This window comes from Paramormyrops kingsleyae, chromosome 4 (assembly GCF_048594095.1).
Source record: "Paramormyrops kingsleyae isolate MSU_618 chromosome 4, PKINGS_0.4, whole genome shotgun sequence".
NCBI classification, from domain to species: domain Eukaryota; kingdom Metazoa; phylum Chordata; class Actinopteri; order Osteoglossiformes; family Mormyridae; genus Paramormyrops; species Paramormyrops kingsleyae.
Window position 1 is genome coordinate 10,334,008 of NC_132800.1, and position 116,483 is coordinate 10,450,490.

The following is a 116,483-nucleotide window of genomic DNA, read 5'->3' on the forward strand; positions in this document are numbered from 1 at the left end:
CTTCTACTTCCTGGGGGGGGGGGACTTCCCCTTCTGTTGTGACCATGCTGCCCCCCCCCCCCCCCCCCCCAAAAAAAAAAAAAAACACTCAGTGCTGTCTAGCTGGACCACCCTTCAGCTTCCAGGCAGCCTATTGGCTGGGGGGTGGGACCTGGTCTGAGCTGACTTCCTGTCCTGAAAAGATGGGGGGGGGGGGTTGTTGTTCTCTTAGGATCCCATTCTTGTTGGATTTCCTGTTACTTTAACTATGTATACCTACATCTGCAAATCTGAATAATTTTATGGTTAACTTCCTGGTCAAAACATTGTATATAATCTCATTTTGTCATATCATTGTCAGTATGTGAGTCACTCCTGCCTAGATATATGTTCACCCATCCATCCATCCATCCATCCATCCATCCATTCTAGTCAGGGCACCAGTCATGAAGGTCATGAAGGATGAATCAAAATTTAAATATATAAATGTTGTAAAAATATTTTTCAAAATGTACTGTCTCTCGAGGTACCTGTTTTTCGTCACTATTTTGTTTTACACTCCACAGCACACAAATACAATACTCTACGTTACGGTACTTTTCATTTTCATAGACTGACTAGAGAAGTCATTTACACTGTTTTGCCACCAGAGGGCTGACATCTTCACTTACTTTGTTTCATAAAACATCCATAACTTTGCTACCCTCATGTGGCTGTTATTTATAATTTTTGGCTGTTATTTTTCCTAAAAGTACTCATGGTAGTAGAAGCTATATGTCCTTTAGACCAACAATACGTTAATTAGTTATGAAATTTGAAACATCAAATTAGATATAAATCCCAGAGGTTTCCCTGGTGAAGTGTAGGTTATGCATAAAAATCAACACAGGGACCAAAAAAAATATATGGATATAAAATATATGTATATAAAGTCAGTTTCGAATTCAGGATGGGTATTTATACATTGACAGTGATAACATACATTGATGCCTAGAGCTGTAGAATTGATAATATATTCATAGTCTTTCTGATACTGGCACCATACAAGTGATATAGAAAATAAAATAAAAAAACAAGATGTATTATTTGCAATATTCAACAACTGCATTGGAAAGCTTACTTGTTCAGACATATTACAAAGAATTACTAACAGTACCTAAATAATTGTTAACAGGCAATTGGTAGACATGCAGTACTATAGAGAAATACCTTTGTGATACTTCTGTCATTACAATTCACAAAATACACAGGTGCGAATAGTATTACAGCAGCCTGGAATTAGCTGTTGATGATGAGGATGGTTTGGGGGAAGAAACTGTTCTTGAATCTAAAGCCAAAATTGTGACACTGTGAAATATCCTATGAGACTCCAGGGTTGAGACAGCTTGTGGTCGCTGTGGTTTGGGTCCTGTGATGCACTTTGCTGCAGCAGTGGTCAATGTATATCCATGCAATGGATGGAAGTTGTTGGGGGTGATGCTAGATCCTTCCATTTTAATCAGATAAGATGTAACAATCAAATCTGTTGTTTAACCAAAGCTATATTATAAAAGCTAAATCTGACACAGTCCATATTGCACAGACCTGCATTTTGCACCTGATACCACATAATATCTTTTAATCCTGTGAACATTTTGCTGTAAATCTACATCATCTGGGGAATTATATAACAAGAGAAGATAGGATTAAGTTAACTGATCTCAGGGGAAAATTTTGCATACAGTAGCAATGTACATAAAGTGCAGACAATCAGACATACTGTATGGTGCAATACAAGACAAAATGCAAAACAGAGTGCAAATAAGCTTAAAAAGTACCCAGTACACGAACATCCTGGAAAAGAATATTAATGAGGTATATGTGCAATAAGAAGAAAGAGAGAGCACTGGATATTGATGGGCTGCTTCCTGGTGTGTTATGGCTGGGTGGGGGATGGCAGGTCAGCAGGAGGCGCTGTGGTGCCTGATAGCAACAGAATAGAAGCAGTAAAAAAAACAATCATTTAAAGAGACATAGAAAGTCATCTAAAATACAGAATAACTTAATTTTGCCTTATATTGAACATCAAATTGAAATATTGGGAAAAAATATTGTCAGTAACTGTTATATTAATAGGCATATATAATTTGCATTATGAACTATTTTATCATAAACTTAAACTCCACTGTTTGCCCAGTCTGCTCTCCTCAGTCTGGCCTCAGTCCAAAACCACACTTACTGCAGCCTGAGAAGCAGGAAGTTCCTCTCACTCTCACACACAGACGACGAAACTGAATCCTATCAGTGTTTGTGGTAAAATGACAGAAATGCAGTCGCAGTGGATCAGAACCACTTCAGCTGTCCAATTTGTCTGGACCTGGAGATGTGGAGTGTCACTTCTGTACTGGGAGAAAACACAAAGCTGTCAAGTCCTGCCTGGTGTGTCTGGCCTTTTACTGTGAAACTCACCTCCAGCCTCACTATGAGTCTCCAGCTTTTAAGAAGCACAAGCTGACTGATGCCGCTGGACGTCTGCAGGACAAGGTCTGTTCCCACCATGACAGACCACTGGAGGTCTACTGCCGTAACGACCAGCAGTGTATCTGTCATCTCTGTACGATGTATGAACAAAGAGGCCATGATACAGTCTCAGCAGCTGTTGGAAGGGCGAAGATACAGGTCTGGCCAGGAAATCAATAAAGCAAAATTATTTAATTTGCTATTCTATGTTAATGATCAGATTTTGACAATGCAAATAGGCAAGATGAGACAGCCCTGGACACAAGCAGGCAGCAACATCAATGATTGGACTGGCGATCGTAGGACTGAAGGACAGGGCTTCAAACAGACGAGAGGCACCTGGGGTGATCCACACGGGGGCTGTAACCAGAGGTCAGAATAAACAGGGAACGAAGGAGAGGACAATGAGGGGGAAGAGATGCACGGCATGACAACTGGGAATGTAAATTTCATGCCAAACGTTCATTATTGAGCAACTGCTTATTTGCACCAGAGGGGCAGCATGACCATCATTTTTAAGGCAAATGAAAACACCATGAGAAATATTCAAAACAATTTTGAGTGACGTTACTCCTGCGAGTTTTGCTTCTGCCGAAAGCAGTAGGTGTTATTTTAGCTTATATTAGCAGGAACCCCTCCTTTCCAGCCCTTCATAAACTTATTTTGAAAGAAAACCCAATAAAGTTTATTTTGAATAATGCCTGATTTATGCAAAGTAGACACCAACATAAATTAGGGACACTGATATTCTGCTGGCCATTATGTTGAATTGAAAACATTTGTCCTACTTGCACAATGTCTAATTTAAATTGCTTCATTACCTTTAATGTCGCTTGTAACAAACAGCATCGATGAGTCTGAATGTACCGGACATTCAGAATCCATTGTGGAGGACAGGACACTGTCACTGAGCATGGAGCTGCAGGGGAGATGGGGGGGGGAGGTCCCCATCGGGGGTCTTTTGAAAGATGACAGGCTCTGACATGACAAGCACTACAGCCCTGTCTCCTACTGTCAGATTACTGCCTGACACAGATGTAAATAAATTACATGGCATTTCTGCTACTAATATGCATTACTTTCCATCTTAAAAGGCCTTGAAGGTAGGTTCAAAGTTAAAACAGCCGAATAGGTTTACATTCATCTGAGACCATAGATAGTGGCTGTTTGTAACATGTAACATGTGCCGTGTACAAAGGTTGTACAAAGTATTAAAAGCAGGTGTGCCAATAATCATGGATTTTTTCTAACCCATTTTACAAATCTTTACAAGGGGTGCCAATATTTGTGGAGGGTGCTGTATTTTTAAGTAAATTAAATAAATGCTGTTTTCTGGAAATCTTGTGATGGACTGGCATCCCGTTCAGGTTGTACCCTGACTTATGTAATCATATTCAGCACAATTTGCTCTATTAAGTAAACAATAGCTAACCTAACAAGTGGATTTGTCAAATGTATTATTACCAAAATATTTCAAGTGTTCCTTTGCTACAAAAAAAAGTTGTGATATTTGGAAATTACTGCACCAATCCAAACCACTCAAGTTTAATTTAGCAGCGATTGATTATTTTTTAGTTTCCCCTTTTCTCAGTAATTAGCATGCAGACAGCAGCCCTGAGACAGATTAATGAGCATCATCAGCCCCCTCCTTTGGACCTCCTGTGACTTAATGAATGTAATCAGACAGAAAACGCTGACAATGTTACCGCTTATCCTGAGTGGGTAGAGTTCCCTATCTCATCCCCGCCTCCCTGTCCACACCCTCTTGGTTTCTGCACGTTCTCGCATGCGATTTTTCAAACTGCTAGCTGCAAATACAGATTTTAGAATGGGCAGACACAGTCCGTATCTACAGGTCTTTCTTAACGGTACAGTTTGTTAATTTTAATCTTAGGTGTCTAGTTGGTTGTATTACATCTTTTCGTGAAATAGATTTGTGTGTATTTTTGGTCGCCTTATATGCATTTAAAAGAAGAAGAAGAAGAGGAGGAAGAAAACGGCATTTTGCACTAATCTGTGAAAGTAAAACATAGGTTCATATATTTCTTGTTGGACCACTAGGTGGCAGTAACAAGACTAAGCCTTCGTGTTGCAACGCTTCCTTGCGATCTCCGTAAAAGAAAAACTAGAATAACCATCCGTCCCATATTGTGATATATTGGCGACAACTGAGGAAGTCAAATGGAAAGAAGATTTTGTGGTGAGAGAAGACCTAATTTTTTTCTCGATAGATAAAAAAATAAATAAAATCACTGACGGACAGTATACCATTCCGGGACAGCTGAAATGGAGGTTATCATAGGAACACTTGTGGCATTTCATCATAACACGCAAACCTGGGAAGAGTATGTTGAGACATTCTGTCACTGCAAACAGTACAGAAGATGCAAACAAACAGAAGGCTACTCTTATTAATGTTGTAGGTGTGCAGATGTGCAGTTTAATGTGGATTCTACTGATCCATGAAAAGCCAGGAGACCGGAATTTCAGTTAGCTGATAACATTGTTAAAGAATCACTTTAATCAGTCGCGGTAAATGCATCCCCTCAGTATATCAAGCAGGATAAATGCCTTTTCTGTGGGAGAAGAGGGCACATCTCGCATTTTAATAGACGTAAAGAGAAACAAAGCGAAAGTAAACCAAGCAAAGATCAAAAATACCGGAACAGAACGCAAGGCGGAGATCACAGCTGTGGTAGCCGCTCATATCACATGACAGCGGAATCGGATGAGCTGACGGAGAGGAGGCTGCAGATCAGGCGTCTGCATTTTACAATATCCATGATGCTCATGCAACAGTAAAGCCTATTGAGTTGTGAGGATGATCAATGGACTGTATGAGGTAGGTACCGGTAAGATGACACCTCTCTGGTGGTGTCAGTAAGTACTGTACACCTCGGGAAGCAGATGCAGTTACGAACTTTACTGCGCTTAATTAAGCAGTACAGTAATGCACAGAGATATATGACACAGGCAGACCATTGGCTGTTACAGGTGCAATGGCTTAGCTGTAGACGGGGTGTGCATGTGGTCAAAGGAGGGAAATAAAATTGTATGAATGACTCAAACAGTGAGAACATGGAAACGCATTCAAATACTACCACTCTATACAATCTTTAATCATCCGTCATGTGACAGTACTGCCATCTACTGGTTAACTACATACAGAACACATAACAGTACAGTACTACTACCGCCGTCGCGTGATGCATTATTCCGTCTCTCAAAAAACATTCCGGTGTCTAAACAGAAGATGACTAATAAACGGATGTAATATACAGAATACACACTTACAACAGCGAACACAGAGTACAGAGAATTATGCTCAGTATCAGATCTCCTCAAAGTAAGAACTTAGCGACTAACTGCACTGTAATACAGAACCGAATGTAATTATTCCAGGACCAGTCACTTACAGTTCATCAGCGACTCACAATCCTGCACCCCCAAGTATGGTGAGTAAATGTTCAGCATCCCTTGGCTAAGGTGAAGGATGACGTGCAAGAGCACAAATCGGGATGTGAACAACAAAAGATATCACACCGTCTCAGGCGCACGGCTACATTTTGAATGGTTGACCGGAGGCAAAGGATCCGGAACTCCTGCCATCCCATAGCCAATGCCTGGTGTTGAGCGACAGGTGCGTCTTCTTGGGAGTGCGAATAGTGATTCCTCCACAGGGATGAGCGGCCCTACTGGTGTCACTCCATCAGTCACATCCAGGCACGTCATGCATGAAAACTCTGGTGAGATCTTATCAGGCGGCCATGACTGGATGTTGACATAGAGACAGAGGTGAGCATGTGCAGTATTGCCAGCAAAATATGTACACACCACCTCGTGCTCCCCCCTCACCCATGGGACTGGCCGGAGCAGCCATGGTCTCCTGTCCACATCAGCTATGCTGGGCTGTTCCTGGAAAACATGTTTCTGGTGGTACACGGTTGATACACACTCAAATTGGCTGGAGGTTTACTACACAATGGCCGCCACAACACATGCAGTAACTGGAAAATTACACCAGTGCTTTGCGACCTTAGGTCTTCCTTGGGTATTGATTTCGGATAATGGCAGTTGTTTCACAAGCTCAGAATTAAGCTGGTTTGTGACACAGAATGGGATTCAACACATTACATGAGCCCCATTCCACCCATCCTCAAATGGGTTGGCAAAACGCAGAGCACAGACATTCAAGGAGGGGATGAAGAAAATGAAAGAAAAGATAGCATTTGAGGCACGCATTTCCAGATTCTTATTCAGCTACCACATCATTCCGCAAGCAACTTCGGGATTATTACCAGCAGAAATGTTAATGAACAGAAGGGTAAGATCTGTGTATCACCTGCTGAGGCCTGACAGATTCAAAATCCAACAAAAAAAACTGAGACAAGTCAGCCAAACTGAAGATTCACTCCTGGAGATGCCCTGTACACAAGCAGCTATAGGTTGGACCAAAATGAATGGCTGCTACAGTGAAGTCGTCTTCAGGTCCTGGTTCCTGCATGGTGATCTTGGGAAATGGGCAGCGGATGAGGAGACGTGGAACAACCCTCAGGATCATCTGAGGAGCATGATATCTGCTAAGGCACTTGAAAACCCCATAGTTGTGTTGGATGAAGAGCAGCAAAGGCTTTCAAAAAAACAGCCAAGACAGAAGAGTTTGGCCCCAGAAAGACTAGACTTGCTAGTTACACCTCAGCTGGTGCCAGTGATGCAACACTCCTCCTGCGAGGTTTCTCCATTTCCCTAACCCTCTTCATCTCTACCTATCTTTAGGTCTCACTCTGTCTCTGAGTGTATACAGTAACCCCTTCACATTTGCATAATTGACATTTGCAGTTTCGATTATTCGTGCGTACAGTGGCTCTGTTCATTCAAGGGGCGTAACTTCGATGGTTTGTATATTATATTAAAAGGTCTTAAAATTAATAGAGAATGACAAAGTAATTTGACACGCAAAGTGTACAGTACATGTAGTGTCTGTTTAGAAATTGATAAATATGTTTTTTTTTTCGGTCAAGCTAGCAGATTGTTATGGGTAGAGGAAAGAGGTGCCCAAGTAGTATTCGCGAATTGTCACTTCGCGGGGATCTGCCGCCCTTAACCCTCGCCAATGTGAAGGGGTTACTGTACATAACATATATACAGCTATTTTTAACTCGCAAGAATAAAAACAAAGGCATTATTCAAAGGTATCAGGCACTGTGTCACGCCCACGCCACGAGCCAGCCAACAGCTAAGGGGCTTCCAAGTCGCACCTGTTTCTGACACTTTAAAAGAGGGGCGTCTCCCTCTTCAATAAGTTAAATGGTCAGTTTATCAGGTTATGATACATAAGTTAGGTGGAAGAGCTTAAGTTTACCAGGACATGGACCGTGGAATCCGGAGGGAGTCTCGTGTCCGGGATCATTAAGAATGCAGCACTGAACACTCACGAAAAAAAATCTACAAATAAATGAATGCAAACCGACAAAATTAATAAATGCCTGAAGTTTGACTTAGATATACCTACCGGCGCGTTCAGTGGTTCTAGGTTATGCCACAGGATATGCTGGGCTGCCCTTAATAACAAAAACGTCTTAAAAAATAAAATAGTTATTTAAAAAATCTTAATAAAAACACACCGTTACATCAAATATAACCCCTTTATCATATAACTTTACTAACTGACTATAGAGTTCTATACATAAAATTATTTCCAACAGCAACCACCCTGCAGTTACGGATTACCGTTCAGTTTTGCTGCCTGGCCCATCGAGCGAGCGCCGCGTATAAAGACAGTGACTCACCGGCGTCCAGGCCGCCGCACCGCCGCGATCCCGCGCTTCAGCACCCAGGACAGCAGTGCCCGTCACTATACTATGGGACACGTGGCTCGGCTCCGATTCCGCTCCCGAACCTACCCGAACGCTGCCTGGCGTCTGCCAGCGGTAATGACACCGATGCCATATTTCTGATTTTACGCATAAAACTTTCATGCGCTTTTACGTTTGGAATCCAGGCCATTTAGATCCAACGAACTCGCTGTTATTCCTGCTTGCCCGCGCTTTGCTGTGTTGGTGGCCCCTTGAAGTCCCAATATATGATCATTCTGGCGTGACCTCCTAAAAACGAGGGGGGGGGGGGGGCGGCATAGCAGGAAACAGCCCTATAACGTGCCTCCCAGCCTTTTTAATGGCAAATACAGTACCTCAGTTCTCGAACTCATTAGAACTCCAATTTCTGAAGTCGAGCCAGCCAGTTCGAAAAAATATTACCTAGAACTCGATCTGAATATCAGAAGTCAAACCGTGAACGCCGACCTTAGATAACTTGTACACTTGAGTCACGCAGCACATCTCTCAGCGGAAACAAAGGGTAAGGCTTCAGTCTGGAATTCGCTGTGGTAGCATTGTGCATGTTTACACTAGCTGAATACATATATTTAGACAGTAAAAATACATTTAGACAATGATAGACAGTAACAGGAATTATTATTATATAATAAAATGCATTTAAAAATAAAGATTTCTCATTAATTATTTTAATATTAATAATATATCATTAATACATTTAATTATAATAATATTGCTGTGCGGAGCAAGGACAGAATGGAGACAAAGGCGCTACACATCAGGATATCAGGGAATACAGGGTTAAATTACAGGTAAGGCAGGCAAAACGCAGATGGACAATACAATGACCGGACTCTGGAAACAAACTGAAACGCGGATGAAATACAGAGGACTAATGACAACAACCAGTAACAGCTGATCACTCGGGGTTAACGCGAGGGGGCGTGGCACACGGAAGGAGCAGACGATCGGGGCAGGATACATTTATTTTCTTACTTTACAAATTACTGTTTTGATAAATGTGCTTAGATGCGTTTAGTACAGTATATGCTATTCTTATTTTATCCGGTTCATTTTGTGTTTAAATGCAAAAAAAAAAAACATATTTAGGTGTCATTTTTTGGGATCCGGAACCAATTCATTGGTTTTCCATTATTTCTTATGGGGAAAATTCGATCAGAACTCGAACTTTTTAACGAATTAAGTTCGAGTTCTGAGGTACCACTGTATCTCATATCAATTCAATACCTTATGGTTTCATTTTCGCCTCCCTACATATTTTTATAACTAGTTGGCCTATTTCATTCAAAGCGTGTAATAATGCGTAAATGTAGCAAAAATAAGACTGGTTTTCTTTACATTTGAAAAATAGGTATTCGGAGATTGGGATTAGCCGGTGTTGGTAGGAGTTGCAGCTTTATAGGACTGTCTCTTTTATGCTGTATAAAAATCTCACTATTTTCGGTCTGATTTTTCGTGCCACCTTCTGTGACTTTCATTAATATGCAGATTTTTTATTCAGTTCTGTGCACTGGAAACCCCGGTTATATTCAACAAACGGTTTTCTAGACAGTTTAAAAATACATGTTTGCTAGTCAGTCGCAGGACGCGCAGGTATATTAGAAGCACCCGATACAAAAAATGCCACAAGGTCGAAAAAAGTAAACAACTTATAGATGTAGTAGACTAATAAAAAGAGTATGCCAGGATTTAATACAGAGACTGGAGTTTACTCCGTAAAAAGCGATCAAACTTGGGTCAGGTTTCTCATGCGTGTGAACGGTGGGATAAGAGCGTCAAGTTAAATTATAGTTCCCCCTGCGATGCCAGATCCTTTTATACAGTGTATGAGATTGCTGTTCACCTGGGGGTGGCTAATTTTGCACAGCTTCAGTAAATGTCATGTCTGTATGATACTGTGCATGACAGTTTATTTGCTATATATCTGGAACAGTATATAAAAATAAAGCAGTTGAAGTGATATGGACTAAACTTACATGTAGGCTCTGCAGGGGGAGGCAGTCAAACATACAAGGAGGAGGGAAATTTAGTAATTGTCCAGGAGAAGAGAGCATCGCTTCATAATCAGCTGCTGTGGTCACGGCTCTTCGTGAGTAGAATTAGGTTGCCGAAGTTATGTTTGTGACATTTTCCCACCAGGGGGCGGTGTAATTATAGAAATACAGATGAAGCGAAGTTATAAGCCGTGTTTTGCGTATTTTACGATGGTTTTAAAAATTATTTGGATTTTACCCACTACCTGGTAACATCTTGCGCATGAAATGACATGCAGTGACCAACACAACACGCTTACCTGTATATCTAATCTATGATTTCGACTTCCATTAAATTCAATTCAGCTCAATTCAATTCAATTTCATTTGTATAGTGCATTTTCACAACATTACATTGTCTCAAAGTGCTTTACATTATGTCTACTAAGGCCCCCAGTGAGCAACCCAGAGGCGAAAGTGGCACGGAAAACCTGCCTAGAAGGAAGAAACCTTGGGAGGAACCAGACTCAAAGGGAGCCCATCCTCCTGGGCCCGGCAGAGGAAGTCAAATGAACCAGATGTCAAAATCGCAGTTCACACTGTCACAGTTTCAACATATGAATCCAGTGCAGAGGGCAGGAAGGTGCTGGTGCTGCTTCTGACGGCAGGATGAGCAGTGGCACAGCAGCAGGGCAGGCAGGAGAAGTGTCAGAGGCAGAAGGGCGGCCCGGAAGGACGTCACATGTACAGGTAGTGGAGGCATTGCAGGCAGCATGGTAGGCAGAATGGGGTCTTAAGGCAGCACACTCCAGTAGTGGAAATAAAATGTGCATTTAGCCAAAGTAAGGGAGACTATAGGCAGTGCGAACAGTTAGGTGGGTGCAGTATGTTACCTCTGGCAGATATGGTTATGGCAGCATAAGGAGGAGGGAGAGGCAAGTGAGAATACAGGCATGGGGAGTCACTGAAATGTCAGCACTCCAAATCTACAAGGGGGTGTGAAGCTATAGAGTCACAGCACTGGCAGTTCTGTTCATCCAAAGTCAATGGCACTGATCCCCACCCAGCTCTACATCCCACACTATAGGTCTATCTGGGAGTGAGCAGTTAGCTAGAGCTAGAACTAGAGTCCCTATAAATTAGATTAAACAAGGGTGTTTTTAATCTAGACTTGAATATTCTGCTGGAAGACCTTTCCACAGCGGCTTAGCTCTGTTGGAGAATGCTCTGCAGCCTGCCGTAGCTCTTTCTACTCCAGCTTCTAATAGATATTCTGCTCCTAGAGATTGAAGTTAAGATTGAAGGCCAGTAGATCTCTAAGGTGCAAGTGTTTTATAAGTCAATAGCAGTATTTTGTAGTCAATCTGAGACTTAACTGGAAACCAGTGAAGGGAGCACAGAACAGGGCTAATATGAGATGTTTTAGTGTTTGTGAGAACTCTGGCTGCTGCATTCTGTACCAGCTGAAGTTTATGTAAGGATCCGGATGGGCAACCAGAAAGGAGGGCATTACAGTCCAGTCTGGAAGTTATACAGTAAAGGCAATATTTCTTATGTGAGAACTGAAACATAGAAACATACTTCTCACATATGATTTCCTACGTTGGGAGGCAGTGGGAGTGATAATCACCGGATATAAGGGTGCACTGCTAGTTGTCGTCTGTCTGCTGCAGTGCTACGATTTTTGACGAATAACAGTGTGCCTGTGAAATGCCAATGATAATGCGAAGTGGGGTGGGGTGGGCGGAATTTGGTGACCCATGAAAGCTTTTGCTGAGTGATAGATTTTGCTGATCCACTAGGGAAATGCCCGGTGTGCCACATGGCCTGACCGAGAGGACCCCCCCTGCCCGACAATTCTTACTAGTCACCAACGATCACACAACGTTTCCCAAGGGAAACCCCTCTGGCTTTCGATTTCTACCATCATCGACAATCATGCGACACTGAGGGGATTCCCCAGCTGCGATTTTTATCGATTACTGACAATCAGTCAGTAGGGAAGCGGCCCCTTAAAAAATCTCTGCACGGCCCCTGGTACAGGAAGCCACCAGCACTTGGTCCGCTGAAGGCTTATCGGCTTTCACAGCCCAGCATTCCTGCCGCTCAGCCACATTGTAGCAAACAGTGCCTGACCATGACCACCAAAGCCCCGATTACTCAGATCAGCCTCTGAAAGCAGAGCCACGGTGATGCAATCCTGCAGGAATGCCTCTCAGGCACCTGTACACACACTTACCAAAACCAAAACTGGGCCTTTTCTCCTGACTAATTATTTTATCCTTTTATAATTGCTTAAAATGTATGAATGGTGTATATTTGCATCACACCTGTTTTATCTTGCAAAGGTTTTTACAGAATGAAGATTGGACACAGAAATTTGCGCTGCCTTGCATTGTGTATGAAATTCCCCATAAGCCAGCTGGTCTGTATTAGTGCTCGTTGTGATCTGGGATGGATAATGGTCATTTTTACCTGGCTGCGCTTTCGTTGTTTACATCTGGGGTGGTCATGATTGTACAGCTCTGCCAGCTTGGTGGTCTGGTACGGTTGACACCAGTGTTGAATAGATGAGACCCTTGCTTTTGTACCTTGTCCAACCAGTCATGGCTGACCCTCTGCATTCAATGCCGGTGATCTGGCTTTCAGTTTCTCATGACTACTCAGTGTGAGCCGCAATGTTCCAGATTGGCAGTCTGTTTCATTTCGATCATTCCACTTTGTAATCTCTTAACATTGTAATCACCAGGATCAAGACAAACTCTAACCACAAGAATTCCATTAAACCTCAGAGCACACAGTTTAACCAATAAAGGGAAAAAGGATTGTACGGTTTGGTGGACGCTTCTATGAAAAGCAACACATCATGCTTCTTTTTTTTTATTTTATTGATCTACAGAAGCAGAAACAGCAGCTCAATTGACTGCTCACAGAGGAAATGCTACTCTTAGTAAAGGCACAAACTTCACAGCTCCTCAGAATACTGCTGTCATTAACCAGGTGAGCGTATATTAGAGGTATTACGGTGAGTGTTACTAAGCCACGCCCATGCTGCGTCTTCCATCTCCTTGTGACATAACCCTTCCTAACTTACCGCTCCCTGTTTTGCTAAAAGGCACTATCTTCTTGTTTATGTATGTCAGTGTGTGTGCAAGTGTGTGTTTTCTTTTTTGAAAGTATGCAAAGCCATTTCTTTCTCTCTTTTCATAGCTACGCCCCTCTGCTTCGGCTTAGCTGAGTGTCTTCCTCCTCCTCCTCCTCCTCCTTTGCTGGCTCTGGGGAATCCTCATTCCAGGTCATCGTGGTTCGATTCGTTCACCACCTGTGCAGGACAAACATCAGAGAATCAGGTACTGAATTCTAACCAGACTCATGTGGTTTTCTTCCACCTTCACAAAGTTACATATAAGCATAGTGATCTGATGCGTTATTCATATTTTTAACTATTAAATAACAACACATTTGTAAATAAATAATGGCAAGAGAATTACCATTCTTCTGAAACCATCGTTCAATGATCTCGGAAATATGTAGAAGCTCTGTTAGAAACCTCTGGAGCACATTACCAGGTCCACTCTGCCAATCTTCAAAACGAGCCCATCAGAAGACTTACTTGTCCATCCCTAGTCTCGATGGTCTTTATCAAGACCTTCTTTGTCCTGTTCTCAATCGGCCTGGCCTCCATCATGGATTCTGTGAAGACAGACAGGAGAAGGTCATAAGATCATCCCCCACAATAAATGAGGCCTCATTGTGTGACATCAACTGCTCTCAGCACCTTCAAAGCTTACAATGGTCCTTATGACTTTCGATCACTGAAAACTGATCCCACAAGTCATTTTCATCCTAAACTGCTACAGTCCCAGTATCATGGTTACACTTTCACTGCATCATCTCGGCCATTTTTAAGCACTCTTAGCAAATTTCAGTGCCGTGGCAGTTAAATTCTTTTGACAAGGTTGTGACATCAGCTAAACTCACCTCTCAGGTTTAGAGACGAGATGCTGGGAAGTGGGGTGGAGATCCTAGGAACAGAGGGGAAAAAACCAACCAAGGTCAAAGCTTGACACATCTAATGGGGTTATAAGGCTGTGGACCCTGATCACAGAACTATTTCCTGGCCTTAGTACAAAGCTATCATGTCCTTTTATGGGCAGAAATGAAAATACTAACATCAAAACATTCTCACGTTCCTTTTGTTAACAACAAGGCTTTGTTGTTTATATGAAATCTGTTGGAAGTAAGTTCTTCTGACCTATTTTGGCTAAATCCTATAACCGGATTGTGTCCAGAAAACCTTCACTCAACAGGCATCACAGTGCAATGATTTCGCTCAGCAGGAGATCGCGTGGTCTGTTCGTACCGGCTCTCCTCCCCTTCCAGCAGCTTCCTGTAAGTGGCGATCTCGATGTCCAGCGCCATCTTGACATTGAGCAGGTCCTGGTACTCGCGCAGGTGGCGCGCCATCTCCACCTTCATGCCGCCAATCTCCTCCTCCAGACGGGCAATGCTGTCCTGGTAGGTGGAGGCCTCCAGGGAGAAGCTGTCCTCCATCTCCCTCATCTGCCGCTCCAGGGACTCATTCTGTGGTCAGGGTGAAGGTGATTCAGGGCCTCATGTCATTCAGGAGGAGATACAGGAGCAGGGATGGGAGGGGAAAGGTGGGCGAGCAGGACCGGACACTGTGAAGGATCCACATGGGCACAGGAAGTAAGAGTTCAGTGATACAAAGTAACAGGAAGTGAAAGGGAAATATGCAGGTAGCATAGCAAGATGGTTAAGGCTGTGGTGACAGGAAGTAAGGTTTTAGTGATACAAAGTAACAGAAAGTGAAAGGGAAATATGCAGGTAGCATAGCAAGATGGTTAAGGCTGTGGTGACAGGAAGTAAGGTTTTAGTGATACAAAGTAACAGAAAGTGAAAGGGAAATATGCAGATAACAGTCCAAGAAAGGTAAGGCTGTTTTTTTGGGGAGACGCTAACAGTGTTACGAGGGGAAGCAGCACAGGTCCGATGACAGAGAAGTATCTGGAAGTTTCCGGAGTGGAGCCGGGGTTAAGGCGGGCTGGGGGGGGGGTACAGTACTCACCGTGCCCTTGAGGGCGTCCACCTCACAGGTGAGGACCTGCACCTGCCGTCGGAAGTCGTTGGCATCCTGCTTGGCCTGCCGGAGGGCTTCCTGGTTACGGGCTGCCGTCTCGGAAAGGTCGGCAAACTGAGAGAGCAGGAGGGGGCAGTCTTAAGCTTCAGAATTATCATTCATACGGCGGCCCTGACTGGGCGAGGGGTAGATGGAAGGATGGACGGAACGGGATTTCCTAACCAAACATTTGGAGTGTGGAGGTAGGCCTGACTCACCAGGTACTGTATTGTGATGGTGTCACCCGGCAGAGGGTGTGCTCACCTTCGACTTGTACCACTCCTCAGACTCCTGGAGGTTTCGGGTGGCCAGGTTCTCATACTGCAGTCGGACGTCGCGCAGGGCGGCCGTCAGGTCTGGCTTGGCCACCTCCATCTCCACCTGCACGTGCTGCTCTTGCATCTGGGTCTGCAGCTCAGTCAGCTCCTGCAAGGGGGGGGATGGGAAGACCCCCGTCCTCTCAGTAATTCACCTTGATGGGTTGGTAGGTGCGGTGGTGTGTGTGTGTGTGTGTGTGAGGCTTGGGGCAGAGTTGGGGTGCAGTCAGTGAAGGCGCTGTAGCCCCACCTCCTCATGAAGCTTCTTCAGGAAGGCGATCTCATCCTCCAGAGACTCCACCTTCCGCTCCAGGTCCAGGCGGGCCAGAGAGGCGTTGTCCACATCCTAGGTGACATGGGTGTGTTTTTCTCGTTTAGATTTATCAGATAACTGGATTTAGACTGACTGAATTCACCCAAAAAGGTGTAATTCACTTATTGACGCTTATTGGATGGATGTATTGCCTGATGGAGATTCGTAATGTGAGAACCAGACACACGTCATGGGTTATGTGGTTATTAGATACCGTGGGTGGTTTGTTCGGCTTCCTGTCCAGTCAGTTGTAGCCCGTATTCACGAACCCCCCCCCCCCACACGTCGAACCCCATCCCTGTCTGCGGCTAAACCTCACAGCTTTCAGTGACAAAGGGCACAGCTGGCCACTGTCGACTCAAACAATAGCCTGCTTTGTCATCCTGCCCCCCAGCCAAGAAGCTGCCCCTTACGCAGACAAGCCGCCTGTTCAGCTCTCCCCCCCCTCTGGGGCTCCCTGCAGTACAGCTCTGTACCAGGTCCCAGCTGCAGCTGCTCCACCTCAGGGAAGACTGCTGGAACTCAGGGCTAACAGGATGCTGGTGCATCGCCCCCCCTCTGTCTGCCAGCTGACACGCAGCTGTGCCGCTCCGTCTGCGCACATGGGGACTCGTTCCATTAACAAGCCCGGCACAATGATTGTCTATCGCGGTCAGAAACCCATGCCGTGATGTTCTACCTTAATGTTTCTGACATTGCCATTGTCGTTAAACTTTACTGCTGTCTGAAGAACTTATATGAAACCAAAAAGAACAAGACGGTTTGGTTTGTCAGTATAGAAGGGATGTTCCCGATAAAGCATTTTCCTAATAAAAGGTGGTTTCTACAGTAAAAATCTTTTGTCTTTCTGACATTCTGCCTGCATTGGCAATAATTAAACAGCACGCATTTTAGTTGATGTGTATTTTAATTTTTACCACCGACATTTTTGCAGTTCTTACGAATGTGATCTCTCCTATTTGTTACATCAAAACGGCCTGCAAGTTTTGTTACCGAGATATTAAAAGTTCCTAATATCCAACGAAACCACAAGTCGAGATCTATTTGGATTTTTCAGACAGATGACGAATGACAAATGATAGGCGACAGAAATCAAGAGAGACTGGAAGAGCTATAGAAACATCCGTATTGGTTTTGTAACGGCGCACACGTGTCAGCTGGTACCTGTCTGAAGCTCTGCAGGTTTATTTCAGCTTCTTCACGCTGAAGAGCTTCATCCTGGAGCCTGAGAGTGAGAAACGGCCACCCCGTGTGAACTGATTTTGCGATAATGTTAATTTCACGCCATATAAGTCATAGAGACATCGCTTCCGGGAAAGTTTGCAGAAATTACAGTTAGGGGACGTTTCAGGCGCATGGCAATAAAAAAAGAACTTAAAAGTTTTAAAACACTCAATCAGGGCTGACTGATTGCTAACCATACCAGTTCCTCATATGCTGCATGCGCACTAGTAGCCTACATACGTTTGCAGTTTATATTTAATAAACTGCACGTTCTTTCGTCATTCCATTTTTTTCCTGTGTCGTAACATAATTTTTGTAAAATAATGTTTTCTATTACTACTACTACTAATAATAATAAACAATAACAAGCGTTCTTCGCATACTTCTCCCGGAGCCGATCGATGTCGCTCGCCAGGTTGTCCCGATCCACCTCCACCCTGGCTTTCTCGTTGTTCAGCTGGTCCACCTGGCGCCGCAGCTCCCGCATCTCCTCCTCGTACAGGTCCCCGATGCGCGACGTGCCGCGGCCCTTATGCTGTTCCAGCTCGGTGATCAGGACCTTGTTCTGCTGCTCCAGGAAGCGCACCTTCTCAATGTAGCTGGCGAAGCGGTCGTTGAGATGCTGCATCTCTGCCTTCTCGTTGGTGCGGTTGGCCTTGAACTCGGTGTTGATGGCATCGGACAGGGCGAAGTCCACCGTGTCCGATGACAGCTTGGGCCCCGGGGCGCTGCTGCGGACCCGGTAACTTTTGGTGGCGTAGGTGGACGGTGCTGAAGAGACACTGTAGGTAACCCGTGATCGCACTGGGCTGGAGAACTGGCGGCTTGAGTAGGTGGATCGAGCCATCGTGGGTCTTTCCTCACCGAAGATCCTTTTATAGGATGATGGGTACTGCTTGGTCAATGTTTTCGTGGTCATTTTGTACTCCTTTGGTCTAAACGAACTTATTTACTAATTATTTTCTTTCCTTCCAAGCGCACCACCAGACTCATCCGCAACAAGAATAATAAGATCGGCTCAACTGGGTTATATAGACCGCTCCGTATGCAAATAACATAACGGTGCAGATCCTGAATGGCGCTGTGCGGAGCCTGTGAGATGCTCCGCATATTGTGATGGGCGTTTCCAGCACTGCTTGTCCAAAAGTTTCTTTCAGTTTAGAAGAGAGAGAATGCGTGCCAAAAACGGAACACAAACAATTGTAAACAACTGGTTCATCTATGTGTAGTTCATATTCACAATAAATGACGTAATTATTGCGATTGTTAGTCACTATAAATGTGTATAATTATAAATGATATTGACCTTGAGTAAACCTGTAAAAAGTTCGTTCTAAGCCCGCATAAATGAGGTTAATAGGAAAACGTAATGTAAAACAGCCTTACATTAAGTATCACTGGTAAATACGCGCGCTCGTGACATTGCCTGCTTTAATTAAGGGGATGCAGCTACGTCATTCAGAAAGCTCTTTATTTACAGCTGGTTGTTATGGTTACGTGAATAAACAGCAGGATGGAAGGCCGTTGTAACTTTTTCATTTCTTTGAGTTGCATCTCACAAAGTTGAGGGAAAGACTTTCGAGTTTCGATCTTGACAACACTTCCATACAACAAAGGCAGTATATTGTAGTGCATGTTGAAAATGCCAGGATTTTTATGAATAGCTACTCTCTTTAAAACTGTTATAATTTAGCCTTCACTTTCACCACATAGTTAGCCTACTTGTTTACACCAAATGCAGATTAATCGTAGCAAAATGCAGTGCTATGGTTAAAGATTGGATTAAGCAGATGGTTCCTAGTCCAATTTACACTGAGGTCAATGCTAAGCAATGTAGGCATTACCTAATTTAAATACATTATACTGTACATTACCGTTGGTATTCACTGACTTATTTAAGATACACTTTCAGAATCATATTAATTACAGAGTATAAAATTAGCCTATGTTCACCAATTACGAAATGCTTTACTACATGAGTAGACCTATTTAACATCCATACATTTCCAATATGTTGGGATTTATAAGTTTTAAACTCTTACAAAGCAATGACACATTGAACTTCTCGCATTTTTAAGACACTGATATACAAAACACAAATGCAACACACAAAACACCTTCAAAACCTTTTGAATGGATAAATTGTATTTTAAACCGATTAATATTAGTACAATGAGAATAGGTCGTACTTTAAACAATAATTTAATCTACTAAAAGAAAACAGATCTTCTAGCTACTATTTGATACAATTGGACCGCAAGATGCAGAGCGATAAGATTGTAGTGGTCCTAAAGTATCCGGAACGTTTCTTTGACGGCATTTTGAACAGACGGACTGTAACACAGATCTTCACACGTGTTCGTGTTTACGTTTCACCCGGAGTGTAGTGCTGCCCGGCGGACATGAGTTCACTACGAGTTTTAGAGTTATACAGTGGAATCGGGGGCATGCATTTTGCATTGAAAGGTAAGATATTTTGTGCTACACTAAAGTAACGCCAAAACAAAACCCGTAGCTGTCATATATTCGAGTTCGTATATTGTTAACCATACTCAGCATTATGCTTGCGGAATTAGTCCCGAAAATCCTTTTTTTTTTTTAGTCGCGTACAATAATTTAATATAAATATATGGCGTGTGTTTCTAAATACTCAGCTGGTTTAGACTCGATTAATGGATCCTAGTATTTCTTGTGATCGCTTGATCCGTGACTGGTCGGCACCTATTATTCAAGGGTTTTGGTGTATATGAGTATGTATTGGTTAACGTTTATGACACCCTGGCGAAAAAAATAGATTATTGAGCCCTCAACAATGCGCTTGTGTTTAGAATGTCTCATTTAAGGCTCTCATTAAGAGTAAAAGGCAGCACCCATGTCCCACACAGCTACCGATACCCCTATGCACGGGAGGCAGACTCTCCCCGAAGACATATGTCGGTATTCCGTTAAACCGTCTCCCCAACAGGGGTCATCCTTTACATTACGGTTTAGTCTAAATTTTCGACGATGTGACAGGGTACTTAGGCGGGGGAGTGTCACTGTGCAGCCGCTGTTGGCCTTTAGAGTCCTGGGTGGACCATTAACGCGGTGTAATGACCGGCCTCGCCACTGAAAATGAATAGATCGCACCCAGCAGTGAAAAATGGTCACCTTAAGTTAAACTGTGAGACTTATAATTGTAAATGTAATCGCATTCGCTCTTCCTGCTCCCTGAAAGTCATCCCGACTTTTATTGTGAGTAGTCTTATTAGTGTATGCCTGTATAGGAGTCTTGCATGTAGTTAAACTGTCTATTTTGCCAGAGAGTGGCATTCCTGCAGATGTGGTGGCCGCCGTGGACGTCAACACCACAGCCAATGAGGTCTACAGGCACAACTTCCCCAACATCCCCCTGTGGTCCAAGACCATCGAGGTGAGATCCCCGCCGTCCTCATTTCACCACCTGCTGTCATAACAGTGAGCACAGGAGGGCGAAAATCATGTCTCCCTGACCTATAGAAAACATTGTTAAGGAGAGATAACCATTGAGCATGCATCGCACAAACGTGTGACAAGGTGGGCGGGGACAACTCAACATGTGCAATCTGGCTCACGCCGCATGACCTATCACGAGTCCTTCCAGCTTTAACGAGGAGATGCCCCTGGTAGAACGACTGGCTGGTGTTAACGAGGGCCGAAGGTCACTCGCCTTGTCAGCAGGCAGACTGGTTAAAAAGCTTTGGAGGGCCTTGGAGTTGCTGTGTAGAATGTGACAGCAGTGTGACATCTCCTGGTGGCAGGAGGCCAGTACTGCAGGAAGACAAGGGAGCCTGCTGCTATTTTTATGTACTGTTTGCTTTCCACACTGAGAATCTGAGTATATTATAGAGAGATCTATGTGACATTAAGCCTTTTGTCAGATGTCAATTCAGCTTAAGTATTCAGCTGACAGGCTGTACTATGGAGCCTAAAACTTGTAAACTGAGGTGTACCTTGTGCCCAGATCATCTCCTGTTCCTGCTTGCACACAGGTCACATGGTTCAGGTCTTAAAGGAGACCATGGTTGTCCTTTCTGGAGCCTATGATTGGATGGAAATATTACGGTATTGGGCTCTGGGCCAGGATACTGGCCTCAGCTGGAGTTTCTCTTTAGAGGTGCCCGAGTCTGGTTCTGGTGCTGACCGAACCGCTCTGGATCTCTCTCTAGGCCTGGTGTTCATATGTCGGCCATCTTGTCTGATTTCAGTGCATAACGCTGGACGATTTCAACGGTCTGGGTTTTGACATGATTTTGATGAGTCCCCCCTGCCAGCCCTTCACCAGGTAAACTGTGTGTGTGTGTGTGCGTGTGTGTGTGTGTGCGTGTGTGTGTGTGTGTGTGTGTGCAAGATCTCAAATCCCACACATTAGCCTTCAGATAACTTTAACCTTCACGTAGCACCAAGCATCAAATCCAGTCAATCGGTTACTTATACACGGTTAATTATAGAGGCCAGACTTCTGCCCTTTTCGCCGTGACCTTGCTGGATTCACTGAGGCGGTTAAGCCATTGGGATGTTTTTCTTCACACTTTCATACAAAATAGGGCTTTTTAGAGTTTGCTGCTTCCAAAATCCACCCTGCACCAGTAAAGACTATGAGACACTATCAGACTGGACCTCAGGCCCTAAATGGCTGCATTCTGTACTTCCGGGTCTGGAAAATGAAACTGAAACACTGGCCAGTGTAGTGAGTGTCTGAGGTTTCACACCTACATCTGCACGGCTTTTCACTGACTGCACATTCCATTAGTACGAGCAGAGTGTGACGGGTGAATTAGCAGAGCAGTAGCACATTTATGCACAGCTGTACGTAAAATATTGCAATCCACACAACATAATGGGAGACATATCAGAGTTCAGAAGGGGACAAGTTGTTGGTGCGTCTGTGACCAGGACAGCAAGTCCTGGTCATCGAGAGCCATGGTGTCTGTTCTGTGTAGTGCTGCCAGATTAGCACTTACTGTGCACGCCTGCAGAGTGACAGGGCTGTGCTGTGAACGTGTGTGTCTCTCCCTCTCTGCTGCAGAATCGGGCTGCAGGGTGATGTGGCTGACCCCCGCACAAAGAGCTTCCTCCACATCCTCCACATTCTGCCCAGGTGAGAAGCGAATGCAAGCCTGGGGGGGGGCGGTGCCTTACCTTCTTGAATACTGATAACCCTCCCCCCCCCCCCCCCCCCCCGCCCCGCCATGAAAATCTATCAGAGTAAGTAGAAAAGCAAACATCGCAGGGCTAATTTACTGGCGTCAGACCACATCCTGCAACCAGCACAAATGTTTAATCGATCAGGGTTAAGGGCGTCATTTTTTTGGCTCTTAGCCCCCTGGTGAGGGCGTGGCTTGTGTGTGTAAGACCCCTCCCCCATCTCTCCACCCATAGGCTGGCCAAGCCGCCCCGGTTTCTGCTGCTCGAGAACGTCAAGGGCTTTGAGACCTCCTCCGCCAGGTAACCTGAGAGATAGGGGCATTAATCCCCCTCCCACATGCCCACACTGTGGTCCCACTGCTGGCTTGTTGTACACCACTTGGTTAAGTGACCTCAGGACTATTGGTGCCCCCCCCCACCCCCACCCCACAGAGACTCCTTGGTAAAGACACTGAAGGATTGTGGGTACCACTACCAGGAGTTTCTCCTCTCCCCGACATGCGTAAGTCCTGCAACATTCCTGAAACATTACAACAACAGCTGTGTGAGAGGGACACAGGGAGAGGAGAAATAGGCAAACTGGCAGCTCTACGGGTATAATTTTAAACCAACGTAAGCTATATCGATTTAAACGATATTGTCTCATCCTATATCTCGTATGAAAATTTCTCTGTATATCTTAAGAACTCGGTAAATCGCCCTGCCCTACTCTGCTGTGTCCGCACGTTGTGGTGTGAGGCTTCTGGCTCTCCAGCTTGCATCTCATTGGACGGCATGTCGTTCATGTTGTCCCCTTCTCTCCAATGACAGCTGGGCATCCCAAATTCAAGGCTGCGCTACTTCCTCATCGCCCGGCCACAAGAAGAATCATTTTCCTTCCAGACGACCACAGAGGTGAGTGATCCATACTCAGTTTGGCTCCTTAATCTCTTTTTCCTTTGGATGGCTGGTATGTTTATGGGTTTTCTGGAGGTTTGGGGTACATGCTGAACACGGTAAAATTCAGCTTTATGAGAAGCAGTAATGTGATTCATTATTGCCCCGGTAGGTTGTAGGTTTAAATCCCTGGAGAGACAGAACTGACCATAGAATGTGGAAGACCCGATTTTAGGATTTTGTGAAGAGTGTTTTCCACTATTTACATTGCAACAGATTCTGGAGGTATTCCCAGATGCACAGGCAACCCCCGCCCCCAAAGCCCCCCCCTCGCCTGACTTGGTCAACGGGGGGGAGGTTGGGGGTTGTGTTCTATACAAGCTGGAGAGGCCATGTGATCTGCTGAGGAAGCATTCCCAGGACAGCGACGGCTCCGTACGTCTGCTCCGGGAGTTCCTGCAGGAGGAAGCGGAGATCGGGGACAGAGGGCGGTACCTGCTCCAGCCACGGACCCTGCTGCGCTACGCCCTGGTCTTGGACATCGTCCAGCCCACCTGCAGGCGGTCCGTCTGCTTCACCAAGGGGTACGGCTTCCACCAATCGGCTGAGGCCATAGCTGTTGGGCCCGCCCACCTGTAATCTAGCACTAATCAGGCATTGACCCTGGATTTGGCACCTGCTTCCGGACCCAGTCAGCCCTTTCTGTAACACTGCCTCATCCCCTCCCACTCCCACCAATCAGAAATAATGTTTTAACACTAAACCCTCCCTCCCAGCAGTCACAAACCAATCCAAAGTTTTCACATGACGTCACATGCTTATTGGACCACCCACCTGGAGGGTAAAACAAGGCTTTACTCTGGTGCACAACACTTATTTTTTACCATGTTTGTTTAGCTAAATGCCGGATAATTGTTGTTCAGTTAGATGCACTAACTGGTAGAGAGATAAGCCTGTGTCATGCTTCTATAGAATCCCATCCAAGAAAAAGCAGAGATGGGATTTGTACTGTTTAGTAGATGTGCTTCCACCCTGGGGAGGGAATGAGTGAATGGTAGCCATCAAAGGACGCTTTCACACCGAAGTTCAGGTACCACCATGTTGGAAGGTTCTTCTGCTCTCCAGGTCCCTCACATAACTGAAAACTATGAATAAGCATTTTGGGTAAAGCTGGATCCTCCTTTCCCCACAGGTACGGACATTATGTGGAAGGCACTGGCTCCGTGTTGCAGAGCCGTACGGACATTGAGGTACTGGAACTGTGCTCAAGATCGACTCACATGGGGACCTGGGGAGAGTTATGATTGGTCGGGTCTCATCCAAGGACACATTCAGGAAATTAACACTTGGTTTCAGATTAGTTTCAGATTAGTTTTTCATATGTGCCATTTATTAGAGCTCATATCCTATAGACTTTATGATTGTAATTTACTGTAAATCATGGTTCTTCTGAGGATTAAAGGTCAGAAGTTTCAAAATCTGTGGTTTTAAAACAGCATTCTTTAAGCCCACCAGAGAGGAGATGGGAGGTGCTGTTCCTGGTCTAAACCTTTTGGGATTCTTTGTGACACTTTTAATAGCCCTGCTGTGTTGAAATGCGTGAGCCCTTCGGCTCTCCCTGATTGGTCGGCTGATAGCGCCCATGTGATCTGGATCTGTGATGACGGCTCGTCTTTGTCAGGTAGAAGACGCCTTCCGGGCTTTCGGCACGTTGTCTGACGAGGAGAAGCTGGGGCAGCTTTCAAAGCTCGAGCTGCGATACTTCACCCCGCGGGAGATCGCCAACCTGATGGGCTTCCCCTCATACTTCGGTGAGGTTTCGACGTGATCCCACCCCCTGGCCCAAGGTCACACCCACAGTGTGCTTATCTCCACCTCTGACCGACTGGGGGGGCGGGGGGGGGGGGGGGTGGAGGCAGATTCATGACACGTATAGACCGTTCTGTCTCCTTTCAGATTTCCCCGAGCAGTCATCACTGAAACAGCGCTACCGACTCCTGGGGAACAGCCTAAACGTGCACATTGTGGCCAGGCTCATCAGGCTGATGGTGTCGTAGTGGGACGACCGGACCACCCTCAGAGCTGCCATCGCAGGTGCTGCTGCAGGCGGCCATTTTGGTTCTGAGCAAATGTCAATGTGATGCCATAAAATGGCAACAGGAGAGCTTCAAGACAGCACGCTCGTAACCAGCTTATTTTGCTGTCTCACTGTTGTTATTATTATTGTTGTTGTTCATAATTATTATTGTTTTATATGTAAATTTTCTTACTGCGATGAAATAAAGTATTTTTGTAATATTGCTTCTCTATGCAACCCATCCGGGGTGTCCGCCTGCCTCGTGGCCTGTGGTGGACTTGCCATGATAGGCTCTAGCTCCCCCCCCCCCCCTCCCCATTATCCTGTCCAGGATAAAGAGTTGGAACTTTCTGGTAATTCTGTACATGTGCTGTTTGGTGGGAGTAAGATAGGCGGCACAGAGCTGAAGCCGAATGAGCAGATGGGTAGCCCCTTGGAAGTACTGCTTCAGTAGCTCAGATGTAAGTAAATAAATTTATCGGCTTTCACAAGCCTAGCTACACGTGTCTGTCAGTTATTCAAAAGTAATTATGATAGGGAAGGTCAATCATTGCTGAATCTGGACCGTAAAGCTGAGATAGTACCATCTCTGGTGGATTTCTCAGCTTGATGCTCAAAGTGTCTCCCCAGGTGTCCGGTTACTCATCTCCATGGTCATGTGGCAGACGGGGGCAATGTTGGAATAATAAAATAGAACAGTGGGAATAAAACGGTACCTCCTTCCTGCCCCCCAGCAGGACCAGAGTTTACACTCAGTCACGCTTTCCTGCATTTACTGCTCTGTGCTTTGGGACCCTGCTGCCCCAGGGGAGCACAGAGGGGGCAAAGTCTATCTGAGGAGGGCATTAGAGCGGATCCTGCTGCCAGGTCACCATTCCCGCGTCCAGAGGAGAGTGGTGTGCTCTCGAAATGTCTCGGACGCTCCTCTGTGTCCTCCTCCTCTCCGTGGGGCTTCGGGGTGACTCTGGGAAGAGGGCTGGTGTACGGAACACCAGGGACATCAGCAGTGACCAGTAAGTGCGGTTTTGCTCCTTGGTGACATGAGCTCTCTGGGGATTTGGAGATCCAGGCAGTGCAGGGCACAGCACTCGGCAGGTTAGAAGGTTCATCCAAGCTTAGCTAGAAGGTGCTGGTGTGAGGTTGGGAGTTCTTTCAGAACTTGTCGAGTTAATAAGCTGCTGAGCTTAGTTTAGTTAGTAACAGTTAGTCAAAGTCAGTGATTTCCTTGGTTGGCCAGAGAGGCAAAGAGGAGAGTTTTAAACAATGAGTGACGATATTTTGATCTAGAATGTTTGGAGGAACTGGCTCGATTGTAGCCATTAATTAGCAGCAAGTTTACAGATATTGCGTTTTGAAAGTGCAGGGTGATTTTTGATGTCTACAGTGAAAACAGGAGACACACGGGATACTTTAAACCTTAATAAGATTCTCCGGGGTGTCTGGTCAAGAAAAAGGCATGAAAAACTGCAGCCTCTCAGCTTCTGCTGGGCTTTCAGCATGTTTCCAGTGTCTTACAAGTGGAACGACTAGGGAGAAGGTGGATAACTATATCCGACATATGATCAGGCGGAAAAGTGCCTAAACATAGTATGTCACCAGTCACAAGAGCTTCTGGTTTCTGATTAAATTGAATCTGGATGAAGTCACATCCAGTAAGTCAATCTAGCTCTGTCCCACTTTATTGGAGGTCAGAGGCTGAAAAGCATCACCAAGACAGGATCTGGCAGGGAATGGGCCAAATGATGGGAAAAAACTTCATGTGAAATGATTGTAACTTCAAAATAACTAAATCAGAGGTACTGTACAATCATCATAACAGCTGTGGTATGGTAAGTTGATTAGCAGTTCCAAAGAGACCAAATGCCCAAATTGTGGGTGCACGAGTCACAAAAGCTACAAAATTATTTAACGTATTACAGTCTTGAAAATGCTAAAGGCGTATGAGAACCAAATTGCACAGGAGAACATTGGCTGCAAGTCGAAGCTTATTGTCTGGGATTGACAGCTGGGGTTTACATGAAAGCTGCAGTTCAGATACCATTTGCATCCAAGACCAAGTAATGCCCAGAGATATTCTGTCATATTCTGAGATGATAAAGCCACCATAAACCAGGACTGGTGCCATGACACCCAGAATGAAGTCAAGCTCCTTCCTCACCAATCTCTAGATCTAAACGTCATTGAACCTTCAGAAGCACATGTGAGTGTGAGACAGATTCCCATCTTCTTCATCCCTCAAAGATCTGGAGGCTTTTCTTCTAGGAAAGGGATCCAGTGTCCCGGTACACTGCTCAGACTTATACAACAGCATTTCAAGAAGGATTGAAGCTGTTCTGTAGGCAAACGGTGATGAAACTCTTTGGTATATCCATTATATTAAGATGTAATTAGGTGCTTATTTTGTCCACATTTCTAAAGATGCAGGGTGATGCTTGTTGTTTACATTTTATTTTTAAATAGCAGCAGCATTTAAATATTCGGAAAAAAAATCCACAGGATACATTTTCAGGAAAATTTTGTGGACTTAGTGAGTCTTGGAAATTTAATTCTAGGTTGAATTACATGAGGACTGAGTGAGTATTGGTTCCCGATAATGTAACATATGATAAGGAAGCATAACTTTAGGTCATTGGTAATCTCATCTCAAAAACAACAAAGAAATGGAAGGAGTGAGTCTCAGAAATTTGTTCTTTAATTGTCTCTGCACAGAATTTCTGAATTTGGTTTATCTATGCTTACTGACCCAGCCACAGCAGTAGTGACAGTAGGACTATCTTACATAAAATGATAAACATTATAATGTATGTTTTATGAGCAGATAATCCATGTGACAGAGAGTGATAATGTCACTTCTGAAATCTCATCACAGATTTACTGTCAAATACAAAATGCTGACTTTAAAAGGTTGAGGGTTGTTTATGACTCTGTGGATTACGCATCATAAAAATAATCTAATCTTTTCTTTATAGACTGACAAGATCAGTGTCTGAATAGTATAGTTAGTTCTGGAACTGAACAGCTGTTCTGATTGGGTGGTGATAGGCAGTATGTTTGCTGTAATTCTTTGGAACGGCTGGGTTCATCGTGCCTCTGTTCCTCCAGGCCCCGCATGAGCTCCGATCATGGCAACTTGCTCTTCTCCACCGGAGACCACAAAAACATTGTCTTCCAGACCAGAGGATCGGGCTCGGTTAAAGTAGGAAGCGAGGACCTGATCCAGCTGATTGGCCAGGTGGGAGCCAGACGTAGAGGAGGACCCTAAAACTTCAGAGACCCGCAGAATGGATACTAGCATCAGATGCTAGAGCAATATATCATTGTGTATATAGACCTGTAGGTGTCACATTGACGGCTGAAAAGCCAGATGTTAGTTGAGCTCGTTCTGTGCTCGTTTATTCACTTTATGAAGACTCCTCATCTTTCTAGATCAAGACGAACAAAGATGACATCGCTAACCTCAAGGCCAATGGGGGTGGAATACCTCCAGAAGTCAGCAATCAGCTGAATCAGCTGAACACCCGAGTGAGTCCACTTCTGCTCTCTGGGTCGTCCAACTACGTGCCAGTCTGAGTGTAGTCATTTCAGGGGATGGAATTTTGACTTGTGTCTCTTTTCCGTTATTTAGGTCACTACTCTTGAATCAAGAGTTCAGACCGTAGAAGAGGTAACATATTGTATCTTGATCTTACATTTCTCTATGAGCCTTTCTTGTTTATCAGTCTCTCGCAATCTTGCCGTTCGTGTTTATCGATGGCAAAGCACAATGCTGGTTGGCTAATTCCCATGTCCTCCCCCCCCAAAGACGGTCCACAGGAAGACATGCCACAGCAACCCCTGTCAGAATGGCGGTACTTGTCTCAACCTGCTGGATGCCTTTCACTGCATCTGTCTAGACAACTGGCAGGTGAGAGAGCAAGGAGTCCTCATCTTTCCAGAACTCCCCCTCCTCCCCCAACTGTGACTGGCAACCGCATGCTCTGTTTCTCAGGGCCCCATCTGCACCACGGACGTTAATGAATGCCAGATCTATGCAGGGACCACGCAGGGTTGCCAGAACGGCGCCACCTGCTACAATACACCTGGATCCTACAGGTAAAATCCCCAGGGTTTAAATATAGATGGAACCTGGCAAAACCTGCTTATGTTCAAATCGCACCTTGCCAGAACACAGCTCCACCTCCATTAACCATTTTTTTCTAACGTTCCAAAATTTTGTGAAAGTTTAACAGTTTAACAAAGTGAACAGTTTAACAAAAGGCCAGTTTTGACAAGAATGTATCTCTGCAACCTGGAGCCAGCCACAATTAGGATGGGTTACCAGAAGTAGGAGGGACTTATGGCACAAGTAGGAGGGGCTACCAGAAGTAGGAGGGACTTATGGCACAAGTGGGAGGGGTTACCACAAGTAGGAGGGACTTACATCGCAAAGCCAAAAACAGTTGTCAAAATGAAAGTCAAAATAAAAGTCTGCTGTGACTCTTTTTAGGTTTTTGCGGATGAAATTACTTGCAGATAAATTGCATATAAATCTGTACAAATCATTTCACTCAGGTCCGACCCGACCCATTGGTGACACAGGCGATCGCCTAGGGCACCATTTATTAGGGGGCTCAGATGATCAAGCGAAAACATCAGAAGAAATACTAATGACATGTTTTAGAGGGGTCTTAGTGCTATCTATCCATCGAGGTTGTTCTTCTGGGAGATGCCTAGTTTTTGAGATATCGGCTGTAGAAATGTCGATCTCTGGAATACAATGGGACTGAATAGCATTCTTTCTGTGGTGATAGAGCCCAAAAGAAAAATTCAATTCAACAGCAATGTCTCTTAAGAGAAATCATGACCTGGTTACTCATGATAATCCTTGGGCTTTATAGTGAGCAGTTTAATGTAGGAACTATTTTCTTCCACCAAACTCCACACACCAAACGTATCACTGCGCAGAAGTGCGAGCACGAGCACACTCCTACCAGACGGCTTGACGTCTATCCCGTGTTTTTTGTATTTTGACTTATTTCACTTGCCGCACTGCTGGCAAAACTTAACTTCCTAGCTAGATTCTGCTAGAAATAAGACGTGCGTAAGAAGCGATGGTGAATAACCTGACATTTTAGTGCATTTTCACGATGACATTACAGATGAAGAATATAAGAACATTGTAATGATAAGCCATTTTGAACCATTTTAAGGTTCCATTTACATGTTTCAAAAAAATTCAAGTGCTAGTTAACCATGCGATATGTATAATACCCGTACCAAATAAAATAACTTTTTAGTGTGTGTCCCCATGTCTGCGCAGCTGCACCTGCACCCCCGAGTGGTCGGGTACACACTGCACATCCCGCTACGACGACTGCGCCGGCGGCAGCCAGGAGCTGTGTGCTCACGGCCTCTGCATTGACTCTGATAGGCTGACGCCCAACCAGGTGAGATGATGATAGGGTCCTGGAGTGAGCGGGGAATGCCTTCCAGCGTGTCTCCCATTCCGTCAGTCTCCATCCTTCCTGGCTATCTGTCTGAATGACTGCCGTCTTCCATTTTCCATGCCTGTATCTAACAGCCTGTCCTGTCTGCCTTCAGTCCCTCCTGTCTACGTCCACCCGTCTAACTGTCTGTCCTGTCTGCCTTCAGTCCTTCCTGTCTACGTCCACCCGTCTAACTGTCCTGTCTGCCTTCAGTCCTTCCTGTCTACGTCCACCCGTCTAACTGTCCTGTCTGCCTTCAGTCCTTTCTGTCTACGTCCACCCGTCTAACTGTCCTGTCTGCCTTCAGTCCCTCCTGTCTATGTCCACCCGTCTAACTGTATGTCCTGTCTGTCCTGTCTGCCTTCAGTCCCTCCTGTCTACGTCCACCCGTCTAACTGTCTGTCCTGTCTGCCTTCAGTCCTTCCTGTGTACGCCCACCCGTCTAACTGTCTCTCCTGTCTGCCGTCAGTCCCTCCTGTCTACGTCCACCCGTCTAACTGTCTGTCCTGTCTGCCTTCAGTCCTTCCTGTCTACGTCCACCCGTCTAACTGTCCTGTCTGCCTTCAGTCCTTCCTGTCTACGTCCACCCGTCTAACTGTCCTGTCTGCCTTCAGTCCCTCCTGTCTATGTCCACCCGTCTAACTGTCTGTCCTGTCTGCCTTCAGTCCCTCCTGTCTATGTCCACCCGTCTAACTGTCTGTCCTGTCTGTCCTGTCTGCCTTCAGTCCCTCCTGTCTACGTTCACCCGTCTGTCTGTCTTTTTACCCATTCTGTCTTTCTTTACCTGTCTTTCTTTATTACTTTCTGACTTAGTCACTGTCTCTGTTTCATTTCCTGCCCTACTTCCATCCATCCATCCATCCATCCACTAATCCTTTCTTTATTACTGTCTTGCTTCTGTCTGTCCTGTCTGCCTTCAGTCCCTCCTGTCTACGTCCACCCGTCTAACTGTCTGTCCTGTCTGTCCTGTCTGCCTTCAGTCCCTCCTGTCTACGTTCACCCGTCTGTCTGTCTTTTTACCCATTCTGTCTTTCTTTACCTGTCTTTCTTTATTACTTTCTGACTTAGTCACTGTCTCTGTTTCATTGCCTGCCCTACTTCCATCCATCCATCCATTAATCCTTTCTTTATTACTGTCTTGCTTCGCTCCTACTTCTTGTCCTGCTTCTGTCTGTATAACTGTCTGTCCTGTCAACCATCATTCCATCCATCCAGGCACATTGCCATGTATTAAAATTACAGGTTCCAACCACCTCCGAAATTTTGCTTCTGCCCTCAGTAGGGATGTCGGACCCCCCCCCCCCCCCAAATTTATGTCTGTGTATCATCCATCATCCATGCTGTCTTTCTTTATTACCATCTCCTTTCCATCCTTCTTGATTTTGCCTGTCTCTTTAAATACCTCTCCTCTCATCTGTCCATCCTATTTTACTTCATTACCTTCTTTTCTTTATTAGTCTTCCTCTTGATCGTGCTTGTCTGTTTAACATTTATTCTGTCTTCATCCATTCATCCATCCATCCATCTCTGGGACTGAAGCCCAGCTACAAGTGCATCTGCGAGTCGGGCTGGACGTCGCCCCCCGGCAACCCCTCCTGCACAGCTGATGTGGATGAGTGCAGCCTCCCTGTGCAGCCGTGCTCCACAAACCCCCCCGTGGCCTGCATCAACACACCAGGCTCTTTCTACTGCGGGTCCTGCCCCCCAGGTATGGATCAGGCGCAATTACCTGCTCTCCAGGGACATTTCAGAATGAAATGATAACTTATAAAAATGAGGACCTTTATCGACCTACACCACACTGCCAAGAGGGTGAGCTTTAATCATATTGACCGAAATTTTGATATGGAATAAAGACGAAGTTGGCATGGTTACATCTCCACAGCGGCTGGACCTGTCTGCCTTCAGTCCTTAAAGCCCTAACTGTCCTCTTTAAGCAACAGTATGACTTAATAGAGTGACCTGTTAATGTATGAGAGATATGAGCAAAAGCACAATGCCCTCTACAGGGAACAAAAATGAATTGTCTGTATTACATGTATATAAATCACTATGGTGACATTTTTTGCCCATCAAATGACAATAATTGGATGATGGCTCAGTGGGGTGGGGTGGTGTGGGGTGGGGGGGGGACGACACACACAGTGGCCTCACAAATCTAGGGTTGTGGTTTTGAATTCCTCCCCTGATCTTTCTTGGTGGAGTTTGCATGTTCTCCCTCTGTAGAGGATGTTTATAGTACAAAGGCATGTAATGTGAGTGTGTGCCCTGTGATGGACTGGCACCCTGTCCAGCAAGCAGCCATGCCTTCTGCCCTGTGATTGACTGGCATCTCATGGCTCTGTGTCTCCCTGACTCCACACAGGCTGGCAGGGAAACGGCTACAGCTGCCAGGACGTGGACGAGTGCGCCACCAACAATGGGGGCTGCTCCACCTCCCCCAGAGTGCAGTGCCTCAATACCATGGGCTCCTTCCACTGCGGGCCCTGCCCGCCAGGTACGCACCACGTTACACACTGCCCGCCAGGTACGCACCTCGTTACACACTGCCCGCCAGGTACGCACCACGTTACACACTGCCCGCCAGGTACGCACCACGTTACACACTGCCCGCCAGGTACGCACCACGTTACACACTGCCCGCCAGGTACGCACCTCGTTACACACTGCCCGCCAGGTACGCACCACGTTACACACTGCCCGCCAGGTACGCACCACGTTACACACTGCCCGCCAGGTACGCACCTCCTTACACACTGCCCGCCAGGTACGCACCACGTTACACACTGCCCGCCAGGTACGCACCTCATTACACACTGCCCGCCAGGTACGCACCACGTTACACACTGCCCGCCAGGTACGCACCTCCTTACACACTGCCCGCCAGGTACGCACCACGTTACACACTGCCCGCCAGGTACGCACCACGTTACACACTGCCCGCCAGGTACGCACCACGTTACACAGCTGCCCGCCAGGTACGCACCTCATTACACACTGCCCGCCAGGTACGCACCACATTACACACTGCCCGCCAGGTACGCACCTCGTTACACACTGCCCGCCAGGTACGCACCACATTACACACTGCCCGCCAGGTACGCACCTCATTACACACTGCCCGCCAGGTACGCACCTCCTTACACACTGCCCGCCAGGTACGCACCTCATTACACACTGCCCGCCAGGTACGCACCACGTTACACACTGCCCGCCAGGTACGCACCTCCTTACACACTGCCCGCCAGGTACGCACCACATTACACACTGCCCGCCAGGTACGCACCTCATTACACACTGCCCGCCAGGTACGCACCTCATTACACACTGCCCGCCAGGTACGCACCACGTTACACACTGCCCGCCAGGTACGCACCTCATTACACACTGCCCGCCAGGTACGCACCTCCTTACACACTGCCCGCCAGGTACGCACCTCATTACACACTGCCCGCCAGGTACGCACCTCATTACACACTGCCCGCCAGGTACGCACCACGTTACACACTGCCCGCCAGGTACGCACCTCATTACACACTGCCCGCCAGGTACGCACCTCATTACACAGCTGCCCGCCAGGTACGCACCTCATTACCCCCTGTCTGCCAAGTGCATACTTCATTAAACCTTTGCATTACACAATATTAGTGCATGGCTAATTAATAAGTGGCTAATTGGTAAAGAATTTAGTGTTTTATTATGGATTGATTTACAGGTTATGAAGGCGATGGAAAGATTTGTACCCAAATCAATCTGTGTGAGTCCAACAACGGGGGGTGCCATCCCCTGGCTACCTGCTCCGCCCCTCCAGGTAAACACACACACACACACCGATTAGGTATCTATATCTTTATGGGGATTCTCCATTCATTTTTTTGGGCACAACCCTAATCCCGTCTATGACGACATTAACCCCTACACAGCCCTGACCGTAACCATAAGTAACAAAACAAATTTTTAGTTTGTTCATTGCAGTCACATATTTTTTATAAAATTGAGTCTCCCCTTGTGGGGACAAAAAAAATGTCCCCCCCAACATCAATATGACATGTATTTATCACATTGTGACATTTGGTTGCCACAATGTAATGTACAGAACCGGTCAAAAGTTTGGATACACCTACCCATATAAAGGTGTAATTGTACTACTCTCTACATTTTTAAATAGTATAAAGACACCAAACCTATAAGCATAGTGATGCCATCATTGGGCCCTTAACCCCGATTGCTCCAGGGACTGGCTGACTCTACGTTCTCCACTATGCCAGTTTCATGAGGTGGCCTCCTGACCTCCTGAGATGCTTTTCCAGTTGTCCTGAAGGAGGTCCCACGTATATGCTGAGTGCTCATTTCCTGCTTTTCCTTCACGCTCTGATCGAGCTCCTCCTAGAGCATTTCTGCTGAGTATAGATCTGGTGGCCAGGTCATGTGATGATCACTCTCCTTCGTTGGCAGCATGGTGTGTCCAAACATTTGACTGGTATTATATACATGACCAAACTAAATACAAACACACATACAATGTTGCAGTTATTGAAAATCAACTATAATTACTGATTCCTTGCATACTCCCATAGAAAAACAAAATTTTTTTTTTAATGTTTTACTTTATTTATATAAACAGTTTATGAATTTATAGTAAAAATGCTATTGTTTTAGGGTTAGGGTTTAAGTTTGATTTACCCTGGTACCAGGGTGTGTTTATTCCTAAACACAGTTTGGCGAGACATTCTGAAAGCTGAAGCCAGTCCTCAGTTAATCCCCCATGATTTTAATTAAAATTTTTAAACATTAAACATTTACCTCCTTCAATATGGAGCTCTGTCTATTCTGATGAACTAAGGGCTGAGTTGGACGAGAACCTGGGATGTTCAGTGGGTTTGCGGAACAGGTCACTCCTCACAAAACTTGCACACACGTGCACAGACTTTGGTCCTATTTACAGCAGCCATATGAGATGAAGTACACAGGCCATTTAATTTTTTATCGTTTCTCCGGAGCTCATAACCTGTTTGCTGCCCAAGCATATCTGCTCTGAAGCAGTCAAGCTGGGCGTGAACCTGGTCTGCTCGTGCTGATCATTCTGAGTCCTGCCTTTCATCCTCTTGGTCCGCTGGCGCGTTTGGCAAGGAGGAGTAATGATGGTTCCTACTGCCCTGTTTCTCATACAATGCACCTGGAGATTTGTACAGAGAACCTGGAGAATCGTACGGAGCACCAAGAGATTGGCAAGCCTCCCTATCCGGATCTCCAGGTGTTTCATATGAGAAACAGAGCAGGAGATACTGACCATACCATCTGAGACACCTGTCAGGTCCACGATAAATCAGGGACACCACACCTTAGGTAACCAAAGGAAGTTGTAATGGCTGTGGTGCCCCTGAGGACAAGATTGGGAACTGAAGCAATGTTTATCAAGCCGTCCAACAAAATATCAGTAACTTTTTGGAGAAATTAAGCAGTATTTATCCATTTTATTATATTACTGTTCGGTATGTATTCTAATATTTAAACATTTTGTTTCCATTGCAAAAATACCCTTACTGTACAGATAAATTACTTCAAACATAACTTCCTTTGGCTGCCTAAGACTTTTGCACAGTACTGTAAATATTACTGTATATATTTTTATTTCTTCATTCAGAATGAAATGAGAATGAAAGCAAGAAAAAGCCATTTCTTATGAAAGCCTAGAATTAAGTGCTAATTTTGGTTTTGGCCCCCAGGCAGCACCATCCCCATCTGCACCTGCCCGCCAGGGTACATCGGGAACGGCTACGGACCCACAGGATGCACCCAGACCAGCGACGTGTGCCAGACCAACAACCCCTGTGTCCACGGCCAGTGTGTGGTAGGGGCACAGGAGGGGCGGATTATAGATGCATGAGGGGCGGTATATAGATGCATGAGGGGCAGTTTATAGGTGCATGAGGGGCGGTTTATAGATGCATGAGGGGCAGTTTATAGATGCATGAGGGGCGGTTTATAGATGCATGAGGGGCGGTTTATAGATGCATGAGGGGCGGTTTATAGGTGCATGAGGGGCAGTTTATAGATGCATGAGGGGCAGTTTATAGATGCATGAGGGGCAGTTTATAGATGCATGAGGGGCGGTTTATAGGTGCATGAGGGGCGGATTATAGATGCATGAGGGGCAGTTTATAGATGCATGAGGGGCAGTTTATAGGTGCATGAGGGGCGGTTTATAGATGCATGAGGGGCGGTTTATAGGTGCATGAGGGGCGGTTCATAGATGCATGAGGGGCGGATTATAGATGCATGAGGGGCGGTTTATAGATGCATGAGGGGCGGTTTATAGGTGCATGAGGGGCGGTTTATAGGTGCATGAGGGGCGGATTATAGATGCATGAGGGGCGGTTTATAGATGCATGAGGGGCGGTTTATAGATGCATGAGGGGCGGTTTATAGGTGCATGAGGGGCGGTTTATAGGTGCATGAGGGGCGGTTTATAGGTGCATGAGGGGCGGATTATAGATGCATGAGGGGCGGTTTATAGATGCATGAGGGGCGGTTTATAGGTGCATGAGGGGCGGTTTATAGGTGCATGAGGGGCGGTTTATAGGTGCATGAGGGGCGGTTTATAGGTGCATGAGGGGCGGTTTATAGGTGCATGAGGGGCGGTTTATAGGTGCATGAGGGGCGGTTTATAGGTGCATGAGGGGCGGATTATAGATGCATGAGGGGCGGTTTATAGATGCATGAGGGGCGGTTTATAGGTGCATGAGGGGCGGTTTATAGGTGCATGAGGGGCGGTTTATAGGTGCATGAGGGTCGGTTTATAGGTGCATGAGGGGCAGTTTATAGGTGCATGAGGGGCGGTTTATAGGTGCATGAGGGGCGGATTATAGATGCATGAGGGGCGGTTTATAGATGCATGAGGGGCGGTTTATAGGTGCATGAGGGGCGGATTATAGATGCATGAGGGGCGGTTTATAGGTGCATGAGGGGCGGTTTATAGATGCATGAGGGGCGGTTTATAGATGCATGAGGGGCGGTTTATAGATGCATGAGGGGCGGTTCATAGATGCATGAGGGGCGGTTTATAGATGCATGAGGGGTGGTTCATAGATGCATGAGGGGCGGTTCATAGATGCATGAGGGGCGGTTTATAGATGCATGAGGGGTGGTTCATAGATGCATGAGGGGCGGTTTATAGATGCATGAGGGGTGGTTTATAGATGCATGGGGGGTGGTTTATAGATGCATGGGGGTGGTTTATAGATGCTTGAGGGGTTGTTTTGCTGCATGAGGGGCAGTTTACATATGACTGTAGGTACCCCCTGACCTTATGAATGAAAACTTTCAGTTGCACGGCTGTTGACTGTGGGATTTCACTACTGTACGATTCGCCTGTAACCCTTTAATTATATTTTGGTACTTAGTTTAGTGAGGCATGTTGAAGTCTTCAATGATAAATTTTATGACACCAATTTTTAATCTAAATTTTGTCAAATTATTGAATTTCAATGGGTAATTTCAGTGTCATTTTTAAAAGAAAAAATGACAAGGTGTGTGTTGGCAACAAGTGAAAGAGTTGTCATTTATTTTAATGAAGAAAAATATTAAATATGACATTTCTCGACAGATAATTGGTAGGTTGAATCGGAAGCATTTTGTTCCAGTTTTTACACATTCCTATAGTCAATTTGCTTTCCTGCCAGTACCCACTGAGTCCTACGGCACAGAGCCCACCTTTAAATTAGTATTAAAACCTCCCACCATTGTTTGGTTGCATAGTTATACAGTGAGCAGCTTCTGGGGAGGATCAGCGATGCCAGGGTTTTCTTCTGGATTTTTATCTGAAATAATTTGGTGTTTATGCCCTCAGTTGTGGTCTGTGCCTTTGTGAGAAAGAGAAGCAGGCGGTCTGCACCATTTGGGTTTCTTTATGACTTTAGCTCTGGTCGATGCCTCATTTATGAAGAGCAACAGGCAGTGTACACCATGGGAGGTGTTATGACCTTGGTTGTGGTCTGTGCCTCATTTATGAAGAGCAACAGGCAGTGTACACCATGGGAGGTGTTATGACCTTGGTTGTGGTCTGTGCCTCATTTATGAAGAGCAACAGGCAGTGTACACCATGGGAGGTGTTATGACCTTGGTTGTGGTCAGTGCGCAGTCTATACCGTGTGGGTTTTTGCTAAAATACAGAGCGGTTCTTTGACATTTGATCATGGTGCTGAGTGGTGGTAAGGGCACTCAACCCCATCGCAAAACCACAGATCATAATCCTTAAATTTTACAGCTCCAGGGGGCAAGGGTGTAGAAGAGAGTTTAATTCTGGAGGGGGCACAATGAGAAGGCAAAGGTCTTTTTCGTAGGGGGGGACGAATGAAGGCAAATTAACATCGGCGGGTACCCGTCCCCCCATCACCCCGGTTCCTACGCCCCATCTGGGTGGCTAATTTCTAGAAGATTCTATAATTTTTACATCCAGACCAGATCACTTATTATGTTTGTGCAGTTTAATATGGCGACTGACACTTTACCCACAATCCCTTTCAAGACGCCTGTTTGGCTAGATATTATGGGATGTCCCGTACCCAGACTCTGGCACTTCATGTCCTGCAGAGCACTCTCACCGGTTACATATGCATGTGCCAAGACGGCTGGTCGGGCACCAACTGCGACCAGAATGTGAACGAGTGCGCCAGCAGCCCCTGCCGGAACGGTGGCACCTGCACCGACGGCGTTAACGGCTACACCTGCACCTGCACCGCCCAGTGGACTGGGCCGAACTGCGAGACCGCTCAGCAAGGTGCGTGTGTGTCCCTCAAACGCGTAGACCCCTCCGAAAACTGCCCTGGTGATGCCACTGAATATGTGTGTGTTTCTATCATTTAGTTTGTGGGTTGTAGGCATATTTGTGTCCCTCTTTGTGTCTGTGCCAGTGTATCCATGCCTACTGAGCATCTTCATGTATGTGTGTTACTCTGCACCCCTCCCAGTGTGTGGAGGATACCTCACCGGACCAGCTGGTACCTTCAGCTATCCCAACACCCCAGGACATGATGAGTACGATCACATGGTCAGCTGTGCCTGGGTCATCAGGGTTGACGCAGACAAGGTCAGTCTTCAGAGATCTGTAGGAAGGTTTACAGTTATAAACACCAGACCTCATTTTTCTCTTTGCTATGCTAGATGAGATATTGGGGGAGTTGGACCCCCAGCATTTTTTTTCTCCCTACTTGTCAGTTTTTGCTTCCTCTTCTCTGCTGTCTTCTGGATTTCTATCTATCCCTCTTTTTTTCCCTGTTTCATGCACCATTTTGTATTACTGATGTAATACTGGATGGCAACATGCTCTTGTTGATCACTCTGGGCCGCCTAGTTATCCAAAAGGTGGGGAGACCTTCCCCATTAATGGTCATGGTATCTGCTAGGTTTGGGTTGCCTTCCTGTTAATTAGTAACAGATTTTCACCTTCAGCACCAACTCAACTGGAATTTTAGCTTCACCAAAGCACTAAGAACTGAAGTAGACCTTCAATGGGCCAGCGCTCCTCAGCACCAAGCCCACCTGACACCTTCAGCATGGACAACTTGCTGAGTCCGATATGCTTTGAATAGGGCTGGCAGGGCAGCTGCAGGATGGAAGGCTGGGGACATGCATGTAGAGATGTGGATTCAACCTGCTTTCTACTCTGGCAGCCAAAATCAAGGATGTATGAAAAGGGAGCAGCTCTTGTACTTTTGAAAGAACTTCTTAACCTGATTTCCAACCTTTGTGTAGCATGTAAATAGGAAAGCAGGAAAATGAGCATCCTACCGCACACCCTGAGGAATTCCAGTGGTCTGAAGCATGGTGGTGGTTCATCATGGCGTCTTGTCTTCCTGCCCAGATCATCCGCATCACCTTCCCTCATTTCCACCTGGAGGATAGCTCTGGCTGCGCCTTCGACTTCCTGCAGATCCACGACGGTGAAAGTGCCGGCGGCCACATGCTGGGCCGCTACTGCGGCAGCAGCGCGCCCGCGGAGCTGTTCAGCTCCCACAATTCCCTCTACTTCTGGTTCCGCTCAGATCACTCCATCAGCGCGGGGGGGTTCACTGTGGCTTGGCAGTCCCAGACACCGGGTAACTTCCCTCCCTGACCCTCAGCCTCCTCTGGCTACGCCACAACCCCCCTCCCCATCCGAGAATTAAATGATCTTGTGTTTCATTATAAATCCTTGTGTGGGCTCTCCCCTTACCCTGTGCATATGGTCTCACCCAGTGTGTGGCGAATCCCTAACTGCACCCTACGGCTCCATCAATTCGCCTGGTTACCCTGGCAACTACCCGCCTAACCGTGACTGCTACTGGACCGTGAGCGTGAACCCGGGCCTGCTCATCACCTTCGCCTTTGGGACTCTGAACCTGGAGCATCACCCTGACTGTAATTTTGACTTCCTGGAGGTACAGATTCTCCACACCAAACTGAGCTTGATGAATAGCATGTTTTAGTCCAGGGGTGCGGCCCCAGCAGCAGTGGCCCGATCTGAAAGCTTATTGGCCCTCTCCCCTCTCATATACCAGTTCACAACATAGCATTGGCTAATGATAAGCCAATCTGCATGAGTTATTGCCCCTCTTATACCCCCCAAATCCTAGAATGACTCTTGTTTTAGCCATAGCTACTAATGATGGGAGTTTAACTGATCCCAGTTCAGTGAACTGAATGTTTCCCTCAGATATCCTGGGCCTTGCAACTGAACTCTGACTGGTACTCTTAGTGGTTCTTAGGCCCATTAAACTAAACAGTTTCAATATTCCTTCTAATTTAATCATTTTTGCCGAGCAGTTTTGGACCTGCAGGTACTCGTTCCTTTAAGCATTAATGGTGTTTAAACTGTCCTCATTCAGTCTCCATTTCTGTGATCTTTGGAACTACTTTCTTCCACCAAGATCCGTGATGGCCTGCTACCCGAAGACCTGCTTCTGGGGAGGTACTGCAGCACGGGCTCCCCAGCCCCACTGGTGACCACCGGGCCGCTGGCCTGGATCCACTTTCACTCTGACTTCTCCGTGTCCGACCGTGGCTTCCACATCACCTACACAACCTCTCCATGTGAGTAATCCCTGGAACTGTGCAGGTGATGAAGCTCAGGATGACACATCATTGGCTCTTGCAAATGTCAGATCAGTGAAGAGCCCGCCTCTCAGATCATCAGGGAGAGCATCATTGGACCGTTCCAGGCAGCTTCTCTTCCTGTTGATTTCATCTCATTTCAAGCACACACGGGACCAAAAGGGTCAACAAAAGGGCTTGTCTAGAGCTCCTAGAGTTTTCTTTCTGGACATATCTGTAACAAGTTTAATACTGAATAACAAGTAAAAACCACCCCTGATCACTGGCATAAATGTAAAAAAAAAATAAACAAAGTAATAACTTTATAACCCAGTCAGGTACAGACATTCCCGAATTATCTGTAATAACCAGTCATTGCTGGTGTGCATTCAAGCAATAACATTTTTTGTAGGCAATGTGATTTCAATGCAGTCTTTAAAAGCAGTGAGACGGAGAGTGGGAACGGAGGAGCAAAGACTGTAATGCAGTGTAATGTAAGACTAGCAACTATGTGACTGCAGTGCAGTCTGCAGCAGCTGGGTTTGGTGCTTTCCAGGCCTGCTTTGATTTCAAGCCCTGTTACAAAGTTTATTTAAAAAACACAAAGCTATCTAGAATAATTGGCATGCCATATACAAGCATTAGCAACCATTCCCATGGTGCAATATCCACTCTCCTTACCTCACGGTGTAACTTTCCACTTAATCTCTTAAAATAGCAGCATCCAGAGCAGCTATGTGGTGTTCTGAGGCCTTTAGTAGAAAAGCCTGAAATCCTATAAAAGGAATTGCTGGTGTACCACTGACTGAAGTTCCAAATGTGGAATTCTTCACTAAAATTGTATCTGGAGTCCTACCCCGCCCCCCCCCCCCCTCCCCAAACCAGGTGCTTATGTCCTTTTGCTTATTTCTGCCAGCGGATCCTGGCTGTGGGGGCACCTACACGGACAGTCAGGGCGTGATCATCTCACCAAACTGGCCCAACAGCTATGCCCACAGCCGGCAGTGTGTGTACGTCCTCCGGCAGCCCCCGGGTGAAGCCGTCGCTCTCAACTTCACCCACATGGACCTGGAGAACCACGGAGACTGCCTCTTTGACTTTGTGGAGGTGGGTGAGGATGAGCCGTTCAATATTGGTGGAGGAGAGTCATATGGTCTTTGTGGTGGGAGGTTTCTTTCGATGACATTATGGTGATGAGATTTGCATTCTTTCTGGGCTGTTAGTGTTTTATATTTTTGGAGAGTCTGATGTTATGTAGATTATTTGAGGAAGCCAGTCTCCTATTTATAATACATGTTTTTGTAAAGATGATGTCCAGATATAAAATCGAGCTCCAAAAATCACCTTCCAGTCATTTCAGAAATTCAGAACCATTACCCTCTCTTTCATTCATTCAGAATAATTTTCCGTCGCGTTCATTCACCAACTCTGCTCAATATTGAAGTCCTCTTGGTTAACAGTATGATGCCCCTACAAACCCACACAGACATTCCCCAACCCAGCCATACCCCTTTGAGGAATGCATGAATATTAGCTCGATGACCCAAGTTGGTGATTCATCAAGCTCCTTCTTGTGTCACGCATGGAATCTTCTAGACCTCGGGAATTCTGATCCCGCATATCCTTTCTGAGAAATCTGTCATCACGGTCAGAGGTCGGGCCTGTGTAAGCCTGGACAGACGGCCTTTCTCCTAGGCACCACTGAGAGAGGCGACTGTAGTCTGGCTCAGAGGGCCTTGCTACCACAGTTCATCCCTGTCATATTCATCTCTTTTAGTCTTCACCCATCATTAAGGCAGCAGGTATCAGTCATCAAAGCTCAGGCTTAGCTGTATATTAATTGGTGAGTTTTATTCAAAGTTATGCACATATCTTACAACTGTACAGTTTTGAAAATTGAACATAGTTGTTTTGAATTGAACCCACAAAGGTCCTAAAACACTGCAGGAGAAATACAACTGTTTTTAATAAAAGTCATACGGATATGTTCAGTGCTTTGTTCTGTGTGTGAATACGTAATTTAGTTGTTGGTAATTATAATAAACATCTGTTTTTCTTGAACAGAGTACATTTACATTTGTTTTAGCCAGTAACCCAGATCCCGGAGCGCCAGTATCCAGCAGGTTTTCTGTCCTATCTGATGAGTTACTATCCGCCTGAGATCTGTGTCGTTGAGGAGACAGACACGACCACGTAACTCTAACAGTTTATTATTAACAGCAGGTCAGAGATGCCATTAACCATTACCGTACTTGGCGGACTAATACCCCAGCAACCCTCGATCCTAACGCATCCTTATTTTGAATAAAGGTGCATGACAAAATAGATCCTCACAACACAAGATCAGCTGTGGCTCATTAGAGACCAGGTAGGATGGAAAACCTGCTGGATACTGACACTCCGGGATCAGGGTTGCCTACCCCCCGTTTAATCAGTTAAATGAATGTAAATTGAGAGCTGAAGGCAAATGGAGGGAATGAGTAAGAGAGGAAGATGGTGGGGCGTCCAGATCTGTGGTACTGACTGCCCTGGCTCAACAAAGCTCCCCCCAAGTAACCCCCACACCCGCCCCCGCCCCCTCGGCATTTTACATCCTCCACCAACAATATACTGGCTTATAAACTATATCTGTTGTGGTCTAGCAGACTCATAGTAGCACCTTACCAGTATCAATGAGAAGTTTCTAGAAAAGTCTGATGACAAGTGCGTGACTTAAAATCACACAAAAAAAGTGTAATTATAATAGGCATATAATATAACTCAGCTTGAATCATAGGGAATATTACCGGGGATGCAGTAGGAGTAACGGTAATGTAAACATATCGTGATATGGCAGCCTGCATCAGTTGTGTGCTGAGTTTTCGTTTCATGTTAGGTCATGACAGCTTGCTGGATTTGTGATGGTTGTAGTGTATTGGCTAGTTAACTGCCTATGGTGTCCGTTGTTTCAGCTACATGACCATTGTAATGATAGGTTTAAGGATTTGTGTTTGGTTGATGCACTGTGTATAAGTTGCACAATGCACACATGCGTCACTCAGTTGGCGTTGCCTGTAACTAATGATTGTTTGGCCCTCACTCACAACCCCCTGGAAGACAAACCTGGATTTGCATATAACTTACATCCATATTATTGAAGTCTCACGCTGAAAGCTTTGTACAGAATTTTCATCCTCTTTAAGGACATGACCAGTATAATTGGCACTTTGTACCCATCTGTCACATGACACCCCCCCCCTCCATTCCAGGTGCGGGACGGCCTGAGTGAGACGGACGCTCTGATTGGCAAGTACTGTGGCTCTTTCCTGCCTGCCCCCATCACCTCCCACTCCAACGGGCTTTGGCTTCGCTTCAAATCTGACGAATCCGTGAGCCGAGCTGGATTCCGGGCCGTCTACGAAGTTGGTGAGAGTGTGCAAATTCCTGACATCCGTGGCGTGGTGCTTGTTAGTTTGGGCTAGCGGACAGTGTGTTACTCAGAGAGATCTAGCCAAGGTTTCTTCCTACTAGGCATTTTTAGGCATTTGTATTGTGAGGTTATTACTGATTATGTGTTTTTTGTTGATGGTCTTTGTTTTTAATGTACTTACAATTGACCATAAGGAACTTTATAAAAAAAGAACTGAAAATATATATAAATTTATAAATCTGATTGGGTAGATACAGTCATGTGATCAATTGCCCTTGGCCCCTCCCCTCAGCCTGTGGCGGGGTTCTTTCGGGTTCGGGACAGATCCGCACTCCCTACCACCCCAACTCATACCCACATGACAAAACATGCGAATGGGTGATCAACCAGCCACAGGGGTCTGTGGTCACGCTCACCTTCCTCGCCTTTGATGTGGAGGACAACTCCCAGTGCCTCTTCGACTATGTGGAGGTAACTGTAAACCCCCCCTTCCATTTCCTCACCCCCCCTCTTCAGACCCCTGGAAACAGGGTTGTATACAGGGGCAAAGCCACAGCCCCCCCCCCCGTATGAATTATCCCCTCTTGTGCCCCCCCTCCCAAAAAAGAATCCTAGAATTTCCCCTGTGTGCAAATGATCCAGCATGTAACACAGTCCATAATGTGGGTTGATATATAGATTTCAGGTAAGAGTTGATTTAAAAAAATGGATGGATGGATGAATGGATGGATGGATGGTTGGAGGGATGGAGGGATGAATAAATGGATGGATGAGCAAAAAAAAAAAAATTATAATATGTAAAATATATGGAATTGCTTACTAGGTTTGGTAGAGGAATCTGGTGTAAACATCCTTCTAGGTTAAATTTGACAGATGGTAAAGTTAGATTGAATGGCCTGTTTTTGTAAGGTAATGTTTATATTTTCTGATGTCCGTAGGTTAGAGATGGGCCAACATCAAGCTCTACCCTGATTGGACAGTACTGTGGCTCCCAGATGCCCCCCATGCTTCAGTCCACCCAGAGGTCCATGTATGTCCGCTTCCACACGGACGCGTCGGTCAGCAACCTCGGCTTCATCGCTGAGTATGGTGCTGCCCTGGAAGGTAATTGTCTGTTTGACGTGGCGCCATAACTAACAGCTATATATTGTCTGGCATGTGTATTACTGACAGTATATCTACTTCAGCGCTCTGCCCCTGTTACTTGTCCCCTAGGCTGCGGCGACACTCTGAACGAGCCCTCGGGAACAATCACCAGTCCCGGACATCCCACTGAGTACCCCCATGGGGCGAATTGCACCTGGTACATCTCTGTCGCTCCCGGCAACATCATCCGACTCACTTTCACGTCCTTCAACCTGGAGTTCCATCAAGAGTGCATGTACGACTACGTGGAGGTGTACGATAATGGCACTGTGGAGACTGGGAACAAACTCGGCAGGTGAAAAACTCTGTGTTGTCATGACGATGATGCGACATTTATAGTTTAAGTCCACGTTGGTTTTGGGTAGCAACCAATCTGTCCAAAACCAAGGCGATTGGTTGAAACTTTGACTTGAGCTAGCTTAACATAAAGGATGAGAAACCATGAGTAATCCTTTCAATTTGCTGTAAATTAGGATTTTGATGGTTAAGCTTCAACACATCTAACACAGGAACTTCCTCTACATCTCTGACTGGTAGGTACTGTGGCCGCTCCGTCCCACCCTCGCTGACCAGCACAGACAACCTGTTAACCATCCTCTTCGTCTCGGATATGAGCTTAGCTACTGAGGGTTTCTCAGCTGACTACGTGGCCATCAATGCCACCACAGGTACAGTTTGTTTAGAGATGGTGTCAGCATCCAAGAACCATCTGATTTTTTTCTAGCTATATTTGTGTAGCACTGTTGTTTCATATCTACAGCAATGGGGGTTTGAATCCCACCCCTTGATCAGTTTGCATGTTCTCCTTGGGTCTTTCTCAATAACAAGAATGCAAAGATCATACTTGTGGTTCTGGCAAGAGCGTTCTTGTTAACTTGCCTCCCAAGACTGAACTTGGGGTGCAACGAATCATGGGATTGCTCTTGTTTGGTGAGGATGGAACCCATGTATCCTTGATATTTCAGTCAGACCAAGAACAGAATCAAGCGATTTTTACTGTCCTCTGTACTTCTGTCCTTAGTATTAGAACTGGTCTTCAGCAATGGAAGATGACATAAAACAAGTCCATGAGAACACAAGTAGGGTCAAGCATGCATATTGAGAAACACCCCTTGCTTGTGCGGGGTTCCTCCTCACATATGAATACATGCAGTTGGTTTATGAAATTGGAACGAATGTAACAATAGTCACGTGAATGATTCTGATAATTATGTGTAAAATGCAGACCACACACTCCTTGTAATGTCATCGCAGACTGCAGCGAGGTCTTCACATCCCCCACGGGTGTGCTGAGCTCCCCGAACTACCCCAACTACTACCCCATCAGCCGGGACTGCATTTACAAGATCATTGTTGAGGTCAACATGCAGATCATACTGAACTTCACTGACTTTGAGCTTGAGGGTCCCACCCCCTCCTGCACTTTTGACTATGTGGAAATCAGGTAGGAATCATCCCCATGACGGTGGCTGCATGGAGATACGGGCATGTATCCAGTCAGTGATGGTTATTAACCCTTCTTTACTATCTTTATACATGGAAAAGGTTATAAGAACGTAACAAGTATTAAGCTTCTTTGCAACACAAACATCTCTGGGTAATCGATAACAGGAATTCATCTCATTTCTTCTTGCAGAGATGGCGGCTACGAGACCTCCCCACTAATCGGCAAATTTTGCGGGTCTCAGGCGCCCCAGATCCTGGTCTCCCATAGCAACAGGCTGTGGATCAGGTTCCATTCGGACTACATTGCCACCTTCAGGGGATTCACAGCACATTGGGATGGCACACAGACCGGTGCGTGTGTGTAAACTGTCAAGGGCACTGTGTGAATCATGGGTTCGAATGTATCAGCTTCAGCCTTTTGCTAGTCAGTCTTGGCCAGGGTCATTCAACCTCTGCTCCGCCTGCAATCTTGTCTGTTGGCTTTTCAGGCTGCGGGGGCACCCTGAGCACCAGCACAGGCAGTTTCTCTTCCCCCAACTACCCCCTGCCCTACCACCCCAATGCCGAGTGCTACTGGCACATCAAAATCAGCGGGGGGAGCCGTATCCGTCTGGAGTTCGTGGACTTCCACCTGGAGTCCGGTTCCAACTGCCAGTTTGACTACCTGGCTGTGAGTTCTGCGTGACTCCCTCTCTGCTCATGTGTCTGATGTGAATATAAATAAGTGACGGGGTGATATGTCGCCCTCTTGAGGTGTACGATGGGAACAGCACCAGTGCCCCTGCCCTGGCCCAGCTCTGTGGATCCACGCTGCCTGCCCCCATCAATTCCAGCTTCGAGCACCTGTTCGTCAAGCTACGGACTGACCACAGCATCAGCGCTGGGGGCTTCGTGGCTTCTTACTCATACTGTGAGTAGCCCCCCAGGCCTACTGCCTCTGCAATAACTATTTGCCAGCCTAGCGCCTTATGTAAACCAAATGAGTATTGCTCTACTGCTTCTGTCCATCAGTCATTCTAGTTACCTCAGTCAGCATCATGGTGTTTGCGTCTAGTTAGACCAAATGATATGATAAATATAATACTCCTAGAATACTCCTTTGGCCTGGCTAGAGACAATAGGCTGTAGAATACTCTATAATACTGGCCAGCCCAAACAGTATGATTTACTCTACTGCCTCATACATTCATCTATCCATCCATCCATCCATCCATCCACCCATCCATCCATCCATCTTCAAACCACTTACCTTGGTTGGGTCACACTGTTTATTGCCTCTAGTTAAAGCAGATGAGTTTTCTACAATCTGTCACCTCACCAGAAAAGAATTTGTGCTCTTATACTACTGTGTCAGTTCACACACAGTAACCACTCCTCAAATGTTTTTGGTTAGACAGATTGAATACCCTGATATACTTAGTCTCACACATCCAGTCAGTCTTCTGCTTTGATCCATGGTGTTAACAACCACCCCCCAACTCTTCCTCCTTGGTTATCATACCATTATTCAGTCATGAAGGATCTGTTCCTTCTCCCATGACCTCTGAACCTTTGTCCTGCATCAAATCCTCCCCTGTGGTAACCGCATCGAAGAAAGACAATTTAAGTACATTTTTACTTGTATACATCACCGAAGAATAGAGACTCAGCTTCATCAGGAAATGGGGTTATGTGTGGCTTAGCGAGTAAGGATGTAGTGTTTGTAATTGGAAGGTTGCCAGTTCAAATCCCTGGGCTGGTGATTTCCCTGTTGGGTTCCTGAGCAAGACTGAGTGAGTTTTGGATCCCTTTGAGTCTGGTTCCTCCAAAAATCCCTTCCTTCTAGGGAGTTTTTCCTTGCCGCTGTCACCTCTGGCTTGCTTACCAAGGGCTTTAGACGGGGATAATGTGAAGCGCTTTGAGACAATGTAATCTTGTGAAAATTTACTATACAAATAAAGTTGAATTGAAATTGAATTGATACTGATATTTCATAAGAAAGCCTGAGTTTAGGTCTATGGCACTCTCATCTCAAAAACAACAAAAACCTGAAAACTGGGAAATTTGAGTTTTGGAAATTTACTCTTCGATGGCTCCAGGGATTGACTGACTCTGCTTTCCGTATTGCATGTCACTTTGGTTAGAAGCATATGCTAGATAAATCGATTGTACTCTATGATATTGCAGATTGTCACGGGATAGTCATAGCCAATAAGAGTAGAGGAGTCCTGGAAAGCCCTGACTACCCCAACACCTACCCCCACCTGGCCCACTGCAGCTGGACCATCCAGACCACCATGGGCAACACCATCAACTACACCTTCACGGCCTTCGACCTGGAAAGCACCACCAGCTCTTGTCTCTTCGACTACATCAAGGTGAGATGGGTGTGAGTTTGGTGGAGGCCGAGAGATCGGCCTGAGTAACTGAGTAACGCCGGCTGCGTTGCGGCTGTAGCACTGCTATTGAAAGCCCTATCTTTGGTTGCACTGAATTTACCTCTGAGGATGGTAACCAATAACAGAATGCTTGACTTCAGTTCATTATAAATTTTATTTATTTTTAGTTTAGACAAAGCTCAAGAAGCATTTGCTCAATTTTAGTAGAAATAATAATAATAATAATAATAGATGACTAGCATTGATTTCCTGCGAAAGGATGCTTTGGGACCTTGAACACATCCCAGCATTGTTACAAACTTCTGCCAATACACAAAGGATCCTCTTGGCCGTGTAGAAAAATCAGTCAGCCAGCATCCTTCAGAAATGTTCCCTCTCTTTTTTTTTATCCTTTCAAAATAAATGACGTATGTTGTTTTTGGGGTTTTTAATGGGACTGCAAAATATAAACCTTTCAGACGCTGTGTTTAATCAGGATCATGTGTATAAAACCAGTGCTAAAAGCCTTGCTGTGATGTCATCCTTCCTTTGGTCAGTGTTGGATGAAGTTTCATAGTTACAGGTCTTTGGATTCAAAGTTTACAGCACGGCCTTTGATAGCTTTGTAGACTTAATGCTTTAAAAGCCATTAAGAGCAGAGGGACCAGAAGCAAAGTTCAGAGGAGACCAGAGGAAAAAACATTCAGCCAGAATGAGTAGATTGATGATGTCATGTGTATTTGGGTAGTCATGGTTACAAGCAAAGCGGGAATTGGTCCCTCCTATTTCTGACTGTTTCACTGAGGCCCCTTTGGCCCTGGTAGGAGACATTCCATAAAGGGAAAGTTCTAAAATTTCAATCGCCAGGTTTGAGTACATCCTGCTTTGCACTGAAACCTTATCAAATCTGTAGGTTTTTCTTTTGCTGATGAATGAATTGCTGTTTTTCCAGCTGTATGATGGCCCAAACGAGCAGGCACCTCTGATTGGTGCATTCTGCGGGGACACACCCCCTCCCCCCCACACCACCACCAGCACTAGCTTGCATGTCGTTTTCCGCTCCGATTTCTCCATCGCCCACGGAGGCTTCCGGATGCTCTGGTATCAGAATGGTGAGATGGCCTTTCTCTGCCTTTTCCTCTTCAGCACAAACCACTCAAACTTTAATCACATTAGCCTCTTAACGTCTGAATTAGACTTAAGAAATTACAAACGAGAGGAGGCCATTCGGTCCATCAAGCTCGTTTGGGGAGAATTTAACTAATAGCTCAGAGTTGTTAAAATCTTATCTAGCTCCGTTTTAAAGGAACCCAGGGTTTTAGCTTCCGCTACACTAGCAGGAAGACTATTCCATACTCTAACTATGCTCTATGTAAAGAAGTGCTTCCTCAAATCCAGTTTAAAATGCTCTCCTGCTAATTTCCACCTATGGCCACAAGTTCTTGTATTTGAACTTATTACCACTTACTGTATCTCTAGCCTACCACACTTTATAACTCAGAACCTCGTTCCAAATGTGTGCCGGCACTGGAAGCGATGGACATCAAAGTTGCCTGCATTATTTTTGTTCAATTTTCAGCCTTTTTCACCTTGCTCTGGTGCCCCCAGGCTAGTCATAGTAGCTGTTGAGTCAGCCACGGACTTTGCTCTGCGCATAAAGAGCTCGCTGTTTCAGTTGGCCAGAGATCCCACTGAAACCCTCCAGCATCTCGTGTGACACAGATGGAATGAGTTGCTGAGGGTGCCGCCCGCTTTGACACCATGCTCAGTTGGAAACAGGAGTCCATGAGTCATGCAGACTTTTACGGCCCCCGTGGGCTGATTGCAGATGTTCCAGCTGCTGGCAGGAATGCCCAACCTCTTGCACTCGAAAGCCCATCCTCTCCCACCCTCAATAAAATTAAACTTTTACCATAAAAAAAAACTGGCTTCTGCCATAATTCTGTTTGTTGCCTGTAGCACCAAGACAACCAGCATAAACAGCAGTAGGTCATCTTGGGTGGATTGGTGGTCGGGGAAAGGGGTTTGGAATTATTCCTGCACCTTGTGTATTAACTCGGGCTTCCTAACCATATTCTATCAGAATGCTGTATGTGTCAGATTATCTGATCTTTTTCAACCTGGAAAATGGGAGAGAAGGCTTGATTACAGTTTGGCTGTATGTTTGGAGGTTGAACTTGTTGGTTTAAAGAGTTCACGGTGAAAGTAAAGGCCTGTGAAGATGATTAAGTTCTGCGGAGACTCTTCGATCATCTTTGTGCGAGTCCAGACCTACTTCCTGTGTACGTCATTCTGCACTCAGCCCCCCTGCAGTAACAGAAGGCAAAACATGCACCAGCCACCATCTAGACCCTTTAAAGGGCAAAAATGAAACCCTAAATTTAATATGATTTCTTACCATTTGACGATTTGAATGACTGGATTAACTCACACGCAAAGGTAGGAAACACACATAAACCCAGTTATTTTGGTCTGTATACCACTTATCCCAGCCTATTGATTCCTGTGTTTCAGTTTGAAATGCTTGTCCCCTTTGTGGATTGTGCTGGCTACTAGAGGCACAGATGAGGGTCCCGGGGGGGGGGGGGGGGGGGGCAGAGCCCAAGTACTTACACACTGGATGCCTGCACTGCGTTGTCATGGTGATCCCAATTCAGCCTTTCAAGGCTGCAGTGACTATGCCTCTATGTGTGTGAATGGCTGGATGAAATTTCTGAGATTCAAGGTTTCTTTTCTCATACAGAGAGGTTACGTCATACTTCTGAATCTCACAGGAAGTGGATTCCCACCCCCAGCCTGCAGCTGGCTGACTACATGTCAGAGAATTCCCCCCTTGGAGGGGGTTGCGGCCTTGGGAAGAAATAATTTTGTGGTTTTTATGGGGACCATTACAGCAACTGTGTCTTATGAGTGGAAGCAAGGGCACTGGCAGATTTCGGGTCCCATGTGATATTGGGCACCCAACCCAGACCATTCCAGTTTTCTTTACTCAGGTGCCCTAGGAATTGACCTTTACAGCACCCCCGAGTATCAGCATGTGTTTTTGGCACAGTGTCACTGTGGCAGTGAGGGTATTCAGTAATCTCATCTCAAGGAGACCATTGTTACTAACCTGAAGTTTATGTATAAAGGCATTTTTCTAAGGCTAAAGGGTTGTCATGGTTCCATCTGTCACAGTGTGTGTGTATGTATTGTGTTTATATTACATTAGATAGATAGATAGATAGATAGATAGATAGATAGATAGATAGATAGATAGATAGATAGATAGATATTCAAATATATGCAAGATATGAGTTTTATAAGACTTTGGGCCAGGCTTTTGTAAACAGTGAACCATGTGCTCTTTTGTATTCACTCTATGCTGCCCCCCAAAGGCTGTGGTGGGGACCTGCATGGACCCAGCGGATCTTTCACCAGCCCCGGCTACCCCAACAAGTACCCAGAAAACCGCGAATGCATCTGGTACCTCCAGACGGCCCCGGGCAGCAGCGTGCAGATAACCATCCACGAGTTTGATGTGGAACAACACCCAGACTGTAGCTACGACCTGCTGGAGGTCAGTCTCCCTGCATATTGTCTCTCTTACTTATGACCAGGTCCATTGGCACATCTACAGATGTTCTGTGGAGTCTGAGGTACAAATCTGCTGTATGCTATCAGCAATTGATGAAGGGTGATGGGGCCTGTCAGCTGACTCAATGTCAAAAAAATGTAATCCACACCCCCCCCATACACACACACACACAAATACAGTTGTTTCCCTGTTTCCCCTCATTGTGCTGGTAATAGGAGGGTCATTGTGTCCTTTGCTTTTGAATCTCTGGCCACTTACTGGCACTTCAGGATGTTCTCACAGCGGTGGTGGGACCGTAAACACACTCTCAGGTCTCTGAACACTGGATGAGCCTTAAACACCTCACTCATCACATCAGCTTCTCTCAGACATCGACACCTCCACATGCCGTTACAGTGATTCACTCCCTGACGAGAGGGTCCTGAGCTAGACCTATGGACAAAGTCAGCTATTAACTGTTACTTATAGCAGTATAGTTTCCTATACCTTGTTCCCGAGTGCCAGAGTTCATTGCTTGTGTATAAACCTGCATCATTGAATATCTGATAGTAGCATCTGTATGGATCAGGGTGGAAATGCCATTCTGATTACTCTGCATGTGCAGATGGTGGCCTGCTCCTTGTCCTTTGTGTGTGTGGGGGGGATATGTATATATTGCAATGTTAGGGATCAAATGTCCCCAGAATGTGATAAAAACCTATTATGTTGTCCTTGTTGGACCATTTTTTGGTCCCATTAAGGGGAAATTCAGTTTTATAAAAAATCTGTGACTGCAATCAAAAAACTAAAAATGGTTAGGGCTGGGTAGGGGTTAAGGTCGTCATAGTTGGGATTAGGGTTTGTACTGGAGAAATGAATGAACAGCCCTGACATAGATATGAATACAAATGCGTGTGTGTGTGTGTGTGTGTGTGTGGTGGGGGAGAGGGGGGGGAGCTGCAGGAGACCCCCTGTCCAACCCGCCACATGCCTCAGGATCAGAATACGCATTGTTGCATTCGTGCCCACAGCTCGTGTCACAGGAATGCTGACTTCCACAGGAAAGTCACTGGGATCACTGAGGCAGAATGAGCCCCGTTTGCTCAGAGCCGGAGCTTTGCACCCTACACTCATGCTCCTTGTTTTGAGAAACCACATAATCTCTCTATCCTGATAAATAACTCCTATCCCCATTGCGGAAGAACTTTACAACACAGTAGGATTGATTATTTCCAGGCATTTTAGTTTGGTTTGAGCCCCCACCCCACCCCATGTGCAGGGCCTCTTTAACGTCTAAAGGCTGGTTTCTCTTTCTTGTGTTGGGTATCACAACCACGTTGCTATGACTGGGAGTTGCTCAGTTGTGTGACTATCGTCATCCTTTCCCCTGATTTAAAGCTCATGAGTGCTGATCCAATATAAACAGGATTCTCACCTCACTTGACCCACAGGTATATGGCGGTCCCGACCTGACCTCCCCCCGGCTGGCCCAGCTGTGCACTACGCGCCCCCCCAGCAATCCCCTGCGCGTCTCCAGCACAGGGAACATGGTCACTGTCCGCTTCAAGTCCGATGCCTACGTCAGTGGGCACGGCTTCAATGCCAGCTGGCAGGAGATGCCGGGAGGTGAGCTCTGGGGCCACGCCCACTCCAAAGCCACACCCACAGCCTAAACTAGAAGCCACACCCACTCCAAAGCCACACCCACAGCCTAAACTAGAAGCCACACCCACTAGAAAACCAGATCCTACAAAATGCAGACAGTGGACACAGTTATATTGTGTTGAAAAAGTTATTTTAATATCTGATTCATGTATGTTCCAAAAAAAATATTTTTTAAATCTTATCACTTTTGTCTTTAGGTTGCGGTGGTATATTTAATGCCCCCAGTGGTGAGATTCACTCCCCCAATTTCCCCAATAACTACCCCAACAATGTGGACTGTTCTTGGGTGATTAGTGTGGACCAGGGCCACCGCGTGCTCCTCAACTTCACCGTGCTGGAGGTGGAGTCTCACTCCTCCTGCGAATGGGACTACGTGGCTGTGAGTTTGCTGCCATCTGTTGGTGTGGAGGACAAAATGCAAAAGACTGAACAACTCATTATATAACTATGTAGCTGAATGAGTGACAGTCTACTGAATGTATAGGCCCAGGATTATCGTCATCTGAAAAGGGTTCCTAGCCCATCCACACTCTCACTGCCCCCCCCGCCCACCAGGTCCATGATGGCCCCAGCACATCAGCCCCACTCCTCGCGCATGTCTGCGGAATGAGCCCACCTGCCCCCATCACCTCCACCCAGAACACCATCTACGTCCACTTCCGCTCTGACTTGAGCTTGCAGCACAAAGGCTTCAGCGCCCGGTTCTCTGAGGGTGGGTGCTATATGTGCACAGACCTGGTATTGGCTGCTGTCCAGTGAGGCATTAATGTGACAGAGTTTTGGAGATAATACAGCATCTTACAAACTTACAGGTTTTAAGTTTCGCTATTAAACTGTACTCATGTACCGTTTATTATATCAGTACTTTAATTAAGAAATTAGTAGATTTACTCTGTGGTCTTTATATTCAAGATGAGGTCCTTATTTTCAAATTGAGGTCTTTAAAGCTGTTTGTGTAAGGCCTTATATGATTCTTGGACCTTCTGCTGTACTTTTTGAACAGCTTATTCATTCTTTTGACCTGATCAGTTTAATTGCCACTTACGCACTTCTGGTCACACATAAACAAAGCAATAATGATCTACAAAAGCAAAGTAAGAATTATTAAGACAAAATTTTGGTTCATTCTTCTGTTATGAAAAAGTATGTACACAATTTGTAATTCTTTGTATTTAAACATTCCTAAAGCTTTAGATTAGATATTTAAACAGGATTGAATAGTGTCTCCAAAAGCCAAGGTTTTTTGAGTACCTGATTTCCTCTGAGTACAGGTCTGAGTTAAAACCATTAAGCAGTGACTGATGGGTTCCTATCCAGATACTGATGGTCCTTTTCGTTACAGCGTGCGGGGCAACCATCATCAGTGACGACGTGGGCGGGGCTATCGCTTCCCCAGGGTACCCCTTCTACTATCCAGCCAATCAGAACTGCAGCTGGATCATCAAAGCTATGGAACCATGTACGTTACCATGGAGATGACTGTGAAGCAGAACTCTGCTAACTTTTGTTTACGCCCATCCTTCAGAGGATGATTTGGAGGTATTTTTCTAAATTTGGTACTGACAATAAATGTCACTATTTCCCTTTCTCCGCACAGTTAACCACGTGACCCTCTCCTTCACCGACCTCAACGTAGAGAACCACTTTGGAAACTGCTCTGCAGACTTTGTGGAAGTCCTGGATGGGGACAACTATGAGGCACCATCCATTGGTGCGACCCTACAATGAAAGATCTAGAACAGGGGTGTCAAACTGCAGTCCTGGGGGGGGGGGGGGGGGGGGCGTAGCCCTGTGTAGCTTAGTTCTTTCCCTGTTCCACCACAAATGATTCAGCTCAAGAGCTGTGTGGTAATTAGCACAAGGAGCTGAATCAGGTGTGTTAAATGAGGGGAAACCCAAAAATGTGCAGGGCTCCGGCCCCCCAGGACTGGACTCTGACACCTGTGATCTAGAACCCTTACAATTGTTTTAGTTTTAAACCAAAAGCTCATCATAGTTTTGGACAGGAGGCATCTTGAATGTGACATTATTTCTGATGAGTAGTTATAGGAATATAACCATTTGCTGATGCTTTCTAACATATAGTCTGTTGTTCAGACCCTTCTCCTTGGGTATTCCTTGGTAAACAATCCAGCCAGTAAAACCTAGACTCTACAGGAAACTGCAGATTCAGTTTCCTCCACACAGGGAGCATGTGTCTCTTCTCCAAACACATACCTCCGACTGACACTGGTTCTTTTCTCACTTGTGTATGACAGGGCGCTACTGTGGATCTGGGGTGCCCAACCCTATCACCTCCTTTAGCAACGCGCTGGTCGTCAACTTCGTCTCTGATATGTTCATCTCTGATAAAGGCTTCCGGTCCACCTACTCTGCCTCCACCTCTGGTATGATCCCTACCTACCTCCATGACCTCATGTTGTCTATATGCTGAGTGGCAAGGCCTCAGAGCCTATGAAGGTGCCCCAAAAAATGCAAGGAAGATCTGCTGATGTCCATGACATGACATGTAGCAGTTCCACCCATGTATCTTCCATTCACTCATCCATGACATGAAGGGTTCCAGGTCTATATAATAATTCTTCAGGAATATTCTTGATAGGATTATTAACCCTAACCTTTGCATGCTGATGTAGTAAATCCAATGATGAAGTAACTGAAATGGCCAACCAAAAACCTTCCCTGGGATAGCCCGTGTTACCTAAAATCTAATTGAGCTCTATTGTTAAAACAACGATCGCCTGTGTGAAGTATAATCTATAAACCCATGGTGGAGAGTGCTCTACAAGTATTTCTGGGCAAGCTGTCTGGCTATATAACCCTTGTGGCCTACCCAGAAACACCCATAAATGGGGTAATGGCTTTCCATTGTCCAGTGTAGTAATTCTGTATTCAATTACCAATAATTTATATGGGAATTTTTTTTTATCATTCCCAGACCCAAAAAAAATAATCTACCAAATCATACCAAATAACACCTAAAACTTAAAGTAACAGTAACATATACTGTAGTAAAAGCCGGAATGATATGACAAATATACAGCCTATATAAAGTAGAAATAATGTATGTACAGTGTAGTTTCACTAAACGAAAGGAATCTAAACAGGATTTTGAGATAAAGCACAGATACAGTTCAAAGCTATGATGGCTTGATGCAGAGTGTAGTTCCCAGGAAAGGGGCTTGGTGGAGCCACTCTCGGTGTTCGAGGTGCGTGCTGCTTCTTATAACAGCTTGCTACAAAACAAACGCTGAATGCTGTTTTTGCTTTTTTTTTCATAAAAACAAAAATGCTTTTCAGATTTCTTTTGGTTAGTGAAAATAGTAACGTAGGTCTTTCGTAAAAAGATAAGTGGCATAAAGCGAACTTTTGTAAAGTGGGGGATACCTGAATATTTCAGTTCAACCTCTGACCTTTCTCCCTCCTGGTCAGGTTGTGGTGGGGACCTCCACATGGAGTCTGGCGCCTTCAACAGCCCCAACTACCCTGACGCTTACCCCCCGAACGTGGAGTGCGTGTGGACCATCACTAGTTCACCCGGAAACCGTCTGCAAATGTCCTTCATGTGAGGTCCCATACATGAGCATCTGTCCAATTAGAATGAATGAGTCCAGGGACTTGTTTACTGATTGTTCAATAATGTTGGAAAATAGGGATGTTGATGGTTACCCCTTTGCATGAATACTGAGGAATGAGTATGTGCAGTGCAATAGACTTCCAAAAGAGATGGAGTAAAGTCATCATTTTTGTTCCTTCTCCATGACAACAGCACTTTTCAGCTCCAGGAAAGTGATGGGTGCAACAACGATGTCCTAGAGGTCAGGGAAGGAAACTCAACGGGTGTTTTGGTTGGGCGCTTCTGTGGCTCCTCTCTCCCGTCAAACTATACCTCACTTGTGGGACATGTGCTGTGGATCAAGTTCAGCTCTGACGCCACTGTCAGTGGAGATGGCTTCCGGGCTGTCTTCACACACTGTGAGTACTAAGTGCTGACCTTGTACTGAGTACTGAGTACTCACCTTCTCACAGTGAGTAGTGAGATTCTTACTCTGAATAATCAGAGCCAAACTTCTTACACTGTGGGACCTCATATTGAGTACTGAGAGCTAACCATCTCACACAGTGAATTTTGATTACTGACCGTCTCACAAAGTGTACTGATATCTAACCTAACACTGTGAGTAAGTGCCCATCTTCTTGTGATGTGAGTATTAGCAATGAACCACTGTTACTATGAGTACTGAGTATATGTCTTTATCATTGTGAATGCTGTTAAGTCTGTACTGAGTACTGCTGAGTATTGCTTTCGATTGCTTCTCAATGAGTAATATCCCCCACCGCAAGTATCACATGTGAAAACTTTTTTAATTACTGCTGCCTCTCAATTGCGCCCCCCTAGTGTATGGGAATGAAATCACAGGCACCCAGGGCCAAATTGCCTCTCCGTTGTGGCCCCGGATGTACCCCAACAACGCGGACTACCGCTGGACTGTCACCGTGGACGCCAGCTACTACATCGAGGTCCGCTTCCTGGACATGGACATTGAAGATTTAAGCAACTGCTACTACGACAAGCTGAAGGTGGGTTGAGTGGACCTCTGAAGATCAGGCGTTGACCCTTGCTGATGAAGTTCACCAGCAGGACAAAGGATCCTGCTCTGTGCAGATTATATCCATACTGGATGCTTAGGCAGTTCCTTTGCTGGAAACCACGTGAGCTGATTTCACTGTTTTCTTTGTGTCTCAATGACTGCACTCTTCTGAAACTCGCACCTTTTCCTGGCTCCTAGTGACATTCTTTTATTATTATTTTAAGAGTATGTCGATTTTACTGGCCAGGATAGCAACCTTCTAACAAACCTTTGGTGTCTTTCTTGATCCAGCTCATTTTACTGCCCCGTAAAGTTTCCTTGTCAGATGTACAGTACTGTGCAAAAGTCTTAAGCAGTCAATGAAATTTATGTGTAAATGATCTTCATATTAGTGTAAAACTATGATGTTATGTCTGTCAGAGTGTATCAGCTTAGCCAACACCCCATCACGTCATGGCTGGGGAGCCCCTGAGGAGAGGTTAGGGAATCAAAGGGGTATTTTCCTCGTCATTCAAAAATATATCAGTAAGAACACATTTTTGCTAGTTTTTCTTGTGTAACTGTTAATTTGCATGTATTTTAATGTTCAATTGTGTTTTTCCTGAGCACATATACATTTACTACTCAGATAAATAGCATTAATCATTTTCTTTCACTACCTAAGACTCACACAGTACTACATGTTAGCTGCATTTACACAGACAAACATCTTAATGACACAGTTCAGGTTGAGCACCTCAGTGCAATACTTTGCATTTTAAGGTCCTGCTTTTTGACCACTAGAACAGAGGCTGAATCTTCCTCCCAAACCACACGTGTATGACCCATTCCACTAAGCTGAATTTATATGAAGACAGTATTAATGTGATAATTAATGCAGGCCTCTGGCATGTTCTGGTGCTGGTTGTTAGCGGTTAGCGATTAGCCTTTGTTTACGGTCTTCATTGCCTACTTCCTAGTCTCTGTGACTGGGAGTCAAAGGTTAGTGGTATCAGAACTGGACCTCCCCGGTAGTCATTTCCAGCTTGATATTCCTCTATTATTAACAGATGTTTGACGGCCCCGACGTGCACTCTTACCCTCTGGGTGTGTTCTGCGGCCTGGTCCTGCCCCGACCAGTGAGGAGCTCCGGCAGCATGCTGACAGTGGAGTTCCTCTCTGACAGTATGGTGACTGGAAGGGGTTTCCTTCTTGAGTGGACCGCTGTTCAGAGCTCCGGACCACCGCCTACGATCGCTCCAGGTGGGTCGCGGGGTCCGGCTCACTAGCGGCTGACAGATAGAGTCTCTGGCGTAGACATAGTTATTCTTGAATTTGAATTGAATTCTTTCTCTCTGAAGTTACAAAAATCATAGCCAAGGGAGTAACTAGACATTCTGAGTCCCCCAACAAAATGTCACCTTGGGGCCCCCTGCTCACCGTACATGACATAATTTTACATATTAAAGGGTCTCTGTTAAGTGCTGGGCCCCCTGAATCTCTATGGGTAACACCCTTGATCAGAGCACTAGGAAGGTTTTAGGAAACGTGGCTCTGGAATAGGCCTGTTGTGATGAATGGAATTCTCAAATTGAGACCATGGGTGTTGTAGCATCTGTGGCAAACAAATCATTTGGGGCTCGTTCAAATTCCATTGAGGAGTGTCTAATTTGAATAGCTCTTTTGGTGTCTTGTGGTAGTGTGTTGTACAGCTTTTGCTCTGATGCTAACTAGCACTGTTACCTGGGCACTCATTTGAAGCTCAGTCTTTAGCTTCTTCACAGCTGTATGCTTGTAACGTACCATCTGCCTCACTTGTATGTTGCTTTGGACAGAAGCATCTGACAAGTAAACGAAATGTAAATGTGAACGAAGACCTGTTACTTGCTCTCACGCGTTCTGGCCTTGTGTGTCTCTTTCCGTGTGTGTGTGTGTGCATGTGCACGCTGGTGTGTTTTGGCATCTCCTCACAGGTGCCTGCGGCGGGGCCCTCGTGCCGGGTGACAGTCCCATGTTCCTCTACTCCCCCGGCTGGCCGGGCAGCTACGACCCCAGCCTGGACTGCTCCTGGGTGATCCGCTCGCCCGGGTCTGTGGTGGAGTTCAACTTGCTGTTTGTTGACATTGAGGACATTCCGGGCTGCTACTATGACAGCCTGGAGATCCGGGACGGTGAGGGGACCCAAATTTCCTGATGTGATTCCACTTCCTGTCACACAGCAAGCATGTAATCCAGATAATAATAATATAATCCAGAGTTATACTTTTCAAGGACACATTAAGCTTTCAAATATATCTTTCCAAATTAACATTATGCTTGAGGCAGGAAATAAAAGACATAACTACTGTATGAGAGGTCCATCTGTGCCTTTGAGGTGGGTTGCATTCTGGGTAATGTAGTCCCAGAAAGTACGATGGCTACATTTGCTGTATTGCTTATATAGGTGAAACGAAACAGTCCCCACTGTTGGCCAAAGTGTGCGGCCGCCAGCCCCCAGGTTCCCTGCACTCCTCTCAGGAGGCCATGTTCCTGCGTTTCACCTCCGATAGCTCCATCAGTGGCATGGGTTTCAACGCCTCCTACACCAGGGGTGAGTTACTCAGCCATTGATCATCAGGGACAATAGCATGGTGTCACAGTGCCACCTAAGGTGCTATTCCACATTCCTCCAGGCTGTGGCGGTCTCCTTCATGTTGACAGAGGGGTTATCAGCTCGCCGAAATACCCAGAGAATTATACCCCTGACCTGAACTGCACCTGGCATGTAATGGTGACCCCTGGATCACGGATATCCATCAGCTTCCAGACCCCCTTCCAGGTTCAGGGATATGGAATTGCCTGCAGTACCGGAGATTACCTGGAGGTGAGGTGGGGGCACTATTGGGGGCACACTGGACAAATATATTTTCTGGGTCTAAGAAACAGAGAGATTCTTTATGCTATGCAGTCAGTTGTATGTTAGTGCACCTTTAAGAGTGAGGGCGTGGCTTTATGGCTGACTCCATGTCTGTAGCTGAGGAATGGCCCAGATGCATCAGCCCCGCCCCTGGGCGGGCGCCTTTGTGGGTCCAGCCCCCCTGGGATCATGCAGACCACGGACAGCCACCTCTACGTGCATTTCATCAGTGACAGCAGCAATGAGGGCCACGGCTTCAAGATGACCTTTGAGGCTCACAACCAAGGTGTGTTGTCCTGTGTTATAACAGGTCATAACATTGCCAGCACACAGATGTAACTACTATGCTAATAGAATAGAACCTTGGAGCTCAAAAGCCTCTTCACTCGGCCAACTCGGACATGAAGCTGGTCTGTTGAATTCTTTGTCGACTTGTACCTCAACCGAAGTCTTGGAACTCAACGGTTCCCTGGTAAAACCTGTATGGGTCGAGATGCATTCAACACTACCAATTCGGACCTCAAACGGGTCGGTCAAGAAAAATGTAACTTCAGCTCGTTCGAGAACTCGGAATAAGACAAAACAAAACAGACCTGCTAAAACTTGCATGGATCGAGATGTGTCTCTGATGGGCTGAAACAAAGGCAATCAGATCTACTGGGATGCTGATGCCTCTCTCAGTTCGACTTGCAAAAGCTGTGTTCCTGTGTTCAGTGTGTGCTTTAGCTACAGTACATTTAGTGATACAGTAATCATTTCCCTAAGAAAGGGAGTAGTGATAGCAGCAAACCAAAGAGCAAAGTGGTGAGAGTAACTGTAGAACTTAGGGAGGAAATTATAGCGAGACTTGAAGGTGGTGCACGTGTTTGCTCTCGCGTCAGAGTATGGGACTCTCATTGGATACATCTTTATTGCTTTTGTATGTGTGCTTTTTCATGCGTGTATTAGTTTTATCTTGATTGTTAATGCTTTTTATCATTAGTTAGTTAGGTAGAGAAGTTTAAATAGGTAATCATTCAGGGGTCTGGAACTTATTAAATTTTTATGGGGAAATTTGACTTAGACCTTAAGCAAATCGCAACTCACCCAGCCGTCTGGAAAAACTTAAGTTTGGAAGATACTACTGTACATTAAAGTGTAAACGTGTTCAGTAGTGGAATCAATGGTTGTATCACCACTAAGATGCTGTTTAATGTTTTCAGTAACTAAAAGTAAAATGTGCATCCCTTTTTAACTTTCAAAGTTAGCATAATGCCAGCCAACGAACAGTTGTCCCTTGGTATCCGTTAGGGATTGGTCCCAGGACCCCCCACGGTTACCAAAGACTGAGGATGGTCAAGTCCCTTATATAAAATGATGTCATATTCAAGTCCCTTATATAAAATTATGTCATATTTGCATTTAACCTATGCACGTCTTCCCATACACTTTAAATCATCTCTAGATCACTGTATAATGTAAATGTTATGTAGATAGTTGTTATACTATATCGTTTAGGGAATAATGACAAGAAAAAAGTGTCTTCGTGTTCAGTAGAGACGCAGAGTACAGCAGCATATGCCTACACATCATTTCATTGTACAGTTCATCACTGCAGCAGGATATACCTGCACATCACTTCATTCTACAATTCATCACTGCAGGAGGATATGCCTACACATCGCTTCATTCTACATTTCATCACTGCAGCAGGATATGCCTACACATCACTTTGTTCTACATTTCATCACTGCGGCAGGATATGCCTACACATCACTCCGTTCTACAATTCATAACTGCGGCAGGATATACCTACACATCACTCCGTTCTACAATTCATCACTGTGGCAGGATATGCCTACACATCACTTCATTCTACATTTCATCACTGCAGCAGGATATGCCTACACATCACTTCATTCACATGGATTCAATGTAGTGCTCGGCACACAGCAAAGTCAAATTTTGCTTTTTGGAATAATTTTGATCTGCAGTTGTATTAGCCACCAATATTTTTTTTGGGTTTGTATAGTGTACAGGATTTGTACAGTTTTCAGCTTTATATCTCTGCCATGATGAGTATTTATCGGTTACAGGCAGTCCCCGGGTTAAGAATGTCCGATTTACGGACAACTCATACTTACAAATGGACTGCCATAAAGCCGGAATAAACACAATGCTTCGTATTAACAAATGCACGCCCTACTGATGGTCGTGAAAACATTGTGCAGCTTCAGCAGTTCTTTGGCTTGAGGTACAGTACAGTACAGTACCGTATGTAGTTACTTTTATTATTACTGTATCATAATAATTATTATATCTGGTATTATTTTTCCAACTTACTTACAAACTCGACTTAGGGAGTGGATTGTGTTAGTAACCTGGGGATATGCCTGTATTTGGTTCGCAAACCTGATTCTGTATTACATCCCATAGCCTGTGGGGGAGCCATTGAGCTTAGAGACACAGACCCCCCAGGCTACATCACATCCCCCAACTACCCTAGCAACTACCCCGAGAACATCGACTGCATCTGGATCATCACCGTACCCAATGGGGAGTCTGTGCAGATTGACTTCGTGGATGAATTTTACATAGAGCAAAATACTGGGTGAGTTTGGTTTGGTGGGGGGTGGGGTCACACCTATTGTGATACAGCTGGATTCAGTCTCCAGTGTACCCAATGACATGCGGCAAACTCCTTCCCCCCAAAGCTGTGTCTATGACTACCTGGAACTGCGGGATGGTGCCACCTCCGACGACCCCCTGATCGCCCGACTCTGTGGCAACCAGAAGCCCCCCACCCAGCGTTCCACCGGCACGGTCATGCGGCTGCGTTTCCGCACCGACAGCATGGTCACGCATAAGGGATTCCGGGCCAAATACTCCATTAGTAAGTGGTGGGGTCAAAGGTCAATGGGGTCAGCGGTCAACAGAAGGAACACTGAGACCTTTGTCGGTTTAGAATTATCTTCAAATGCTTAACCCCCTCTTTAATATTTAATATCTGGCCCAAAGCGTAAGCAAACTAATTGGCTGCTTAAGACCCAGCAAGGACTAGTAGAGCCCCAATTTGATCAGTCTGTCTGAATGGGAAGCAAGAAGAGATATGACAACTAGGTTAATCAATTATTGCAAATTTTGTCTCAGAATGGGTTAGGGCAGCACTGATGTGACATATCACACTCAAAAAAATCAGCAGCTGGACCTTATAACCGCAAGCCTAACTCTGATAGTCCTTATTTCCTGGAATTTTAATGTTCAAGCTCAAGTTCAAGCTTCCTGCATCCATTGTGTTTGATGCATAGACTTTTCCGTACTAAAGTCTGACTAATAATCATAGACTGGTTAGCATTTAGGCTGTGATTCAGGGCTTGCAACTCCAACCGTAACATCTCCACTTGTCCTTTGCCCCTCTCCTACCCCCCAAAAGCCACATGCGGGGGCACGTACACCGGCCAGAGTGGCATCATCCACAGCCCCGGGTACCCGGACAGCCACTACCCAGACGGGTCCATCTGTGAGTGGTACATAGAGGGCCCAACAGGCCACTACCTGACCCTGACCTTCAACGCCCTGGACCTGCAGGGATCCGATGCCTGCTCCGCTGACTATGTGGAGCTTCGGGAGTACAACGCCTCAGGTGAGCACTAGGGGGCGAGAGCGAGCAAGCATGTGTAAATAAATCGATCTGAAACCTCAGAGTAGATGCACACCTAGCGAGCAGATTCTATAGTTTGTAAGACTCCTTTATGGCCTCTTTTGGGTTTATAAGTGCAATATTTTGGTCATTCTCCTCTACAACATATATCACATAATCAGGGATTGACATAACTGGTACGCAAGTACGCATTCACCTTTAAAAGCGATACGTGCAGCAATCGATTAATGTAACAGCGTAAATATGTACGTATTTTATGTGCATTTGCGCCAATATGACAAGAAATTACCATGCGTTTTATCCTCTATACCGCAAATGAAGTACAAATTAGCATATAAAGGTTAAAATGCATGATAATTTCTTGCCATATCGGCGCAAATGCACATGAAACGCAAGAACACATTTACGCTGTTACAACAATCAGTTGCCGCACATATCACTTTTAAAGGTGAATGCGTTCTTGCGTACCAGTTATGTCAATCCCTGCACATAATATTTGACCAAATGGTAATTGAGAGGCATTGAATCAGTGTAACGCCATAGTTTTGTGAATCTGAGCACTCTTTTTGCCCCATGTTTTGGTTGCCAGGGCGACTCCTAGGCAAGCATTGTGGGAACAGCCTTCCGGCACCTGTGGACACAGGGGACAGCTTCGCTTACGTGAAGTTTGTTAGCGACAGCAGCATCAACGGCCTCGGTTTCAGCCTGGAGTTCGCCGCCAGCGTGGAGGGTGAGTGTAGCTTCGTACACAGGGCCTCCCCCTTCTCTCTCCTTGTCTTTTGTGTTGGTCGTTGTTGATTTTTTTAAATAAAGTTTTGTTTGAATTGAACTGAATTCAGTTCAATTCAGTTAAGTACAGTTCTGTTCAATTCATTTCAATTCGATTCAACTCAGTTAAGTTAAGTTAAGTTCAATTCCATTAATTTCAATTCGGAATGTGGGGTGTTAGTGTAGGGGAGGTCTGTATCCTGAATAAAGGCATCTACTCTACCGTTGAGGCTTCCCTTTCATTAATTGCTCATTCCCGTAGAATGTGGAGGAGAACTGAATGCCGCGTCAGGGACCATCTCATCCCCGAACTATCCAAACCTGTACCCGCACAACCGCGTGTGTCATTGGAGGATCACCGTGCCCTTGGGCCGCAGGGTCACCCTCACCATCAATGACCTACGGCTGGAAGGCCAGATTAACTGTCCCTTTGACTACGTGGCTGTGAGTGCTGCCAGTCCCGGGTCACATGACTGACCAGGCACAGTCACTGGGCTCGGTCACATGCCGCACGACATCTGCCGGTATCTAGAACTCAAGATGGGGGAATCCAGAGGGTCCTGATGGTGTTCCGGTGCCCCCTTCAGGTCTACAATGGATTGTCACCCAATGCCCCGCTCCTCCAGTGGTTCTGCGGCACAGTGAGTGCTGGGACCCAGGTCAAGTCATCCGGGAACACCATGGCTATCACATTTGGCACTGATTCCTCGGTGTCCAACGGGGGCTTCAGCGCTGACTACTCATCTGAAGAATCGGCAGGTAAAATTCTTTCATAGCAATAATAAGGATAAGATACTTCAGCTTTAATTTCTGTTCAAAATACCCCTTTTCCACCATCCAATCTCTGTGGATCCAGAAAGAGAACAGCATTATGGGAAACCCTGTGGCATGTAGCCTGGGCTGTGCCTGACACGCCGGGACACTTACACCACAAAATAAATGCTGTTGATGTGCTCTCCCACTCAGTTTGTGGCGGGATCCTGAGCAACCCCACCGGAGGAAACTTCAGCTCCCCAGAGTATGGGATTGGTAACTATAGCAACAACCTGAACTGCGAGTGGCTGATCCAGAATCCACAGCACAGCAACACCTCCATCACGGTGGAATTCCTGGACTTTCACCTGGAGCACCACCAGACCTGCGAATGGGACTACATCGAGTTCCGCATGGGTGAGGGCTGCTGCCCCCTCCACCAGGGCAGGGGGGCTGGGGGGTGGAGGGGCATAGAGATAGATCACCTGACTGTTATTGGGGGTCTGCCCTGTTGCTCCAAATGGGAGGAGCAGATGATGATGATGATGATGATGATGATGATGATTTGTACATAGAATATTGAATATATATGTAACGTTTTTCCTGTCAGGTGACCACAACAGCGAGCTCCTGGCCCGGTTCTGCGGTCAGACGACACCGAACATCCCACTGGTTGTGCCCACCTCAGAGCTCTGGGTTCACTTTCGCACAGATGCGAGTGTTGTAGACCTGGGCTTCAGTGCAAAGTACAATTTCTCAGGTAAACTACAGGAATACAGGAATCCCGAGCTACATATTTTTTAGAATTACAATTACGATGCAGTTAGATTACTAATTGAAATTTAGTTACAATTGGTAATTGAAACTCCATTACAAAAGCAAATTATAACTCAATTACAATTGCTAATTGTGATTCAGCTGTGGTCAAGTGCATTAATATTGATGCGGTCTTACTACCATTGAGCCAGAGAAAAGTCCACTGGTCAAAGGTCAAAGGTGAATCTCTACCTTCCTTCCAGAGTGTGGAGGAATGCGGGCTGGAGAAGGGGGGGTGATTGACAGCCCTGGGTACCCCAACAACTACCCTAGCCCCAGCCGCTGTGCCTGGCTCCTAGAGGCCCCCGAGGGCCACACTATTACTGTAAGTCGGAATGTTGGTGGATATTTACACTCAAGGGTACAACAGCAGTTCCCCTGACAATCATGTGATTACAGTCATTAGGACTGCTAACCTTTAAATAGGCTTAATAAGATATACTCCACAGCGACACATACGTTGAGCTGGTAGCCTAGTGATCTACAATGTAGATTTCAGATCTAGGTTCATGGTGAGTATGATAGAGTCACATGACAAGCAATGACCAATGAACATGCTTTATGCTTCCCTTGATGCCCCAAGCTCACCTTCACCTACTTTGAAGTGGAACAACACAACCAGTGCTCCTGGGACTCCGTGAGCATCTTGAATGGACGGCATCCTGGGTCCCCCCTGATTGGCCAGTACTGTGGGACCAACTCCCCTGGAACCATCCGCTCCGGCTCCCGTTGGCTGGTGGTGGTGTTCCTCGCCGACCACAGTGTATCACGTGGTGGTTTCCACGCGACTTGGAGCACCGATTCGTCGGGTACGAGGCCCTCATCCCTAACTGTGCTGTGTGTTCATACCATTCTTCATAATTAACAATAATAAATTTTGGATCGCTGGACCTAGAGTATGCTAACGTGGTAAACTCATTGAAAAATATCACAGAAATAATGCTAACAATGGTTTCCCTACTTAGCGTATGCCAAGCGGCACATCCTGGCCACTTCCTGTGGCGGGTATAACTTCCTGTTGTGTAACCCTCATGGTTTTCATACATCTGGGGAAAAAGAATGAATCTGGTGGCTCGTCTCAGACTGTTTTTAGGTTACCTCATTGAAATGTGCAAAATGTTTTTCATTTCCAGCTAACACTCTGTGCTCTTTGTTCCTGATATACAATGGATGACAGGAAAGACCAAACACCTGACCTCCGTCGATTGAATTAAAAAAAAAAACATGCATACAGGAATCGCTGTTTGCTCAGCTCAGGATCCGGATAATAGACTCATAGGCTTTTATAGAGGAAAGACTCAAGACAAAATAGACTAAATTAAGACTGAAATCTGAGGAACTGGCCTGATGAACTGTGTCCCCCCCCCCCCACCCTGCAGGCTGTGGAGGAATCCTCCATGCTGACAGTGGTACCATTACATCTCCGGGTTACCCCCAGAACTTCCCGGCCAACAGCGAGTGCACCTGGAACATCGTGGCTCACGAGGGCTATCACCTGGAGATGAATTTTCACAGCGAATTTGAGATCCCAGATTCCAGCCAGTGCCAGAGCAGCTATGTGAAGGTGTGGGTGGGGCCAGGGTGTGAAGGGGTGTGGCTACTGGCCACATATTTTCACAGCTAGGTGTTTATGCTGAAGCAGTTAGTGTAAATCAGATTTTGTGGTATGATTTCAGTCCCAGACCTTGGAAGTTCAAGTCACTGAAAAGGTCGCTAATCACTTCTAGCTTTAAAATCACATTCCTCTGAAAACACATTCTGCTCTGAAGTTACATGGTATTATCAAAAACGCAAATATACTTCAGTTTGTCCTATGTCATATTTAAAAATAAAAATGAAATAATGTACAGAGGATCAATTTAAGACATATTTTGCATTAAAAGCCATTAGTCATTGCTGTTAGAAACTAGTGCAAGAAATATGTTATCAAGGACTAATCCGGCAAGTTGACACTAATGTTTTGTTTGGTGTTTTTCACAATGAGCCTTCCCTTAACCGGGTTACCATAACTACCTAAACCATGACCGCCTAAACATGTCCGCCGGCGTGTGAATGCAGTCCGCCCCCTGACCATGCCTTGCTTCATTGGTTGGGGCTGTTACTCTTCCTGTTCCCTCAGGTGTGGTCAGGCCACAAGGAGCTGGACCAGCATTTGTTGGTGATCGGTTGTGGGTCAACGCCTCCCGCGCCGGTCGTAGCCCCATTCAACATCATCACGGCCCGCTTCCAGTCCACTGGCACCCCTGCCAAAGGCTTCTCAGCCTCCTTCTTTACACGTGAGCTCTAACTCTGGATCTGCTAAAGTTAGCCTGTGCTTATCTAGCTAAATACACAGAGTGAATGTATGCTAATAGCTAAGGATTTATTTTAGTGCACAGGCTGCACTCGACTTGTTTTTAACTGCCTTAAGTAAATCCGGAGTTACAAAAAAAAAAAAATATCCATGATTCACAGAGTTCACAGAAGCGCTAACGCTAAAAAGTGATTATTAATTAAGTTCTTTACTTCGCGTTACTATTTTAATTTTGAGTTCTGTGTTTTTTCTTGTTTTGAATAGTATGAGACGATAAATTTGACTTATGTAAGGGTTCATTGAGTGGATTATTCACATCAGTCAACAGTTGTCTGTATATGTACGCTATAGTGACTATCCAGTTATGTACTAAATTCGTACTGTTACTCTAACTTTTAATATGTTTTGGATTGGATGACAGTTTTGCTGTACAGCAAAGCACTTTGTGGAGACACTGATGTTTTCTCCCGGGTCCCAGGCTGTGGGGCAAACTTCTCGGCCCCCATTGGACGCGTGGTCAGCCCCGATTACCCCGCCCAGTACCCGGCCAGGTTCAACTGCGACTACCTCATCGATGTTGGCGAGCAGAAGGTTGTCGTCTTAGAGTTCCGTACCTTCCAGGTTGAAGGTGAGACCTGTGTGTGTGTGTGGGGGGGGGGTTCCAGCAGCCTGTTGCCTAGAGAATTAGCTAAAGAGCCTATTGGCTCTTGTAAGCCTTTTATTTGTAAGAGTAAGAACTTGTAAGTCATATAGATTATGTACTTGTAAGCTATGCATTAGGATCTGAACCTGTGCCCTGCCTGCACTCCAGCTCACTCCACCTGCCAGTATGATGGTCTGAAGGTCTATGATGGGCCGGCCGCCTCCAGCCCCCTGCTGGCCGTGCTTTGCGGCCACACCATCCCAGGAACCTTCACCACGTTCGGGCCCATGCTGCTCAACTTCTACTCCGACAGCATCATCAACGACTACGGCTTCCTGGCTGAGTACCACATCATCCGTGAGTATCAGGGTTATGGGTTTGAATCCAACTGGGAAAAAGTCTATTAAAATTACATTGCATTGACTGGAGGAAAGTAGCCCAGTAACCCAGAATGCCTCAGATTCAGCTCATCATTTCTCTGGCCAAAAATGTCACATTAAAAAATTTTTTTTTTAAAAAAAGGGCATTTTCTTACTCTTTTTTTCCAACTCTTGCCTTGCTGTTACTTTCCAGTGAAATTCAGCATTCTTCAGCTAAAATATTGGTCCCATAAGTATTTCACCATCATTTTTCTCATAGAAGTTACCAAAACCCACTAGACCCCACTAAAGCGGCTACTTTGTAGCAAACTTCCACAGTCTTCACCATGGCGATGAAAGTGTAACTTATTAAATATAACCTGGGCAAAGTATCCATTTTTACCTGCTGGTACTTATTTAAAACACTGTGCTTGACCTTCTCAGATGATTAATACTATCGGTTTGTCGACCATGTAACAACCGAATAACTGATGACGGCCTAGTTCTGACACATCTGTTGTGCCACACCCACAGCAGATCGACGATTATTGTTTATTTTAAACCCCATCCCACGGTGTGTGTGCGCGTGTGCGGGGGGGGGATGCTCTCCATGTGCTGTGAGGGCTTCCTCCAGCGACTCCAGTTTCCTCCTGTGATGCAGACATGCAAATAGCTGCCTGTGAGTTGGCCTGAGTGTGTCCTACAGCAGCGGCCTTTCCAGACAGGGAACCTTTCCTGGGACCTGCTCAGGCTCATAGTGTCAGTGCTGGATAGGAAATCATGGTTATATGAGTTATATGATCATGTTAGAGTTACGTGAGTGCAGATGGGAGAGCAGAGCTACATGAATATAGGTGATGAGTTAAGGTCCAGGAATATTGTGGTGTTGTAGCTTTATCCTGAAGGCGCATGTCATGCCCCATGACTCTGTCCTGCTCCTACAGCCTGTGGGGGCATCTTCAACAGCAGCACCGGCTCAGTGGGCAGCCCCACCCTCTCCATCAGCGACTACCACCACAACATCAACTGCACCTACCACATCATCGTCGGCACCAACAGGATCGTAGAACTCAAGTGAGTGTTCCTGGTCTCGCCACTAGGGGGCCTGGTGCTTAAAGTCCGGCACACCGGTGCGAAGCTGGGTTCTGGTTATGGATGTGTATTAACAATCAAACTAGAAATTGTATATTAATGTAAAATTTGAGAGGTCATTGCTTACCTGCCCAGTTTTTTTTTGTCTTTGATTGCATACCCATCTCAAGAAAATGAGGTTATGTAACTCAGTGAATTTGGCCAAGTCGTAGTGGTTGTCATGACAACCCCTCCTTTGCCTTCCTATCTCTCAGGTTCGACACCTTTAACCTGGAGGCTTCTTCCTCCTGCCAGTATGACTACTTGGCAGTGTATGACGGGCCAGACACCCTTGGTCCTCTGCTGGGGAAATTCTGTGGCAGGGAGGTCCCATCCACCCTCAAGTCCTCCACCAATCAGCTCTTCATCGTCTTCTGGACTGATGCCACTGTTTCCGGGGAGGGCTGGAGGGCCACATACAGTGAGACGTTAGGTAGGAGATGTGACCCAGGAAATTATGTAATCTGAATAGATGGTTTAATGAAGAATCAGCTTGCCTGGGTAACTGCAGTCACTCAGTGTATTTCTGCATTGAACTTTCACTGCACACTTCAAGTCCCCATCCTCTCCGTCATGATTGGGGAACCAGGTGGTGTGTCTTTCTTGGGGGTCTACAGATGGCTTTAAAACTGCTACCATCTTGAAATGCAGTTCCACTAGTTCAATGTGTTGCTTCGATATGATGACATGGGTCTCACGGCCTGGATTTCACAGCCTCCCCTGGTCCTGTTCCAACTTACCCTAGTCAGTGGTAGATTCATCCATCCTGGTTTGTTTAGTGAGTCACAGCCTGCACCGAACTCCTGCTCATGCTTTAATCACGCCCATTCATGGTTAACAAGATAAGAGATCATAAGACCATAATGCCACGCAACACAAAAGCAGCCCTTATTCTTCTTAATTTAGAAGTACTGATACATCTAATTCTCCAATAAAGATGGTTTGAGCGGAGTCTGTCCTCAGTGTCTGGGTCTTCTGAAAATCTGCTGGAGCTTGGAAGGAGTCATGTGACATAACTTTCCAGAACGCCACCTTTTCTGAAACTTGGAGAGGATAATCTGTCTGAATCAGCAGGGAGACCAGGAGCTGGTAGCAGTTACTACTGCCGAACTGACATCGTTTACTGGTTAATTAATGTACTTGCATTAAGTCACTGTTTGGCATTGTCCTGAAAGCTAAATACGTAGATGTTCATTTACTTAAATAAGTCAAAGTCAGAAGCAAACATAGTTTCCTTTTTAGAGGCTGTGGAAGGGGGGAGGTGAAAGACAGGAAACAAACTGTTAGTGTATGGTCCTTCATCACTTCCACCCCCTCCTCCCCAGGAAATTAGCCCCAGTAACAATAACCACCCAGGCAAGTACCCTGGGATTACATCATCGTCATTACATCACCAGACTTCCTGTCTTTACAGCTCTGAATGTGTGCTGCTGAAGTCAAAGCCTGAGGACCCAAAAAAACACTTGCTGTACTGAGCCCAAGCAGAATAACCTGAATCATTTATCTGTGCCAGACTCAATCATTCAGGGAAAGTGCTTTTTGCTCATTGCTATGCCTCTAAGATTCTGAATGTGCTGCGTTAGTTAGAGGAATGAAAAGGAAAGAAGCAATATTAAGAAGTTTCCGTTTTCTATGCAAGCTTTTGCGTTTGTGGATTACTACTGCCACCTGCTGGTGGATCTTGACATAATTCCTCTGTGTGCTCAATTCAATTTCAGTTTGATTTACTTTTTCGTTTCGCGTCTTTCACAGCAAACTCACCCCTAAGCACTTGACATGGATGCGTTGAAATCCTAAAAATGGAACTGCTTTAATAAAAGCTAGGTGTTAACTGTGAACTGCAGGTGTGAACTGCATGTAACCAAGATTTGTCTCCCCCTTGTGGTTGCTCCTGAATCCCTCACGCCATTCCTTTCCTCCCTGGTCTCCCTTCCAGGACCCCAGCAGGGCTGCGGCGGCTACCTGACCAACCCAACAGGCACCTTTGGCTCGCCAGACATCAACCTGGATGGGAAGTACGAGTCGCGGCTGAACTGCCTGTGGCTCATCGCCGCGCCGGTCAACAAGGTGGTGGAGCTCACATTCAGCACCTTCGAGCTAGAGGGGCCCACGCAGGGCACCTGCAAATATGACTACGTCCAGGTAAGGGCACAGTGACCTCTGCTGGATTCTGCCAGCGTTCATAGCCCTTTCTGGACTGGAGAGCTCTATAAATAAGCAAGATAAGCAGAATACTTCAGAATGTACGTTACTAGAACAAAACTAACAATAGGCATTAGACAATAGCATTTAGGTAAGTGGTTTAATTACTGATGATAGCATAATTATGATCTCTTATAATATAGCTGGTTAGCTATATCCTGCTTCCTGGTGTAACTGTGCAGATTAGATGCCTACTAATCTGAAGAAGCAATTAGACGTCCATTAGCATCCCTGCTAACTCCTATGTTTTGTGATTACATGAAGTTATTGGGCATCCCCATGTTCCCATGTCAAATGACAGTGTAGACGTGTAACTGCTGATCCCACCTCTCAGCCCTGACTCTGGAAACCCCCCCAGATCTTTGACGGAGACAGTGCGAACTTCCCACTCGTGGGAACCTTCTGCGGCAATGCTGTGCCAGCCCCATTCCGCTCCACCGGGAACTTCCTCACGGTGCATTTTATTACTGACAACACGGTGGCCTTCTCCGGCTTCAATGCCACCTACAAGACTGAAGACAGTAGGTTGTGTTCCTTGGCACCCTCTACAGGCAACGCTTGGAACTACAGAAAAATTGATTACTAAGATACTGTATTTTCCACCTATAATGAATGGGTTGGTGACCCATGCTGGGATACTCCCTGTCTTGTACCTGTTGCTTCTGAGATGAGCTCCATGAGGCTGCATAGGACAATTCCAATGTAGAACTATGTTCATCACATGGTTTACAGGCAGTGCTAAATTGTGTGTGTGGATTATATATTTATGACATTTTTTGGGACCAAATGTCCCTCACAATATAATATAAACCTGTTATTTTGACGTTGTGGGGACCATTTTCAGGTCCCCGCAAAGATCTGAAAAGCAATCAAAAAACTAAAAATGCCAATAGTCTTGTATTTTGTTTGGTTACTTATGGTTAAGGTTAAGGTTGTCATGTTGGGATTAGAGTTTTCCCCAGAAATGAATGGAGGGTCCCCACAAAGATATAATTCCAAACCTTTGTGTGTGTGCGCGTGTGTGTGTGTGTGTGTGTGCGTGTGCGTGTGTGTGTGTGCGCATGTGCGCAGTGCTCTGCGGGGGCAGCTTCAATGCCACAAGCTCGCCACAGACCATCACCTCCCCGATGTTCCCCAACGCCTACCCCGACTCCACGTCCTGCCGCTGGATCTTAGACTCCCCTCCTCAAGAGAACATCAAGGTGTCGGTGCAGAGTTTCCACCTGCAGCCATCACAGGGATGTACACAGAACTATCTGGAGATGAAGGACTGGCCAACGGTAAGGCCTGTGTGACTCAAGTCACTGTAATAGACTATAGAAGTACTAGAAAGTCATTCACTTAATGTTGTAAGCTGTTAGAACTGCACCATCTAGTGGCGGAACTGAGAAATGCATCCCACCCTCGCTATTTCCGTTTTTTAGGGAGATTACGGGCAGGTGCACAGATTCTGCGGTACCGATTCGAACGTACCGGATTTTTACTCGTATGGACGCACCATGCACCTCACGTTCAAGTCCGAGGCCTACATGGACGGCAACGGCTTCAGTCTCACCTACCAAGTGGCAGGTGATGTTAAAACAAATGCAAGATCTCTTGCCTCAGTTGCTTCTCTGTGTTACTCATTTTAAGCTGTGTTTATTTCAGTTTAACTTCACCCTTAGTTCCAGTGGATATAGCTATTTTATTTCACTTTTAATATTACTGGTATCGATTTCTTTCTAGTCTTTATTTTCTTTTTTCATAGTTTTTCTTCTGTGTAGTGTTAAGTGTGATAAGTGTTTGCTTATTACTCTCATGGTACCTTTCAGCCCTAAAGGGTGTGGTAATTAGTCATTCTTTCATTTCCTTACTACATCCCAAACCCTTTTTAAAGTACAGAAACAGCTACTCTGCTCTAGCTGCGTGCTAATGACGTATACCACGCGTCCGCTAACGGCTCACGGTGTGTCTCACAGGGTGCAGCCGGGTGTACCAGCAGTCGTACGGCTACCTGAAGAGTCCAGGCTGGCCGGAGACCTACCCCCACGACGTGGACTGCGCCATCACCCTTCAGGCCCCCCAGAACAGCTCCATCTCGCTCTTTTTCACCAGCTTCGACCTGGAGTCCCACCCGTCCTGCAGCTACGACTTCCTGGAGGTGACCACATCCTCGGGCCTCCTTCGCGCTTGTGCTCGTGAGCGGCGCCTTAGCGGCGGCTGTCAGATCCGTCGTGGCGCTGTGACGGAGCTGCCCCCCCCCCTCTCCCCAAGCAGACCTGTGGGCTGGGCCTGTGCTAGTTCACGATACCCCACCAGGGCCATGACAGCTGAGGAATAAACTGCAGCTTCCGTGCAATTCACACTGTAATCCTTTACAGCACATTTCCTGTTAAGACTCACTAAGAAGCCACACTTAGAGAAGATTTAATAATTATACCGTCTAAAATAAAGGGTTCATGCAATATTTCTCTCTTTAGAATCGTATTTATGGTATGGTCTAAGTAAGAGGTTTCGGGTTATTTTTCACTTCCTGATTTAGCCAAATTGTAAATCTAGAGCTTGAAATACAGTTTAGTCACCAATTACTGTGCAGAATAAAGAAGCGGCACAGAGGCTGGAGATTATCTTGGCAAACAATGAATATTAACTACACTGCAAACAGGCCACAATAGACACTAGAGGATGAAAATATGTGCCTCTCGTTGGCTCTTATAGCCCTTTTTAACATCAATAATCCAATTTTATATGCTGTAGCAAATCTTTACAGTTGCATTTGGCACAGAGTGCTTTAGGGCTTTTGTCCAGCGAGAATGGGAGAACAGAAAAACCTCAGAAAAAAATGATAGTATAAGGGGACAAAATGAAACTTGCTTCATCCTTCAAGGAAAATAATGGAGCAGCCATCCTGAGTACCCTATAACAGGGCTCTTCAAATCTGGACCTCCATTCCAAATCCAGGCCTTGTTTTCAGTTCTCCCAGGTAGTTAGTTTAATAATTACTGATTCTGATTGGTCAGAGGCTACACACCTGGCTTACAGGTAAAGGAAGTGCTCGGACCTTGAGGACCGTGATTTGAATAATAGGGCCCTATAAAGTGCATTGATTGACTTGCAGTTGCCCCCTGCAGGTGCGGAATGGAAGCACAGCTGATGCCCCGTTGCTGGGGAAGTTCTGCGGGTCGGCGCTGCCCGGCCCGGTTTTCCCCAGGTCCAATTGGCTCTTCCTGCGTTTCAAGAGTGACTTCTCTGAAGTACGCGATGGCTTTGAAATAACGTGGACTTCCTCCCCACAGGGTAAGAGGAGGGCGTTGGTGCTGTCAATCAGAATGAGGAGGCGGGGCTTACATACATACAGTACTGTATGGCCAATCAGTGCAAAGGGGAGAGGTGTGATATTCAGCAAGTTGTCAGACATAACAAGCAGGACTTAACAGGACAATTTTCACAATGAGGAGTGGTGAGCTCTGAGCCAATCAGAGTCATGAGATCACATAGGCACATTCAGTCATCTATCAAAGCACATGAACTAGGGCGTAATCACAACCTATACAGGACTAGAGAAACCCTCATTAAGTCCCAGTCAGTGAGACGTCCTTGCTGCTCTGTCGTCTGAATGCCACCATGACCAGTCACTCTCTGTCATCGCTCGAGTTCATTTTATAAGGAATGAAAATGCAGCTGCCCCCACTCAACCCAAGACACACAGCCTAATTAGTGTCAAGCAAACATTAATTTCCATAAGCGTGATCTCCCCCTGCCCAGGTGACCCTTAATATCTGTAGGATACTCCCCGACCGCTATCTGAATATCATGGTTATTTACCGAGCCTAATCTGGCCAGCTGTTCCAGTTCGTCTCGTATCTGTGCAGCCAGCAGCTTGCTGTACTTCTTTTTTTAACGAATAAGCCAATTCCTGCATCGCCTTGGATTCTGGAAAAGCTTGTGGGTCACTAGAAGACATTGTAGTTGGATAGACCCATAATGCTCCTCTTCAGATAGAATTCACAGCTTCGTTGCGTATTGATTGCTTATTAACCAATGAGAGAGCTGCCTGACTTGCATGTGACTCTCCCCAGGATGCGGAGGCATGTTGTACGGAGACCACGGCTCCTTCACCAGTCCTGATTTCCCCGGGACCTACTCCAACGGCAGCCAGTGTGAATGGACCATCCAGGCCCCGGTAGGCCGCGTGGTCACCGTCACCTTTGTCCAGTTCAGCATCGACGACCCTGGCGACTGTCAGAACAACTACCTCAAGCTGTACGACGGGACAGATACCAGCAGCCCCCCCATCGGACCATACTGTGGAGCGGTACGTGTGGGACGCAAGTCACCCACCCCCGTTCGTGTGTCACTTCCTAGCCTAGCATGATTCTGACAACGATGTCATGTTAAGTTTTATTGGCCGTCTGCCCGAGGTCAAAGGTTAAAGCTCCTTCTACCCATCCCTTTGTCACCCAGGAGACGAATATCGCCCCCTTCACGGCCTCCTCGAACAACGTCTTCATCCAGTTCCGCGCACAGTACGCCACTCTGCCTTCTGGGTTCAGGCTAACATGGAGCAGCTGAGAAGATGAGCGAACGAACGAATGAACGAACGAACGAACGAACAAATAAACAGACACCTGTCTTCTCATCTTTATCCCTCCATCTCAAAAATTTAAATGTAACCTGACCTCTCATAAATCTCTACAAATCAACCACATTTAAACATGTAAATTCTTCGGAATGAGAAAAGTTTACTTCTGATTGCAATGGATTTATATGTTATAAATAGTTTTTAAGCATGTAACTATATATTTTGTAAAGTGGAAAGTGTTATTGAAAGTAAAGTGCAATGTTTTCAATGTCCTGGACCTGTGTCCACACTGTTTCCTTATCCTTTTCTCATCCTACCTTTATTGTGTGGATGAGGTGTGGATGAGAAGAAATAAAAAAAAAAAAGATTCTTGGTACCGATATCCAAAATTGTTCAGTACTAGATAATTCAATGAATGTTTTGCTTGTGTAGGCTGGCAAATGAAAACCTGGGTCAATTTCCCATAATTCACTGGGACGATGGTTTGATGATCTTGTTGTATATTTAATGAGTTAATCTGTCCATCCATCCATCTATGTTGCAGTTGCGTAATGCTGATGGTTTGGTTTACCTGTAGAGGAATGTTGCTGCTCAGGGTTTGATTAGTAAGCCTGCGACATGGCAGAGAGATAGACAGAAGGCTGTAGAAATCAGAGCAGGCTGAACCAAGATGTGTCTGCATGCTCCTTCTCAGGGCTGAACAGCCCCCTTGTCAAAACAGCCGATTCCATCATTCACTGGAGCGGCTAATTCCGTGTCAGCATTGAAGCCGTGCTAACCCAGCCCCACCCCCAAGTGGACCTGGCCTGTCTGCGCTGATGGTCTGACTGCTCTGGGGGCTGACAGATCTGTGATGTACCATTGTAATTGGGGGGGGGGGGGGTGAAATAGCACAGGACGGAGTCTGAGCGTTTTAAAAAACATTCCATTTAATAGCACGTTTGACTAATGCTGTTTTACATCTATCCATCCATCAATCCATCCATCCATCCATCTATCTATCCATAAACCTGACTTTCCCCAGCCCATACAGAGAAAGAGGGATTGCCGGAGCACAAGAGGAAGGAAAAAAAGACTGAGGATGAGAGAGAGAGTAAAAATTCCAGACAGAAAGGGAGAGATTCTGAGGTAGAGGGGACTGCTGGATCCCAGCAGCCAGCAGACATGCTGGTGTCTGACTGACAGGCGTATGTGTTTGGGAAGGCCGGGGGCAGCCTCTCCAGGGAGGAGCACTCGAGACGGGCGTTTGGGCATCGCTGGCAGGACAGCGACTATGAGGCACCCGGGGGCATACCGAAAAAACACAGGGATCGTCTTCGGCCGTTACAGACATACAAATGTAGGTTCTGTGGGGGGGGGGGGGGGGGGGGGTTATTTTACTATTGCTGCTTTGCCAGCACTATAGTCCAGAGCAGGGTACAATTTTGGGGGAAAAATTATACTGATGCGCCAGCTGCGATTCTAGCCACATCCACGGATGTTAGCCATCCTGTCCCAGGAACAATTGGCACAGGCAGGAACCAACCCTGGGCAGGCGCCAACACACCACAGGGCGCACACACAGTTATGGGGCCAACTTAGAGTCACCAATCAACCTGCCCTGCACACTTTTGGACTGTGGGAGGAAACCAGAGTCCCCGGTGGAAACCCACGCGAACGCGGGGAGAGCATGAAGGGTTCTACGCCACGCAGAAAGGTCCTACCTCTGACCCGGGCACCGGACCCAGGACCTCCTTGCTGTGTGGCTGCAGTGCTAACCACTGCGCCACCGCGCCGCCCCACATCTTGTAGATATGCATGTAAATAACTAGTGTATTGACAACGCCTGGGAGAATGCTACAGTTCATATGGGTTGTGTTTAGTCTGTGTCTTTGTGTTGCAAAGGCTGTAATGGTTCCTAACAGTAAGGCAGCTTCAAATACGATTTGTTTTAGGGGTCAGAATCCACTACAAAGGCCATCATCAATAGTGAGGCCTCCGACAGACATGTTGTAGGGGAGTTGATCATTTTTAGATTATCACCGCAACAGCACAGAATGTGTCTGCCCTAGATGAGCTAAAGCAAACAGCCAATCCCCCCCCCACCACCACAAACACTTCTTGTTTGTACAGTTGGTTATCAGCGGCCTGGGTGAGCAGGTTAACGATTCCCCAGTACAAACTGCGAGAACCTGATCTGTTTAAACTTCAGCCTCCAAAAAGGCAAAGTTCATCACTTATGGGGGCATCCTGGTGAATCTGAGAAGCAAGCAGGTCCCAACTGACCAGAAAATTCAGAAAGCCGAGGCTATACAAGGAGGGATACCACTCTGGCCTTGAGGAGGGGACCCTGTACCACCGAATCCCGTATCGGTCCTCTTCCAGGATCACGGGACACGAAACCAGGCAAGGGTCACGGGGAGAGCTGGAGAGCCAAGGCTGGGAGAATGTGTCTACCACACAAAGTAAGGCTCAGCAGCAGGTACTGAGTGTGCTTCGGCTGGGAGAATGTGCTTCTCACTGGGGGCGGCTCCACTGACAGCCATTTTTTTCTATTGCCTATTTTTAGAGCACATGAAATATACAATATCTACAGAGATTTCAAGTATTTCGAAATTAAGAAAAAGACATGAACTGAGAAAAACACACAACTCTACACTGATCTGTAAGACAGGAGAATTTGGGGAAGTTGTGAATTAATGTCAAGGGTCTCCCATACATCATCATCATCATTATTATTATTATTAGTATTATTATTATTATTATTATTATTATTATTATTACATGCGTGTTACACATATTAACCATAAATTAAACTTTCGTTTAAAAAAATGTTTAAAAGTCGTGACAATGTTGCACTACGGAACATCTTTCCGTCACACCTTCCTTTGAAAAAAAAAGAAAAAAGGTCGCCTGAACACGCGCTTCGCCATTGGCCGCGACTGCTTGGTTTTTAAGCGGCTCTCCTGATTGGACGACCGCCGCATGCCTGTTCGGCCTCGCGAGCGAAGGAAGTGTCCTTTTATGGAGTGTGGAGAATTTTAGGGAAACAATCATCAACATCCGGTTGGGCTGGGCGTGTAGTGAGCGATATACCTTAATGGTTGAAGATCTGACAGCTTTTAAATCCTTAAAGTTGTCCCACTGTCGAATTTGTTTCGGTTGTGTATACAAACAGGAAGAGAGGGGTTAATATTTTCTTCTGCTTTTCTTGACTTGAGAAATGTTATGTGGGTTGCAGTTAACTTTTAAACGAGAGCGAACCCACAGGGTCTCCAAATTGCAGAATATATCCTGATGCTACACTTTGTCTTTTTGCTACATATCCCTGTTTAATCATGTCTCACGCTGAATTCTGCTTCCTTTGTAGAGAATGTCGAAATCTTTGAAGAAAATCGTGGAGGAGAGCCGGGAGAAGAACTTGCCTGAGGTGGACATGTGCGATCGTGGCATATCCAACTTGCTGGACATACCCGGACTGTGTAAGCGCCCGGGGTCCGTGCTGATACCGGTTTGCGGTTTAAAGGGATGCCCGATCGTCATATGTATTTTTGGCAGTTGCTGCGACGCTTGTTTGAGGCTTTCGCCGCAGGCAAGATAACGGAACAGCGTAAAATAAACTTTGAATAGGTTATTTTTATGCATTAGGACTGTTTAGTTTTCTTAAGGCACATGATAATAATAATGAAAAGAACAGATACTTTATTGATACTCCGGGGAAATTCTCACCAACTTGCTATCTGTAGGTGAGAGCAAGCTGGCCACCCATAGCAGCCATAGCATTTAAGGCAGTTAAGGGCCTTGCTCAAGGACCGGCAGACATGCTAAGACTTGAACTAGTGACCTTCAGATCACAGGCACAGAGACCTAGCCCACTGCCCTCCTGTGTACATTGCTTAGAACAGATATGCATGAAAAATAAATAAAAACCCAACTCAAAATAATGTGCCAAACAGACACATTTCCTGCTTTTAGGCAAGTCATAATCTGACTTTTGTTCCTTTTCCAGTCACCCTGTCTAACATCACCCAGCTGGTCCTGAGTCACAACAAGCTGACAAGTGAGTTTGTAAACGTCTGTGTCTTCATTGTGTTTCCCGTGAGCTTCTATTCTGGAGAGGGGGTGATTTTACTTCGTAGCTCCATGCTGCAGTGGGACCTAGAGCCATCAGTTTGGAACCTGTTTGAATTTACCAAAACCAACAAGGTGTAAACTGGGGTTACTTGTAAAATCTGCAAAGACAAGGTTCACACGTCTGATGGAAAAATGACAAACCTTTTTAACCACTTCAAAAGAAAACACCTGAATGTATGCTAAGTATGCTTATTTTTTAGGTTTTGTTTCCTTGTGGGGCTATATTTAAAATAAAAATAAGAAAACAGTGGAATTGATTTGATTATACTGTTCAGTAGCTTGCAAAATAGTCTTAAAAACCAGCATAAAAAGAATCCTGATAGTGTATTGTGATCCTGCCTGAAAAAAATCCTTTCTATATTGCCCACCCCTAGTTGTATGTCACTCCCTGCAATTCCCTCCTTAAAAATTGCCATTGACTGCCATTGCATTCCAAGAGGGCAGGGTGATTGGGCTGTATTTATTGTTTTAAAAATGTGACTGTGTAATTAGTGGCATTAAAGGGATTATGAGCATGGACCCAAACTGAATATGCAGATGGGCAGGTGAGACTTCATGCACACGCTAGTGGCCGCTAGTCCAGCCGGACCTGCTGCACTAGCCGAACTCTTCCTAGTTTGCGGATGCAATGCCAACGATGGCCACTAGAGGGTACGCTGGCCATGGCTGTGTTCAATGGCCATTGAACATATTGGAGAGGTTTTTCCGTCGATAGGCGGCATCAGCTGGGTTCAAGGGAACCTGAAGCTATGTGTGTCCCCTGATAATCTTTTTTTTATTATTTCTTATAGTCTCTGTAATGTTCCCCTCTCATCTGAGCTGTTAGCCTTGTTCACTTGGTTCATCGTTGGGGCTCCTTGACTGTCTCCTTCTCACATCCCTAGTCTCTGTTTCATTTGTGACTTGGTCCTCGTGGCGCAGGGCTTAACATTTTGGTGGATGTGATGGATTGACAGTCAGGGAGCCACGCCTCCTAATTCTGTTTCTTTTCTCTCTCTCTCACTCTCTCTCTCTTTCTCTCTCTCTGTCTTATTTTGGTAATGGTGATGGATTGACAGCAGGGGCAGCCCCACCTCCTAATTCCATCCTCTTCCTGCTCTGTATTCTCAGCTAGGCATGTCCAAACGATCCAGAGGAGTCTCATTGCTTAGCCGAATAATTGACATTCCCACTGCAGTCGCATATTGCTGGTTTAGAAGAAATTTTTGCTCCGGCTGTCAAATTTGGCCTTTTCAGCCAAGTGAGCCGAAGTGTTGCGGATAATCTATTGATTCCACCATCTCCTCCCCCCCAATTCCTGATTCTTTTGGTTCAAAATCAGATTCTAGCTTTGTTGTTTATTTGGGTTTCTTGTTTTCTTGTACATTCAGGTTTAAGAGATGTCAGCCAAGTTCCAGCACCTGTAGATAACACGCTTTTCTTCTTTTTCTTCCTCATGAATCGGTACTGGGTCATTTTACCAACTGCTGGATTCACTCAAGTTGCTCTTGCTTCTTGCTCCCCCTATATGTGGGGGTAAGAGTCGCTGGAAAAGCCTCTTCAGTTCTTCGGGTGGCACTTTTTGGGTTTTTTTTTTTTCCTTTTAATTAGAAGCATCTGGGAAATATGATGCAGCATGAAATTCTTTTCGGAGGTGGGGAGAAGGGGTGTATTGACACCGAAAACGGGCAATCGAACGATGTTGGCTCTGCATGCGTGGCTCAACTGGGGAACAGGGGAGAGGAGCTGGTCGATAGGGGCTTTGGATCGGTGCGGGGGGGGGGTGGGGGGGACTCAGAGTCTGGCACAGAAGATGCGAGTGAGATTTGTGTACAGTGGTCCCGAGGGTATATGAATAGAAGATCATCACAGTGGCTGTGAGTAAGAGCTACTTACTGCTACTTATGGGGTGTGCGAGTCAGAGATGGTTACAGCGAGTCAGTGACCATCCTGGGTGTGCAAGTCAGAGATGGTTACAGCGAGTCAGTGAACATCCTGGGTGTGCGAGTCAGAGATGGTTACAGAGAGTCAGAGACTATTATGGGGGTGCCAATCAGAGAGCAAAATCTAAAATTGAAGTATCCTTCCCCAATAAAACAACGAAACGTAAAACATGCAAATGAAAAACCTTATAACTTATTTTGATAACCAGAAAGAGTGTGTGATGAGAAGCGTTCTCAGACACAGGAAAACGGCGGCAGGGAGACTCATGGGGGAGGTTTCAGTGGCTATCAGTCTGTGCGTATATGAACCGTAGCACAAAATGTGGAAGATAGGGTTAGCAGGAGGATGATGGATGTGAGTCTTTGCAGCGTGAAGAATAATAAATGGTCAGGGAAGACTGTCATTAGCCTTCAGTAAAATTACATAGAAGAAGTGGTTCCTTGAATAAATAAATTTGGGTTTCATTAGTATTATTTTTTCTTGATGATCTCAGATCTTTGGACCAATGTCTTTCACAAGAAAAAATAATGAATATGTTGCCTGAAATTAGGAATATTCCATGTTATTTGCCTTGTTTGTACTGTTAAGAATTGCCTGCTGTATGTCTAAATATATATAATAAATAAATGCTGTACACGGTAAAAAAAGAAAAAGCTGTATTAGCTACACATCTGTAAGCGAGGTTTTATTTAGTTAACTGTCAAAGGTACCGATATCTTTTGTAGCAGCAACTGAGTTTGTTAGTAAAATTTGTGAGTCATACTAACATCCCTAGATCTGGTGGTAAGTGACATAAATTGGTTCCTTCCACATAACACATCCCAAATTAAATCATAGGTTAACCCTGTCTTCCATGTATGAGCTGAATTAGTATTTGCCGTTAATTAAATTGAGTTATTCTGAGCTGGTGTAGGCATCTTTGCTGGGCAGAATCCCGACTTTCCTCGCATCAAAGATGAAAGCGGGACAGAGAGATGCATTCGTGCTACATTTTGGATTTAACTCCACTGGTGAGACAGACTTACGTAAGTGATGTAATCAAAAAAAGTGAGAGAGTAATGGAATAAAAGTGTACGTTTCTTTCTATAGATATAGTCAAGCAGAGGTGGATAATTCAGATCCGCATAGTTAAAAATCCAGACCAAGATTTTGTTTCAACCAGCCAGTTTAGTACTCCATGACTGTGACTCTTTATACTCAACTGGTTGGTTGAAACAAAATCTTGGCCTGGATTTTTACATTGTGGACCTGAACTATCCACCTCTGGGCTCAAGCAAGAGTATGAAGTATTCCCTGTTAAAGCAACTCCTTAAAAAAAACTGTTGTTCAAAAAATTACATAAGTGTAACGGAGTAAGTGTAGTGTGTTACTACCCACCTCTGCTTATAGTGAGTCAGATACCATCACGGGTGCAAGTCAGAGTAACTTACAAGGGTGTGAGTCAAAGCCGCTTAGAGCAAATGAGAGGTCTTCGTGAGGCTGCGAGACAGACCACTTACTGCGATTCACAGGGTGATGTGCCCGTCAGGACTCCGGTCCGTGACGTCTGCATCTGGGTGGTCCTGGGTTTGGGGTGAGGTTTTGTCAGTATGCCCCGGCAGCTTGCTGATGGTGCTGATCCCTCCTCCCTCACGCATGCCCCCAACGCGGGGGAGGCTGGGTCATGCACACGACCCACTCCTGAATTGATTGTGCCGTAATCCGATGTAGGCTTTATTATCCCCGTCGATCTCGGAACATTGACACTGGGTTTGACTTGGGTGGGGGAGAGGATGTAAACAATTCGTTAAACGCTTCTTTCGTTAAACCGTCAAAGGACAGACTGTGAGAGAGCCATCAGACACGCCCCCCCCCCCCCTATCCCTCCTCGTTAAGGTTGTTAAGGCTACGGAGGATCAGTGAGGGGGTGGGGCTTCCCTCCCTGCCGTGATCCCTCCCCCTCACAGTCCAGTTCACAGATGTAACTGGTTGCAGATGTTGAGCACGGTTGAGTAACAGCTCTACCTTCTGCCGTCCCGCGCAGACATTCCCCCAAACGTCGCTGAGCTGAAGAACCTGGAGGTGCTCAATGTCTTCAACAACCAGATCGAGGAGCTGCCCACCCAGCTGAGCAGCCTGCAGAAGCTCAAGCACCTCAACCTGGGGTGGGTCCTGCCCTCTGGCTGCCCTGCCCCCCCCTGCCTCAACACCAGCTTCCCCTCTCATCTCCATCCTATAAGCCCCCCTCCCTCCTCAACAGTGTCATCTCCAATTTTTCCTTTTCTCTCCACCTTTTTGCACCATCTAACCCTTTTCCCCCACTTCTCCTGACCTCCTTTGTCCATCGCTGCTTGTGGCCTCATATTCCTTGAATGTTCCCAGGGAGAGGCCAGGTTGGGGACAAGCCCCGTTACACACCAGTCATTCACTGAGAGTCGCTTACAGCACAGTGTGCTTGAAGGTTTGGAGACTAGGGTGAAATTCTGCTCATTCTTACTTATTGTTTATTAAGTTAGAGCAGAAAATGTGTTTTTGCTGAATCTCCATCAAACCAAGAGGGGGGGGGGGGTAGATTAAACTGTCCCACTTGATTGTCCAATCTCTGTGGGTCTGTGTGACATAATAAAGAGCCTGAAATCATCCATGTCAGCTTGTAGGACTCCAGAGCCTCAGGTTCGAGCCGCTCATATAAAAAGTTAGCAAGAAAGCCAGCAGGTTCCTCACCTGTCCGTCTGTTTCCCATATGCGCCCTTGGTGTGAGGCAGCCTCGAGACGGGGGGGTGGGCAGGGGCTGGGATTAGGGGGTGAATAATCTCCCGCAGTGTGGCTGGGCCACGTGCCGCCATCGATTTCCCGTCAGACGCTTCGGCCCGAGCTGCCGGTTCTGTGCGTAAAGCCCAGGCAGTGTATTCAGGGCCGCACTCTCCAGCTTGGATCCTCGGATCCCCCCCCCCCACCCACCCCCCCGGATAATTGCTTTTCTGAACAAACCAGAGGAATGAATGTTTGTCTCCATTTCATCCCCCCCGTAAGAAGTTTGCATGACTTTGTGTCTGATCCCCGGCATCCGTGGCCAGCGACAGAGCAATATGGGAATCGGTCGCTTTGCCCCCTCCAGGAATGCGAGCCGCCTCTTGCCAATTCTGGAAGGTTCTTTTTGTTATATATGTTATATTCATTACCGCCTTAAATGATGATTCAAATGATAAATTGGTTTGTGTGTAGTTTGAGGATGGATGGATGGATGAGTTTTAAGTGGTTAAGACCCATGCAATGGCGCTTTGCCTCCTTCTGACCTTTGCTGCATAACACTTGGGTAGCTGCAGCTGGTAACATGTGGGTTAGAGACTGTAAGGGAGATTGCTCAGTTAATTCCTTCCTTGACGTGGGCTGTGCTCTGATTACCTGACAATCGTATGGCTGACAGGATGAACCGGATGAGCTCCCTGCCCCGCGGCTTCGGCTCCTTACCCGCCCTGGAGGTGCTGGATCTCACTTACAACAACCTGAACGAATCCTCCCTGCCTGGGAACTTCTTCTACCTGAGTGAGAACCGTCCGCTTGACTCGAGTCCTCCTGACCTTCCCTCTGCATGGAGGTCCTGCTTAGCCCGGCCCCAGAAGGCATTGCACCTTCTGATAAGCTATCGACCCCAATATACCTTAATGGGTGATTGTGCTGATCATGCTCATTAACACTCCACAGTCCCCCCCCCCATCCCGCGTTCATGTTGCTCTCTTTCCCGGCAGCCACCCTCCGCGCCCTCTACCTCAGTGACAACGACTTCGAGCTGCTGCCCCCAGACATTTGCAAGCTGTCCAAGCTGCAGATCGTGAGTTACTCTTCCAGCCTGGACCACTGGGGGGCAGGCTTTGCTAAGAACTTCCTTAAGGCCTCTTCTGTGGGGTGTGTGTGTGTGTGTGTGTGGGGGGGGGGGGGTATGCTCTCTTTCTGTGTTCTTCAGGGAGGTTTGTAGGGGAAGCTTTTAGGTTCCTGCCCTCATGTGTGGATCTGGTTGGCTCAGCCAAGAGCCAAGCCACGCCCCTTCGGGCTCAAACCTGTAACCCTGCCCCCCCCCCCCCCTCCACACACACACCTCATTGTTGTCTCCCTTCTCTCCATAGCTGAGCCTGAGGGACAATGACCTCATCTCGCTCCCCAAGGAGATTGGAGACCTGTCCCAGCTGAAGGAGCTGCACATTCAGGGCAACCGGCTCACTGTGCTGCCCCCGGAGCTGGGTGAGAGTAACACACCCCCATACTGACATACTCACACACACAGCCCCATACTGACATACTCACACACACACAGCCCCATACTGACATACTCACACACACACAGCCCCATACTGACATACTCACACACACACAGCCCCATACTGACATACTCACACACACACAGCCCCATACTGACATACTCACACACACAGCCCCATACTGACATACTCACACACACAGCCCCATACTGACATACTCACACACACAGCCCCATACGGACATACTCACACACACAGCCCCATACGGACATACTCACACACACAGCCCCATACTGACATACTCCCACACACAGCCCCATACTGACATACTCACACACACAGCCCCATACTGACATACTCACACACACAGCCCCATACTGACATACTCACACACACAGCCCCATACTGACATACTCACACACACAGCCCCATACTGACATACTCACACACACAGCCCCATACTGACATACTCACACACACAGCCCCATACTGACATACTCACACACACAGCCCCATACTGACATACTCACACACACAGCCCCATACTGACATACTCACACACACAGCCCCATACTGACATACTCACACACACAGCCCCATACTGACATACTCACACACACAGCCCCATACTGACATACTCACACACACACAGCCCCATACTGACATACTCACACACACACAGCCCCATACTGACATACTCACACACACAGCCCCATACTGACATACTCACACACACAGCCCCATACTGACATACTCACACACACACAGCCCCATACTGACATACTCACACACACACAGCCCCATACTGACATACTCACACACACAGCCCCATACTGACATACTCACACACACACAGCCCCATACTGACATACTCACACACACACAGCCCCATACTGACATACTCACACACACACAGCCCCATACTGACATACTCACACACACACAGCCCCATACTGACATACTCACACACACACAGCCCCATACTGACATACTCACACACACACAGCCCCATACTGACATACTCACACACACACAGCCCCATACTGACATACTCACACACACACAGCCCCATACTGACATACTCACACACACACAGCCCCATACTGACATACTCACACACACAGCCCCATACGGACATACTCACACACACAGCCCCATACGGACATACTCACACACACAGCCCCATACGGACATACTCACACACACAGCCCCATACGGACATACTCACACACACAGCCCCATACTGACATACTCACACACACAGCCCCATACGGACATACTCACACACACAGCCCCATACTGACATACTCGCACACACAGCCCACAAGGTCGTCACCACCTTAAAATGTGTTCTGATACCCTGTAAGGGGTGTGCGGGGGGTTAAACATAGGCAGGGCCCTAGTGTGTCTTTAAACAGCACCCTCTGGTGGTGGGTGAGTGCTCTGTCTAAAGAAATGTCCTAAATCTCTCTTCCCTGAGACCCCCCCGCAGCCCAAACTTGTCATTCCATTTCAGAGATGGGGTGTCACATTTCCCGGGCAGTGTCCATGTTTCAAAGCGTTTTGCTTCCAGCCCCCGGACATCCCCTGTCACTCGTACCGTTTACAGTTCACCTGTCACCAGCCGGTCATACTCCTATAGACACGCTTCCATTTATACAGAACCCCCACCCCCGAACCTGGAACCCTGTCGGCTTTTGCTCTTTAAGGGTCCATTGGAACACTTGAAGGTTCTGTAAGTTTGCTTATGGAAGAGTGAAGATTAGAGCGATTAGCAGTAGGTCGTTCTACATGCTTGTCGAGCGCCCTGACCTGCTCTGTTTCCCACCTGCTGGGCCTGTACGTCTTCGTCGTGTTCCGGATTCGGGCTCCGACTTTCCTTTTTTCATCTGCCGGCAACAATGGCTCCTTCCTGGCCCAGCCTTGTGATAATTGGAACCGAAAAGCAGAACCACCCCCGGCCCCATGGGCTGGCAGGAATCGATGAGTCTCAGGCAGAGAAGAAACATGACCATGCCAGGGGGGCGGGGGGCGGGGGGGATGGCCCCACTTGCCTAATCATTGATTGCCTGGGTGTGGTTTAGGAATAGTGGGCGGGGTCAATATTGTGTGGGCGTGTCCTGTCTCTGACCCTATTAAAATGTGTTAAAATGCTGAGGTTAAATGGCTATCTTAGTGCCTTAGCTGCAGTGCTCATTAGAGCCTCCCATCAGGCTCTGCTGTCACCAGTGGGGGTTGGTCAGTGATGGGGGGGGGAGGGGGGCCAGTATGACAGAGGGCCTTGGGGGGGTTGAGGCTGAAACCAGGGAGCCCTTAAACCTGGAGGTGCTCTGAGAGGCTTAGATGCTGTATCTGTCCCTCCACCAGTCAGTGGGCTCATCCTGGACAAATTGGCCACCACTTCAGTGTGGTGGGGGGGGGGTGGGGGTGCCCATGTCCTGGGGGCATTTGACCTTAGAGCCAGTTTTCGTTCTAGTGGCTGTTGGCAAAACCCCAACGAGAGAAGTGGAATCTGGAAAAGAGAAGAATGGGGAGATGGAGAGAGAGGGCAGTGTTGGGGAGAGAGAGGGAGTGGTCGGGATGGAAGAAGGGAGAGATTGTGTGGGGGGGTACATACAGCGAAGACGGAAGGGCAGATAGACACAGACAGGCCGGGCGTGTCCAAGCATGACTTTTGCCATAGAAAGTCCACCCCCCACCAGAGAAACAAACGGCGGAACAATCTTATTAGTCTGGGATTGCGCTTCACTATCAGCCAGACCGGGAGACCCTGTAGATCATCATCAGTATCATCATTACTGTAATTATGTTGTTAGTGTGTATAAAGCGCCTTCAGTGGCTGCAGAGCTGCCTGGGACATGCACACGCACGTGCGTTTCTCTCCCAGTCCTGAACATGATCCCAGCCAATCACTTCCTGCTGGGATCTCACTCTTATTACAGCTGCGATGGCATGTTGGAGCAATAAAGACGAGGTCACGCGGGGTCCTCGGGGGGGGGGGGGGGGGTGATTATGATCCGGCCGCTCCCCCAGTCTCGCCGTGAGTTTTCCGTCAGAGGGATGGCTGGGCCTGGCGGCTGGGCCTCAGGTCCTCACCTGCCTCGCGTTTTCCCGCCCATCGTTGATTAACCACGTGCCTCGGCGGCGGTCAGCGAAGTTGTTCCTGAGCCGAACTTCACCGAACGAAACTTCTTGGGACGGCGTGATGAGCTCGGACTGGCATGCCGACGCCGCTTTAATTTAGCCCCCCCCCCCCCACTTTGCCCCCCCTCCCCTGACGTGTTCCTCAACACTCGCTAATCAGGAGCTATTTAATTAGCCCCTGCGTGGTGCCGGCGTTGGCTGTGTTAGCGCTGTGACCCCTGCCTCAGCCTGTCACCGACTTCCTCCTCTGACTCACCTCCTTCCCTTCCCCTGTCCCTGCTGTCACTGCCCCCCCCCCCCCCCACCCGTCCCCATGCCTCTCCTGCCCTCCCCTTCATCTTGCTTTCCCTCCCTCTCTCTCCCCAGGTAACCTCGACCTCACTGGACCCAAACAGGTCTTCAAGGCAGAAAACAACCCATGGGTAACCCCCATTGCCGACCAGTTCCAGCTGGGCGTGTCCCACGTCTTCGAATACGTCCGATCAGAGACTTACAAGTAGTGAGTACCAGCTCCGTGCTACTAGTCTGTCTTTGTGTTTGTGGGTTTCTGCTTGCTCTGAGTCACTCTGAAACCTTTTCCAGAAACGCTTTTCTCTGTTAACATGAGCCTTGTTAAACATAATCACGCCCCCCCCCTTACACAGTCACTACACCGTACACACTGTCACACTTACTCAGTCTCTAAGCACATGTGCTTGGCCGGCCTTCTTTTTATAGCATAGGGATAATATATCCGTGCCCAGCCTACATGTCTGCCTGCATACTGCCATGTGTTTGTAGCTGTCCGGATTGGCGTGTTGTTAGAACGTCTTTCGTTGTGTGTGTGTGTGTGTGTGTGTGTGTGTGTGTGTGTGTGTGTGTGTGTGTGTGTGTCGGTGAAAGTGAGAGGCTGTGCTTTCCCTGCGCCTGACAGCCTCACCATGAGTCCGCTCGAGGAGCCCCTCGATGTTTAGTCAATCCTGTCTGCATCAGTGATTATTTTAATAGCACATTGTCATCAGCAGTGAAACGTGCAATAAATCAGGAGCTCCTTCCCGCTCGCACGGCAGAAAGCAGGTCCTCCGTCTCCCTCTCTGATCGTCCGTTCGTTTGTTCATTCGTTTGTGGTTTTTTAATTCACCAACAGTCGATATCTCAATTCGGCACTCATTTGAACACTTAGCTCTGTCTTTTTTTTTTTTATTATTGGTGTAAGCTTGTCAGGTGCTTCCCATGTGACCCCGGACGGGGTTCTGATCCCACCTGGAGCATTATTGTAGAATCCTAGGAGGATCACACCCCAATGCCTTTAGGGGGTCACGATTCTGGAAGTCACTACAAATCACCAGTTTGTGCCTCCTCTTCTTTCAGTTTGTGTATCTCTCTTGCATACATTTTAAATTAAGGGTCTATTATTGTTATTATTGCCGTTCTTGTTGTCGTTATGGTTATTAAATAATAAGTTCCATTTATATGAAGCCTTTCACAATCCCAAGGTCGCTTTACACAAAAAATAAATAAATCAGTAATCGGAATAGGAGGAAGAGAAAGAAGAGAAATGTTCAAGGAACAGAAATGTGTTTAATTCAGTCACGGAGTGATTGTGGGAGAGAGTTCCATGGTTATGGTGGTATTTTTTTAATGGTTTTCCTGAGAATTTCCTGACCCCTGTCCCACCCGGTGCCACACTGTCACGTATTTTCTCGTTGTAACGTGAAGCAGTTTTCTGTGTTTTGGTATAACCGTTCACCGTTCACATCCCCCTCCACATCACCCCGCTTCCGTTTCGCCTGAGCTCTTAATTCATTGCGGGAGCTGACGGCCGGATTCTGCATGGGATTAGGGAACGTCTCGGCACTTCCGTTCCAGAGCGAGGTTTCCAGATCCCCGTCTGTCCCATTCAGAATGTGACAGCAGAGATGTTTATTTAATTTATTTTTGTTTGTTCTCATTTTAAAACTTATAGCGTTGCCGAATTGCCGGGAAGTTGTGCCTTATTGCCTGATTACTCCTGAGTCGTAATAATACCTTTTAATGTGTTTTTTTAATCTTAATATTAATTTCTACTTATCTGTTTGAAAAGGACAAACAAGCCAAAGCAAGCTAGGGGAGCAGATGCTTAATTTTCTTTTTTAATTATAAATTTATTAGGAATGTTAATTATTGTCTTGCAACTTAGTGCACGAATTCAGGCAGTCTGTGACCAGAAACCGGGAATCCCAGTAGATCCTGGCGGAGGGGTGGGGGTTCAGTGGATTAAGCTGGGAATGGTGGTGGGGAGGGGGGGTGCCGGGGTGTATTTGGACCAGAACCGCCTTGCTGTTTGATACCAGCTCTGCCTCAGTAACTGAGAAGGGAGGGGGGACAGAAATGAATAATTAAAAATGAAAATAAGCACCTCTCCGGCTGGCCCTCTCCTTTGCTCATTGCTCCTAGCCATTTAGCATGAGAGTGTTAAAGCAAATTAAAGTTTAATGAAGCACGCTTCATTCGGGGGAAGACAAGGCGTTGGTGAGCATTTGCATGTGTTGATGGGTCCCCGAACCACCCCCACCCCCCCAACGCCTTACCCTCCGATGCGTCGCGGAGCAGGGGAGGGATTGACAGCGCGGCTCGCCGACATAAATATTAAGCGTATTTCCTGTGCCCTGGCTGGGACGTGCGCCGGCTCCGTGCCCAAAGCGGTTCTGCCTCAGCGGCCTCCAGCTGCGGGAAGAGTCTGACTCGGTGGCTGCTGGGTTTGGAGTGCCAGCAGGAACCAAATGTATGCCGTTTTGGCACACTTGTCTCTTTGATGGTTGACTGGTGTCATCCCTGTCTTTGTCCACTGTGGTGATACTGGGTGGAGGGGGTTGTCGAAGGAGCGCGGTGTCAGACCGAGGGTTCGAGGAAGGTTTTGTCTTTGCTCAGGGAGGCTCACTGAGGCAGACCCACCCTCCTTTTCTGCCTCGGCTAAAATGGCTTTCAGGGTGTGGCTGCACGCCACCACCTTTCTGACACCCCCCCCCCCGCCCTGCACCCAAAGGTTCAGTTTGAAGGCAGGCTTGTGTCACTCGACGCTCTGATGCGCCCCCCACTCACTACATTTCAAGTATGTCTGTGTGTATTTCTCAGAATGGGATGTTACCCTACCCTAAGCTATCTCACCATCTTCTGACCCCAGGAAATACCCCACCTGAGCAGCTGTGGGGGTCAGAGGTGCCTATCAGAGGTTTAAAGATCCAGCCTTTATCTGTCCTCATTAGCCGGCTGTGGTCAGGTTGGGGGGGGGGGGGGATGTGTACTTACACCTTCCGCCATACTGAGGGTCAGCTAAAGGATATCAGTCAGCGGCCTTATTAGGAGCCCCCGTCCTGGGACCACAGAAGCGAGAATGACAAAGATTTTTCCGACCTTCCGGCACTCGTTCACCCTTAATTAAGACCAGAAACGCAGAACATTCAGCTTTCAACGATACCCCCCGGCGAGAAAAGCGATGCTCCCGCTCGTTTGCCTCCTGAATATTTAATGGTTGCCTGCTTCGGCCAATGGCGGGGGCTCGTTTATAACGCCCCGCGAATGTCAGACGAGCGACCTGCTCGGAGATTCTGTGTGCTGACGTGGGAGGGTTATTGTGCTAATTAATGCACCGTCATGCCAAGAGCTCTTTAGTAGGACAGGGGGTAGGGGTTTTGGGAGGGGTCAGAGGAACAGCCAGGTCGATTGGCAGTAAATGGGAATGGTGTCGGCGATATGCTCCGGAATCGTGGGCACACACCAATTTGTCATATGTCTTAATTATTGTCGTTTAGCTTTATCGACTGTCTCCATTGCCTCCATGGATTTCCATTGCCCTTGTCAGTACAAGTTTTGTGAACCCCCACCCCACCCCCGTGTTAGTTTTCGGTCCCCAAACTCTCGCCCTTCCTTTCCACAATGCAGCAGTTTGTGGACATCATTGATGTGGCAGTGGAGCTCCCTCTGTCCACAGAGGGAGGGCCGTCTCAAAACTCGTCCCTGCAGTGCCGGCACGAAGATCGACAGGTTCCGGAATCGGTGCCAACCAGAACCCGCTGTGTCTGGACGTTGGTTTTCCCTTGGATTTATCCCCTTGGACCCCACAGCTGACCCAATCACCTTAGAGACTCGGCTCGGACTTGTAGGACTGTGTATTTTGTGCTTGTGTGTATATTTTATCATGACTAGTTGGATTGGACCCAAAGGTCAGGCCTGAGTAGCAATCAGCCAGACTTCTCACCCAGTTCAGGTCCACTTTCCGGGGTGGTAAGTCAGCTGGCACTCTGCTCAGTGAGGCTTATGACTCTTCCATCTGCCCACCCCCCCCAACCCCAAATCGGGGCATCAGTCACAGGACGGTAGAAGACAAGCAGTGTAGACCCACAGAAGGTTACACTTCTTGGCTGTGTATCGTGACGTACGCCACCATCGCGGCAGCTCGAGGAGTGTCCGCCTCTCGCGCTGTTACACACGGCTGTCAGACACGCTGGAAGAAGCTTTAATGATCAGTATCTTGACGATGCTAAATGGAGAGAAGCTGTCGTTTAGACGTGCATCTCTGCCCTGGTACAGACTCCGATCACAAGGCGAACCCTGGGTGTGTGCGACAGGAATGGGGGTTACCTTGTCAGACTGTAGCTTTTAGAAGGGGAAGGGGGATTATGGAGGGGGGAGCCAAAAAAAAAAGCTTGAAAACTGAAATGGCAGCAAGGAAGCTATCAAAAATTATGGCCACATTCATATAGGAGCACATCAGAAGCCGAAGGGGAAACTCTTTAATTGGTACAGTCCCTGGGTGATGTTGCCATGATGCTGTTATTTGCCCTTGAATATAGAGTGATCTAAGTAGCCAAATACCTCCAGTTTATCTTTTACTATAGTCTTCTTTATAAATTTATAATTTATTGTCTTGTTAATAGGCTGGCATTTGTAGCCTTTACTATCTAACCTTTTTCTTGTTAAGCTCCCACACAATGAATTTGAAGCACCGATTAATTTACGTCCGCTAAGGAAATAAATACGTGTTTTTTTTTTTTATAGCTTGTTTGAGTTTGCTTCTCTCCAGGTTGTATCATCAGGTCAACAGCTGCCGCGATAATGAGCCTTGGATGCGCACACGCACACGCGCACACACACGCTCCAGTCCATGCACCGTCAAACACGCAAACAGCTGTGATTGAGATCAGCGGAGTCGGCGAGCCTTTCAAAATCCATGTCTTCCCATCCCCGAGTCGCATCAGGAAGCCAACCTTATCCTTTGCTCTGCACGCATTGCATCTTATAATTGGCTTTAGCTGGACAGGGTTGGGGAGGGGGTGGGGGGGGGGGGGGAGAGACAGAAACAATGCCAATTTATACTTATATTTTCTTCTATTTTTATTTATTTTTTTTGGCCGGGGGTGTTAAGGTCTTCTGTCAGGTGGGATGGAGGATCTGTGCGTTTGCACCTGCAGAGGGGGTGGCGGGGGCCGCCGTAACGAGCTGGCACATATTGACTGATGCTCCATAGATTAACTGAGTTCTCCTTGTACTGTGTGGGGTCATGCATGGCTACTGGTGACCTGGGGAATGTGATAGGTGGGCCCCGTGGGGGGATTATTATTATTGATAACAACAACAATAATAATAGTAATAATAATAATAATAATAATAATAATAATAATGATACAACTGTGGTGATGTTTGAGTGGCTGAAAATGATCTCATATGGGCAGGTGTGTCTTTGGGGTTTGGGTTTGTCTTGGGTTTAAAGTGATTTCCAACTGGTGCTTCTAATTGACCTCTACCCTTTAGACCAGGGGTAGGCAACCCTGATCCTGGAGTGCCAGTGTCCAGTATGTTTTCTATCCTACCTACCCCTGCTTTAGATCCAGTGATTAATTTTGTTTTTTGATTGGACTGATTTAGTGACAGTATTTGGTTAATCCAGTGCTGCTCCCGAAAGCACCAGTAGGGGGTGCTACCAGCTCCCCTCCTGAAGATTCTGGAAAAACTCCTGGCCCGGCACCACCATCCACGTGACGGTCAAAGTCCCACAGATCGCATTTTCTTCCCATTCCCAAGGCTTGATCTGCTCATTACCTGAAGGTTTTCGTTTTCATTGAGCTGCTGCAACATGATTGGCTGATTAGATATTTGCATGAAAGTGCATTGTGCAGATGTTCCTTATAAAGTGGCTTTTGAGTATATGTATAGTTTATAAAAAAAAAAAAACGGTGCATATAAAATGGATAATATGGTATGAGCAGAAATGCAATAACAATAAGTACAGTACAACAGACTGCCTTGAGATAAAGGAGCATTCTTGTGCGTTGGGCCATTTTTCTGGTCCTGAATTCCCCTGGGTCTCCCCTTGCGCGATCCCTCCCCCTCCCACCCCCCACCACCAATAGCTTTCTGCAGGAGGCTTCTGGAAGTCTGTCCTCCTGTGGCTCAGCTGCCAGACTGGACTGTGGGACCTAGAGCACATACCAGGCTGCTCCAGATCCCAGCGGGGCAAGTGCTGACCGCTTCACAAGCTGGGGTAAAGGAGTTATCGTGACCCCCCCCCTCCCAGGAGCAAACCAGGCACCTCAGTATCCTCCCTAGGTGAGGGGGGGGGGTGCTTGGTGGAGGCTCCCAGTGACGGGGTGCTGTCAGCCGTCTCCAGAGGCTGACTCGTGCACTGACCCCCCCCCCCCCCGCCCCCAATTCGGGAAGCTTCTTTCATGGCAGCGGCAGCAGAGACGCACATGGAGGGAAAGACTCTTGAGAAACTGTATGAGCCGGGCGTCCACAGAGGCCGGCTGTGCGAGTGGACCTGAGCATGTCGGTAGCAGGCCTCTGAAACCTTCTGAAAGTTAAATTCCTTCTGTGAGAGAGTGTCTCCTACAGTCCGTCCTCGGAATTACGTCGAGCCTTGTGTTAGGTGTGTGTGTCTAGATTGTGTGTACTCATCTCAGGGCTTGTGTGTGTGTGCGTATGATTCACCATCTAAGTACTCGTGTGTGTCTGAGATGTACATCATACGTGCTTAACCCCCACCCCCCATTAATCTGCCTCTCATTGTTGGGGGGGCTTCCTGTTTGATTGTAACTCTTCCCATAACGACGACGCAGTCTGCCACTTTCACATGTTTGCAGCTACATCTGTAATCCCTCTAATCGTGTCAATCCCCCCACCCCCTGAGTCTGAGTGTGGCCCTTCTGCTCCTGTCATCTCTCTGTCCCCCCGCCGCCCCCCCCCCCCCATCATTATCCCCATTCCCTCCAGGTCTTTAAATTCCTTTATATCTCTCCCATATCTCTTTTATTCCTTTCTCTGCTCTCTCTTCCTGTCTCTCTCAATCCCTCACCCCCCCCCCCCCCCCCATCCCAGCTTTATCCATTTCTCTGCTCTCGCTTATTCTTCACCCCCGTCCATCAGACTCTGAGTTTTTTTCCCCCCTCTAAGACAGGAGGTGCAGTGGACCAGAAATCCCCACCCTTCCCTGGCCCCTGTTTCCTTCCATCTCTCTCTCTTTCTCTCTCTCTCTCTTAAATGGCAGTGAGCTGTAATACCTCTGGATGACGTTCGCCAAGTCACTCTGAGATGGAAAGACAGGATGTTTATCATATAGGCCTGCCCCGCTGCCCCATGGGTAATGCCCATGTGACACTTGTCTGCTTTCTTGTCCCCCTGCAGCCTCTATGGGAGGCACATGCAGGCCAATCCGGAGCCTCCGAAGAAGAACAACGACAAGTCAAAGAAGATCAGCCGCAAGCCGCTAGCAGCCAAGAATAAGTAAAGAAGAGGAAGCAAGGATCTTCTCAGCATGAGCTTCTAGGCTCCGTTTAGCAATATATGTACGTATGTTTGCTTTATACCGCTGTGCACGTAATATTGCGCCCCCTACAGCTCTAGGTGAGAATAGCATTAATGAATCCCATAGCAAAGTAGGCTTATCCAATATTAAAATGCTCCAAATGGTCCAGAGAGTCGCCTGACCCTTTCCCTACCCCCCCCCCCCCCACCCCACCAACCAATCCTGTCAATCAGAAATCTCAAGCTCATTTCCCAGCCTGCTCTCTCAAATGGCAGAGTGGATTTCCACTATCCAAGCTGGGTACTGAGGGGGGGGAGCCTGTGTGTGTGTGTGTGTGTGTGTGTGTGTGTGTGTGTGTGTGTGTGTGTGTGTGTGGTGGGGGGGGGGGGGTTGCAAAGGGCAAACACCTCCACTCTGAGGGGGTGTCTTTCAGCAGCCTCTTACTCTCCTTTTACATAAATTTCAAAGGCGTTCCGTTTTTACTTAAGACCTGATAAGATGATAAGACCTGGGTGTGTTTAGCGTTTGCTGTCCCAGGCTCACGCTATCCCTGTGAAAAAAAGATGTACTTGTCAGGCACTGCAGAAACAGCCCCGGGGGGGTCCTTAGAGTAAGACCAGTGCATTGATGGCAATCACGTGCCACACCTTTCACACCGGCTCACTCTTATACAGCGTGTGTGTGGCCACAATCACGGTTTTATAATAAATGTATATTCATTCTGTACAGTTCATTAGCAGCCGTAGAATGTATTTTTACACTCACTGATTTTTTAAAAGTTTTTTTTTTTTTTAACTACGGATTTAGATGTGACGTGTGGAAACCTGCCGTCTCTTGATCGTTTTCGCTCACTCTGTTTTATAACGTTTTTACTGCTTTCATGCCGTAGATCGAGATCGTTTTTATTTAAAAGTCCTCATCTGTATTTTAAAGAAGTTGGAAAAAATACTATCCCACCATGTTCAAAATGCAATATTCTCGTGTTTCAGAATCGGAGAATTTAAATGCAGATTTTGTTTAAACACTACGGACGCTGAGACGCTAATTAGACCAAAGGAATATGGCAGAATACCAGTATAGGCCTACTCTTGGGTACCGCTGATGGAAGTATTCTAATTATTGCTGTTATTATTATTTTTTTGCTTGTTATGATGCATGAATTCCCACCCCGTCACACGTACTGTTCTGAATTTTATGGTTTTTTAATAAAGCATATGTTCATTGGAATTATATTGTTGAGCATTTTTATATTACTGTGTCTGTTTTCTTTGTTTATTTCATAGTCAAAAGCTTTGCGGACTGTATTACTCTCGCGGCTGCTATGCTGGAGGATGAGAGCAATGTAAGATTACAGTGTTAAGACCACAAATATGTAGTGATATTTTAAAATACAATACAATTGTAGGCCTATATGTTACATTCAGACCTTTCTTGTAAATCTGTTTCGATCTTTTCCTGATAGAAGCAGGGTATAGTTTAGTTTGATACGGGGGGCACAACTCCACAGTTTAAATGCGAAGTTCTATTTACTGGAGGACGGGGTCTGTTCTATTTATTGGGGGCTAAACGTCCCCCCGGGTTCCTACGCCCTTGGTTATAGGAGCTCTCTATTTGACACCTGTCGAGTCTGTGATTCGTGGTTATGAAACTCCGAGACATGATTATTGATAATTCTCTTAAAAGTTAACCTTTTCCCTTTATGTTTACCCATACGATATGTCTTTAACTGCTTTTTATAGAATATTTGCTATTCACAAATGCACTGTGAGTTCCCCCCAGCAATGTGCACATCCTAATTGCGATCTTCGTGGGCGGGGCCGTGTGGAGAAGGACCATGAGTAATCGCACCTTTCAACCGGCAAACGAGAGGGAGTCTCCCTAAGTCACCAGCAAACGAGGAGGTGTGGTCTAAAAGTTTACGGGGAGCTGAGGATAATCGGTAAAGGTCTCCATTACGACGCTATCCGTCTTTTTTCAGCCCCTCAGGTCTCATGCATAATTGGATTTTAGGCATTATCTACGGCTATTCAATTGTCTTCTCACAGGAGCTCAAACGCTGAAAGATGATGTTAAAAAATGATCCGGCTATCAGTGCATGCATCATTATGCAGGAAGATCTCAAGACAACAAAACAATAATCGTTGGCCTTTTAAATCAATCGATATGTGCGGGCCGGGGATGGAATACGACAGAGCTCTCCGGTTTCGGGCCTGATTAGTTACATATTGTTGATGATGTTTTGTATTTCTTTCTCGATGCATTTTTCATTATTTTAACCCATCGCTCCTTATATGCTAGAGGAACTCCAAGGACACAGGGGTTCCCTGGCTAATCAGCCCGATTGATTTTACAGCTATGATTTATGGGGAGACGGGAGAGTGATGAGGTGTGGCTTCGGCTGGGAGTCATGTCTCATATTAAGTCGGCCCAATGTGGATAGGGTTAAGACGCTTTACCTGAAATACACACCTGTATGTATGTATTCATGTATGTACGTACGTGTTGGAGTTCTTCCACATCAACGATTTAAGTGTAGTACAATGTAAATTACTTAAGAAAGGCTATTATCCAGCAGAATCTCGCTAGAACCTAATTATTTTAGCCTATATTTAGCCACTCGATACCGCTTGGATATTCAATTAAGCTTAAAAGTAAAATCAATGTAAGTACACCGTGCGTGGATGGAGCGGAGTTCCCTCCAGAGACCGGGAGCAGGAACTTTTGCTCAGTGCCTGGCGGACTTTTTTTTTGTATTTGACTGAGGTAAAACACTCAAATGTGAACAGGGAGATAATTATGGCGGAATTAATTCATTTTTGGGACTTCGTGTTTGACGTGCTGATCAGATAAGCCTGCTGGAACGAGGCGATCTGTAAGGAACGGCGATGCTAGCTAGAGATGTCATGAAGAATAGAGGAATGGAGCAACGTGGACAGGCAGCACACAGAGTCTTTGGGCGAGGTCTGTAGCTCACATGGGAACCGCGCTTCAGGCAACAACTGAAGGAACCGAAGGCGAACCGATGCTGCTGTAACTTAACCTGACCGCACCTGCCTGATACAGCTGGTTAATGACAAGGGTCCCATAAACGGCACATTTAAGCCGTTTTGCATCGGTGAAATATTCAGCTGTAATCAGAGAACATTTAAATAAATTTAGGGGGGAGAAACGTCATTTTATCAACGTCATAACTGCGATCATATAGAGTTGTCCCCTTTGGAGACGAAACTGCGCCCAGCTGTGAAATCGCACTTGTTGACGCCGAAATGCTTTTCAATTATGCCACCGGAGACATTTCAGCAGGCTCGTGTAAAATGGTGTTTGTTTAAATTCCGTTGCAAAAGCACCATGGTGTTTTGCAATTACAGCGAGAGCAAAAAAAAAAGAAAAAAAACGAAAAACAAAATTTGAATACATAGGCTATTAACTTTATATACGGCAGAGATTAGAAATACAGAAGTTATGCGTTTAACATCTCTAAACATCCCGTATATCCTGCTTTTATTACAGCTTTCTTCCCTAGCACTATTTGTAACTACGCTGCAAATTTCTGTAAAAGTGCCGACGCAAGATGCATGATTCAGGGGCAAGATGTGATATTGAATTTGGCTTATTGTGATGGTTACTGAACTTCCGAAAATACAATCTCGGATATTGTATACGGCTTCATTGTTTTATACAGGCAATGCATCATTTAACTCAAATCGGCTGGATTTATTGGCAAATCTGACAGTTTTAATGATGACCCGGTCGCTTTGACGCGTGATTTTTAATGAGATGCAATGTTTCGGACTAACTTTCCTTAATGCATTGAACTGTAGGTGCTGACTTTTGCTGCACATTACTTGGCGGTTCACAACCTCAAATACTTGTTTTTAATGACCACGCCATCTGCTGTGAAACAGGAATCATGTAGTACTAAATTTTGAATGACGTTAACCCACTCTTAGTCAGAATGTGTTATAATACTGTAGGCCTATGCACCATTTGCAATTAAAAAGAGACTCATTCACGATTTTCTGAATCTTAATTAAAACCAACACGGTTTGCAAACCCCTTAATATATGCAGCTCACGTATGACAATAAATCTGAGATGCCACATTTCGCATCGAAACGATTTTTTTTTGTTACTTTTTAAGAAGTATTCTTGTACAGTACTAAGATATCCGCTTGGTCGGAGATACTGTGTAGGGTCCGTGGTTTACTTAACATTTTCCTGTTTTAGAAATCCAAGTGCCGACCCTCCCTCCCTCCTTTTTTATCTTTCTGAAAGCGACGCAGTCGACTCAGCTTGTGCAGAAACCCCCGATCTGTGTGACACCTACCCCCGGGCAGCGCACAGTCCCTCTACAAGCCCTTCCCGGCTCAGGTTGATCAGGCACGCATTGATGTAGGAGTCAGATCCCTCCAGAAGTGCTGGGGCTTTGAAGGCGTCGCCACGTACGAGGAGATAAAGGATTGCGATCGTGTTCATTGTCGGGGGGGATGCGCCGTGTGAGCGCACGTGTAGGTTTTCAAGGGGCAGGCTGTGCAATATGCTGAAGACGGGCGTTTTTTTCCCAGTCAAGTGTAGTTCCGCGGTAAAGCTTTGAAAAGGGCTGAAGTTTCAGGTTTGTGAAACTTGAATTAGCAAGCATCAGCACAAAAAGTTGAGGGAAAAGCGAAAGGGGTTTGGCCCACTAAGTTAATTATCATTAGCGAAATCAAAACGGACTTTTTTTTTCCTATTTAAAAGGGTACCTCACCAACCACCAAGATTTCGCCCAAAAGCAGACAAGAGGATCGCCCCGCGCTGACTAGACTAGTCGGCAGGAAGCGGCTGATCGCTGCCGGGGTGCTGGGAGTCATTATGGTTTTGGTGCTGGTGATCCTCATCCCCGTCCTGGTCAACTCTGCGGGGACATCTGCGCATTACGAGATGCTCGGCACCTGCCGGATGGTGTGCGATCCATATGGGACTAAGTCTCCGACCAGCACGGCCACGGCAGACACCGTGCGGGACAACGGTCTCGTCCAGTCGCTGCCCACTTTCATACAGGGTCCGAAAGGGGAGCCCGGGCGTCCGGGGAAGGCGGGCCCCAGGGGTCCACCTGGTGAGCCCGGACCGCCAGGTCCAGCCGGCCCGCCTGGAGAGAAAGGGGATCCCGGGCGACCAGGTCTGCCAGGACCACCTGGACCCAACGCCGCCGCAGGAGCCATCAGCGCCGCCACTTACAGCACCGTCCCCAAAATAGCCTTTTACGCAGGGCTTAAAAAGCAGCACGAAGGCTACGAAGTGCTCAAATTTGAGGACGTGGTCACTAACCTGGGCAACCATTACGACCCCACGACCGGGAAGTTTACCTGCTCCATCCCAGGGATTTACTTCTTCACCTACCACGTCTTGATGCGGGGCGGCGATGGGACCAGCATGTGGGCTGACCTTTGTAAAAACAACCAGGTAGGCGCTGATTGCGACGAGTCCTTAATAGCAATCCGTCGACTGATACAAACACGGTTAAAGCAATTAGTACCATGAATTATTTTATTAGGTTGTTTGGATTTTTTTTTTTTTAAAGTAAGTAAATGCACTTCCTTGCACAGGTAAAAGGTAAAATCTGCGTCTAACGATGTAGTACGTAACTAGTCTGAAAATTTAAAGAGAAACTGATCGCCCCTAATTAACCAGTAGCCTATAGGCCTAGGATTACCCATAAAATTGATACGATCTCGTAATTAAGCTGCGAAAGGCAATAAAGTTAGATACAGCGTCTTCTCTGTACCGGAACACTGGGTACGTGCAGTTACTGAAGCACCGCGAAAACCGGGAGCGAAAGGCTTGCAAATGAGGGGAATGAAGAAAGGAGAGATGATCCTGAATCTCTCCCACCGAAGACGGGCACCATCGGCGTGCAGCGAGTTGGACGGGCCGCGCAGAGGAAGCAGCGTCCGGATGAACAGTCTGTGCCCCTGATCACCATAATTCAAAGCTGTCACTGAGACATGAGCTTGGCTGGGCTGCGCATGAATTAGATGGAGCTTTTTGCGAGACAGGAACGGGCATTCCCAGGGTAGATACCTTCAGTTAGCTGAACTGATAAATTACGACCCCTGGCAGCAGTTCGTTAGCGCTGTAGGCCTATTACATGACTGGTGGTAAATCTAATAAAGAATTTAAATTAGTTATGTGTTTAACAGACAGGATTTAAACGTAGGCCTATGTTAACAATTATACCTGAAATAGAAATGCTAGTACTAATTAGGTCTATAAGAAATAAACCAACTTTGGTTAATTTAACGTCATTTAATAATAGGCTATATTGTTAAATTACAGTCATAATATAAAAACATCCATCTTCATTTTACGTCAGTGGATGATTCAGTTTTCTACCCCTTATCACACTAACTAAAACATGTTAATAATTTGTAAATGAATATACGCTTAAGTATCTCAATTAGATTACGACAAGTAGGCATACCTTTTTCTCTGCTAACATTAGAATTTTAATCTTAAAATAGTGTCACAAGTTTTGTATGTTTGAATCGTAAATATATTGCCAAAAGTGTTTCACCCAATGAGCTGAGAACCAACATAGTGGTGTAACGGACCGTATAGTTGATCAACGCCCACGGTTCGGCCCTCTGGTGAACCGCGTATTAATGCAAAGTTCAACCATAATAGTGTGAAATACAGTTTTATTACCACTGTTACTTTTTAAAGTAATCATTTCCAAAATCGCGATGCTACGGAAGTCCATAGAAGAAGCGCATGCAGAGAATGAAAGTCATTTAAAAAAAAAAAAAAAAAACGGGGGGATTTTTAGTGGGAAACGCAATAATAACATAACGGCGCGTATTCAATACCATTAAACATAGCATTTTTAGTGGAATCCGCTTCATTTTCTCTTAGTGAACACTTTTGGCACCTCTAATACAACTTTTGTTTTCCTGAGACAACTTTTATTTTGTGATCTCGAGAAAAGGACTTGGACAATGTTGAGATTACGAGAAAAAATAAGTCATAATCTCGACATAATTTAACAGGAATAGATAATAAGAATGATGGATGTCCTCTGTTGTAGGGCTTCCTACAACAGGCTATACAGAGTTGCAGTGAAACATACAGACTCTTGGGTGTGCACGTGAACTGAGCATGTTAAAACTTTAAACGTTCTTTGTGTTCTTTAAGTAATAAAAAGAAGGCAACGTTATAATTGCTGATCCAAAAAAACGACCCGATCCGTGACTAAAACATTGTAATATAATCGGAACCATGAGTTTTGCTATCCATTGCACCTTCTCTTCTGGATTAAAAACGAAAATCTGATGGCATAACATTGTAGAAACGAGGAAAAACTTTTTAAGTGGATCCCCTTAAATGGCTGGAGACCTCAACCCCCGCCCAAACTCAACAAAAAGTTATGCCCTTGATTGTAGTCACTTAGGATAGGTCAAAGTGCCTTTTTAAATTCTATTTATTGCGTACGAACTGATAACAGTTCCGATTTTAAGATCTGCGTAGTATCGGCCCCATCGGTCGTTCCAGATTATTATTTCACAGCTATGCTAGTTGGGTGGTTTTAAAGCGTTTAAAGGCCGCTGTCCGAGGTGCTGAAATAGTTTGCGTCTTTTTCAGTCTTTATCGTCCTAGTTATCAAACAGCAATTTAGAGGGCAGTAGTTACTTTGGCGAGGTGGCGGGGTCATAACCTCCGAAAACGCCTTTTGACACCTTATGTTTTAGTGACCAAGAACACCTCATTATTCGGAGCTAATTTACCCAAGGAAGCCTGTGCTGAAGTAATCCATAGTGATTGATTTTGGAATAGACTGGGTGGATGTTCGGCTCTAGAGACTCAATCACAAGTTGTATCCACGATCTAAAGACATTTTGCTTCAACTTTCTTAGGAAAACTACAACTTTTCATCCTTAATAGAATGCAATGCTTTGCGATTAAAATGTCTGGAGAAAAGCGAATCTAGATAGGGAATCTTGATATGCGTGTTCTGTACAGCGTTTCAATGGTAACACAAATTTAATACAAAACTGATAATGTCAGATTGGATTTTGACAAGCACATATACTGATGCAAACTACCCTTAGTTATATAGACCTGTTGAAAACGTAAGTAATAAAGTCATTTTAAAGTGTAACTATAATATAGAATAATTTTTTTAAAACATGGAACCTTAATGTTTTAAAATAAGCACGGAAATAGATCTTCAGCAAAAGGTCTCTGAGAATAACTGTACAGTCCACTGCAGTGAATGTAGTTTATTTGATGTTATAATGTAACATGTAAATTTGTACTTTTCCTTAGAATATCCCCTGTTCATGATGTTTATTGGGTTAGATCTTTGTTTTTGCGTATAAAGAAAATCACCGTCTTTGCTGTGGTTGTTGCGCTGTGTGACTGTTGCAGAGAGTTTCCTTTAATGTGTGATAACTTATGATTTGGTAATCATGAAATGGCACAAAATTAACACCTCACTTTTCTTAGCAAACTCATCAGAGCATCGAGTGTTTTTGGATGAAAATGACATAAACCTCACGCACAGACCTTATTTAGCAACATCTACTGTCTCGGGAATGGAAATAAACTGTTCAACAGTCGATTTTTGGTTCATGTCCTTGCTGTGTAATGCTATTCATGAGAGAAACATATCTATATGATACGGTGAAATGATTTGGGTAAATGCATTTGCTTAGTTTTGAAATCATCTGTGCATGGGGTGGTGTGATCAGAAGGTTGTCTGTTCAAATCCCATGGCTGGCATTCTGGTGCTGCTGTTGGGCCCTTGAGCAAGGCCCTTAACCCCAATTGCTCCATGGACTGTCTGGCCCAGCACTATGAACCTCAAGCTTGCTTTCAATATATATGTGTCCCTGTGTCTCACAGATAGTGAGATGGGACAGGTGAAAAGATAATTTCCCCTTTGGAATGAATGGAGTATTTCTATTCTATTCTATTCTATTCTATTCTAGTATATATTATTTCTTTAATTTAGAGTTTTCATACAGTGGCTCATAATTAACCATTTAGGTACAATCCTATGTTAACCTTTCTGTGCTTTTTTGAATGTCCCCCACAACTTGTGTGTTTATTTGATCTTTGACTTTTGACTCAATGTCCCACAGGTGCGGGCTAGTGCCATTGCCCAGGATGCTGATCAGAACTACGACTATGCCAGCAACAGCGCTGTGTTGCACCTGGAGCCTGGGGACGAGGTTTACGTGAAGCTAGACGGGGGCAAAGCCCATGGGGGTAACAACAACAAGTACAGCACCTTCTCTGGGTTCATCATATATGCCGACTAATGGGAAATTGGCCCAGCCCCCGGCTCCGCCCACATCCTCCTCCTGACCAATTGTTATCCTCCCTTTACATTTGTCCCGCCCCTAACCTGAGGGAAGAGGAGCAGGGACTGGCTGAAACTTTTGCCATTTTGTTGAAAGGCGGGTGAGCAGGAGTGGCCAGGTACGTCTTTGAATGGCTGGAACAAATCACAAAAAAAAAAAAAGAAAACTACAACTGCCTGGCGGAAGAAGAAGAAAATAAAAATGAGGAAAAATTGGTTTGTGGGTCAGCAAGTGTTGGCAGTCTAGCACCAAAGCAGTCAATGGAGTATTCCTTACTTTGTGTCAGATGTAAGCCTATTAATGTGAGACTTTTTTTAAAATAAAAAGATATGTGCAATAATATTAACAGTATTAGTAACCCTAGACCCAATATTCTTGCTGTTCTTGTCATGACGATGCTAAAGACAATATTCCAGACATCCATGTTGTATATGTTGCCTGGCAACCATGATGCTTAAAGCCAGCTGTTGCGTAACTTTGGAGGGATGAGATATGATGCTTAATGTGGTTAAAGTGCTATATATTATATATATGTATATAGACATAGATATATCTATATATATATTCTTTCTCCTTGTATTGATCTCCTTTGCGTGATGACCTTTATTAAATGACAAGGCGATGGAAAGCTATCAGCGTATGGGTGAGACTCCCAAACTGCGCTGTGATTGGTTCCCTGTTCAGAGGAGGAGTTGTCCATCCTCCAATCACAGCACCTGGAAGGATCCACTGCCTTTATGCTTGTAGAAACGAAGGTGCTGAATTCGAGTAAATGATCGGGCTTGGAACACACATGTAGGTATTGTCACTGAGATTGTACTGAGGAGTATTAATAGGTTTTTCAAACATTACAGATACAGGCAACAGACAAGACCAACTGTAGTCTTGATAAGTAATGCATTGGAGTTGCTTCTTGAGTAAATTAAAGAAAGAAAAACAGAACAGTATCACCTGCTGCATTCTCTATACAGTGGATGGAATTTACTTTTAAAAAATCCAAGTGGTTTCCCAGCAACTGGGGTGACGATTGATGAACTGGTTTTTTAAACGTCACTCTTGGTTCGATACATTTTGGCTCGATGCCCCATTCCTGGAAAGCAATTAGAAATTTCAAATAATTATTTTGGACTTTGACCCTGATTTATAAAGGCATTTAATTTAAGGTAAACTGTAGGAGGTCCTTGCATTGGCGTCCAGTTTGTCCGATCTGTCTTCTTAATGGCTAAATAGGTCTCAGGATTGACCGAAAAGTTTGAGAGCTGATTTTTCATTGGATGCCACTGATATCGGCAGTAGGTCGCCAGAGCTGAGCTTACATGCTCACACCTCTCTTTAAAACCCTGGAAGTAGCGCAAACTAAAGTGTGGAAACTTCCGAAAGCTAAATGGACTCTCGCAGTGTGTGCCGCCAGCTGCTTAACACATTCCTTCTTCCGTTATAATTTATTTTACGGTGAATGTGCAAACATCTGAAAACAAGGTGACAGAAGCGATTACTTTAATTGTATTATTACCCAAGAGTGCCTGTCACACCTTTATGCTGAGCTGAAAATTTATTACAGGGATAAAATGCTGTGTCCGTAAGATGTGACGTAGATGAAGGCTAGAATATGTTTTTTTTTCCATCCCAGAGCGCCTGTATATCAGTCACTTATGCTGTTATCATTAAATGGATACCTTTGGTTAAATGACTGTATTTTTCATATCGGTGCTTCCCCACGTTTATTAGCGTAAAATATTGTCTTCTGTGATCTTCACGCGGAGCGAAAAGTGCGTGCATGGTTCGTCTGTGACTCTCACATGTTGGCGAGTGCGCATGCGCGCGCCTCTGCTGTTAAATAAACTTGCTGAAATTTCACTTAGATGTGGACTAAACATTTGAAGGATTAGAAGCTGAGCAATTCACATTTAGCCTCCATTTTTTAAAATAAGAAATTGGTTCCCAACTGGGCCATCATTCACTTGTGTAATTACTGCGCTCAAGCTTTTAGGCACGGATGGATACGTCGCATGTGAGGCTGCGAAAAAGGGAAATCCGTGCATCCCATAGCCTAATAAGAAGTATATTTAATGTAATCATTATATTGGGGGGTTATTATTATCCGAAGGGGGTTATCGGTTCACGGAAAAGCAGAGATGTGCTTTATCCCGTCGGACCCGCAAGATGAGCCTAAGCTCATTAGCGAACAAAACGTGGCCTTTTCACCCGCCTCGCGGCTGCCGGACCGACACTAATGGTCTAAGTTGAGACCTTTAGCGCAATCGATTGCTTGCGATGCCGTCTTTCATATTTTAGCGTCTCTGCGAGGCTGATTTAAAAAAATAAATAAATATATATATATATATATATAAAATATATATCATATATATATATATATATATATATATATACATATAATCTGTAATGATTCTTTTGAATTGCGAACATGAAAGCCGCAGAACACCTGAGGGAAACCCTTTGACCAGAAGGTGTAATTATGTATGGCGTTGCAACGTGTTTTAAAACGATATCATTTATACCCAATCCGCGAAGTACGACACAATTGATTTTCTTTTTAAAATGAATACAGCGCAGGCCTATTGCCTATTACTTGCAATTTAAACAGGCCTACTAAACATGAGCATTTCCATGTCAGACTGTCCTATTGGCACCAGGTGAGGTGTATTTGAATATCTTATAAAAAATACACGCTAATGTAAGGGTAATTTAACTTGTGTATTTCATTTGGTATGCAGGCCATAGTGTCTATTTCGATGAAGAGAGTCTGATTAACTTTCGTGAATTATGACTTATCCTCCTCATTGTACCTTAAAACGGACCATAAATAAAGTGAAACCCTACAAGACCATTACCCTGCTATCAGAGACCCCACAGAGTGGTTTGGTGGGGGGGGGGGGGGGAATTTAGCCCTCCTAAAATGACCTAAAGAAGTACATTTGTTTCTCATTCATTTTCATTAAAATCAGTCCCTCCTATAGCAAAGGTGTAGCCCCCTCTCTAATGACTCCCCAGCTTTAAGGACTATGTTGATTGTACAAACTCTGAGCGATGATACCCATCTTAGTGGAAGATTCACTGATCTGGGCTTTTAAATGTCTTTCAGCGTAGAAAAACATACTAATAAATGTGTGTTTTGGCCAACCAAATACTTTCCACTTGCCTATTTGTAATAACTTTTCAGTTAAAAAAAGAAATAAGATGGTCGAAGATTAAATTTTCAAATTGCATATGTTAGGTTTTTTTTTAAAGGCTTTGGTTTTAATATCTATCCTGCTTTAATTACACTTAAACGCTAATTGCCAAAAAAGTAGAAGTGTTAATTTTAAAAAGGTCACTTAAACTCACATGGAGTTTTACCAAATGTCATGACACCTTGCTCGGCCTGTGAATGAGAGCTATCCCTTTGAATGTTGCTTGATTAAAATCCGAGGAAACGGGGGGGGAAAGGAAAAAGGCCAAAGTCAAGCACTTAGGGGTCTTGTAAAGAGAACGTGTGCCTGGTCTTGATTTTTACCGTATTGGAGCTGTGTTAGCTGGGGATCCCAAAAATAGCAAATAAGAGAAAACGGATTTATGGTTTTTAATGAGCTTAAACCGCTGACAAATGTACTTTGTCTGCCCAGTGGGAGGCAGAGTTTACAGCCATGGAGCCACAGAGGTCCGTTTTCCACCCGACTCGTTTGATGGCTTTATTTTCTCACTTTTGTATGTGTCACCGTGTTGACATTTCAGTTTTACACCACGCCTAGTGTCTGTGTTGCTATTAAGTGCGATATAAACACGCGGGCTGTGCGAAGCCACATCTCTCAGGGATTCCCATCAGCTCCGGTTTAACTGCAGCGAGGGCCCCGGAAGAGGGAAGCGCCGAAGTCAGTGAGCAGTGATGGCAAACGAAACACCACACTGCTTAGTGTGTTCTAACATCAGCACGAAAACTAGTCACTATACACACAACAGAGACTTTGCACCTGACGGTATCATACCCTATAGTTATATTCAAATTATGCTTGACACACTGCTGCTTCGTGTTAAATCTACTAGTGTTTATGTAGGTCTCAGTACCAATATAGAAGAAACGGACCTATAACTTAAATATAAATAAACATAACCTAAACCTCACCCAACAGTTATGGGGCCAGATAAAGCATTGTCAGCAGAAACCTAAAAAATAAAATGTTGTGAATATGCTTTTTATCCATGCTTTTTCTATCAATCCATGGCAGATGAATATACTGCTTTTACGCCACATTTTTTTTCTTATTTGGTTTAAAATCCGCAGCGCTTAATGTGGGAACACTAAGATGTCAGACTGTCAGCGTGGTGCATAATTGAAGTCCACGGTTTGACATTCATTTGGGATTTTCATACATTTTAACCTGAAATGATCCTGAATTATTTATCCTGTCCTGAATTGTCCTGTCTTATCTCCTGCGTGTTTTCTGGTGCATGCATTTCTGTGCGTCTTTTAGGACGAGGGAAAATCAGGCAGTTGCTGAGGTGAATCTTTAAAAAAGGCCTTGATCCGTATTTATTTTGAGTAAGCAGTACGGATCTTCCGTGGGACAAATGCTCACAGAATTAGCAGTTTTAAACAAAAGATATCTTGAAATTTTCTCTCTCTCTCTCTCTCTCTCTCTCTCTCTCACACACACACACACACACACACACACACGTATTTTACTTCAGTTTCCACCCCAAAGTTTCATTAACGGTAAAGGGATGGGGTGGTGGTGGTGATGGGGGGGGGGGGGGGGGGTTGGTATCGTGGACAAATTCATTACGAAAATGCCACAGGAGAAGCCTGCTAGTCCCTGAGTCAAATATCTGGCAGACATTGTAATAACATTCTGTGACCCCAAGGGCTGAGGATTTTACTGAAGACAAAGCCTGGTGCTCTGTAATAGTGTTACCCAGGGATGGGGTTACAGACACTCTGCTGCACAGCTCATTAGGGACTACAGACTCACTACCCACGCTGCTGTGCGTCATTTATTTCAGTTTACAGACCCTGCTGTCGGTATCAGCGCTGTACTGTCATGTTTATTTGGGTTTATAGAGCCCAGTGTCAGTACCGACTCTGTGCTGTACTGTGTATTTGGGTTTACAGACTGCCCTGTCAGTATTGATGCTGGTCTGTACTGTTGTTTTTTGTTTTTTTTTTAGTTTTCAGGCCTAATGGTCAGTACTGGATGTGTGATTTTGGGCTTACACTGTAATGACAGCAGGGACTGTGACACAGTGTCAGTATTGGCACAATCTATCAGAATTTCTGGACCAGACCGAGTATTGTTGCTGTGCAGTATTCGGGTTTACAGACCTTGCTGGTTTGCACTGTTTACTTAGGTTTACGAACCTGACTGTCATTATCGACGCTGTGCTGTATTGCTTATTCGGGTTTACAGACCTTGCTGGTTTGCACTGTTTACTTAGGTTTACGAACCTGACTGTCATTATCGACGCTGTGCTGTACTGTTTATTTGGGTTTGCAGACCTGCTGGTATTGACGCTGTGCTGTACTGTTTATTTGGGTTTGCAGACCTGCTGGTATTGACGCTGTGCTGTACTGTTTATTTGGGTTTGCAGACCTGCTGGTATTGACGCTGTGCTGTACTGTTTATTAGGGTTTGCAGACCTGCTGGTATTGACGCTGTGCTGTACTGTTTATTAGGGTTTGCAGACCTGCTGGTATTGACGCTGTGCTGTACTGTTTATTAGGAAGTACGGCAGTGTTAACAAGCAGGATAACATCAGTAGCCATGTCTGCAGATACCTGTTATTCCTCTAGCTTGGCTGAATCTCTGTT

General features: G+C 45.9%; 5 protein-coding genes across 5 annotated transcripts; 4 read left to right on the top strand and 1 right to left on the bottom strand.

The window, feature by feature from the left end:
* Positions 1–13,170: 13,170 nt before the first annotated feature.
* vim (vimentin) lies at positions 13,171–18,369 on the bottom strand. The gene is made up of 9 exons (XM_072710636.1): positions 17,684–18,369; positions 17,241–17,301; positions 16,014–16,109; positions 15,711–15,872; positions 15,396–15,521; positions 14,670–14,890; positions 14,288–14,331; positions 13,920–13,999; positions 13,171–13,628 (listed from the first exon to the last, which is right to left on the bottom strand). The coding sequence occupies exons 1-9, from the start codon at positions 18,217–18,219 to the stop codon at positions 13,593–13,595; spliced, it is 1,362 nt and encodes a 453-aa protein (XP_072566737.1). The 5' UTR covers positions 18,220–18,369; the 3' UTR covers positions 13,171–13,592.
* A 135-nt stretch (positions 18,370–18,504) lies between these two features.
* On the top strand, positions 18,505–25,638 carry trdmt1 (tRNA aspartic acid methyltransferase 1). The gene is made up of 11 exons (XM_023790572.2): positions 18,505–19,766; positions 20,603–20,712; positions 21,527–21,603; positions 22,348–22,419; positions 22,701–22,766; positions 22,899–22,968; positions 23,277–23,360; positions 23,619–23,926; positions 24,535–24,592; positions 25,024–25,153; positions 25,299–25,638. The coding sequence occupies exons 1-11, from the start codon at positions 19,703–19,705 to the stop codon at positions 25,397–25,399; spliced, it is 1,140 nt and encodes a 379-aa protein (XP_023646340.2). The 5' UTR covers positions 18,505–19,702; the 3' UTR covers positions 25,400–25,638.
* A 542-nt stretch (positions 25,639–26,180) lies between these two features.
* Positions 26,181–80,438, top strand: cubn (cubilin (intrinsic factor-cobalamin receptor)). The gene is made up of 67 exons (XM_023790598.2): positions 26,181–26,432; positions 28,522–28,651; positions 28,846–28,941; positions 29,045–29,083; positions 29,222–29,323; positions 29,408–29,511; positions 30,719–30,845; positions 32,424–32,592; positions 33,250–33,381; positions 34,600–34,695; positions 36,611–36,735; positions 39,477–39,663; positions 39,854–39,972; positions 40,747–40,981; positions 41,121–41,302; positions 41,792–41,954; positions 42,871–43,061; positions 45,203–45,359; positions 45,656–45,834; positions 46,302–46,467; positions 46,579–46,804; positions 47,047–47,177; positions 47,764–47,953; positions 48,146–48,306; positions 48,444–48,625; positions 48,709–48,865; positions 50,122–50,312; positions 51,265–51,424; positions 53,690–53,871; positions 55,320–55,494; positions 55,731–55,912; positions 56,089–56,245; positions 56,876–56,992; positions 57,131–57,244; positions 57,792–57,920; positions 58,966–59,098; positions 59,303–59,508; positions 59,933–60,114; positions 61,175–61,367; positions 62,078–62,275; positions 62,548–62,694; positions 62,777–62,967; positions 63,118–63,286; positions 65,416–65,590; positions 65,694–65,872; positions 66,413–66,622; positions 67,230–67,370; positions 67,671–67,852; positions 67,996–68,167; positions 68,375–68,578; positions 68,772–68,921; positions 69,181–69,302; positions 69,561–69,786; positions 70,357–70,541; positions 71,097–71,253; positions 71,749–71,898; positions 72,082–72,270; positions 73,217–73,346; positions 73,619–73,836; positions 75,340–75,545; positions 75,964–76,126; positions 76,677–76,885; positions 77,030–77,174; positions 77,564–77,745; positions 78,716–78,881; positions 79,664–79,899; positions 80,049–80,438. Exons 1-67 carry the CDS (start codon positions 26,329–26,331, stop codon positions 80,154–80,156), a joined length of 10,881 nt encoding a protein of 3,626 aa, XP_023646366.2. The 5' UTR covers positions 26,181–26,328; the 3' UTR covers positions 80,157–80,438.
* A 2,738-nt stretch (positions 80,439–83,176) lies between these two features.
* rsu1 (Ras suppressor protein 1) lies at positions 83,177–102,567 on the top strand. The gene is made up of 9 exons (XM_072710637.1): positions 83,177–83,333; positions 83,516–83,627; positions 84,155–84,205; positions 88,226–88,346; positions 89,609–89,727; positions 89,931–90,013; positions 90,306–90,420; positions 93,948–94,080; positions 101,220–102,567. The coding sequence occupies exons 2-9, from the start codon at positions 83,519–83,521 to the stop codon at positions 101,320–101,322; spliced, it is 834 nt and encodes a 277-aa protein (XP_072566738.1). The 5' UTR covers positions 83,177–83,333; positions 83,516–83,518; the 3' UTR covers positions 101,323–102,567.
* A 3,225-nt stretch (positions 102,568–105,792) lies between these two features.
* On the top strand, positions 105,793–111,862 carry c1ql3a (complement component 1, q subcomponent-like 3a). Its single transcript, XM_023790578.2, has 2 exons — positions 105,793–106,781; positions 110,459–111,862. Exons 1-2 carry the CDS (start codon positions 106,191–106,193, stop codon positions 110,636–110,638), a joined length of 771 nt encoding a protein of 256 aa, XP_023646346.1. The 5' UTR covers positions 105,793–106,190; the 3' UTR covers positions 110,639–111,862.
* Positions 111,863–116,483: the final 4,621 nt, after the last annotated feature.

Bases quoted from the DNA above. Each gene is read 5' to 3' on its own strand.
- vim (XM_072710636.1), bottom strand. From the start codon at position 18,219: ATGACCACGAAAACATTGACCAAGCAGTACCCATCATCCTATAAAAGG. The intron at 15,522-15,710 runs GTGAGCACACCC...CTGCTCTCTCAG, and splicing joins AGGAGTGGTACAAGTCGAAG to TTTGCCGACCTTTCCGAGAC. The intron at 13,629-13,919 runs GTAAGTCTTCTG...TGTCCTGCACAG, and splicing joins TCGAGACTAGGGATGGACAA to GTGGTGAACGAATCGAACCA.
- trdmt1 (XM_023790572.2), top strand. From the start codon at position 19,703: ATGAGTTCACTACGAGTTTTAGAGTTATACAGTGGAATCGGGGGCATG. The intron at 19,767-20,602 runs GTAAGATATTTT...CTATTTTGCCAG, and splicing joins CATGCATTTTGCATTGAAAG to AGAGTGGCATTCCTGCAGAT. The intron at 22,969-23,276 runs GTAAGTCCTGCA...CTCCAATGACAG, and splicing joins TTCTCCTCTCCCCGACATGC to CTGGGCATCCCAAATTCAAG.
- cubn (XM_023790598.2), top strand. From the start codon at position 26,329: ATGTCTCGGACGCTCCTCTGTGTCCTCCTCCTCTCCGTGGGGCTTCGG. The intron at 29,324-29,407 runs GTGAGAGAGCAA...TCTGTTTCTCAG, and splicing joins TCTGTCTAGACAACTGGCAG to GGCCCCATCTGCACCACGGA. The intron at 65,591-65,693 runs GTGAGTTTGGTT...TTCCCCCCAAAG, and splicing joins TACATAGAGCAAAATACTGG to CTGTGTCTATGACTACCTGG.
- rsu1 (XM_072710637.1), top strand. From the start codon at position 83,519: ATGTCGAAATCTTTGAAGAAAATCGTGGAGGAGAGCCGGGAGAAGAAC. The intron at 88,347-89,608 runs GTGGGTCCTGCC...TATGGCTGACAG, and splicing joins CTCAAGCACCTCAACCTGGG to GATGAACCGGATGAGCTCCC. The intron at 90,421-93,947 runs GTGAGAGTAACA...CTCTCTCCCCAG, and splicing joins TGTGCTGCCCCCGGAGCTGG to GTAACCTCGACCTCACTGGA.
- c1ql3a (XM_023790578.2), top strand. From the start codon at position 106,191: ATGGTTTTGGTGCTGGTGATCCTCATCCCCGTCCTGGTCAACTCTGCG. The intron at 106,782-110,458 runs GTAGGCGCTGAT...AATGTCCCACAG, and splicing joins ACCTTTGTAAAAACAACCAG to GTGCGGGCTAGTGCCATTGC.